This window comes from Sceloporus occidentalis, unplaced genomic scaffold (assembly GCF_023333645.1).
Source record: "Sceloporus occidentalis isolate IW3139 unplaced genomic scaffold, rSceOcc1.0.p SCAF_4, whole genome shotgun sequence".
Taxonomy (NCBI): Eukaryota; Metazoa; Chordata; class Lepidosauria; order Squamata; family Phrynosomatidae; genus Sceloporus; species Sceloporus occidentalis.
This window is the reverse complement of record NW_028316984.1, coordinates 5,529,599-5,673,777: the sequence shown is the minus strand read 5'-3', so window position 1 is coordinate 5,673,777 and position 144,179 is coordinate 5,529,599. Positions and strand designations below refer to the sequence as shown.

Here is a 144,179-nt window from a genome sequence, read left to right as displayed (position 1 = left end):
ATTGCCAGTGGCTCTGATATTCTATTTTCCAGTTCTTTCAATACTCTTGGATGTAGTTCCTCTGGTCCTGGAGACTTATATTCATTTAGATTAACAAGGTATTCCTGCTTATTCTGTGCTGAAATTTCCCTATCCTGTCCTCTGCTCCATTATCCTCAGGTTGAGCACCCTTTTCCTTTAATGAGAACACAGAGGCAAAGAAGGTATTGAGTAATTCTGCCTTTTCTCTGTCTTCTGTTAGCATTTTGCCATCTTCTCCACGCAGTGGCCCTACCGTTTTCTTTTTCTTCCTTTTGCTGTGGACATATCCCCAAAAGCCCTTTTTATTGTTCTTAACCTCTTTCTGACTTTACCCCTACACATGCCTGCTATTTGTTTGACTTCCTCTTTGGTGATTTCCCCATTTTTCCATTTCTTATACATGTTCCTTTAAAACTTAGCTCAGTTGAAAGTTCCATAGTCATTCCTCCTGGTTTCTTGAGAAACCTCCCATTTTTCTTCCTCACTGGAACTGTTTGAAATTGTGCCTTCAGTATCTCCCTTTTGAGAAACTCCCATCCATCCTGAACTCCTTTCTTTTTTTACTCTTCATGACCATGGAATCACCTCCACTATTTCTCTAAGATTAATGAAATCAGCTCTTCTAAAGGCTAGAATGTGTGCCTGACTATGCCTGGCTTCTCCTTTTCACTGTATAACAAACTCCAGGAGAACATGGTCACTTCCACCTAATGATCCCACCACTTGCACCCCATTAACCAAGTCATTCTTGCTGGTTAGGATCAGATCCAAAATAGCTGACCCCCTTGTTGCCTCTTCCACCTTTTGGACTATCAAATTGTGTTCGAGGCAACTGAGGAATTTGCTAGACCTTGAGGATTTGGCTGCGTTTGAATTCCAGCAAATATCAGAATAGTTGAAATCACCCATCACTACTACACCTCTCCTGTCTGAGTGTGTAGTCATCTGTTCTAGAAAGGCATCATCCAATTCCTCCATCTGACTTGGGGGTCTGTTTCCCTCCCCTTTCATTTTTATCCAAATGCTCTCCTCCTGGCTTCCATGGTTGATGTCCTGGATCTCTTCACTGGTGTAAATATCTCTGACATATAGTGCTATTCCTCCTCCTTTCCTGTTTGGCCTATTTCTCTTAAAAAGGTTATACCCCTCTATTTCTACATTCCAGTGTTGAGACTCATCCCACCAGGTTTCAGTGATGCCTATTATATCATATTTGCTTTGTTGTACTAGGAGTTTGAGTTCATCTTGCTTATTTCGCATGTTCTGTGCATCAGTGTAGAGACATCACAGACCATGGGTCCTCTTTAATTGCTGCCTGTGCAAGTTTTTTTGCCTCCCACTGTTGGGTCCTTGCACTATTTGTCTTGTTTCCTCTATCTCAGTTTGACTATTTTCTCCAGCCCTTTCGCCTTCCATAATTTGTCTCCCTCCCCCATGGAACTCAGTTTAAAGCCTTCCTGATCAAATTCTTGAGACTGTTAGCAAAAACATTTCTTCCAACTGGTGTGTGATGCAACCCATCCATTGCCAGAAGTCCCCCCTCATGGTACCGCAGCCCATGATCAAAGAATCCAAATCATTCTCGGCGGCACCATCTGTGGAGCCAGTTGTTTACATCTGCTATTTTCTTCTCCCTTCCTGAACCATGCCCTTTGACTGGCAGAAGAGACGAGATGACAACTCGTGCATCCATTTCTTCCAGCTTACTACCAATAGCCTCATATTATTATTATTATTATTATTATTATTATTATTATTATTATTATTATTATTATATATAGCGCTGTAGTAATCCCTTCTGATTACTGAAGGCTGTGTCTTTGTCCGGGATTGCTGCCAGCAATCTCTGACTTATGCTGATAACCAAGCCTTCAGCCAACACGTGCAAGCAAAACAAACCTTGTGGAGAAGCAGTCTAAGAGCAGGCCGAGGAAGCAAGCCGATGTCAGGGTTCCAGAAAGTCAAGTGTACCAAAAGACGAGCCGAAGTCAGGAAGACAGAAAGCAGCGTGGTCAAAACAGTCCAAGGTGACAATAGCCAAGGGATAACAGAGGTTCAGTCCGAGGTCAAGATAACAAGGTAGCAAGATGTCAGGAGCTAGAGCGACAGCAATCACACCAAGGGCTCATGCAATAAACTCTAGCAACAAACTCAAGCCTCTCTCCCACTTAAATCAGGGAAACTCTCCCTTGAGCCACCTGAGGCTGGTTTGCTAATTGTCTTTCTGCAATCCTCCTGGATCTGCGCCTGCAAGCACTCTCGGCCCTTCTCTCTTGATAAGAAGGCACCTGCAGGCACGCCTCGTCTCCAGAATCACCACTAGGCTGTGGCACCATAGGAGGCCTTTCCTCAGCACTAGGACATGGTTGGACCTCCTGCTCTGGGGCTGGGGAAGCACAGCTGGGACCTGGCAGAGCAGAACTAACACCTGGCATAGCCTCAATCAGCCCTTGCTCTGGAGGAGGCTCATCCTCCTCCTCATCCTCCGAGAGCTCATCTTGGCTGGCCATGACATCCTTGCAGTATCATTGGTTCCCACATGTACCAAAAGGAAGGGGAATTGGTCAGTAGGTTTGACCAGTCTTGTCGGCCTCTCTGTCACATCACGGATCTTTGCCTGGGGAGACAACACACCTCTTGAGACATCTTGTCAGGCCTACAAATCACTGCTTCTGTACCCCTCAGCAAGGAGTTCCCCACTAAGACCACACGCCTGCTCCTAGGCTTAGCAGTGATTGTTCCCCCTGGGGGAACTCTCAGGCTCCCCTGCTCTGTCCCTGAAGTCTGTCCATGCTGCTCTTCCTCGTCCTCCTTGATAAGGGAAAGAGCTTCAAATCGATTCTTTAGCTGCAAGCTCCCAGAACAGTCCCTTGTTGGCCTAGTTTTCTGTGTGACATTCCTCCAGCTGTCTGCCTCCTGTGTATGTGAAGTGACCTCCTGCACTCCAGCAACTTCCTCTGTGTGGTCCCCGTCCAAGACCGTTCATTCCATTCTGTCCTCTTGCTCCCTAATATGCTGAAATGTAGCTACCCTGGACTCCAGCTGCTGGACTTTCTCCTCCAAGAATGTTACCAATTTGCACTTGGTGCATGTGAAGTTCTCCACATCTTTAGGCAAGAAGGCAAACATTTCACAAATGTTGCAGGTGAGTGCAGCAGTTCCATCAGTGCCCATACTGAGAAGTCTTAAGTAATTATTGAAACAGGATTGTGGGCTTCCTCCTCAAAAAATCCTCTGGTAAACACCAACGTTGAGGCCCCTGATGACCTGGCCTTTTTATCAATCTCTGGCAGTGAGTTCAATCAACTCAGCCTCTGTTGTTAGATGAAAAAAAATTGTGCTAGTCTGCTAGCTTCACCCCCTAGTGACTCACAGATGTGACTCACAGAAGCTCAACCCCCTCAGCAACAAGCACACTCTCCTAAGGGTTTAAAAAAAATTCAGACCCTCACCACTCAAAATGGCCGCCCAGCTACTTCTCTCCTACTCCTCTCTGTGGCAGAGAGGAACTGCTCTGGAAAGGCTCTGTGAGTGACTGCCCCTAGTCACTCACAGATGTGACACACAGAAGCTCCCCCCCCCCCAGCAACAAGCACACTCTCCACTCGAAATGGCCACCCAGCTACTTCTCTCCTACTCCTCTCTGTGGCTGGAACTCATTAGTTTATTGCTGTGTCATTTAAATTCCTAATTTTATAGATGAAATGTTGTTACATAATAGTACTTATTTCTATTTTGTTCATATTTTTAATTTTTCTCTTTTCCCTTTTAGGTATTCAATTATGGGCACCCAATCCTTTTTAACTTCGTCCCAATCTAAGTCTATTAATAAACATGTATGTTTATCTATTTCTGTATATTCTGTTAGTTTTGTTAACCAGTCCTTGGTATTAGGTATTTCTTTCTTCTTCCAATAGTTTTCAAAAACCATCCTAGCAGTAGATGACATATAAAATAAAAGTTTTCCATATTTTCTCTCTAATTTTCCCTCTGAAACCATGCTTAACAAAAAAATACTTAGGATCAAAATTTATCTTACATTTCAATATTTTTCTTATCACTTCATAAATATTCAGCCAATAACTTTTTGTGATTTTACAGTTCCACCATAAATGAATACATGTTCCTATAGTATTACCACATTTCCAACACTGATTAGATGTCTTGTATATTTTAACCATCTTGGCTGGGGTGAGATGCCATCTATACTGCATTTTTAACAGATTTTCTTTAAGTTCACTACTACGTTTATTCCAATTCTTCTCCCATTGTTCCAATAATATATTTTGGTCATGGTCTTTTGGCCATGTTATCATACATTCTTTAACAACTTCTTGTTCCTGGTCTCATTTCAGAAATAAGTCATATCGTTTAGACATTCCGTGGCTCTTGTTAGATTGAAGGAGTTTTTCGAATTCCTCTTCACCTTTCCCAATTCCCGGGTCTCTAGTGTCAATGTTATGCCTTGTCTGAAGTTGCTTATATATATAAAAAGAGGTCTTATAACTCCCTCTATGTTGCATTTCCTGCTGAGTAATAAATCTGTATTTAATTGAGCTATCTTCTTTAATAATTAGATCCTTATAGGTAAGCCATGACCCATTGGGTAATTTAATTTCTCTAAAAAGAGCTTTGTTAGGGGATGCCCAGAGTGGTATAGTTTGGCAAAAACAATTATTATATTTTAACCGTATTCTAAATATTGATAGCCTAACATAATGGTTAGAAACATCTTTGTTGACCTGGTGTTTGCCATAAAATAAATATGTGTGCCAACCAAAGCAATTTCCGTACCCTTCTATATCAAGGGTATCAAAATTATCTAATTTAAACCAGGCCCATAGCCAGCCAAAACAGACAGCATCATAATATACAGTATTCTCAGATTTGGCAATCCCCAACCTCCTCTTGATTTTTTTAATCAAATAATGCCTTCATTTTTATTCTTGGCTTTCTCCCACCCCAAAGAAATTTTGATAAATCCCTGTGCCAGATTTTAAAGATATTGAGATTTGTTAGTATCAGAATGTTTTGGAATAAGTAGATACGTTTGGGTAATATATCCATCTTTATATTGGCTATTCCACCAGACAAAGTTAAGTTCAAATTATTCAATTTTACTATATCTTTTTTTATTTCTTTTCAAGTTTTATCAAAGTTGTTTTTACAGAGTTCTATATTTTTTGTCAATATATTAATACCAAGATATTTCACTTCTTTTTTCACTGTCATTTGTGAATCATTCTCAGTCTTTTGAATGTTTTCTTGGAAGATATTCATTGCTAACAAAGCTGTTTTATTTTTGTTTACTTTAAGTCCAGAAGCCTTTGCAAATTCATCCATTTCTACTAATAAGGTATGTTCTCCAGAGGATTTGAAAGGATCAGGAGAACATCATTGGTGAATGCTCTGACTTTATGTTCTTTTCCTTTAATTTTTATGCCTTGAATCTGTGTATTTGCTCTTAACTAAAAAAAAACTTCCAAAACCATATTAAATAATAAAGGGGAAATAGGACAACCCTGTCTAGTCCCTTTTTGAATCAATAACATATCAGACAGTTCTTCATCGAATATAACTTTACCTCTTTGAGTACAATAAATAGCCTGTATCCATTTATGAAAATTATCACCAACCTATATCTTTTTCGATACTTTAATTTAAAAAGATTTACACTATCGAAAGGTTTTTCGAAATCTACAAACATCATAATCATGGTTTTGTCAATATTGTTGTGTATTTCAATAAGGTTTAATAGGTGTCTGATATTGTCTTTGATGAAGCTATTGGGTAGAAACCCTCTCTGATCAGTCCCTCTCCAAGAGGATAATACCTTCTTAAGTCTATCTGCCAGTATATGTATGAACAATTTTTAATCATTACTAAGAAGGGATATAGGTCTATAATTACTTGGATTCATAGGATCTTTACCTTCTATTGGGATAAGAGTTATTTGAGCTTCTAGCATGTATCAGGTATTTTCCCTTCTAGAATGAGGTTCATTCAACGTTCTACAAAAGTCGTATAATATATGCTTGAAAAATCGTCAGGCCCCGGCATTTCCCCCTGTTTTGCCTTCCTTATTGCCTCTTTAAGTTCCTGAGCTGTGGTCTGGTTGTTCAATGTGTCTCTTTGTTCTTGAGTAAATGGTGTTAATTGAATGTTTTCAGTATTTACTAATCATATCCAAATCCACATTTTCATCTTTGAATAAGTTCTGATAGATGTCTGCCATTATTGTTTTGATTTCTTGGGGTTTAGTATAAGTTATATTTCCCACTTTTAATTTAGAGATCAATTTTCTCTCTCTACATTTTCTTACCAGTAGCTTACCAGTTTTGTTTCCCCATTCATATATTTTTTTGTTTCCCAAATCTTATTTTTTTTCTTGTATCTTCTGTAAGTAATAATGAAATTTGTTTCTGTATGTTTTTAATTTTCTCTAATATTATTTTATTTGTTGGATCAATTTTAAGCTGTTTTGTTTTTGTTCCTAGATCTTTCTGTAAGAGATCTAATTCTTTCCTTTTATGTTTCTTCCAATAGCTACCTTTACTAACAAAAAATCCTCTTAGTACTGCTTTATGGGCATCCCAAATAATTTCTGAGCTAGCTTGATCAGCGGTATTTAAATCAAAATAGTTCTTTATAAGGTCTCTTACTTCATTAGAAATTGTTTTTTCCTCAACAATGATTCATTCAGTTTCCTATTCCAATTTATTTTCTTTTTATCTAATACCATTTCAATCTGATAACCAATTTGTCTTTACTTCTAGGTTGAACACTTTGGGAAGCAAACCAGATGAAACCAGGAACATATCAATTCATGCCCTCAAATGGTGGGCTTCAGACTAGTAAGTGTATTCTTTTTTTTGTCATATTTGGATCTCCAGGGGTCTACCTATGCAAAAGAGTCTATTAAATCAAAGAAGGAGCTAGGTAGTTTCCCTTGGGTTTTCTTTATTGGTTTTTTAGCCTATCTATTAATTAATGGGTCAACTACCCCGTTAAAATCCCCCAACAAGATGAACAAGTCAAATTGTACTTCTAAAATTTTATTCTTCAGTTCTTTAAAAAAGTTTTGTTTGTTGTCATTGGAAGCATATGTTCCCACTGTTAGTATTTTTTCTCCTATCATATCTATAAAGACACCAATAAACCTACCCTTAGTATCTTTAAAGGTCTCATTTGAGATGTATTTTTAATTGACACTACCCCTTTACTTCTTTTTTTATTTAGAGATGTAAAGTCTGAACCCAGTTTATTATTTTTTAGAAGTTTACTATAGGTTTTCTTAATTTTAACTTCCTGTAAACAAGTGATGTCATAACGTTGGTTATAAATGTAATAAAAAATCTTTTTACTAGTATTATTTATTCCTCTGACGTTCCAGGAGCATAATTTTATACCCTTAGTTTTACTCGTAATTGGTTCACAATGGTATAGTTCTCCTGGTGTAGGTTTATTATTTTGGTATTATCTGGATAGTTTTCTTTTCTGGTTGCATCAACCTCTTTAGTAATACCATCAGTTAAGTCAGATTCCTTATCTGTGATTTGTTCTCTTTGTAGATTTTTGTAGGTTGTGTCATTGTTTCTCTTGTTCTCATTTCTAGGTTTTGGAGTTGTTTGGGGTTTTTGATAAGATCTAAGTAAGTCCAAACATTTTTTAACTTCTTCTCTGTTTCTAATTAAAATTCTTTTACTGTTGACCCAAAATTGTATCCCTTCTGGTAATAGCCATCTGTAGTTAATTTCTACTTCCCTTAAGTGTTTTGTCAAGAATGCATATTCCCTCCTCATCCTCAGAATTTCTGAGGGCAAATCTTTAAAGACTTGAATTGTATGTTCCCCTATTTTTAGTGGACATTCTCTTTGAATCTTTAAAAAAAGATCCTTAGTATGCTTCCGAACAAAAAATATCAAAATGTCTCTAGGTAGATTCTTGGAAACGGCTAATTTAGATTCCAATTTGTACATTTTATCAATTTCTATTTCAAAAAGGGATTCATCTTTATCCATAAATTCTGCAAGTATTGGGATTAGGTCTTGCTAGAGATTTTCTTCTCTATTTTCAGGAATTCTTCTAAGTTTAATGAATTTTTCCTTAGATTTGATTTGATTGAACAGTCTTTCTTCTAACTGAACATTTTGTTCTTTAGTTATATTTTCTATTTTGATTTCTATTTGGTCTTGTCTATTTTCAAGTTTAGTAATGATAATTTATCCACAGATTTTCTCATCTCTCCTATCTCTGTTTTTAAATCATTCCAAATTTCTTCTTTCAAACTAGTAATTTCAAATGTTAGATCATCTACTCTTTTGCCTAATTCCTGCCTCAGTTTCTTTATTTCTTCTAAAATGGTTTGGCTGTTATCTGGAATTTTTGGTTGGTGTATAGAAAATATTCTAGATTGGGAAGATTAGTTTTTAGCAGATTGGCTTCTTGATATCATAGACATAATAAGCTATGCTTTTTTATATATCCAGTAAATGTAGATCTGGTTGAATAGTTCGTCTAAACATAAACTATAGTTTATAGACAAATAATATTACATTCAGCTTATGCTACTATAGAGCAATCATCAATTCCCTCCCCCACCCACACCCCCCAGGAAAGGAAAAAGAAAAACATTCGCTTATCAAAATATAAAATAAGTGTCTGTTTCCCCAATATTACAGATCAAAAACCATCATATTAATAAGCAAAGGAAATTAAGCAATCAAATTCATGAGCTCACAAGTTTAAGCTTGGTACAGTTTCTAGAAGTTGGGAATCTGGGAGAATTCTGGGAAAGTTCAATTTACATTCAGTTTTCTGCAAGGAATGTTCAAATTGTCACAGATAGTTGTTTCAAAGTAAAGTGAAGGTCCCCCAATACCATCTTCTGAGTTCACCCCTCCAAGAAAGACTGGAATCATTACATAATAGTGGTTATGTATCACCACATGCATACTAGATCCTTGTCCTTCCTGGCTTCTGAAAGCAGCTACCAATTCATTTCCGAGCACAATTCAAAGTGCTGGTCATGGCATATATGTCTTTAGTCCAGACTGTTTGAGAGATCTCTCCATATGAACCTGCAAGAGCCCTAAGATCTTCAGGGAAAGGCTTTTGCTCAGTTCCACCATCTTCCCAGGCTTGCGGGAAAGAGGATAAAGACAAGGCAGAACTACTCAACACCTTTTTTGGCTTAGTCTTCTCACAAAAGGAAAAGGGTGCTCAGTGTGAGGAAAATAAAGAAGAGGACAGAATGGGGGGAAATTCAGCTCAGAATAAGTAAAGAGGTAGTACAGGAATACATAGTTAATCTAAATGAATTTAAGTCTCCAGGACCAGATGAACTACATCCAAGGGTATTAAAAGAACTGGCAAATATAATATCAGAATCATAGACAATAATCTTTGAAAACTCCTGGAGAACAGGAGAAGTCCCAGCAGACTGGAGTGGGCAAATGTTGTCCCCATCTTCAAAAAAAAAAAAGGGGGGGGAGGACAATTATCATCTAGTTCAGGGGTCGGCAACCTGCGGCCCACGGGCCGGATGCGGCCCGCCAAGGCCTTCTTACCGGCCCCTGCGCAATCCTGCCGCCGATTTTCCCCATTTTCTCGCCGCTCCGGCCGCCATTTTGTTTTTCAAAATGGCGGCCGAAGTCTCGCGTGACCTCAGGATGGCAAAGGTCACGCGAGATTTCGGCCGCCATTTTGAAAAACAAAATGGCGGCGCCCATGTAGGAGGCCTGGTGCAGCCCCTGTAGCACTCCAACAGGGCTCCAGGGGCTGCAGCAGGCCTGCAGCAGGCTCCACCTCGCCCTCCGCCCTCCTCCTCCTCCTCCCTAAGAGCAGGGAAAGGAGGAGGAGGAAGAAGGAAGGAGTACAGAGCGAGGGAGCCAGAGCAGCAGCTGCAGCAGCCACAGCCACAGCAAGGCCAGAGGTTGGTTCATTGGGGGAGGGGGTTAGCTGGGTGTTCTTTCTGCAAAATCCCCTCTGAGCACCTTGTGGCTTTTCTGAGTTGAAACTGTGCATGCTTGCTGTAGTTTATTTTCAGATGCATTTTAGTAACTTCCTGGCTTGTAATTTTATTAGTATTATTATTATTACTACTAATACTTGCCCTGGGTGTTCTTTCTGCAAAATCCCCTCTGAGCACCTTGTGGCTTTTCTGAGTTGAAACTGTGCATGCTTGCTGCAGTTTATTTCCAATTGCATTTTAGTAATTTCCTTGCTTGTAACTTTATTAGTTGTATTATTATTATTACTACTTGCCCTGGGTGTTCTTTCTGCAAAATGCCCTCTCAATGAGAAAGAGGGGGAGGAGGTGGAAAGGTGAGTCATTTCAGGTCTGCCTTGGGTTTTTTCCATTTTTTTTAAAAAATATATAACACTTATTTTTGTTTTTTTATTTCATTATTTTTATTATTGCTTTTTATTTCATTTCATTATTTTTATTATTTATGAAGGTGAGACAGTGTGACTTTCCAAAGTGCTGTAACAAAGGTCTGCTGTAACAATGATAGTGGTGGTGGTGATGATGATGATGATGCTTCGGTGGAAGCTCCACCCCCAGTGTGTGGCTCCGCCCCTGGAGTGTGGAAGCTCCACCCTGGCGTGTGGCTCCGCCCCCAGAAGGTGGAAGCTCCACCCCCGGCATGTGGCTCCACCCCTGGAGGGTGGAAGCTCCACCCCCGGCTTCGGCCCCCCAGTTGTCTGAGGGACAGCAACCTGGCCCCCGACTCAAAAAGGTTGCCTACCCCTGATCTAGTTTGTCTGACATCAATTCCAGGAAAGATTCTAGAGCAGATCATTAAGCAGAGAGACTGTGAACATTTAGAAGGCAATTCTATAATCACAAAGAGTCAGCATGGATTTCTGAGAAACAAGTCATGCCAGACTAATCTGATCTCCTTATTTGAAAAAACTACCTGCTTGGTAGACATAGGGAATGCTGTAGATATAGCATATCTCAATTTCGGTAAGTCCTTTGCCAAGGTTCTCCATGATATTCTTGTAAACAACGGCCCCCTTTCATTACATGCATTAAATGCCAACTATAGTTGCTCAGAGCTTGTCATTCAACATACGCACACATATCCTCATATACAAAACATATTTTTCCAGTTTCTCCGGAACTAAACCTACCAAAATTGGATAATTTGCATCCTTGTCTCTTGCCTGGAGATGATTCAGGGAAACTGGAGACTCAGGGACAGACCCTGAAGTGTGGCAACCCTATCACACATATACAACATATCAAGGAAGAACTGATTCTAGAGACAGGGCAATGGGGAGAGGGTTAAGAAATGTAATATTTTTGTGTTTCTGATATAGAATGTAGGAACAATGCATCACTGGTCTTCCCAACTTCATGTTATTTGAAATAATGAGATTAAGATCCCATGTGCCTAAATGCAATGTTATAGAAACCTTATTCAAAAACGGAAAGTTTTTAAGTGTGTCCTGTGTGCAGTAAATTTCAGTCACTAATTCAGATAGCCACAAATGGAATGCTTATCATCTTCCTATTTCAGCTGGTTAATAGCCTATTGCCTCAGAGAGAAAAGAAGTTATCACAATGCCTTGAAAAATTAAAATGTGTGATCAGCTTCTCTGATATCAGCAACAGACAGGAAGAAGTAAGAAATTAGGAAAAGTGACTGCATTTATAAGAAAGAAGGATGGGGGAAAGATAACAGTCAACTGTAAGAGCAATTAAAAGGTATATGACAAGTCTCATTCATTTTTTACAAACCATATGATTATGCATAGTTGACCATTAGTTTTACTGCTCTGCATTACAACTGTTACCCAAAGTTTGAAAAGAGTTAAAATTATATATTACTTCTGCCTAACCTAAATTGTTTTTTCTTCTCTCTTTTTAAATGTACACAATGCTACAAATTTAATTTTATGATGTTTGAATCAGTCTATAAAAAAGATTTGATTATACCTGAGTGTCTGGCCCCAGTTTTTCCATATCTCAGTAATCTTGGCAGTAATTGGCTGATTAGGCCCCTCACACTCCATCTCTGCCTCAGTTTCCATGGTAATGTTATAGGAGCATGTTATAGATGAGACCCTCATCTCTTTCCACTTTAGGGCTGAAACGAAAAGGGAGGTTAAATGGTGTGTCATCAATCTTAATGAAATGCAATTATTTTTACTCTTATTAATCATTGCAGACTATTAGCTTGTGGCAATGCCAGGCCACCATTTGTCAAACTTTGCAAATTTCTGTGATTTTGTTTCCATTCTTTTATTGTTTATTTGTTTTGCTTCTACACCCCATGCCCCTTCATCTGCAAACCCTCCCCCCAAAAAAATAAATGTTGGAAATTTTTTCAGTGATACTGTTCTGCCTGCCACCCCCCCCCCTCCAGATATATATATATATACATTCAATTCCAAGACTGAGCACAGAAGAATGGACAACTAAAGAAAATAGATTCTGTTTGAGTAAAAGATGGAAACAGACCTCAGTTAGTGCGTGTTTCCTTAGCCTCTCTTACTAACACTTAATCCTGTGAAATAAATAACTTGCCAGGTCCCTTAGGGCAGGTGCCAAAATTGGAAAACCACACAACTGGCTAACTGGTCCCTAATTCCAACTGTGAAAAAATGAGCTCATTTAGGGTTCCAGTTGCTGCTACCCAGCTGATAGCAATGATGCTTTCTTGCTTGCTAGCATTGGAACATTAACTTAGTAAATTAATTAAGCTGATTTAACAGCCCAGGCTAAGCAGATTCAATATACGTACCAGTCAGTTTAACAGGCCTTTTTTACTAGGCGTTTTCTCTCACATTTGGAAATGGAGATGGGGTCGAGAACAGTAATAAGAAAAGCAAAGTTGTTGCTGTTGTTAACTGCCCTTTAGTCAACCCCAACTCATTGGCGACCCTGGGTATGAGACATCTCCAAGCCCCACTATCCTCCACTGCTCAGCTTGGGTCCTGCAGGTTCAGACCCGTGGCCTCACTTATAGAGTCTAATCATCTGGCGTGTGGTCCTCCTCTCTTTCTACTACCTTCTACCTTTCATAGAATCAGAGAGTTGGAAGAGACCACAAAGGCCATCCTGTTGCCATGCAGGAACACACAATCAAAGCACCCCGAACAGATGCCACCCAGCCTCTGTTTAAAGACTTCCAAAGAAGGAGACTACACCACAGTCTGAGGGAGTGTATTCCATGGTCAAACACCTCTTACTGTCAGGAAGTTTCTCCTAATGTATAGATGGAATCTCTTTTCCTGCAGCTTGCATCCATTATTCTGGGTCCTATTCTCTGGGGCAGCATAAAACAAGCTTGCTCCAGCCTCAATGTCATACCTCTTCAAATACTTAACCAGGACTATCATATCACCTCTTAAGCATCTTTTCTCCAGGCTAATCAAATCCAGCTCCCTAAGTTGCTCCTCATAAGGCATGGTTTCCAGATCCTTCACCATTTTAGTTGGCCCTCCTTTGGACACGCTCCAGTTTCTCAATTTCCTTTTTGAATTGTGGTGCCCAGAACTGGACACAGTATTCCAGGTGGGGCCTGACTAAATCAGAATAGAGTGGCACTATTACTTCCCTTGATCTAGACACTATACTTATATTGATGCTGCCTAAAATGACAGATGACTGACAGAAATGGACAGGTTTCGTGATAATTTCATGTCTCACAGAAAACCAAAGCACAGCAGGTACTACTCCATTTGCCTTGCATGATCTGCTCCTTTCAAAATTTCCTATTCTGCCCAATTATTCTGGTTAATTATTCTTTCTTCTAAAACAGAAAGAAGGATTTTCATAACGCTCTCATTGCCTTGAGGTCCTGGTTATTCTCTTGAATAATAATAATAATAATAATAATAATAATAATAATAATAAAATTTATTTGTGTTTCCACGCCTCTCCCAGTGGATCGAAGCAGGGTTACAGACTATTAAAAACGATAGATATAACACTCTTATAAAAACATAAAATATTACAACAGCAATATTACATCAACACTCATCAATATAAAAGTACAAAATTCCATCAACCATCCAGCATCCAGGGGCAAGACAGAATATCGTTGTCAGCAGGGATATAGATCTTCACACTTCGGGGGGGAAAGCTTGACAAAAGAGTACAGTTTTGAGTCTCTTTTTAAATGTTTCCAAGGGGGTCATGAGACGGAGCTCCTCTGGTAAGCTATTCCAGATCCATGGGGCCATTATGGTGAAGGCCTTTTGGGATGAGGAAACATATTTGGAAGATGGTGTTTCCACTAAATTCTTACCAGATGTTCTGAGTGTGCGGGGCGGATCGTACGGAGAGATGCGGTCCCTCAAGTAACTCGGGCCCAAGCCATGTAGGGCTTTATAGGTGATAACCAACACCTTGTACTGTGCCCAGAAGTGAATGGGAAGGCAATGAAGATCTTTTAAGATAGGTGTTATATGGTCAAACCTAGATGCACCAGTGACCAATCTGGCTGCCATATTTTGAACTAACTGAAGCTTCCGGACTTGGTACAAGGGTAGCCCCATGTAGAGTGCATTACAGAAATCTATACGAGAGGTTACCAGGGCGTATACCACTGTTTCAAGGTCCCTTTGGACCAGGTAGGGTCGCAGTTGGCGTATCAACCAAAGTTGATACCAAGCACTTCTGGTCGTCGCATCTACTTGAGATGTCAACTGCAGGGACGAGTCCAGAAGTACTCCTAAACTGCGAACTTCGTCCTTTAGGAGAAGTGTGACCCCGTTCAGAACAGGTGGATAAATTACCTTCCCCGGGCCTGGGGAACCTATCACAAGTACTTCCGTTTTCTCTGGATTCAAACTGAGTTTGTTTTCCCTCATCCAGCCGATTACCGACTCCAGGCAGGCATTCAGAGGAGAGACACCATCCTTAGTCACTGCATATGATATCACTCTCTCAATATGGATGGATTGCAATTTCCATCAGTGCTAGCCAGCACAACAAATGGTGAAGGATGGTAAGAGCTTTCTTAAGTCCTTTAACAGGAGGGCCAAATGTTGACCAAGCCTATCTAAAAGACTAGGAGGCAGCACCAACTCCCATTCCAGACCTCCGTCCTTCTTTCCTCCACAATTTCTCCAACAATGCGCATTTTAAACGGGGTTTACAGTATGTCCCGCAAAAAGGGGCCCCAAAGTTTCCCCTTTATCGGGGGGAAGTTTCCTGTCTCCCTTTTGATTGTAGATTGGGAGATTCGCTGAGAAAGGTGGCCAGAGTCCAGGCGCGATTCCTAGACTGCAGCCATTGCCAAGCTGTGTCCCGCCAGATGTCCCTCATGTTTTCCCCAATCTATTGAGCATTACATATTCTTTTGGTCTGGTCATTCACAATGCATGCTCACTTCAACCCTTATCCACCCCAGAAGTGGGTGGGGGGGGGGGGGGGAATGAAGCTTTTCTAGCTGTAAGGGGTTCATCAGGCTAACTAACGTCAAGATAAAAGTTCCTGTATGTCACAGCCTTACTTTTGTTCTCCGGCTCTCAAGATGAGGACAAGACATCTCAAGACTAGAGTGATGCTTTGTTGATTACTATTTTTTTAAAACTGTTTGCAGCTCGCCCCACTGTGTCTTGTACTGGCAGTCTTTGACTCAGCAACCCAAAACCTCATTGTACAACAGCAAGCTTTATTCAGAAGTAAAAGCAGTTCACAGTATGGTGATGTTAGGACTGAGACAATTTGGTTGCACAGTATAATAAAACTACAAAACAATTGAGACCTTTACCCTCACTCAAAATCCCATTCATCTTAAAAGCAAAATATTTCATTTTCTCATACCACTTCATTGTTTTCTCTTGTATCAGGCATTTCCATGGAACTGACCTTGGGAGTTCTCAGTGCATATTACCCCCCTTCACATCTGCTCATTAGCCATCCCCAGGATAGATTACCATCCCCTTCCACCCAGCACAACCAGTATGACATAGTGCACCATCCGGTAACATGAAACAAAAAAGCAATTCTAAATGATTAACAAACATGGCAGGAACTTTGAGAGACTCAGATGCTGACATTCCATCCCCTACAATACATCTCCCCTTAATACAAACCAACAGTTATAACATGGTAGGTTAACACATTACACTCAGTTCAGTGCTAGCTTGTCTAGATAACAAGCATGGAACCTTTGCACTAATTTAGGAACCCTCATGTGTTGAGCATTCACTGACTCCTGCTATCCCACAGCAAAATGTTTCCACTGCCCAAAGTACTGTAATTTGCCATTGTGAATTCTAGAGTACAAAATTTCTGACATGTCAAAATGCTTATCCACATCAAACATGATGGATGGTGGTAGGGGTTTCTTCTGGCACAATGGGTCTGACATGAAACCCCGAGGACAAAATTTGTATGTCATTGGTAATACTAGTTCATTTGGTTCATTTGGTTGGCAAACCTTTTTATCACAAACAGCCCCACTTACTTTAAGGCCAGCTTTTTTTTTTTTTAAATGGCTGTTGGCTTCACAAAAATTTAGTAGACAAATACTCAGTGTCACACCTTATAGTCCCAGTTAGGATCACATTTCCAGTCCAATGTTTTAAATAAATCTCTTTAGCATAGACCAATGCTGACACGATATGTAGCCAGACAGCCCAAACTTACTGTGCCCACTCAGCCAAAGTCACCGGGTCTGTGTGTTTGACCCAAAGGATTGGCAGTGGCCTGAGCTCCTGTCCATACACCACCTCAAAAGGTGAATTTCCAGTACCTTGGCACTGTTGTAAACCATCTCTGCAAAAGATAGTCATCTCATCTGGTTGAACGTTAACATAATAATGCAGATATTGTTCTAAAACCCGATTCACTCTCTCTGCACATCAGTCTGGGGGTAATGGGCTGTGCTCATTGCCTATTCTATTCCCAACAATCTAAAAACAGTTTCCAAAATTATGAGCGGAACTGAACGCCCTGATCCAAGATTATTCTGCTTGGCACCATGTGTAATTCATTTGGAATTGTTATTTGGACAATTGTTGAGTGGTAGGTATTGTTTTACAAGTCATGAAGTGGACACTCCTTTACCTGCTTCCTTTATAATATCTTTTATTCATATATTCTTTAAAATATTGTCTTAATTCAATCTTTACTTTTCCAATTATTTTGTCATATTTTAACAAAAAGTCTTTCAACTTCCATTAGTATTCCTGTTTTCTCTCTCTTAATTTCAGTAAGATGGGAGAATGATCTGATATAATTTTTGGGAGTATATTTGTACTTTGGATTTTTCTGGTCAACTATTTGGATGCTACAGATTCTTGACCATGTTTGGTGGTGATCAGAGAAAAATGTGTGATTTTTCTATTGCCATGTTTATCTCTCCACATGCCAAATTTTCCATTAATACCAATTTGGGAGGTTCTCATATTTTTCTTAATGTTAATCTTTGTAGTCATATCTAGGTTAAAATCCATGGTCTCGTTCCAGTCACTCATATTCTTCATAGTCATATTCTACAATTTTCTCCAGTAATTTCTTATAGAAGGATTGCTTATTTTCCATTGGTATGTAAATTCCCATGAATTTGATTCCTTCAACCATAATTCCACCACTATATACTGATCCTCTGTGTCTTTAAACACTTGCTTTGCTGTCAGTCTTCTGTGAATTTATAGTATCACTCATTTCTTTTTCTTATCTGTTGCTGTTATAAATGCTTTGCATAATTCCAATATATTTAGAATCCTTATTTCTTACATGTGTTTCTTTGAGAATTATCACATTAAATTTTGTTTCTCTAAGTAATGGTATATTTGTTTTCTTTTGTATATTGAGTTCAAACTATAAACATTCCAAGATAGCTATTTTTGATTGTTCTGATTTAGTTCTGTTCTAGATCTTAATCCAATGACTCCTTTTCTTCCTCCACTGGGTTTTCTTCTTCTTTCTCTAACTCTTTTTCTATTGAATCTTTCTTTTCCTTTTTTTCTCTTTTAGATCCAATTCTGATGTAGGTGGGTTTTCTTGCACATGTTTTCTCATCTCTGCTCCATGCCATTTAATAAATTCTCCTATTTCTGTAACTGAATTCAAAATATATCTTTTTTGTCCATGTGCAAATGAGACTCTACCATTTCTCATTGGTAGTTTATACCTTTCTTCTGTAGATGTTGGGTAAGAAAGGCATAGTCTTTTCTCCTCTTTAAAATTTGTGGAGGTATGTGCCACAGGGTTCTGTCCTTGACCCAGTGCTTGTCAACATCTCTATCAATGACTAGGATGAAATAATAGAGGGCATACTTATCAGATTTGCAGATGACACCCAAATAGGAGGAGTGGCTAATGCCCCAGAGGACCGAATCAAAATTCAAAATGACAAGAATAGATTATAAACCTGGGCCAAAACTAAAATAATTAATTTCAACACAGAGAAGTATATGGCAAAAATAAATAAATACATAAAATGCATAGATGTAGAATGGGAGACACCTGGCTTAACAAAATGGCATGTGAAAGGGATCCAGGAGCCCTAGTAGACCATAAATTGAATGTGGGTGATGCAGCAGCTAAAAAGGCCAATGTGATTCTAGGCTGCATCAGTAGACGTATAGTATCTAGATCAAGGGAAGTAATAGTGCCACTCGATTCTGCTTTGGTTGAGCCTCACCCAGAATACTGTGTCCAGTTCTGGGCACCACAGTTCAAAAAGGGTGTTGACAAGCTGGAACATGTACAGAGGAAGGTGACCAAAATGGTGAAGGGTATGAAAACAATGCTTTAAGAAAAGAGACATAGGGATCTGGGTATGTTTAGCCTGGAGAAGAGATGGTTAAGAAGTGATATGATAGCCATGTATAAGTATTTGAAGAGGTGTCATATTGAGGCTTGTTTTCTACTGCTCCAGAGAATAGGTCACAGAACAATGGATGCAAGCTATAGGAAAAGAGATTCCACTTTAACATTAGGAGGAATATCCTGACTATAAAAGCTGGTAAACAGGGGGATGCACTCCCTCAGAGAGTGGTGGATTCTCCTTCTTTGGAGGTCTTTAAACAGAGGCTGGATGCCAATCTGTTGGGGGGGGGGGTTGATTGTGAGTTCCTGCATGGTGATGGGTTGGACTGGATGGCCCTTGTGATCTCTTCCATCTCTATGATACAATGATTCTATGATTCTTAAATATTTTGATTTCCTTGTCTTCGATCATCAGGCTTTCTCTGTGATTTTGTTCCAATTTTAGGTGCTTCACTCTTTCTCTTACAAAATAAATTATGATATTCTCACGAAATCTTTATTTTTGGCTGTCCATGAATTGATTTAGAACAGTTTTATGAATTTCTAAGTTCAGTTGTCCCATGGACCATCCAATAAATCGTGCTAATGCAGGTAACAAGTGTGAAGCAAATTTTTGTTTTGTTGCTCCTTTAGTCCTTTGATTTTAATACATTTTCCTCTGTATTTTATCTCCATTAAGTTGCTTTGTATATTGTGTTCTTGTGTTCTGGCATGTTCTAGAGCTGCTGTTCTTTCCTCTAACTTCTTTGTTTTGCCCTGTATTTCTTCTATGATTGCCATGATTATTTTCACATCATTTGTTACTGCTTCTAGATTTTGTGCAAAACCTTGCATCTCTCTTTTGTTATCTACTTTAAATTCTTCTCTAAATTCCTTCATTTCTGCTCTTATCTCCATTCGTAATTTCTTGACCTCATCAAAAATTATTATGTTGTTATCCAATGGTGTAATTAATTCTAGTGAGGATCTTCGCTGCCCTTGTAACTGGAGTCATGTTTGGCTATTGCCCTTCTTTCTTGTAACTGTTGCCATATTTTACTTTTCTCTGGTACACTAGTGTCTTTAAAAAAATTGTTTGACAATTTATCAACACCTCTGTGATTTATCATTATAATATCTTTAAAAATATAAGTTATCTACTCCAAACTAATAAAGAAGAACACTGTAAGCAATAATTAAATTACTTAATTCTAAAAGAGTCTATAACAATTTGATTTTTACTTTATTTATCTGAATTCTCAAATCAAATAGTATCTTAATTTCTTAGTTCCTAAAATGTATCCATATCACAATACAACTTGTTATTTGTATCAATATATTTATTATACAATTGCCTATACTAATATAAGAGCCAGAATGGTGTAGTGGTTTGAGTGTTGGACTATAACTTTGGAGAACAGGGTTCGAATCCAAGCTTGGTCATGAAACCTACTGATCGACCTTGGGTAAGTCACACTCAGTCTCAGGGGAAGGCATGGCAAACCTCCTCTGAACAAATCTTGCCAAGCAAATCCATGATGGGTTCAACTTAGGGTCACAGTAAATTGGAAATGACTTGAAGGCACACAACAACAACAACAACAACAACAACATACCAATATTTTTATAGTACATTCTAAATCAATAAATAAAAATCAATTAAATATTTCCTCCAGATTAAACTGTTGATTAAGTAAGAATTGAAAAGGAATACATCCAATATTATGTTTGACCAGCAGGTGGTAGTCTTATGCAAGTTTTAAATGTAATCATCCAACTGAAAAGAAAAAAAACCTTGTTAAAAAATTTATCCCAGATTGCCTCAACTTTGACCATCACTAAATGACCTTGGTTGCTTCGACAACTCCTATTAATAGCTACTAAATCTACAGTGCTATATTAATAAAGTATAATAATAATAATAATAGCAATAAACTTTTTTGTTACTGAATCATAATTTAATCTTAACCAGGAAAGGGGGGGGGGATGCAAATGTGAATCTATTATAGTCATTATTTAAATAAAATATAATGTTATGAGTGTTTCAGAATCAAACCCTCATTGATTTTTTCTCCCCGCCGGCTCACTAACACAAAGGGGACAGGGTAATACTGATAATATAATTACATGTGTTCCGAATTGTACATATAGTCCATACTTTCTTTTCTTTCTTCTTTCTTTTTATTTCTCCTCCAAGTTAATTCTTTTTTTTACAAGCTTCCTCCATATATAAGTCCCTCACATTCTGTTTCATGCAGTCTCCTTCTTGCCACTTCATCTTTTGACACAGACAATTCTAAACTCACAGTCAGTTTACAGTTCATTTCTGCTCGAATCCAACTCTCTTGAGTATTCTCTTAAATGCTAGGGAATCCTGTTATGTATCATGTGTTTGAACCAACTATGTTGTATGATATTCTGATAAGTATGGTTTCAACGTGGTGACTCAAGTGCTTAAGATGCTGACTCTGTTGATTACAAGATTGGTAGTTCGAGGCCCAGGTGCTGTGTGATGGGTTGAGCTCCTATCACTAGTCCCAGCTTCTGCCAACCTAGCAATTTGAAAGTATGCAAATGCAAGTAGATAAATAGATAAATAGATACCACTTTGGTCAGAAGGTGAACAGTGTTCTGTGCAATCATGCAGGCCACATGATCACAGAATAGCTTCTGACAATGCTGGTTTTTCGGCTTAGTAACGGAGATGAGCTCTGCCCCCTATGGTCACACATGACAACCTTGTCAACAGGGAATACCTTTACCTTTATGTTTTCAACTGGAAGGTATGATATTATGTCATGATGGCTCACTTAGAGGTTTTGCTTTATATGACTGTGCTGTGGGATGATCTTCCCCCTCCCCCTGTATATACCATCAAGTCCTCCAACCCCCACCTGCTTTACCAAAAACAAAAAAGCTTGTGTGCAGTTATTAATAAAACCTGTTTATTTTTCATAAAATGATGTGCTTGGTTAATGTGCATGGGAAGGGGTGCAGCAGGTCACAGTAGCACAGAAGCCCAGGGAGGGCGCAGGGTGATGGAGACCTGGGGGGGGGGGGGCAGACAGAAATAGGCCGGTGTGTGGCAGTTGGGGGGGGGGGGGTTCTGGAAGGAACGTTGGTGATGGCTTTGCCACCGGAGATGGGTAATGGGTTTCTTGCCTCATCTAGCTGGCCTCCCCCATTGGGTACCCCACTGTCAGACTTCCAATTGCAGCCCCTCTTGCAACACAAAAGGCAGTACTTTGAAAAAGAAACAGCTTTTATTGAAGAAGAAACATGCAACAGAAGTGACTTTTTTGTCAGGAATGAGAAAAAGCATAAACACATTGTTTTTATAACCTCATAAACTAACCCCACCCCATTAACCAATAAAGCAATTTAATTGGACATCTCATTCGCACACAGGGATGTTCTCCCACCTTTTAAGGCCTCATGTCCTCCCGTCCGGGATTCTGGCAAGTTCTTCAAAACAATTATGTTCTTTTCCAATGCACCTGTGACCTTGAGTCACGGATCTTAGAGTCACAACAGGTTTAATGAATATTCAAACTTAACAGCATATATGTTTAACTATAATATAAAACCCCATTATCCCCAACACAAAATAACATCATATAAAAATATAACATCATAACACCACATAGCTATATTTCCCCTCCCATCGCAAAGGCAAGTCTCTAGCCCTTTGAAGATCAAGCCTCTGCTGGAAGGGTAACTCCCCCACATTCCAACCTTAACAAGCAAACACATTCTTTAACAACCACTCTAACTCTTTTTAGCACTTTTTGGCCCCATACAAACTGCCAAAATAAAGCTGCTTCGGGACACTGTGGAGATATGCTGTTTAAATGTTGCATGCGTCCTAAGAATCCAGAAGGCACACGAAAGCCACAATCTAGTCCTAAGGACTGGAGCGTGGCTTTGGCGCAGCTTCCAGACTCTTAGGACACATGCAACATTTAAACAGCATACCTCCAAAGTGTCCCGAAGCAGCTTTATTTTGGCAGTCTGTATGGGGCCTTTAATAACCCATATAAAATCTAACATTTAAACCAACTATAAGCTTAATCTATGTTAACCCTAACATAACCCTAAACCTACTGTATAACCCTTATGGCATGAATCCCTAAATGAATAAAAGGGATTTGTGACACTCACCCTATTTCTTGGTGGTGGGAAGGGGGCTCTGCCTCTACCAGTCCTCTAAGGAGGCTAACAGAGTCCTTGGGAGGGGAGGTTCCTGGGTTATAGTAACCCCCTCCTCCTGGGGTGCAGGGGAGCTGCTTCTCCCTGTCCCTTGCTCCACAGCCACCCCTCTGCCATTCCTGCCTCCCTAGGTGGGCCTGATTACTTCCATGAGGTTGCCCAGCAGAGCAGTCTAGGCCTCCAGGGTGGCACTGAGGCATTCCTGCTGCTGGAGGGATCTCTCACCCACCACCTTCTGGCACTCTGCCTCTGAAGCTTATCGCACACATTATTTTCCCCGTTATGGGAACTGGGAACAAATGGATTTTATCGCACAGCAAATTGTCCTCAAAATGGCCTCGTTCCATTCTGCGGCACCAAGCCGTCCCAATTCAGTGATGAGGAGCGTTAAATGTTCAGGTTGGAAGTCTTCCGACTGAGCAAAATGACGCTCCTCAGCACTGAATGGGGACAGCTTGGTGGCACAGAACAGAACGGGGCCTTTTTGAGGACGATTTGCTGTACGATAAAATCCAGTTTTTCCCAGTCACACATGCCCCCTAGAGTCCCTTTCCAGTTCCCTAAAAGGGAAAATATTGTGTGCGATAAGGTTCTCTCTCTTCATGTATTGATTGCCACTCCCTCCCTCCCACTCCAGATGTACCAGAAGGTCCCTCATGTGTTCTGCATTTTGTTCCATGATGCCAGTGATCCCCAAACTGTGCTCTTTAAGAAATTTTGGGCTTCAGCTCCCAGAAGCCTCAGCCATATTGGCCAATAGTCTGGGAGTCTGGGGTCCCTTAAAGACCACTGCATGAGGCAATCCTTGGTACTAGTGGCCACTTCCACCGCTGGCCACTGCACCTTCCTCCTTCAGATCTCAATCAGGTGGGCCGCTGGGGTTAGTGTGGCTGTGCGATTTGATCTTTCTGGGTCTGTGGGACATAGCACAGGAAACGGATGAAGTACTAAACATATCCTCCATGAGGGAGAACCCTCCATGAGGGAGGGTTGGTTAGGGGGCCTGGATTCATGCAGCAAGCTCTTATGCAAGGGACATGTGCAACAGTACACCCCCATACTACCCCTGGAGGCCCCTGAGCATGGCAGGATGCAATAACGGCATGACGTTAGTAGCCAAATGTGCACATGAGTACATAACATGTAAAAAAAACCCTACATGCCAACTATTGCAAGCATCCATGCACACATGCAAAGCGGAGCACTTGTTATTTTGGGGGAAGGAATGTACCCTGCGCAGCTACAGCTGCATGCCACAGCAGCTTGAACCCACCATCACCTGCCCCCTCTTTGCCTTGACTGTCTTCACTGGCTGCCCCTGTCCATGGGTGCTCCTATGTTTTGTATGTAATTCACCATGTAATGAATAACTTTTTTTCTTTTCTTTTTCTTTTCCTCAGATATTTTATAAATGACATTTTAAGGAGGGTGGGATAGTGGGATGGGAGACCTTGTTGTTATTTACTTCTATTTTAAACTCTGTTGTTAGCCGCCTCAATCCCTGAAAAGTAAGAGGCGAGATATAAATAAATAAATATATTATTATTGTTGTTATCGTTGTTGTTATTATTATTTGGAGAGGTGAGAAGCCACAGTGAAGGGCATGGAGATCCCCAGAGTGGGATGTATGCATGGAGGAGGTGTCCACAACTTTCTGACTGACACATGTCTCATCTGAGTCTGAGAGGTTTTTCTGGTCACCTGTGTAATGGGAGATGGGGTTCATGACTGCCCCATGTATAACCCAGTGCCATGTCCTTTCACTGTGTCCCCACATCCCTTCCTCACAGCCTTGACATCTGTTACCTGGAGTGGTCTTGAAAACATTGACCTTCTGCCTGCGGGGAAGCCTCTCTATCTTTTGCTCTGCCTGCCTAGCCAACTGAGACCCATGTGATTTTAGTGTTGGTGCCCACTCTGCTGGGTCATACACTGGAATCCCAATGAAGGAAGATGCTCAGCTCCTTGTAAAGGGGGATGATGGAAGCATTCCAGCCACTGCTGAATTGTGATTTCCAGGAAATAAACCAAGATATATTTCCGAATTAATGAAGAAATGAGATGATTACATCAATTCCAAAGGAAGATAGAGATCCGACAGAAATAAAATTTCCAGAACATTGAATTTCGAAAGGAATTCCCTGCCCATTTACTTCATTTGTAAATGGACCATATGAACATTCTCGCACCTGGGCAATCATGTGGCAAATTTCTCAACTCATACATAAAAAATTAAAGGGACCAAGAAATCAAAATTTCATTTGTCTAGTGAATGACAATGAATGATTGTCACATCCCTAGTAGGAACAATGTTTTGACTTCACAAAGAGCAGAATCAAAACAGACATGTCAGTGGGTAGTATCACCTTAAGTACCTTCCAATTCAACACCACCACCCCCTTCACATGACCACAGAGGCCACAATGAATTCTGGCCTCCAATCACACACACCCTCCCCACAGCATCATTAGCCATGCAGGTTGGGAAGGAAGTACACTTGTGCCTCTATATTCGCTAGGGTTAGGCGCACAAGACCTCCATGAATATGGGAAAACCGCAAATAACAAAAACATCCTGTTTTTATCTGAGAGGTCACCTCTCTAGGAATCTCTAGGTCCTCCAGGGCAACTCTGTGGTCAACGTCTGACAGACACTGACCATAGAGTTGCACTGGAGGAACTACAAATGCCTAGTACAGTATTCTGTCTAGGAATCTCTAGGTCTCTCAGTGCAATGCTTAATTAAAATTGACTACAGAGTTATCCTGGAGGACCTAGGTATTCCTAGAGAGAGCATATTAATCAAATCCGTGAATAATCAAATCCACAAATATCAAAGCCGCAAATATGGAGAGATGAGTGTACATTCAGAACAGATGAAACAAAATACTTCTTCACACACCGTTGTTAACTAAGGGCTTTTCTAGCACAATTTGGATGGCTTTAAACAGGGTTTTAGTCAAATAAATGAACTATTACAACTATTACTACTACTCATGGTGGCTATCATCAGTATCAGAAGCAGCATGCTTCTATGCACCAGTTGTTGGTGCTATTGTAGTTAGTTCTTATTTGTGAGCTTCCCATAGGCATTTTGTTGGTTACTGTTGAAAGAGAAAGCTAGACTAGAGTGGATCCAGCAGGCTTGGTCATATGCACATATTTTCATATAACATATACACTGAAGATCAGGCTCATTACAAAATACAAGTGGCTGTTTATACACCTATTCATAGGAACAAAGGGAGACTTTATCACTTCTGTAATGCCTTTTCTATTCGATAAAAAGTCAGAAAGAATGAAATGATGGCTGGATTATTAAACAAGCTAGCAATTTGTTCTGGTTCAGAATCAAATTACATGTTTACAACACAGTGAATTCAGTGTAAAAAGACTGGCTTGTTAAGGATGCCCAGAAAGAACCTTAGTCATTAATGAAATTATTTTTTAACTCAGCTATGGAGATATTATTTAGAAAACCTTTCTGTTCTTGCATGACTGAAGTACCTGATGGGAATCACACTACAACCAGCATTTCATACTGAAGGGAATGTCTCACAATAAAGCATTATTAGCTGTCTCTGGACTATTGTTCTCCCCAGCCAATCACTGCACTAAAAGCCAATGACTCATTTGAATGTCTTCCACTACTTAAGTGTATGAGGGAGGTTACTATCATTTGCTGTGGGGTAGCTGCACTGAATAGGAGAGTGGTGAGAAACCAGCAAATCATGGCTGCCTTCCAAAGAGGTAGGAAGGCCAACATTCAGAGAAGGGGGCATAGGAGATCCCAGAAGATCCCGAGCAGGCGAAGGAAGCTACATTCTAGGCAACAGAGGAGGATGAGAACAAAACATGTTAAGAGATTTACAAGGAGTCAGTATCGAAAGAAGCACCTGCCCATGTCCCGGTGTTACAACAGACGGATTACAAAAAATGTGCATTCATCCCGAAAGGTCAAGCATACCATGAGGAGTAAAGGTTACCATAGAAAACCTTTGCGGATTGGTAGACCAAGAAAGAAGAAGCATTATATTAATCGCTCAGGTCTTCGAGCCAAACTAAAGAAGAGGCTTAGTCAGAAATGTACCAGACGTAAAGGTACCTCTGATGAAAAAAAAGCCAAAAGAAGAGGACGTTATTCTGATGATGAAATTTTCTACAGTTTGGCAAATCCTTCCACATCAAAAGGGACATTTGAGGAAAGGCAGGCATTGAAACATTCTGTCCACTTCACCACACCCGGCAACGCCAGGATCAAGGAGATGGAGCAACAGGAAGATCGTTCTGTTGATAACCAACCGAGCCAGCAAACAGTGACAGCAAAGAAACGTAACAGGCCTCCAGCTTCCTCTGTTTGCAAAAACCATTAAGCTAGAGGAACATCGCCTACTCTTCTCTGAACAAAGACCTGCAGGCATTAGGATTGAGAAGAGATTGGAAAAACCACCAGCCTGCTTTAAAGATCCAAGAGACATTATACCTTATCTTAGACAACACCTGCACTCATCCCAATCCTGAAGAAAAGCAATTTTGCTGATTCAATGAAATTAACTTTATCAACAACTGAACAACAAAAAAAGATACTTGATTCATTGCATGCTTAATGGCCAAGGCAATCATCTGGAAGTACAAAGTGATCACCTAATTAAACCTATCCCATGAGAGGTCATTTTCTTATTGATAATAAGAGATGAAAAGGAACTGCTGGTCACTTTAACAACAATAATCTGAAACTACAGATTTGCCATGACTTGCTAAAGAAAGGATTGGTATATCCAAGGTGTGTCTTTCTCCTCAAGGAACATCTTAAAATACTAATAAACCTGGATCTTTTAAAACATGTGTTGTGAAATTCCATTGGACATTTTTTAAAATAGTTTTTTTCCCCCTAAAGGGTACCCATGTTAATCTGACGAGAGAATAATTGTCTTGTGCCACTTCTTAGCCTAAAAGTTTTATTTCAGTATGAACTTTTTGGATGGTTAAATCATTTCCACAGTGGAGAAGGTTACTTGAGAAGTAACAATGAATGAGGAGACATAATTTTCTACATATGGCAGAGAGGTTAAGCTAAACCAATTAAAAATAGCTGTTATTAGTTATTATCATTTAGATAGTAACTGACTCATAAAGATTTGGCTAGTAAAAGTGAATTGATATTAAGAGTCTCACATGTAACATCACAAAGTAGCTAAAGCAGAAATGGGCAACTGCCAGATGTTAAGAGACTATACTGGTAGGGTAGCATAAAGGTAGTTAAAAGTTTCCCCTTAGACGTGATAGTCTCATTGTATCTGACTGTAGGGGGCGGTGTTCATCTCCATTACTAAGCTGAGGGAGCCACATGTGGTCATGCCTGCACAGAATGCTATTACCTTCCCACCAAAGTGGTACCTATTTATTTGCATTTTTACATCCTTTCGAACTGCTAGGTTGGCAGAATCTAAGACTAGTCGTGAGAGCTCAGTCCATCACAAGTGTCTCCTTTCTCATAATAGTGCCAAAACATTTTTTTTTTTTTTTGCCCACAAAATGACAATTACACCTAGGAAGGGTGCTACCAACCATTTCACCACATTCTCAGGAACCTTACTTTTTAAAGCATGTACACGTCTTCCAGAAGAAGAAAAAGAAGCACATGCCCAAAAAAGTCCTATACAGGAGGGCACAAAACCATTTGAAAAAATGGCAAAATGGCCAACAGCATCCACCACAGAGGCTTAGGCCACATTATTGGCACACCCCAATATTAGGGGATAGGTGTGGGAACCTTTAGAACAATGATCCCCAAACTTTGGTCCTCCAGGTATTCTAGACTTCAGCTTCCAGAAGCCCTGGCCAGCTTGACCAACAGTCAGGAATCCTGAGAGTTGAAGTTCAAAAGTTTGGAAAACCAAAATTTGGGAACTACTGCTTTAGAAGATAGAAGGAAAAAATGTTTGCATATGGGCCACTTTATTCATCTGACCTAAAGCAATGAACAAACAAGGCCTCTGGTTTAGATTTCAGCTCATTCAAAAATTCATTAGAGGTAATTCATTACTGAGGTAATGACTGTGATTATGAGGTAATATTGTAGACCAAAAAAAAGTTTGCAGAAATATCAACTAGTATTCTTCACAATCCTTTATAGAAAATATTTATTAGACATTAATACACATATACCAAGACAAATAAACATATAAACATCTATACCTAATATAAAATAAACCCCACATATATAACTTGGGCCTGTTACAGACTGCCAAAATAAAGCTGCTTGGGGTCTCTTTGGAGGCATGCTGTTTAAATGATGCATGGGTCCTAAGAATCCGGAAGCTGCACCAAAGCTGCCCTCCGGTGCTTAGGAATGGAGTGTGGCTTTGGCGCTACCTCCAGACTCTTAGGACCCATGCATCATTTAAACAGCATACCTCCAAAGAGACCCGAAGCAGCTTTATTCTGGCAGTCTGTAACAGGCCTTAATTACACACTACTTCATCAGCTTATACACTGGAATATATAAACTCATTACATTCATCTCATAGAATCATAGAATTGGAAGAGATCATAAGGGCCATCCAGTCTAACTCCCTGCAATTTGTACAATTTGATACTAACACAACTGTTTTCCTTCTAAAATAACATATAACCATAACTACTTCCTTTTCTACAATGATTTGTTTTCAGACCCAATGAATACATCTATTTCTCTCTATACACTATTTTTATTTCTCTATGATATCTAATTAACTATCATATTTATTAACTGTACACTAATAACTCTATAAATCCCCAGTTGTTCATTAAATCCTCCTGTCACCGATAGGCCCCATTTTTGCTGCAAATATAACATGACATCCTTCCAGTCCTATTTAAATTTCTTCAGATTTCCATCATTTAACAATCTAGATAGCCTGTCCATCTCAGCTATATCATAAATTTTTAGTAGCCAGACATCGATTTTTGGTAATTTTTCTTATTTCCAATGTCTGGCATATAATATTCTTGCAGTTGTAATAAGATAAAATAGGATGGCTTCTCAGCTATATAAGGGCCCTTTTTTGATAAAGCTTCCATGACAAAAACGGAAGCTTTGCGCCGTCCGCGATCCCACCAGGAGGCTCCCGTCACAAATCGGTGACATTTATGCAACGGGAGCAGTGCGGAAGGTGAGGAATGTGATAAACTCCATAGAGCAAGGCAAATATAATACTTCTGCATAAACCAGATTGTGACACAACACATCCTAATAATTATCATCCAATATCATTGTTAAATATAGATTACAAATTATTTGCTTCCATCTTTGCTCACAGATTTAAAGAAGATTCTTAAAAATTGGATTTATGAAGACCAATGCAGATAATGGGAACGCCCGTTAATACTAAATGACGGCTCCATTATAGTTTACTGATGGGAGAAGCATGCAAGGATGGCTCCATTACACTTTACACATGGGAGAAGGATGGGAGAAGCCTGCGAGTGTGTGATAATCTTTGCCCCCCAATTATGCAACTAGCAGAGTTTAAGGATGAGAGAAGGATGGTGTCCTTAGAAAGTTGGAAAAATTTAAATTTCTCTTCATTAGGTAGAATTTCTGCTATAAAAATGAATATGCATCCTCTTGCTTTGCTTTCCCTCCGATTGCCACCCCAAAATGCCATCTATCCTTCCCTCCTTTGGATCTCCTTGCTCTGCCTCCGTTTTCAACCCCAAAATGCCATCTATCCTCACTTCAGAATGCCATCTCTGCATCCTCTTCCTTTGCCACCCCAGAATGCCTCACATACACAACTAATAATAATAATAATAATAATAATAATAATAAAAAATTCCCCACCTCGGAATGCCATCTCTGCATCCTTTGCTTTCCCTCAGATTGTCACCCCAAAATGCCTTACAATACACATATGTAGCAAAAGCATTCTGTATTAATTTGCCAAATTGAAAGAGAAACATTTGTAACATTCGCATTGTAGCATTCACATAATACACACACACACTCTCAAAAAGCTTCTTGCAAAGTGAGGTGCTGTGCTGGGAGCAAGCAAATGAAAGGGAAATATAGCACAAGCAGATACATTCTATCAAAATGTATCAATGGAACTATTCGCATAGTCTGTCAAAAATAACAAATTACAAAGAGAGAGAGAGAGAAAGCTGCCTGCGGGGAGGCATGTTCCGCTCTCTGCCCTCCTCTGACCTAATCCCTCCCCTGAACTTGACCCTTCCTCCTGCTCCTTCCTCCTCCTTCACCTTCTTCGCCCCAACCCTGCCCTCCATGGCTCCCTTCCTTCCTCCTCCTCCTCCTTCTTTGCCCCGATCCTGCCCTCCTTGGCTCCCTTCCTTCCTCCTCCTCCTCCTTCTTTGCCCCGATCCTGCCCTCCTTGGCTCCCTTCCTTCCTCCTCCTCCTCCTTCTTTGCCCCGATCCTGCCCTCCTTGGCTCCCTTCCTTCCTCCTCCTCCTCCTTCTTTGCCCCGATCCTGCCCTCCTTGGCTCCCTTCCTTCCTCCTCCTCCTCCTTCTTTGCCCCAACCCTGCCCTCCATGGCTCCCTTCCTTCCTCCTCCTCCTCCTTCTTTGCCCCGATCCTGCCCTCCTTGGCTCCCTTCCTTCCTCCTCCTCCTCCTTCTTTGCCCCGATCCTGCCCTCCTTGGCTCCCTTCCTTCCTCCTCCTCCTCCTTCTTTGCCCCAACCCTGCCCTCCATGGCTCCCTTCCTTCCTCCTCCTCCTCCTTCTTTGCCCTGATCCTGCCCTCCTTGGCTCCCTTCCTTCCTCCTCCTCCTCCTTCTTTGCCCCGATCCTGCCCTCCTTGGCTCCCTTCCTTCCTCCTCCTCCTCCTTCTTTGCCCCGATCCTGCCCTCCTTGGCTCCCTTCCTTCCTCCTCCTCCTCCTTCTTTGCCCCAACCCTGCCCTCCATGGCTCCCTTCCTTCCTCCTCCTCCTCCTTCTTTGCCCTGATCCTGCCCTCCTTGGCTCCCTTCCTTCCTCCTCCTCCTCCTTCTTTGCCCCAACCCTGCCCTCCATGGCTCCCTTCCTTCCTCCTCCTCCTCCTTCTTTGCCCTGATTCTGCCCTCCTTGGCTCCCTTCCTTCCTCCTCCTCCTCCTTCTTTGCCCTGATCCTGCCCTCCTTGGCTCCCTTCCTTCCTCCTCCTCCTCCTTCTTTGCCCCGATCCTGCCCTCCTTGGCTCCCTTCCTTCCTCCTCCTCCTCCTTCTTTGCCCCAACCCTGCCCTCCATGGCTCCCTTCCTTCCTCCTCCTCCTCCTTCTTTGCCCTGATCCTGCCCTCCTTGGCTCCCTTCCTTCCTCCTCCTCCTCCTTCTTTGCCCCGATCCTGCCCTCCTTGGCTCCCTTCCTTCCTCCTCCTCCTCCTTCTTTGCCCCGATCCTGCCCTCCTTGGCTCCCTTCCTTCCTCCTCCTCCTCCTTCTTTGCCCCAACCCTGCCCTCCATGGCTCCCTTCCTTCCTCCTCCTCCTCCTTCTTTGCCCTGATCCTGCCCTCCTTGGCTCCCTTCCTTCCTCCTCCTCCTCCTTCTTTGCCCCAACCCTGCCCTCCATGGCTCCCTTCCTTCCTCCTCCTCCTCCTTCTTTGCCCTGATTCTGCCCTCCTTGGCTCCCTTCCTTCCTCCTCCTCCTCCTTCTTTGCCCTGATCCTGCCCTCCTTGGCTCCCTTCCTTCCTCCTCCTCCTCCTTCTTTGCCCCAACCCTGCCCTCCATGGCTCCCTTCCTTCCTCCTCCTCCTCCTTCTTTGCCCTGATCCTGCCCTCCTTGGCTCCCTTCCTTCCTCCTCCTCCTCCTTCTTTGCCCCAACCCTGCCCTCCATGGCTCCCTTCCTTCCTCCTCCTCCTCCTTCTTTGCCCTGATCCTGCCCTCCTTGGCTCCCTTCCTTCCTCCTCCTCCTCCTTCTTTGCCCCGATCCTGCCCTCCTTGGCTCCCTTCCTTCCTCCTCCTCCTCCTTCTTTGCCCCAACCCTGCCCTCCATGGCTCCCTTCCTTCCTCCTCCTCCTCCTTCTTTGCCCTGATCCTGCCCTCCTTGGCTCCCTTCCTTCCTCCTCCTCCTCCTTCTTTGCCCTGATCCTGCCCTCCTTGGCTCCCTTCCTTCCTCCTCCTCCTCCTTCTTTGCCCTGATCCTGCCCTCCTTGGCTCCCTTCCTTCCTCCTCCTCCTCCTTCTTTGCCCTGATCCTGCCCTCCTTGGCTCCCTTCCTTCCTCCTCCTCCTCCTCCTTCTTTGCCCCAACCCTGCCCTCCATGGCTCCCTTCCTTCCTCCTCCTCCTCCTCCTCCTCCTTCACCCTGATGAAGGGGAGGCATGTTCCACCCTCTGCCCACCCTCTGACTTAATCCTTCCCTTAAAGTTGACCCAAACATGACCAGGGCAAAGTTCATATTTGCCAGGACCCTTTTTTTCAAAAGATACAGCTAAAACTCTGCTTTCAAAAGACCTGCACCAAGGGGCATATGCCCCTGAACGGGTGTGAAAGCCTCAATTTCGATTGTGAAAGAATCAGGGCCAATATGAACTTCCCGTCTTTAATCCGGTTCCTGAACCAGGGTAAAAGGTAGTCTGAATGGCTCCCTAATGTTGAGGTGCAATCTCTTTTCCTGGAGTTTGCATCCATTGTGCCATGTCCTATTCTCTGGAGCAGCAGAAAACAAGCTTGCTTTCTCCTCAATATGACATCTCTTCAAGTATTTAAACTGGGCTATCGTATCACCTCTTAATCTTCTCTTCCCCAGCTCCCTAAGGCATTCCTCATAGGGCATGATTTCAAGACCCTTCACCGTTGTAGTCACCCTCCTTTGGACATGTTCCAGTTTCTCAATGTCCTTTTTGAATTGTGGTGCCCAGAACTGGACACAGTATTCCAGGTGGGGCCTGACCAAAGCAGAATAGAGTGGCACTACAACTTCCCTTGATCTAGACACTATACTTCTATTGGTGCAGCCTAAAATCACAATGGCCTTTTTAGCTGCCGTGTTGCACTGTTGACTCATGTTCATCTTGTGGTCTACTTGGACCCCTAGATCCCTTTTACATGTAGTCTTGTTCAGTCAAGTATCCCTGTATCTATGCATTTCATCCCCCCCCCCCCCCCCAAGTGTAGTACCTTACATTTCTCCATATTGAATTTCATTTTGTTAGCTTTGGCCCAGCTTTCTAGTCTATTCAAGTCATTTTGAATTTTATCTTGTCCTCTGGGGTATTAGCTACTCCTCCTAATTTGGTGTCATTTGCAAATTTTATGAGTATGCCTCCAATTCTGTCATTCAAGTCACTGATAAAAATGTTGAATAGCATCTTTATCAGTGACTTGAATGAAAGAATTGGGGGCATACTTAAGTCATGAAAGTCCAACCAGTCCATTCCCAGGATTAGTGGGGGAAATGTGTGCTATAATAAACTGAAAGTTCTCCCAGTGCTCTTCCACCCAATTTCTCTGGATGCACATATAGGACACTCCGCCAGACTCAAAGGAAAAGGGTAAAATTGTGATAATTGGTAAGTTGTAAACCAAACAGATGTTGATGTTGTCTGTAATTAATATAATTATACATGTTGTTAAATGTCTAAATGTTGAACTAAGACTGTTTCAAATGGCTGCTTACATAAAGTAACCCTGCACATTAAATTCTTTGAAGTGCTCTTGCCCCATTACTTAATTTGCAAATGAAATATATGAAAATTGGTGCAAATTTCACAACTCAGAAAAGATGTGTGACAAGCACTGAGAAACCAGGCCCCCAAATCCCATATGTTTAATGAATAGCAATTCTTTTATCACATCGCTAGTAAGAACAGGTCTCAAGGAAAGAGACTTTATGGGTGCAGTGGAGAATAGACATTATCTGGCCTTCTTTTAAAGACTTTGTGCCTTTTGTTTCTCTGTCTCTCTTTGGGCTGGGGGAGGCTTTTGGCCAACACCCATGTGCTGTCTGTAACATTACAGACAAGGTGCAGATCTGCATATTTCTGAGGCAACATTAGTATCATTCCCCTGTATGTTTTTTTCCTATCATCTTCACCCAATGAAGAAACCAATGAGCTTCAAGTGCATAATATTTTTGAACCTTCTGGTTAGTCTAATAAGGGTACCACCAAGCCGGATTCCAGATTATGAATTTTGTTTAATAGTCAACATTGCAACTCCTGCATTTTTTGGAATGGCAGAAAATTAAATGTAAGCCACTTAGACAAAATCTCAGCCAGTTTCTCAATTTTGGTTTGCTAGCGTTCTTAGGACACGAAGGTTTCTATTGTTAATAAGGACTGGCATCACTGTTGGCTTTCTGCAGGTTGCTTTAACATTAAGAACTAACATAAATGATCCATTTCATTCTACAAAAACAAACTCGAATCATATGCCTGTGTTACCACTATGTTTCTGAGTACATCCAGGAGATACTTTTAAACAGTGCAAGATGTTTTTCCTCCCATTTCTATCTGTTACCCTTTTAGACAGGATAATAATAATAATAATAATAATAATTATTATTATTATTATTATTATTAACCTTTATTTATAAAGCACTGTAAATTTACACAGCGCTGTACATAATTTTTTTAGTCAGACGGTTCCCTGCCCTCAGGCTTACAATCTAAGAAGACATGACACAAAAGGAGAAGGGAGTGGTGGTGGGGAATAGGATCAGGTCCAGCAGATCTTCTCCACCTCCGAGGCCTGGACCAAGGCAGATCGACTGGAGGAAGGGCTTGGCTTCTTGATGGATGGTTAAAAGGAGGCTTCCTGGGTCAGAGAGGGGCTCACCTCTGGGAATGCTTCTCTAAACAATATAGTCTATAATATAATATATATATATATATGATACAATATAAACAATATAGATATTTCACCATTGACTTCTTTCTGTCACTATGATGCAAGATTTCTGTAATTCTGTACCCTTGCCCACTCCCTTTAGAGCAGCTGTACAAACCTCAAGAACAGGTGGAAGGTACCCTTATCAGTGTGTGTGTAATTTATATATAATATATATATAATTTAAAAAGGGATTTTCTCTGCTTAATTTTGTGCTAGTAGAAAGAAAGCAAATGGGAAGAAAAGGATATAGTAGAGATTTTGTATCAGTTTCAGAACCATCTATCTACCTATCTATCTATCTATCTATCTATCTATCTATCTATCTATTTTCTCATCTTTCACCCATGCAAGGTCGCAGGTAGGTTTATAAAACATTTTCTTCTGTAGGAAGTGTTGTGAGTAAGATATGGTATAATCACAGCCATCAGCTTTTTATATTTATACAGAAAAGAGAAGCTATGTATTTTAAATAAGTTAGTGTCATTGTAATCATTGAGAAAACCATATTTTGAACCATTTCCTTCATAATCTGGATAATTTTATAATTTCCAGTGCTGTCAACTTTATCCTTGCACAAAGGGAATTAATAAAATGGAAGTAATTTGTGTAATTCTGCTTAATGTGTGTCTAATTTCTGAGAGAAATACAATATGTTTCTATAGCAGTCTAAAAGAGTCAAGGAAAAGAAGCAGCTGTATTACCATTCACATTCCAAATGAACACTTAGAATTTGCATTAATCAGCAACTGCTTCCATGGGCAAGCAAGTGTGGATCACATTAAATCCAAAGAATTATTGGCCTTGACCTTGTTCTTTATTAAAACATTTCTCTAAAACATACAGTTAATGCAAATTCGAAAGGAGTTTACAAACACTGTGTAAAGCAATCCATTAAAATGCAATAATAGGGTATTAGGTCTCTTTCGTACTATAATTACAGCACTTTGATATTGCATTAGCTGCCATGTTTCCATCTTATGGAATTGTCTCTAAAATTGCAGTTTTGGGAGTGGCATGTATAATTCTCAGGCAAAGAGCTAAGAAACCATAGTTGCACAATTGCTTTGTGGGTGGAGGGGGAAGGACAACCAATTCTCTGCCCACATCAGGCAGATGGGAAAAAAATCACAGCCACCATTTTCTTCTATATTTCCCCCCACAAACCAACATTTGCCCAATACATCTGCTTTTGTATATTACTCTTTAAAATTGTGTATATTTACTCTGTGGCAGTCCAGGGGCAGAGGTGTTCTGCGCCCTCTGAATCCCAAACTCCAACTTAGAGCAGTGGCACAGAAACCATGAAATCAACAGATGCCACCAGTCGCTCCCCCAACAGGCCAGGAAGCAGAGTGGGGAGAAGCAGATATGCCGGGCCAAATACCTCCAAGTATTTTGTTCTAAAGAAAAGCTTGCTATCAATTACAATAAAATAAAGGTGATGGTGTTTGGGAAAAGACACCGATTTTCGTTGCTCTGTTATTGGTCATCAGATCAAACAATGCCAAGAATTCAAGTATCTTGGCATTTACTTTACAGAAAACCTCTCCTGGAAGTCCCACATAGAAGCTAGTAGAGCAGTGGCTGTGAGATCTATTGGAGCAATCCTTAGATTTTACAACCAGGCAGAGGGTCATCTGGTCACACCAGCTCTAAAAATATTCCAGAGTAAAGTCATAGCCCAGATCCTTTATGGCGCTGCTATATGGGGATGGGATGATTTCCAACTGGTCAAACTGGAGGCCCTCCAGAATACATTTTTCAAGAAATTGCTTATACTTCCACCTGGCATGCCTGCAGCTTTGGTTCGGGCAGAGGTTGGCTTCCCTTCCATCAGAGCTTATTTTCATTTCACTTTATTTAATTACTGGAGATCTGTAAAAGATTCTCCGGTTAAGGTTTTTCCTAAGTTATGTTTCCAACATTTACCAAGTGGCAAAATTTGGAGATTAAGATACCATAGGTTGCTTGAATCATACCCTGCTCTAACTGAAAATCCTTCTATCTGGAATTCAAGAGAGAAGCTTCGTGAATACATTTTTAACCAGGGTGTGTTTCTGGATAGACTGGCTATTAACAATTCGAAATTGTCCAAATGGTTTAGATTATATAAACTGGACCACCAGATGGCTGCTTACCTTAGAGGGAGTGAAAGGACAGGCCCAACGCCATCGGGCCTGAAGAGGAAGAGCCCTCCCCTCCCTTCTTCCAACTGTCATCTTCTGGCCTTAGAGGGAGCGAAAGGACTGGCCCAATGCCATCGGGCCCGAAGAGGAAGAACCCTCCCCTCCCTCCTTCCAACTGTCATCTTCTGGCCTTAGAGGGAGCGAAAGGACAGGCCCAACGCCATCGGGCCTGAAGAGGAAGAGCCCTCCCCTCCCTTCTTCCAACTGTCATCTTCTGGCCTTAGAGGGAGCGAAAGGACTGGCCCAACGCCATCGGGCCCGAAGAGGAAGAACCCTCCCCTCCCTCCTTCCAACTGTCATCTTCTGGCCTTAGAGGGAGTGAAAGGACAGGCCCAACGCCATCGGGCCTAAAGAGGAAGAGCCCTCCCCTCCCTCCCTCCAACTGTCATCTTCTGGCCTTAGAGGGAGCGAAAGGACAGGCCCAACGCCATCGGGCCTGAAGAGGAAGAGCCCTCCCCTCCCTCCCTCCAACTGTCATCTTCTGGCCTTAGAGGGAGCGAAAGGACAGGCCCAACGCCATCGGGCCTGAAGAGGAAGAGCCCTCCCCTCCCTCCTTCCAACTGTCATCTTCTGGCCTTAGAGGGAGCGAAAGGACAGGCCCAACGCCATTGGGCCTGAAGAGGAAGAGCCCTCCCCTCCCTCCCTCCAACTGTCATCTTCTGGCCTTAGAGGGAGCGAAAGGACAGGCCCAACGCCATCAGGCCTGAAGAGGAAGAGCCCTCCCCTCTCTCCTTCCAACTGTCATCTTCTGGCCTTAGAGGGAGCGAAAGGACAGGCCCAACGCCATCAGGCCCGGCCTCTATTAAGAAAAAGAGCCCTCGCTCTAGTCCATCTGCCTTGGTCCAAACCTGAGAGGGAGAGAAGAATGCTGGGCCTGATCCCCTCCCCCCCTACCATTCTCTTCTCCTTTTGTGTCGTGTCAGGGAACCATCTATTATCCCCTCTGTTGTAAGCCGCCCAGATTCTCAGTGATTGGGCAGCATATAAATAAATCTTATTATTATTATTATTATTATTATTATTATTATTATTATTACATTCCCAAAGCTTAGGCAGGCTTTTATAGCTCTCCGTTTTCAAATAATGCCCTCAGCTATGATTGATGGCAGATATTCACACACACCTAAGGATTCCCGTTTATATAATTGTGGAGCACCAGAAATCGAGGATTTGCCTCATTATCTGCTTTTTTGCTCACTATATACTAAGCCAAGAACTAAATTTATGGGATCTATTCTGTCCAATTTACAGTCTAATACTACCTCTGAAAAGATTTTTTATCTCTTGTCTGATATCGATTCTAAGGTTAACTTATAATGTTTCATTATTCACCACAGCAGCAATCAAAATTTGGGCAAGAGTTATAGCGGACATTGCACTTAATCGCCATGAGGATGATCTTATCTAATTTTTGAAGTTGTTTTTAATGTTATTTTAGTTAATTGTCTGGAATTTTATTATGTTTAATGTATAAAATCTGGATGTTAGTTATTTGATGGAGCATTTTATAATATCGAATTTTTGTTATCGGTTTTACATATTAATCATGCAAATGGCCTTTGGCTTAAGCATTAATAAAAAATTGAAAATATATATTTAATGTGACATGTAATTTGGCACTTTTAAGAAGCTTGACAATTCTGATAATCCTCATAGACATTTACTATACATATGAAGGTTGTGCTACAATTGGGTCAAGAAATGATTTGTTGCAAGCACCCAGTACTTGCTTACTTGCTCAGTCAAGGCACAAACATAGAACGTAATTTAGTATTTTTAACTACTATTTTAAGGAACTTTATCATGTATGGAATCAAGTAATCCTGATTCTAATTTAGATGGAAACTCTGATCTACGTCAGCTTCATCAAACATGTGTACAAATTTACCACACTTAAACTTTTATTTCCTCTCATATTTCTCAGCACAGAGACTAATGGAAACTCTCCCATCAGACAGAAGGTGCTTTCTTTTCAACCACTTACGGAAATAATCAATGTGGGTCACATTCTTTCTGGCTTGAAGTTAGTCATGTGAAACTTAATACTCACCCTTCCTATAGGAGTTTTTTTCTCATGTCATGTTTGGAGCATCTTATGATTCCCATGACTATTAATAGAAATCTGTTCATTAAATAGATTATTCAGTATTTGCATGCACAAATATGCAGAGTGTAACAGAAGAATGAACAATGTCATTGAAGCATAGAACTTTAGGAATAAAAAGGACCACAAGGAACATCTAGTGCAGTGGTTCTCAATCTTCCTAATGCCGTGACCCTTTATTATAGTTCCCCATGTTGTGGTGACCCCCAACCATAAAATTATTTTCATTGCTATATGCAAATATGTGTTTTCTGATGGTCTTAGGTGACCCCTATGAAAGGGTCGTTCAACCCCCAAAGGGGTCCCAACCCACAGGTTGGGAACCACTGATCTAGTGGAACCCCCAGCCATAAAGAATACAAAAAGCTTTGCAGTCTGTTCAAAGAATGAAGAGAGAAAGAAAAGATGTACATCACACTCAGATTTTTATTGGTTGTAAATTGCTTATAAATAGGTAACAGTAATGTGACCTCAGAATGATATCCCTCTGAGCCACCTTTCTGCGATGGGACTTGGGGGCACTTTTATGCAGTGGTTACAGTTTTTCTGGGAGGAAAGAATTCAGAAGGTGGTGCTGGGGGACTCCTGTTTGACCTCCTGGCCATTGCCCTGTGGGATTCCTCAGGGTTCTGTCCTGTCCCCCATGTTGTTTAACATCTACATGAAACTTCTGGGAGAGGTCATCTGGAGTTTTGGGGTGTGGTGTCAACAGTGTGTGGATGATCCCCAGCTCTATCTCTTTTCCCTCTGATTCCAAGGAAGCTGTGTCTGTACTGAACCATTGTCTTCTGTCAGTAATGGACTGGATGAAGGCAAACAACTTGAAACTTAATCCAGACAAGAGAGAGGTTCTCTTGGTCATTTGTAAAGCAGATCAGGAAATAGGGACTTTGCCTATGCTGGATGGGATTACACTCTTCCTGAAATCTCAGGCTTGCAGTTTGGTTGTGCTCCTGGACTCAACTCCAAGCCTGGATGCTCAGGTTTCAGCAGTGGCCAGTATTGCATTTGCACAGTTGAAACTAGTGCACCCCTGCACCCATTCCTTGGGACCTCAGATCTGGCTATGGTGACACATGCTTTGGTTACATTCCATTTGGATTACTGTAACACACTTTAGGTGGGGCTGCCTTTGGAAACTGTTCAGAAACTGCAGTGGGTTCAAAACACTGCAGTCAGAATGCTGACTGGGGACAGTTACAGGGAACATGTAACTCCCTTGTTGAAATGGCTTCATGGCTACCAATTCATTTCTGGACACAATTAAAAATGCTGGTCATGACCTATAAAGCTCTACATAGCTTAGGTCCAGACTATTTGAGAGACTGTGGCCTGTTACAGACTGCCAAAATAAAGCTGCTTCAGGTCTCTTTGGAGGCATGCTATTTAAATGATGCATGGGCCCTAAGAGTCCGGAGGTCGCGCCAAAGTCACACTCCATTCCTAAGCACTGGAGTGCAGCTTTGGTGCAGCTTCCAGATTCTTAGGATGCACGCATCATTTAAATAGTATGCCTCCAAAGAGACTCAAAGTAGCTTTATTTTGGCAGTCTGTAACAGGCCTGTATCACTCCATACGAACCAACTAAAGATCTAAGATTTTCTGCTGAAGGATTTCTCTCAGTCCCTTCACCATCCCAGGCTCTCTTGAGGAGGATATGGGAGAGAGCAATCTGTGGCTGATCCCACCCTCTGGAACTCCCTTCCATGGGAACCTAGGCTGGCCCCCTCCCTACTAGCCTTTCACCGGCAAGTAAAAATATTTTTATTCAGGCAGGCATGACAGGCAGGTGTAGAGGTAAAACATGTGAATTCAGTCCAAATTTAAGAAGAATTTATTTTTTTACCTTGGTTGAAGCTCAAGTGAATTCAGAACGTAAAAATCTCAAATGGATTGGCCTTGGTTTAGTCAATGGAAAACCACGCGACAAGCAAACTGGTGTTTATGAACCTTTCTGTCCACAGGCCACTCTTCATGGTTCCCCTGCTGCAGCTACAATGTGGTATCTCACAATACAGAAAACATGCTGGGGTAACTGTGTTAGCCATTTAACAAATACAAACAAAAATCCATCAGTGATACCTTTATTAGCCAACCAAAATGCACAATATACTTGTTTTAAGTTTTCAAAGCTCCACTGGCATCTTTATCAGGCAAGATGTTACATACCATAGAATCATAGAGTTGGAAGAGGCCACAGGGGCCATCCAGTCCAACCTCCTGCCATACAGGAAATCTCAATCAAAGCATCCCCGACAAATGGCCATCCAGCCTCTGTATGAAGACCTCCAAGCAGGGAGACTCCACAACACTCCGAGGGAGTATGTTCTATTGTCGAACAGCTCTCACTGTCAGGAAGTTCCTCCTAATGTTGAGGTGGAATCTCTTTTCCTGTAGCTTGCATCCATTGTTCCTGGTCCTAGTCTCTGGAGCAGCAGAAAACAATTTTGCTCCCTCCTCAATATGGCATCCCTTTAAGTATTTAAACAGGGCCATCATATCACCTCTTAACCTTCTCTTCTCCAGGCTAAACATCCCCAGATCCTTAAGTCGTTCTTCATAGGGCATTGTCTCCAGACCCTTTACCATTTTAGTCGCCCGCCTTTGGACACGATCCAGTTTCTCAATGTCCTTTCTGAATTGTGGCGCCCAGAACTGGACACAATATTCCAGGTGGGGCCTGACCAAAGCAGAATACAGTGGCATTATTACTTCCCTTGATCTAGACACTATACTTCTGACAGTAAGGGCTGTTTTACAGTGGAACACACTCCCTCAGAGTGTGGTGGAGTCTCCTTCCTTGGAGGTTTTTAAACAGAGGCTGGATGGCCATCTGTCAGGGATGTTTTGATTGAAAGTTCCTGCAAAGATTATTGCCAATGGCTCAGATATTACATTTGCCAATTCTTTTAATATCCTTGGATGTAGTTCATCTGGTCCTGGAGACTTATATTCATTTAGGTTAACCAGGTATTCCTGTACTATCTCTTTACGTATTCTGTGCTGAAATTCCCTTATTCTGTCCTCTGCTCCATTATCCTCAGGTTGAGCACCCCTTGCCTTTTCTGAGAAGACTGAAACATATCAAACAGCAGAAAAAATGGAGATATTAGTAAGATGCCTGCATTTTTAGTAAGATGTTAGTAAGATCCTTGCATTGTTTGAATTTACTACCCCTGCATGATTTCTCATTGATATAGTTTCTTAGGGTACTGCTGCCGTAATTTTTCTTTTTGTTGTTGTTGTCCTGATCACATTGTTGTCATATAACATTTCCTTTCTTGGTTTGAATTTTCTATTAATTGCTCAGATGCTGTGGAAGAGATCTCCTCTTCTCCTTTTTTTTTTTTTTTGGGGGGGGATCTCTTTCTTTGAATTGATTGTCATAATATTTCTCTTTGTCCCTATGCACAATATGCCGCATTCTGGATCTACCGCATTCTGGATTCTAACCCTGTTTCTCCCACTAGTTACTTTTGTTTCTTGTCTGTTGTTAACTGCTTGAAGATTTTCATCTCTCACACAATGGTACTTTTCTTTCATTTTGCACAAGCTCTGCTCTGTTCCCTCTTGCCTTGGCTAGCTAGCTCAAGCCAGCTAGCCAAAGCAAAACAGAATGGGGGGAAGGCAAGTGTGCTCTCCTCCTTTCCCCCTTGACTTGACTAGCTAGCTCAAGCCAGCCAGCCAAGGCAAAAGGGTAGGGAGAAGGGAGGCATGCATGCTCTCCTCCTTTCCCTCTTGCCTTTGCCAGTTAGCTCAAGACAACTAGCCAAGGCAAAAGGAAATGGGGGAGCAAGGACTTGGCTAGCTGGCATGTGGTATGTGTGTGTGCCAAGGTTATCACCCAAGATGAAAAGGGGTGATAGCCTGAAAAGGTTTGGGGACCACTGAACTAATTCTAGAGGTTCAAACTGAAAGATTCACTACAAGCAAACAGTGAAAATTAGAAATGTGGTAATCATATCGGTAATGGAAAATGAAAACAAGAATGCAATATATATTCTTTAAAATGACCACACATGAAAGTTAGGCTTATTATTTTAACATATAATGTGGTACATATGGATGTTTTATCTAGATTAGCAAAATGTGTTTTACACTTTTCATGTGGTTTGGGTCCAGTGGTTGACACATTTGTTGAGTAACTGATTTGTTATGAGATTATATATATATATATATATTTACAGATACTTCACTCTTTACAGACAACTTAGAGGAAGGAAATTGTCCATACACATAGAACTGCTTACTTCTCCCCACTTGTGAAGGGTGTAATGGAATGAGTATTTCCAAAAGACCAGAATACTTATTTGTTACTGCCTACAATATCATTTTGCTCCATTTTGTGTATTTTATATACTTTTATATGTTTTAATGCATTTATCATGGCCTTGGCTATTACAGCAAATTCATCAAATACAGTATATACTGTATTGTCTGGATAAACTTTATCCAATGTGTAAAATGATAGCAGAGTTCTATCTGGCAATAAAATGCTCAAATTAGAAAATTAGCCAATATCCTATATGGGTGATGAAAGGGAATGTTCCACTTGGGCAGATCTCTGTTTTGTCTGCCCTACATGCCTATGTGGTGATCAGGGGAGGCCAGATCTCATGTCTTACTTGGAGGAGGCCTCCTTGGATGAAAAATGAGAAGAGGACAGCCAGGAAGATGGGCTCCAGCTGGAGACAGAGGAGGCTGGCCACCTTGTTGGGACATAAGCAGAGCCTGGTCCATCCCAGATGGTAGGGAAAACAAAACTTCTGCATCCTGTCACATTTTGACACCTGAAACACCTTGCTGACCCTGTGTAAGTATCTTGGACTCCTATATTTGTGACCCTTGCTTGAATGTGAACTAATCTCTCTATGACAGCTCTCTTCTTGGTTTCAGGGCTCTTTGCTTCATTTGATTTTGGATTGTTTTGATGTGAATTTGCTTCTACACATACTGGTATCACCTTGGGACTGGGCTGGCTGTCCAGCATAACAAAAAAAGACCCAACGTCTCTAGCAAGCCTGAGCTCATTCTGTGCTTTAAACTTTTCTGATTTTACCCCTAAACATGCGAGCTGTTTCAATTCCTCTTTGGCGATTTCCTCCTTTCCCCATTTCTTATATACGCCCTGTTTAAACTTAGCTGTTTAAACTTAGCTCAGTTGAAAGTTCTTTAGTCATCCATCCTGGTTTCTTGAGGCACCTCCCATTTTTCCTTCTCATTCTAACTGTTTGAAAATGTGCCTTCAGTATCTCCCTTTTGAGAAACTCCCATCCATCCTGAACTCCCTTCTCTTTTACTATTCATGACCATGGGATCACCCCCAATATTTCTCTAAATTTACTGAAATCAGCTCTCCTAAAGTCTAGAATGCATATCTGACTATGCCTGGCTTCTCCTTTCCACTGTATATCAAACTCCAGGAGAACATGATCACTTCCACCCAAGGATCCTACAACTTGCCCCTCATTAACCAGCTCATTCCTGTTGGTTAGGATCAGATCTAAAATAGCAGATCCTTTTGTTGCCTCTTCCACCTTTTGGACAATGAAATTTGTCTTCCAGGCAAGTTAGGAATTTGCTAGACCTTGAGAATTTGCCTGAGCTTCTCTTCCAGCAAATATCAAGATAGTTGAAGCCCATCACTACTGCATCTCTCCTTTCTGTGAATGTGGTCATCTGTTCTAGAAAGGCATCACCCAATTCCTCCATCTGACTTGGGGATCATGTTACCAAGTTTGGATTTATATAAAATTTTGGGTACGTGCGGTCTGTGCTATGACCCCTGACTGACCCCATGGAGGACCCACCATTAACCTAAAAGTGGAGAGACCACGTAGGCAGCTCACCTGACCCAGGCAGAGCCCTAGAAAGAAAGCTAAAATTGGAAAATTCCATAGGAAGTTTGGGGAGTCACCAAACCAGAATCGCCTCTGCTGCCCAAATAGGACAATGGACTTGGCTTCTCACTTAATGGGCCAGTGATCAGCTTAATGGCTCAGCAATCAAGTCGGCTGCCCTTCCGAATTGTGTCCTGACCTAATGCATTGTGCAACACATTGCTTGCTCTCGCCTTAACAAAGCCCAGGCTATCAATGCCTTTGTCTAGCGAGTCGAATAGCCTCGGGATACGTTTCCCCCTATATAAACCCTGAGTTTTCAGACCCTCCTTGGGTTTTCTGAGCCTGGGTTCTTTGAGCATTAAGCTCTGCTGAAATCACTGAGCTACACTGAGCTCCCACTGTCACCAACTTGAACCCGGCTCTCAAACCTCCGTGGCCTTCTTTCCACTCCAGCAGCCATGATCCACTGTCCATCCAAGCTTCATCAGGACTTCCCAGAGAAGACTTCTAAGGTAGTATATCCTACTGGTGCCTCTCCTTCTCAACCTATCTCCCGAACCTACCTCTCCCCTGCTGTAGCATTGAATGTGTGTGTGTGTGTGCATGCCCCCTTTTGCTGAGTGGTTTTACTTGTGCTTTAATAAATGTTATTAGATTAATTGTACCTAATCGGTATCAGAGTCTCTTTCTATTGGGCTGTACTGGCGACCTCTGGTATACACTTAGGGACACAATCCTGGCACGTGGTATTGTTAGGGTCACCTTGGCAATATTTGAGCTAATTAATATTCCCCTAATTCAATCCTTCTTAACAACCAAACTGAGAGAAAAGGAGTAGATGATGTAGTAGGGAAAATGCAACACAGAATAAATAAAGGGGTAGTTTTCTAAATGCATTCTAGATTTTAGGAAAGCTGATTTCCAAAAACGGAAATACTGAGTGTGATCCCCAGGAATAGTAAAAGAAAAAAGAGTTCAGGATAGATGGAAGTTTTTCAAAAGGGAGATATTGAAGGCACAATTTCAGACAGTTCCAATGAAGAGGCAAAATCAGAGGTATCACAGGAAACCAGGATGGATGAGTGAAGAACTTTCAACTAAGCTACATTTTAAACAGGGCATGTATAAGAAATGGGAAAAGGAGAAATCGTGAAAGAGGAATTCAAACAAATACCTAGCACATATAGGGGGAAAGTAAAAAAGCTAAAGCATAGAATGAGCTCAGGCTTCTTAGAGAGGTTAAGAACAATAAAAAAAGTCTTGGGGGGTATGTCCATAGGAAAAAGGAAATAGTAGGGCCGTTGTGTGGAGAAGATGGTGAAATGCTAACTGGGGACAGAGAAAAGGCAGAACTATTCAACACCATCTTTGCCCCAGTTTTCTCATAAAAGGAATGGTGCTCAACCTGAGGGAAATGGAGTAGAGGATGCAGTAGGGGAAATACGGCACAGAATATGTAAAGAGTTAATACAGGAATACCTGGCTAATTCAAATGAATTTAAATCTCCAGGGCCAGATGAACTACATCCATGGATATTAAAAGAACTGAGAGACCTGAAGCTGTACAGACGGGCAGATTTGGTTTCTGTTCCTTTCTGCCATGGCAACTACATGTTGCGGCAATGATCCACTCAAAAAAGGAGCTGCAAAACACGGCTCCTTTTTTCACCACTACAGAGGCACCATAAACACCCTAGTGCAGCATTATGATGTCCCTTGTGCACCGTTTGGATGCGGCACACGAGACACATCATCATGGCACACCCCATGTAAATGGTGGCATGCCAAGATGACACCCATGGCATGCGGTAGGGCTTGGGTTAGCCTGACATCAATACCAGGAAAGATTCTAGAGCATTAAACAAAGAGTCAGTAAGCATTTAGAAAGGAATACCATAATCACTCCCATTAATGTGAGCACTTTCCCTATTCACTGTTTCATCTCATCCCTTCCTCACTCCCCACTTCCATTTCGTCATTTTTCCTATTTTCAAAATAATTTGTGGAGTGCAAAACAGTATCAGAATTATTGTCAGCACAAATTAAACAAAATCTAGTTTCAAACTTCCTGAATACAAAGGCTACCCTTCAAATTTACTTATCAGTTTTGGGGATGAATGCAGAAGATGAACAAGGATTTTCATCATTAAATCATATAAAAAAAATAATTTACGATCTGGTTTATTTCAGTCAAAATAACAATTCCACATTGCCTAAATTATAAGAGAATTTGGAGATAAAAATGTTGCAAAGTAAATATATCTTACCAACCAATCTTATATGTTCAGTGTCAATTTTATATAACAAATGTGATTTGCAATTATTTATGTTTTCAAGAATTATTGTTTAATAAACATATTTCTATTTTTTAAAATAATTTCTATTTCTAATTTTTGTGAATGAAAATCTAAAATATCTTTATTTTGAAATTTGGTTTTTCTTCCTTATTGCTGTATTTTTTTGTTAATCAAGTTTTCATAGATGCTAAAGTGCCTAATGGATAATGCACCCCTAGTGCTTTCCTGTGTGCTTCTTTCCTTCTCTTGACATCTGCTGATTTCATATGGAGGCACAGAATATGTATATGGAAAACATTATAGCTGGGTCTTAGGCAATAAGAGGTTGTGTTGGTTGGGTGGGACAAATTGGGGAAGCTGGATTTCTACTGTGCCCTCTTCATCTTTGGGGTAGTTTAGCCCTGGTGACTGGGCAAGCACACAGATGCATGTTAAGGGAAGGCATTTATTTTATGGTTGTGCAACTGAAATGCAAAAAATAGAGAGAACTAAATGTCAAAGCCTTCTTCTTGCTTATGTATATCAAAAAACAAGCAGCCTTCAGATTCTTAAGTCTCTCCATAATGCTCCAGACAAGCCTCTGGCCTAGTAGATGGGCTTCTCAAAATTCAATACAGTTTAATTCTTTTCATCACAAAAGAAACAGCTATTTTTTTTAAATAAAAAAAAAGGATAAAAAGGATAAATTAATACTTTTGTCTTTTTATTCATTATATAAATTATTGAATAAATACAAATAAACTACAATGTTTTGAATGATGCTTTTGCAGATGTATAAATACAATTATATAAATAGGAGTTATAAATACTAATGACAACATATTCTGCTTTAGGTCTTCTTGAGTTTCACATTTCACATGTGTATAAAACATATGATATTTATACCAACAAGACAAATCAACAATATGGTGTAAAGGCCTTCAAATTCAGTGCAGAACAAGATATCTATACATTTGATAGCTGCAAATGAGCAGGATTTCAATAGAAAAAAGATCTGGCATTTAAGGACAAAGGAAAATGCATCAGTTTTACAGTTACATTTGCAAGTAAGAAAACAAATTAAATGCTACCATAACCCCAGTAGTATCTGATGATCCTTATTTGTGCATATCTAGGGGACCATTTATTTACAATCATCCAAGGGTGTTCTGTATATGCTGTCTCTTTCTGCCAGCAGTGGACTGTTTACCCCCATAGGTCAGCTCTCTGCGTTTTCGGCCACCTTTTGTAGGGTAGGCAATGATAGTTGGAACGATACAGGTACAGCCAACAGTAACCAATTGTTTCTCCAATGAGTAGGTTTGCTGGCAGCCAATTTGCTTACGTTTGAGTACTAAGATCTCCTGTTGAATGGGAACAGAGTTCATGCCATGATATAAAACCTGCCCTTTGGAATCCAGACAGACATCATGGCGGCACTTGGCTTCAGCAATCACATGAGGAAATCTATTGGGGTCTTCATTAATTCTGTAAATTAACACACACACACAAAGAAAAGTAAGTCCATAGGACTGCTGAACTGTTTATTCATCAAAGTACAAGAAACACTGAAAGCTGTTTGCAGGGTGGGAAGATAGATCAGTGTAAGTCAGCTAAATCTAGCTACCAATGGGGGGGGGGGCACATCCTATGCTTGTAGATGACACAAATTGGCCTCCCACCCTATTTAGAGAATCAAAAATTAATTGTACAAAGCCATATCACTTGGAAAGGAGGATACCAGGGAATACAAGGTATTTCCTTGAAAGGACTGGAAAGAATCCTGCTTGAAATTCTTAAGAGACATCTGACTCAGTACAGTATAAGACAGTTTCTTTTAAAAATTGGCAAGCATCTTAATTTGACAAGAACACAGTTGTGTTCCAACTTCCAACATTTAGCAGGTCTTGCACCAGACATTTTGAAGTAATGAAGAAGTACAACATATTTGTCATTTACAGTGCTGGTACCTAAGCCATAAGCTGTTGACCAGCAGCACTTTTCCAGGCAAGTAAAGGACAGCAGTAACGAATGGGCCAAAAATGGAACCAGTCCATGACATAGTGGAGAAGAACAACTTTTGATCCACGCCATCAGATAACCTGGGAAGCAATGATTTACACACTAAATCGAAGCTGATACTGTTATATAAATAAAAATATATACATTACCTGTAGTCCCATGGAGAGAGGGATTTATTCCTAACATTAGGATGGATCTTGACTGATTCTATGCGTCCAGTGCGAATATGAATCTTCACATTCTCAGGAAACCTGGTATTCTCTTGCGTTCCAGCTTGGGTTTGGCAATTCTTGTGCATTCTCTCTGTGTTTTCCTCTTTAATTTCTCCATGGGCTGTATTGATAACTGTGCTCATCAGTATCAGTACACTAACCTAAAAAAGAAAAAATATATTTTCTGCATATATGGTGGACTCACAAAATGAGACGTCACATCAGATCCAGGTTAGCATAAACTTGAAACTTGCCAGAGAATGCCAGAGAATGAGGTCGAATGCCTCCATGGAGAAAGGACGTGAGTGTGTTGCACAAAACATTCTTCATTAAGTGGATTGCACTGTGCTAATACTGAGAAACAATGACTCAGTAACTTATATGGTGGTTTAAGAATTGCAATTAAGTTTTAGTATGAGGGGTACCAGGGCTCTAGTTTTATTGAAAGCCACAAGTAGAACTCTGAAGCTCTTTTTCCTAAATGCAAGATGTGAACCATCTATCAATACTGCTTCCAGTAGTGGTAACAATACAGCAGTCTAGCAGTGATTGATCATAGATAAGGGTCATTTTTTTTCACAACTTCACAACTGAGTAAGTCTGTTCACTGGGAACACATTTATGGCCTGAAAAGCATTGTTACCAATTTGTGATTCAGGCCTACAAGTTGGACAGACAGGTGGTTTCATTATAAAAACTATCATCATATGAAGTTATCTGGAAAAGGAAATGTAGGGAGTAGAACATTTATATATTAATCAATTCAAAACACAAATGGAAAGTAGCATTTTGGGAAATCAATGAAATCCAGAGTAGATTCACCACCTCATTACATGGAAGCATCAGCTGCCACTGCTGGTAGCAATAGAGGTAAAGGTTTTCCCTTTGATGTGATTGTAGAGTCATGTCCGACCATAAGGGGCATTGCTCATCTCCGTTACTAAGCAGAGGGAGCCAGTGTTGTCAAAGATCTCCATGGTCATGTGGCCAGCATGACTAAATGCCTAGCTGCACGGAATGCTGTTACTTACAACCAAAGTGGTACCTATTTATTTGCTTGCACTTTTACATGCTTTCAAACTGCTAGGTTGGCAGAAGCTGGGACTAGTGATGGTAGCTCTCTCTGTCATGTGGGGTTTGGGGTTTGGGGCTTGGGGCTTGGGGCTTGAACTGCTGATCTGGCAACCTTGTGATCATCAGTCAGTGTCCTAACTGCTAAGCCACTGTGTCCCTCACTATCAGCAATACACAAGACAAAAGGTCTGAAGTCTGACTCATTACTAAATGAAGCTAGTTATGTAGAATGTAACCAAATGAGATCATAGCCTCACAAGTATTGTTCATAGGTGAGGTACAAGAGGACAAGTTTACCTAGGAAAAGTTAATGATTAAACAAAAATATTTTTTCCCCAAATCCTTTAAGCTATACTTTCAGCCTTAAACTGTAACGTCTTTTGCAAGAGCAATGACAGACAGAAACCACACTAAGGATTAAAACAGGCAGCCTTAATCATGAGTGACTATGTGTGCATCCCAGCATTAAACCTCTGCCTATTTCAAAGAGGTTTTAGCAGGGGTAAGTCTTCTACTCTGTGGTTCAGTGCCTTTTAAAGATGATGTAAAATTACTTGTATTGCTACTTTGGTTTAGCTGTTTGCCTGGAGACTCTTCCTCAAAGTTTCTGGCCTATCCATTAGAAATCACTGCTCACTGTATGATCACACTAGCAAGATAACAAACCACTTCCACAAAATCATCTGGGTCTGATGAAGCCAAGAGATAGCAGAATATACTATCACTGCCTTTATGACAGGTACGGGGCAACTCTCACCAAATCTGTCTGCTTTCTCAGAATTTTGAAATAAAATATCTTTGGCATGTATCAGAGGACAAAGAAGTAATTATTTGTCAGTTGCTTAAGATAGAAAAAGAATCAAATATTGCTATTACCATAGACTACAGAGACTATAGAGGGAGAAGAAAAGGAGAGACAGATTAATATAAAATATTTGGATTTTATTCAATAAACGTCACTTCAGTTTTGGGTAGCTAAGAGGTTAGGAACTTGCATACAGAAGACATATATTTTTAAAAATTGCATGGCGAAGGAGGGAGGACCAAAAATCTCCCTGTCTTTTCCATAATTTACCCAATAAAGTAAATATATAAAAAGTTTATGAAATTTTACGAAATGCTTCAATAATTAGATATCTAAAAGTTAATTGACATGCTGCGTAATCAGTGTACTCACCAGTGAGGGAAATCTTTTAGAAGCCAACATGATAGCCCCTTTTCTGGTGTAAAAGTGTCTTGCTTGATGGCCTGTACTTGGGTATCAGTACTTTGGCTCATGTCCATCAGTGAAATAGCAACCCTCTTTTATATGTATTCAGAATCAGTTATTTTTTTCCATTGCTGCACAAAGATCATTTTTCAGCCCTCACTTGTGGTTCTGGGGCTGCTGTGGCTGACATTTACCATCTTTTTCAATACCACTTCCTCAAAGTATTGCAGCTGTCTCACAAAAGGGGAAAGCAAAGGAAATACATGAGATACTATAACTAGTTATGGAAGATTTAGATCAACTGATTTATTTCAATATTGATGACCTATGAGATAATGTGTTAACAAGCTTTCCTGATAGATTTTTAGGACTTTGCATGTGTGACAACTACTAGTCTGTTCCAATATTATATAACACATATTAAAAAGAGAAGGGTCTAGACATGTATACCATACATTAATGATATGAATGGGTGGGCCTTGCACATCTCATATACCTGACTCTATTGTGTTCTCCTCCAAAGGCTGTTACATCATGTGGTTATTTGCATAGTTCTTTACTGGTCAGGGAGAGGGAGAAGAAAGGTAATCAGGTACTGCCTGACTGCACTTCTATAGTTGGGGAAGGAAAATCAAATCACTCTTTTAGATTGGAATAAAACTCAACAGAGATTTTTAAAAATCTACATGTAGTCCACGAAAACCAAATTCAAAGATATAGTATGAGGGAGACTTGGCTTAGCAGCAGTACATGTGAAAAGGACCTTGAGATTATTGTTGATCATAAATTGAAAATATCACAACATTCTGATGCTGCAGCAAATAAGGCATAATATTTTAGCCTGCATTAATAGAAGTGTGGTTTCCAATACACTGTATTCTTCACTAGTCAGACCTCATCTGGATCACTGCATTCAGTTCCTGGCACCCTATATTAAGATGAATCAAGATAAGTCATAGCAGGTTCAGAGAAGGGCAATAAGCATGATGAGAGGAATGGAGAACAAAACATATGAGGAAAGGTTGAGGAATCTTCATCTTGGTGAAGAGAAGGTGGAGGGGTTACATGACCGCACTCTAAATATCTAAAGGGCTGTCACAGAAGGGTGGGTGCAGGTTTGTTCTCTGCTTCCCCAGGGGATAGGACCAGGTCTAACATTTTAAGTTACAAGATTTTAATTGAATATTAGAAGGAATTTCTGGACAGTCAGAGCTTAGAAAGGTGGCGGAGTCTCTTTCTCTGGATGTCTTCAAACGAAGGCTAGATAGCTACCTGCTGGGGTGCTGTAGCTGGGTTTCCTACATTGGATTCAGCCAGTAGCATCATTAGGGGGTACAGGGGTTTCAGACTGCACCAGGTGACACCCTGAAGGGGGTGACACCACACCACTGAAGGAGGAGTGACACTGGTGAGTGCCCTCTGCTGTGTGGCAGGGAGGGAGAGGACCCAGAGCCCCCCATCCCTGCCCTGAGTAAAGCCATGCAAGACAGGGAGTTGGGAACAGGCCCTTTTGGCTGCACCCCAAAGTCCCACCTCCAAAGCCATGCCCCCCCCCCCCCCGCACTAGGTGACACCTCAGTGCAGGACACTTCTGGATTCAACTCTATAATTCTGTGACTCAATGATCTGCAGCAACTCATTTCTTATTCTTCAGCTGCAGAACTTTGTGGGACTATCAAAGCGGCGTACAAACATTAAAATACCTCAATATATACATAATCTCTCCCCCCCCCCTTAAAAAAGGATTAAACAGTATAAGAGTAAAATTCAACAATTCAAAACCAAAACGATAACCAATACCAATAACCGATAACTATGGGCCGAGTCATCACATGTGTGTGGGAGTCTTGTGTGGCTTGGTTGAAGGATCTCCTGTGGACATCAAATTCTGTGGAGGCCCATGTTCTGTGGATGCCCATATACAGTGACATAGTAAAATGGTGTCCCTTATAGAAAATGGCAAAATGAAGGCTAGGGACAGTCCAGGGATTCTGTTGGTCTACCGTCCACCCCATTGCCTAACAGACTCCCTGGCTGAGCTGACACAACTGGTCTCAGAGCTGGTGCTGGAGTCTCCCAGGCTTTTGGTCCTGGGGGACCTCAACATCCCCTTTGAGGCCGGCTCATTAGATCTGACTAGTGCAGCTCGGGAGTTCATGACTTCCATGACAGCCATGGGCCTGTCCCAAATAGTCTTGAGTTCAACACATTGTGCTGGTAATACACTTGATGTTGTCTTTAGTACGGATCAGGAATATCCATGGGCAGAAGTAGTTCAGATCTCTTCCCTGTCATGGACAGACCACATTCTGGTCAAAGTGGGACTGAAGGCTACTTTGAGGGTGGAGGACCGATTAAAATGGTCCATCCTCGAAAACTGATGGAACCCAAAAGGTTCCAGTAAGCTCTAGAGGGATTTATGATTGGGAACAATGGCAATTCTGTCAAAGCCCTGGTTGATACCTGGAATAACCATCTTACCAGAGCTATAGACACTATCGCTCCCGAGCGTCCTTTCCAGCCCACTTCAAATAAAAAACCATGGTACATGGGAAATCTTCATCAAATGAAATGGGCTGTGCAATGACTAGAGCACTGCTGGTAGAAACATCAACGTTTATCTGACAAGACAAGCCATAAGAACTTGCTGGATTCCTATGGAGTGGCAATAGATGCAGCAAAGAATTCTTTCTATGCTGCACATATTACGTCTGCAGAGTCTCGTCCAGCAGAGCTGTTCAGGGTGATTAAAGAGCTAACTCAACTGCCTTCCACCCTGAACTCTTCCACACCTGGAATACTGTGTCCAGTTCTGGGAACCACAATTCAACCAGGATGTTGATAAGTTGGAGCATGTCCAGGGGAGGGCCCCCAAAATGGTGAAGGGTCTAGAAACCATGTCTTATGAGGAAAGACTTAGGGAGCTGGGCATGTTTAACCTGGAAAAGCGATAGTTAAGAGGTATATGATAGCCCTGTTTAAGTATTTGAAGGGATGTCACATTGAGGATGGAACAAGCTTGTTTTCTGCTGCTCCAGAGACAAGAACATGAACAATGAATGCAAGCTACAAGAAAAGAGATTCCATTTCAACAATAGAAGGGACTTCCTGACAGTAAGGGATGTTCGACAGTGGAACATACTCCCTCAGAGTGTGGTGGAGTCCCCCTCCTTGGAGGTCTTTAAACAGAGGCTGGATGACCATCTGTCAGGTATGCTTTGATGGTGAGTTCCTGCATGGCAGGGGGGTTTGACTGGATATCTGTTGTGGTCTCTTCCAACTCTATGATTCAAAGATAGTGATTACATACTGATTTTCCACATTAACACAGCTATGTCTTTGATGACTGTTAGAACAAAGAAGTTTATTTGCCAGCAAGAAGCGAGCCACTATATCCTCCCTTGTTCCAAAGCCTGAGAGCAGTCAGTGAGAAAGCTGCTGTGTTCCCACCAGGTGTGCCTGTGAAATTGATGGGACCAAGAGAAGGGTCTTCTCTGAGGACCTTAGATCTCAAGCAGACTCATATGGGAAGATAAGGTCATTCAGGTGGCCTGGACATGACATGTGTAGGTCTTTATAGGTCTGATAAGAAGTGGTGCTATTGTAACAGGTATGCTTCTGTAACATGTTCCACAACACATTTGGTCAATTGAAGTAATCCAAACATCTCAGTAATCCAAATGGCATATAACAAAATAATCCAAATAGCATATAACAACATTGTCTAACTTTCATGTTGCACAGTCTCTCAAAGCCTAACAGCATTACCATAGCATGTTTATTAGAACTGAATCTGAATAATTACATAATTTCATCAGATATTGAAACAGAGAGAAAACCAACTGAATAGCTTTAGATTGTTACAGAAATCATTATAACCTAAAGATAGAGTTAATTTTTCAGGGAGTTAGAATTCATTCTTTAATTAATGCTATTGTTCATGGTTCATGCATTCATTTTTGTACCTTGTCAGTAAGATCAGGCCAAACAGGTTATAGCTTGAAGCAGTACTTGGAAAAACAAAGGCCTGTTACAGACTGCCAAAATAAAGCTGCTTTGGGTCTCTTTGGAGGCATGCTGTTTAAATGATGCATGGGTCCTAAGAATCCGGAAGCTGCACCAAAGCTGCCCTCCAGTGCTTAGGAATGGAGTGTGGCTTTGGCGCTACCTCCAGACTCTTAGGACCCATGCATCATTTAAATAGCATACCTCTAAAGAGACCCGAAGCAGCTTTATTTTGGCAGTCTGTAACAGGCCAAAGATAGCTCAGAACTAACAGCATCCTCAGTATTGTTGCAATAGATATGTGAAAGTATTGATGTGGCATTTGTGGACTAAGCATTAGACTATGATGCTTTGTGATTTGAGCATTGGACGACGACTCTGGAGACCAGAGTTCAAATCCCCATTCAGCCATGGAAACTCACTGGGTGACCTCGGCCAAGTCACCCTCCTACAGTTTCAGAGGAAGGTAAAGGCAAACTGCCTTAGAAGAAATCTTGCTAGGAAAACCTTGTGATAGTGTCATGTTGGGGTCGCCATAAATCAAAAACAACAATAACAAAAGGATAGAGTCATTAATAAAATATACCCCTGTCTTTATGCAAGGAGTAGCTGATAAAAGGAGAGGTCATTAAATTTGTTAGAGCACATTTTTAACATTTATTTTTAAGAATAATTTTTTTAACATTATATTTTGTATTATCATCCAAAATAGAATAATCCAAATATTTCAAAAATACAAATGTCATTGAGTTTATACTTATGATCTTTTCATCCTTAAAATTTCTTAATATCATTATATCTTAATATCATATCATCCATATCTTAATTATGCTAAATACTCTATATTTATATATATAATCTATATTTCCATCTCTTATTTACCCATACAAATCTCTTAATATGTCTCTTTTTGTCCTCCTTTCTTAAATTCATATCTTTCCTTCTTAATCTTCCTCATCCTTTCTTTGACTTTTCTACCTACAATCCCTTCCTATTTCTTTTGTTCCTCAAACTTTACCTTCTTTCCCCCCTCTCATTTACTTCTTCCATTTTTAAGAATGAATATTGAAGTACCAGTAGTCCATAATAAATCCTACAGCATAATTCTGCCTGTTCCCTACAGAAATTATATTCATTCTTCTTAAAAGTAAAATCCCTACACAATAAAGTTAAATCTTTCTTCCTTATATTTGCATAGTAATCAGGCTACCAGTGTTGAATGGGGAGCAGCATTATGTGGCACTGGTGGAGTATCACTCACATCCTCCTAGAAGTGCTTAGTTCATAACAGAAGTCTCACATGGTTGGCAACCTTCTTCTAATTGGATTTTAGTGATTTTTCTGATGCTGGTGCTGGTAAACATTGTTTCTCTGCTGATAAAGATGTGGTAGGTTTGTACCTGCACAGCTGAGTAACTATGACTATAGGAAAATCACTAGATGACAGGTGACCTATTTTCATGTTGTAACTGACTAACTGAGGTGTGGAAAGTGTAAGCACTATAGATTCATTGTGACTTTGGCAAATGTATGAAATGGGGGAAAAAAATACAGGTAGCATGCAAGTTAGGATTCCCTAACAAAGTTTCCACTCCTGCTTTCCCTTTTGCCTGTCACTGTGTGACGTCAGGTCATTTCTGACTTATGGAGACTTTAAGGTGAACTCATTACAGGATTTTCTGGGGCTGAGTGTGTGTAACTTGCTCGACGTCATCCAGTGGGTTTCTGTGGGCTGCCTCTCTCTCTGGCTTTTCTTCATGAACAAAGATTCAGGAAGGACTCATTCCATGCTTTCTACAAGCGCGTTGATGACTAAAAAGGCCGATCCGAGATAAACAAGTCCAGTTTCAGAAAGCACAGCAGAATGTCTCCTTGGGTGATGTTTCCATATTGTGGTTCTTTCTGCGTTGTCGTTTCTCTTCAAGACTCGTTTGGCGTGAGTTTTCGAAAAAGGCTGCAGCATCATGGATGGTGCGTCTCCATGCCTCCTGGGGCGAGGCCAGGGCGGACCATTGTTGGCGATCGATTTGGCCAAGCCTGAGATGTTGTTTCAGGGAGTCCTTGTATCTATTCTTTGGGGCGCCCCTCTTACACTGACCCGTGGCGAGTTCACCATAGAGTATTATTTTTGGGAGGCGATGGTCTTCCATCCTAGAAACATGTCCTCAATAGCATGGCCTCAATGCTGGTGATCCCTGCTTGCTCAAGGACAGCAACATTTGTCACATAGTCAGTCCAGTGTATATTTAGAATTTTGCGTAAACAGCGCTGATTAAAGCATTCGAGGAGTCCCATGTTTCAGACCCATAAAGGAGAATAGACAGTGCAATGGCTCTATACACAGATTTTTGTACTTTGCCTCAAGTGTTTGTTACTCCAGACTCTCTTATGAAGCCTTCCAAATGCACTATATGCCTTTGCTAATCTGTGATCAATCTCTTTATCAATCTTGGCATCTGAAGAGATGATACTTCCCAGGTAGGTGAACTGCTGAACCGACTTAAGCACAGATTTGCCTACAGTGATGTGGGGATGGTAGTGTTCTTCCTGTGGTGCAGGCTGGTGGAGAATTTCTGTTTTCTTCAGGCTGACTTCCAGCCCAAACAGCTCTGCAGCTGTTACAAAGCAGAATGTTAGGCGCTGCAGAGCTGCTTCTGTATGGGCAACAAGGGCAGCATCATCAGAGAAAAGCAGCTCACGGACTATATAGTTTAGAGTCTTAGTGCGAGCCCTCAGATGGCTTAAGTTAAACAAGCTACCAAGGGTACGGTAGTGTATATAAATGCCACCATCTTCTTCGAGATCTGCCGTAGCCCTTTGAAGCATCGGTCCCACCAAGCCACTCACAAAACCTCAGCTTGCTCCTCTGTAATGCCAGGTCATCTTAACGTGCCCAGATTACCTATTAGGAAGATGAACCACATTAAATGTGTGTACCTGAGCCTGAAGACCGCTGGACCTCTCAGTGGTGCACAATACCACCAGCTGTAGTATCTTTCTGGAATGCCTGGGGGATTTGGGAATCAGAGGCATTGTGCTTCAGTGGTTCCAATCCTATCTCTTGGGCATGTTCCAGGTGGTGGTGCTTGGGGGTAGCTGCTGCTCAAAACAGGTGCCATCCGATCACCAATGCTATCCCACATTTATATGAAACCACTGGGAGAATTCATCTGGAGGCATGGGGCAGGGTGCTATCAGTATTCTGATGACACCCAAATATATTTCTCCATGGCTTCAAATACAGCTTCAGCTAAGGACAGTGTGTCCCTTCTGAATGAATGCCTGGACTCCTGGCTGGGTGAGGAAAAACAAATTGAAGCTGAATCCAGACAAGACAGAGGTGCTTACTGTCAAAGATCGTAACCTGGGTGTGGAAGTGTCTCAACCAGTCCTGTATGGGGTTACACTCCTCCTGAAAGACTATATTTGTAACTTGGGTATACAGTGCGCCTCTCCCCCCCCCCCACCCTGCATATGGGGGAAAATACAGACGTTTCAATGGGGGAGCATTCCTGTGTCTGGGAGCATTCCTGTGCTATTCTCCTTACAGTGGCTTAACCTTCCATGTAAGGTTAAAGTCGTGTATGGCGTGGGCATGCTGTACTTCTGGATCTGTTGCTCCAAATGACAGCTCAGATAGATGCAATGGCCAGAAGTGCTTATTATCAGCTTCAGCTGTTACACCAGCTATGCCTCTTCCAAGAACTGGATGACCTAAAGATGGTAGTGCACATGCTGGTAACCTCAAGGCTGGACTTTTGCAATGTACTGTACATTGGGCTACCTCTGAACCAAGATCCAAGAAATTAAAGGGATATTATTGATGACCAATCATGAAATAATGAGATCAGACAGAAACCAATGGGTTAAACAAGGACTGCTTTACCTATTTAAATTATTGGACCTGGGAATGAGCAAAGGAGGGGGAAGCAACCTTATGCAGATCTAGCTGAGGCCCAGATGTCAACCTGTGACCACCACCCCAGCCTTCCCTTGGGCAAAGCACCAGTCCCTGGGGACAATCCAAAATGATTAGTTGCTATTCAGACAGATATTTACTGGAAGGCAAACCTAGGGGGCTCCCTGTCAGGCCCCATGACTTTATAAAAGAGAGTGAACCCCCAGGTTAGCCCCAAGGTCAAACTCCTTCTCTGTACCAGAGCCAACCCCTTCACCAAAAGGGTGTACGAAGGTGTACACCAATCTCTTAAATTATCTTCCCACTACCTGCCATGGACAAGAGAGAAGTGTCCGCTTTGTCCCTTTTCCTCACCAGGCCAGCTAATGCGGCCCTCCCTCCCCTTGCAAATCTCCTAGGAACAACATATTACCCTCCTTTGACAATGAAACAGCATAAGGCTATAGAGCTCCAGCCATAGGAAAATAGCAATAGCGAGTACATTTTTATATTTGCTATACTATCTATACTATAAAACTGTATTTGGATGAGGGAGAAAGTGACCTCAGGTCTTTGTCATGGTCTGAGGAATTTCCCTATTTACTCATTTACAGGCAAGACCAAGCCATCTGGGATCATCCTCATCCTGCCACACTTGGCAGGGAAACATGGCAGGCCAAATGATGATAACCCCAAGCCATTTATTCAGGGAAAAAATGGAAGTAATGTAAAGCTTGTAAGATGAGGGCTTTAACCTTCAGTAAGCCCAAGACATTGGTACTGAAGTGAATGACTAACACTTCAGGAGGTGGCCATTCCTACCAAGGCATATGGCCATTACATGCAGAGGAAGCCCATGCCACTCTTGATACACAAGATGCCATCTGCCATGACTACCTCAAAAAATCAGAGCTTGTGAACCATGGGATAACTTATAGATCTTTAGCATACATAAGAAGATATAATTAAATAGTCGACTGCACTCATTCTAAAACCTGAGTCGTAAGCAAGAGCAATTATGCTTTGGGGGAAAAATGATGTCATTAAGGCCTAGTCTAGCATTGAGATCACCCCTACCCTGGTATTATTGATGGGGGGGGGGAGTAGAATGAGATCTGCCACATATATCTCAAATACTGCCCACAGTGTTCTAATCTATATGTTCCTCCTCATAAGAGAAATATTAACATTTATTATCAGTAAGGAGCAATGTTTAAATTGAATTTTAACTGCCATATCATGGGTTTCTGCTTCTCTTGTTGCACCCACCCAAGCCTTTAACTGGCTTCTGGGGGGGGGGGGGATTATTTGCGGTTTTTCCACATTCGCAGAGGTCTGGTGCCCTAACCCCCACGAATGTGGAGGGATGATGGTATAAGAAGATTTATTCCAGACCCAGTGGATTAAATAATAGAATCACAGAGTTAGACGAGACCCCAAAAGTCATCCAGTCTAAACCCCTGCCATGTAGGAATACATCATCAAAGCACACCCTGAAAAATAGCCATTTAGCTTGTTTAAAAAAAACCCAAAGATTAGAAACCACAACCACACTCCAACGCAGCATATTTCACTATCAAACAGCTTTCACCACCAAGAAGCACTTCCTAATGTTTAGGTCAAATCTTGTTTCCTATAGTTTGAATTCATTATTTTGTGTCCTACCACTCTCCTCTCTTATACTGTTACAATTCTACTTTTTCTACTCCCTTATACTGCTGCTATTCCACTTTTTCTGCTCTGGCTATCTCCTGTTGCATTCTGGGGCTTGTAGTTCAGTGAGGCCTAAGAGCTCTCTGGCTGAGAATTCTAAATGCCTTTCCCTTAACTGCAAATCCCAGAATACAATAGGAGGCAGCCAGAGCAGTTAAAGTGCAATAGCAACACTACAATACTGTAGTGTGGAAGTCTACCTAGTTTCTGGAGCTGCACAATAGCGTCACTGGAGGGGGGTGCAGACCGCACCGGGTGACACCTCAGAATGGGGGTGACACAGTCACGCCCAGCACCATCCCCCACACTGTCTGCCACACACGCTGCTCCGTCTCATGCATGTGCTGTGTCTACCAACCACCCTCCCTGCGCTTGTCTGCCACCCGCACACCACTCCATTTCCCCTGAAGCCCCCAGAAGCCCCACCAAGTGTGGGAACATCACTGTTGCTCCATTCTCAATATGACATCCATTCAAATATTTAAACATGGCTATCATGTCACCTCTTAACCTTCTTTTCCCCAAATGAAACATACCCAGCTCCATAAGCCGCTCCTCATAGGGCATGATTTCCAGACCATTCACTGTTTTGGTCACCCTCCTTTGGACAAGCTCCAGGGTGTCAATATTCCTCTTGAATTATGGTGCCCTGAACTGTACACGGTATTCCAGGTAGGGCTTGAATAGAATAGTGGTATTATTACTTCCCTTTATCTAGACACTACACTGTTATTGATGCAGCCTAGGATTTGATTTGATTTATTTATTTATGGTATTTATACCCTGCTCTTCAGCCAAAAGGCTATCAGAGCAGTTTACATTTTTAAAAATTAGAAGTAATGGGACTCGTGCACGCGGTGCACCCCATTGCTTCTTCCGGGGCACAAGAAGAGTTTTTCTGGCATGGCTTCCAGCATATGCGCAAGCATGCTGTACTAAAACTTTTAGATCCCTTTTGCATGTACTGTTGTCAAGCCAGAGGTCCCCCCCCCCTATATCTGTGCATTTCATTTTTTCTGCCTAAATTCAATACCTTACATTTCTCCCTGTTATGATTCATATTGTTAGTTTTGGCCCAAATCTCTAATCTGTTATGATCCTTTTGAATTCTGATCCTGTCCTCTGGAGTAATTAGCTACCTTTTCTAATTTGGTACCATTTGCAAATTTACTCAGTATGCTCTCTATTCCTTCATCCAAGTCATTGATAAAAATGTTGAATAGCACTGGGCCCAGTACAGAATCCTGTGGCATTCTACTAGTCCCTTCTCTCCAGGATGAGGAGGAGCCATTGTTGAATACCCTTTGGGTTTGGTCTGTCAACCAAGTGCATATCCATCTAACAGCAGCACTGCCTAGTTCACATTTCTATACTGCTTACCGATGTACTAAGCAGTTTACAAAGTGTAAGCTAATTGACCCCCCACAAGCTGGGTACTCATTTTAGCAACCTATAGAAGGATGCCAGGCTGAGTCGACCCGGAGCCCCCAGCTGGCCCTGAACTCACAACCTTGTGGTTTGTGAGTGAGTAGCTGCAGTACAGGTATTTAACCACTGCACCACCAGGGCTCCATAACTTCCCAACTTTTAAGATCGGGGTGGAGGAATCTCTTGGTCATCACAAGCATGTTTGCTGAGAACACCCTTCTCAGTGATTTGTCAGGATCTCCCCAGATTCCTTCCTTCCATTCACAGAAGTCTTTGGTCTGTTTCTGGCAGAAAGCAAGTACTTTTTAAAAATTTATTTAGAAATGCCTTTGGCTGTTAACTAGTTGTGGCAGAAGGGTTTTTAAAATGAGGTGCATTGTACCTTTAACTTTTTATATTCTAAATGTGTTTAAAGTGTTTTAAATTGTTTTTAATAGGACTGCTTATTTAATGCTTTTAAACCTTTTCATTATTAGCTTTTTCATTGTATTTTGTTTTAATCTATGTTGTAGATGAGTCTATATTGTAGATACATAAGGCATTAAATCTTGAGTCCTGTGCAGGGAGGAAGGCAAAAGTCATACTTTGATCAACTATCAACACAACTCCTAAAAGAATCTGGATGTATAAATGTAAGGAATGCAGTTAAAATTGTATTCATCTTTATTCTATATTGAAATTTGCTATACAGTATTAATTTTATTGATTTCTTTACATTGAAAAAAGGAATGATTTTTAATATGTCCACAGATGTTTGAATACTTTTGCAGAATAGAATAGAATAGAATGCAAGACAGAATATGTGCTTTTCTAATTCAACATGGCTAACATCACTTTCTATGAAGGGTATTAGGCAGTGGTGGGTATGAAGATATAGAAATAACTCTCTCTAGATGCATGTAAAACTAGACTCAATTTCATTCTTAGAACTATGTTTTCATTGTAAACAAAGGTATTCCACGAAGATGTTATTGTTTCCAAGTTTCAGTTTAAGAATCATGGTTCAAATGATAATGTTGGTGGCATGTATAATGGAAAGAAATATGCATGTATAGTCATATAACTTGTCGTTCCTAATCCTTGGTTGTAAATACACTTTAGGCTGTAATAGATAATTCCATCATTATTATGTAATAAAACTGGCGAACTAAATTGTAGATATGCAACCTAGGTTTTAATTCACAGGGGAAGAGAAAAGTAAAAGCCAGAATTCTACCATTGTCACACCAGCCTCTGTAATCAAAATGTTTAACTATAGGGGCTCTGTGTTTGTCTTTCTTCCAATATTACCTTAATTTAGGATATAAGAATAAGTTTCTTTCAAACATTGTTGAAATAAGTAGTTGGCCTTAGTTGTATTTGAAAAAAGAAAATCTTTACTTTCCATTCCTTCCCCTTGAACTAGAAAAAGAAAAAAAAAGTTTCATAGTGTAGATATCAAGTCAGCTTTCCTTACAGCAAGTAATCCAAAATGAAGTCAAAGTCAACTGAAGTCAAATCAGGAAAGGGTCAGATGGGCAGCTGCTGACAAGAGTGTCCACATTAAAGCAGTAAAAAGAAACTCTTCGTTCTGCCTATGTGTCATTTCAGATCAAGAAAATTATGTCATCTGACATCATGATCTGATTGTCATCTTGCATCTTTTCTAGTGCTATCTTGACTTCTTCAGGCAAAAAAGGGCTTGAGTTGTCTCGATTGATTGACTCCATCAGACTCTTCAGACTCACCGACTGTGCATGAGCAGCTTTGAATACCTCCAGAAGCGCAGTCTTGAATGCTTTAAATCTATGCATGTAGAGAAAACAAATTTTGAAAAGTCCCTGCCAGTATTATCATTCAGTACTGTTTTAAAAAATGTTTATATGGAGACACTTATGCATATGGCTCATTACCAAGAATAAGAAAGCAAGTACCCAGAATGTGCGCAGCTGATTCCACAGTTTAGTTTTCAAAGAGTCCTAAATGGAACACTATTTCTAAACAGTCATTTACAAGTCAGCCTTAATCCAAAAGCTTTCCAATGCACTGCAATACCACATATGGACAATCTCCACTGAAACACAACTACATCATAGTGAGAGTAGCCTTGAAAAGTGAAAAGACAGTGGAAAAAACCCAAATGAACATGGCTATACAGAATGGATTGGAAATTCAAAACATGGAGTCTCATGATTTTCCAGGTGGTTTGTTATTACAAAACATTTTTATTTTAATGAGTTCATAGAATCGTAGAGTTGGAAGCAACCACAAGGGCCATCCAGTCAGTAACACTTTCTGTACATCAAAACAGTTCAGCTTCAGACAAGAGATACAAATGGATTAAGATTTTACAGAATTTTTTTAAAAAGTAAGCTACCTTATGTACCTTACTGACGCATTGTACTAGATCAGCTTTTTTACTGCATCTAGATCAACAGTGTGTGTGTGTGTGTGTGTGTGTGTGTGTGTATACCCACTCTCTTCCAGATCAGCATTCTCTGAAGATGCCAGCCACAGATGTTGGCGAAACACCAGAAATACTCTTCTAGAACATGGCCACATAGCCCGAAAAACCCACAAAGAACTATGGATGCCGGCCATGAAAGCCTTCGACTTCACATACAAAATTGATACATTAAAATGGAATTCAATTATTATAATATAAAAACTGATTACATGTTAAAAGAATTGCATGTTTAAAAAGGCTAAAAGTTTATAAAACACTTTAAAACAATATAACACCCTAGCCCATTCTTTAAAATCTTCATGTTTTAAATGCCTATTTGAACAGGAAGGTCTTAGCCTGTCAGCGAAAAGACAACAAGGAAGGGGCCATAAGAATTTCCTGGAACTCTATAAAGCCCCAGCAGCTGTATACAAACACCTGAGCCAACATTTCATTAAAATTTGTCCAATAGTATTTTGCTTCATGCTACCCACCTGGATTCAGCCAACTTTGATTTCATTTCCCCAGCACCAGTAATTTCAGAAGTCTTTGGAGTGTGGGCTTGGACTAGAATATATCAAGAAAGAAATGGAATTAGCAATTGGCATTACATACTCCCTGTTTGTACAGCACCTACAAAAAAGGCAACTGAGGTAATTAATACAAATCTCACTTTAAAAATACACATTTGGAGTTTACTTATTGTCAGTTGGAATTCTCCATCCAAAAAATACAGGAATAGCAGCACATTTCTTACATTTGTTGAGAAGATAGATTAAAACAAACCTAGTGCAGTTTATATGCTTACAACTCAGGCCATCTTCTTGCGAACATATTAAATAATATCCATTAGCCTTCACAGAGGAAAGCTAAAATGCTATTGCCACTACCTTTCTTTGCTGATAGGATTAAGGCAGTGCTGGTGGTAGGGTCTCCCACATCAGATTAACTGTGCCAAATAGCTACTGAGCAGCAGCAAATGGTGTGGGGGTGGAGTGATGCTGGCCCCACCATACCTAACATTTGTTAGTACTGTGCAGATGGCTGCACTGGTAAACCACTTTTGGATGTCTCGGACCACAACAACCCTGTGATAGGACAATCCAAAATGAAAAAGGTGACTCCCAGTTCAAGAATGCACTCCATAAGCTACTTGGGAAGAGCAGAGACAACTATTAGTAGTGCTGTAGCTAATGACTCAAGACGAAAAAACATTCATCTATTTATATACTTAGAGGTGAAAGGAAAGTCCAAAGCTGCAAAACACAGGAACACAGAATGTCAGAAGCACGAATCATGGGAAGCTAGACACTGTAATACAAGAAATGGCATGAATAAACATTGCAATACCTGAGGTGACTGAGCTAAACTGGACAAGAATGGAATATTTTCAATCAGATTATTGCAGTCCTCCCTCCATATTCGCAGGGGTTAGGGGAATGAGAGCCCTGTGAATATGGAAAAATCGCAAATAACTCCACCCTGGACTCAGAAGCCAGTTAAAGGGAAGGGTGAGCGGGGGAAGAGGAGCAGGGCTGTGTGCTCCTTTTCCCCCCACTTTCCTGTCCCTTTAATTGGCTCCCTGCCCCTTCTCCTCCCCATCTTCCCCTTAGGCATCCCAAGGAGACGATCAGGGAGGAGAAAGTAAGAGGTGCCTCGGCTCCTCCAAGACCCTTCTCCTCCCCGATCCTTTCCTTGGGCTGTCCAGGGAGAGGATTGGGGAGGAGAAGGGTCGGGGCAAGGAACCTCCTGCCTTCGCCTTCCCGATCTCTGCCTGGTCTGCCCAAGGAGATATAAGGTGGGGTAAGGGGAGGAGGAATGCCCACATTAGTGGCTTTGACCTCACGGATAATTGAAACCGTGTGTCTCAAGACCATGAATATGGAGGGCCGACTGTATACAGATTTATTTAGGAAATGAAAATCAAAGAAAAAATGGGGTAGCATTAATAGTGAGGAGAGATGTAGCAAAAGCTGTCAGGCGATATAATGCAAAGTCTGACCAAATAATATAAATAAAAACCATCAATGTAACCATAATCCAGGTTTACGCTCCAACTAAAAAGGCAGAAGAAGAAATTTCTATGCTGTGCTTTAGACCAGGGGAAAATTGATCACACACCAAAACAAAACATGTTAATAATATTTTTAAAGATAATGTTTTTTAAAAAATAGATTTACATGATTAAACCTAACTGAACGAGACCCAGAAATACCCTGGATATTTATAGAGTCACCTGGAATTGAAGTTAACCTGCCAGCAATTAATAACAAACAACACTATATTCACTTATCTAGGATGATATGGTACTGAACTTGATGGGAGTTACTTCTTATCAGACATATACAGGAGTGCACTGTTTCCTTCAATTTGTTTTTTATGAATAATGTGGTTATCACAGCAACCATTTTACAGCTCCTCCAAATCATATTTTAATTAGACAGCATTGCACTAAATTATATCACATTGTTTGTATGTATCCATGGAACAAATAACACATACATGGTGCAAGTGGTAAATATTTGGATGGTCAAAACGAGCTGGAACTCCACATAATCTGGTTTCAAAAGATCCATCATTCACAATTTGGTGAGCTACAATTTACTAACAGTTTTCAGCAACCTTCAAAGATTTGGTTTGCTAGCTATCAAGTGACTTTTCCAGCCTAACATATATATGAGTTAAGTCCCAACTGCTGGCATAGTCCATTATATATTAAAATTAAAGCTTTGTTTAAATCCACTCAAAGTAAAGGCTGAAAGGAATCTACTCACCTTCTAGCATTTCCTCTTCAGTGTCCCTGAAGTCATAAGGATCAATGGTGCCCTCTTCCATGGACTCATGATCACTAGAAAGTGTCATCTTTCTACAAAAGGACAAAAAGTTAACAACAATATTTATCATGCACAGATTGCTAGCAAATAATACCTGCAATGTTTGCTTGTGCATGCACCCATGTAATTCTGTGCTAGAAATTATTTTTTAACTAGAAAAATTCCATGTATGTGACTGGCATAAATCACACAAATTCTGCAATACAGTCTGAGTTATTCTGTGGAAAATAATCCCTTGTCTGTATTTTTCTCCCTTCCATTCCTTTGATGAGGAACTGAAAACTACTGGAAGCTGGTGGAAGCAATTCAAAGACAGAGTAAAGTTCATTCCAAATCCTTTTGGTTTCTGAGAGTATTTAGTATCATATATCCAGATAGTATTTTATGCAGATCAGCCAAGCAAGAACCAATCAGGCACAGGCCGTTTAGGCTACTTTGAAGTGAACTCTATGTATCAGACTGGGAACAACTCACAAAGGCAGCCATCAGTTGGACAGAAAGCTATAATAAGATGAAAATAGTTATATACTTCCCAGCACACCACTGGGTCTTAACGTTAGGTGTTCCTTAATGGCATGGTGAAAGAGCAGATCTCCTGAGAGCTGAAACATCTGGAGAGCCAAAAGTTAAGAACTACTGCTGTAGACTCTTTTTAAAAATATCTTCTTCCTATTCTATTCCTCCTACCTCTTTTTTTGTTGTCTTTCATTTTCATCTGCACCTTCACCATCTGTTTCTTGGTCTACATCATCTCCATTCTGCTTCTTACGTTTCTTTTCTTTTTCCAGAACCTTTTCAAATGAGAAAAGCCAACCAAATTACGAATCAGAGATTTGCTCAGCAACTATGAAATAACTGAGTTTCATAGAAGCAGCTTATTAGCAAAATGGCACTTCACACAGAAACAGGAAATTTTGTGGTCTCTTCCAACTCTATGATTCTATGTCTTACGAACTGCTTGCTAGCTTATGGACACCACTCAGACAGAGAAATGGGAGAATACACTGATGGAATTTGTGCTGGCAGGAACTGACTAAGAATGACAACTTTGGAGTAACAACATTAAATCAACAAAAGGCTGAGCCAGTGTGCGTATGTGTAAAAGTTCTAAGCTCAATTTAAAATAGCATTGAAAACAAAACTGTCCATCAAATTGTCCTTATACACAGTTATAGTGTAACCATACTGTATGGGGCTCTGGTAATGCCCCTGAAAAATGATAGTGCAAAGCTGATAAAGATATAGAAAAAGGGGCAAGCAGAAGATCAAGGAACTGGCAGAGGGGACGGGGAGCAAGGGGACCCACTGCTACTGGCCACCATCTCTTGTCACAAGTGCCACAACCGATTATTTTAAAGAAAGATAGAAACTGAGAATTGCTATTAGAAACACCCAATTGTTGGCTATAAGTAACTTCTGACACATTTGTCTCTTCAGACTAAAAAAAGTGAGTTAATTGCTGACTCAAAGAATGGAGAGGAAGAGTTGTTTTTTTTAAAAAAACAAACAAACCATGACTGACTATTTTAAAACTTTTGCATTAAAAACCACAATGAAGAAACATGCATTAACCACACAAAGAAATAATCAAGTTTGTTAAGAAAGAAATATATGAATTGCAATTAAGAGTCTTAAGATTTAAATACTGCAAATTTAATAGTAAATGAAGAGTTAAATTGTTTGTCTTATTGCAGCCATAACCAGGAACTTTCCTACTACATAGCGAGAAGGAAAGTAAACTAAATGAACTCTGTCCTCCTCCTCCTGCCTTTCTTGGAATGTATAGAGACAGGAAATGACAGGTCCTACTAAAGAATTTGTGCTCAGCAGTTCCACTGTGTGGATAAGAGGTTTTATTTCATGCAAATTTCTGTTCTTTCAAATCAACTTCTAATAACTGTCAAAGAACTTTTAAATACCATTATTTGTTAAAAACATTGGATGCAAACTAGACTCCTGGTGATCAGAGGAGGGAGGAGAACATTGCTGGATCAATCTGGAAGGCCAGTTGACCTAACAGCTCAATTGGTAGAATTTAAACGAGTGATGATGGATCTGGAGGGGGGGCAGTGAGGGAAAAGGGGGTGGCAACGTGGCATTCAGTACTGGTGTACAAGAAATGCAAGGGGAACCAGCAGCCTTTAGGACCATGGTATGGACAAGGGTTGCATGAAAATTCTTTTCCAAGTCCCTTAAAACCATGATGTAGCCTTGCCAATCATTTTGTGTGGTGGTGTCTCCTGCCCACATGAGCTCACTTCCTTAGCTGCACCTTTCACTGGTTGTGAGGATGGGGGAGCAGTTGGAAAACTTACAAGGCTTGGGTGCAGGACATCATCCTATGGGCAAATTTTGAGACAGACTGATTGGAGCAAGGCATTAGATTCTTTTTTTGGACTGATTCAAGAAAAGATCTGCAATCAATTGGGACCTCACAATTCTCCTTCTGGTTCTCCTTTTTGAAGACTGAACATTTTAGAGCCAGATATAGTAACAGTATGTTAGACCAACATTATAACTTTTGTATGGTATGATCCATATATTTTATTTATTTATTTTCTGATTTACCTGTTTGTTTTTGAAAGAATGTTTTTATATCTTATAGATCAATAAATCTAATAATTTTTTTTACATTGAGTTACAATTTAAGGGATACTGGAAATGTAAACAGAATATGTATAGGTTCATTTTTTCATATGTGGTAGGCCTGTGATAAAGCACAGAAATATTAAATTCAAATTCATTTCATATTGGAAGATATTTTTGAAGTCAAGATAAAGTTTAAATTAGATACTTGTTTGGAATGCTGACCAATCAAATTGAGAAGAAATATACAGTCACAGCAGCAAGAATAATATATGCTCAGAGATGGCAGAATACTAATACTCCAACACAAAAAGACTAACTGATGAAGATGACTCAACTTGCTGGAAATGGTAGAATTGACAATGTTGATCAAAGAGAAATCTTTGAACAATTAGATTGAGAATCGTTTATTACATAGTTGAAGTCTCATTTAGGATATTAATCAGCTCTAGGTTTTGTAAAATAAACAATTTGTATACTGTAGAGGCATAAATATTATTTCATATACAAGGAAGCATAGTAATAGTGGTACACACATCAAGTGTGGGTAGTCAGTAGCGCATGTTTGTTTTAGTTTAGTCATTTAATTAAATTTGTTTTATTAATGTGGTTTGTATATGCTTGTTTTAGATATAGTTAGCTTAGTTATGTACAGTTTAGCTTAGGAAAAAATTATAAATGAGAAAATTACAAAATATAAAATTATGCATGAGGTGGTGGAAAGAGATAGCCTAAGGTCTTCCACTGAAGGTGAATGCTATGCTATTCAGGACAAATAAAGGGAAGTACATCCACACAGAGTACTAGTTGGTTAAACTATGGAATCACTAACGAAATCATAGGGATTTAAAGAATGCAGCACCTTTGAGACTAACTGAAAGATATGAGTTGGTTGTATGAACTTTTGCCTACTTCCTCAAATACAGAGAATTACTCAACACCTTCTTTACTTCAGTGTTCTCAGAAAAGGAAAGGGTGCTCAACCTGAGGAAAATGGAGCAGAGGACAGAATACGGGAATTTCAGCACAGAATAAAAAAGAAGAGATAGTACAGGAATATCTGGTTAATCTAAATGAGTCTCTTCCAACTCTATGATTCTAAGTCTCCAGAACCAGATGAACTACATCCAAGAATATTAAAAGAACTGGCTAATGTAATCTCAGAGCCATTGGCACTAATCTTTGAGAACTCCTGGAGAACGTAAGTCCCAGCAGACTGGAGCAGGACTCATGTTGTCTCCATCTACAAAAAGGGGAAAAAAGAGGATCCCAACAATTATCGTCCAGTTAGCCTGACATCAATACCAGGAAAGATTCTAGAGCAGATCATTAAACAGAGTGTCTGCGAACATATAGAATGCAATGGCATAATCGCAAAAAGTCAACATGGGTTTCAGAGAAACAAGTCATGCCAGACAAATCCGATCTCTTTTTTTGATCAAATTACCAGCTTGGTAGATGAAGGGAATGCTGTGGATAAAGTATATCTTAATTTCAGTAAGGCCTTTGACAAGGTTTCCCATGACATTCTTGCAAACAAGCTTGTAAAATGTGGACTCGACAACACAACTGTTACACGGATTTGTAACTGGTTGTCCAGCCAAACACAAAAGGTGCTGAACAATGGTTCCATTTCATCCTGGAGAGAAGTGACCAATGGGTTCCCACAGGATTCTGTCCTGGGCCCAGTGCTATTCAACATCTTTATCAATGACCTGGATGACAGAATTGAGGGCATACTTATCAAATTTGCAGATGACACCAAATTAGGAGAAGCAGCTCCTAACACCCCAGAGGACAGGATCAAAATTCAAAATTACTTGAGCAGATTAGAAAGCTGGACCAAAGATAACAAAATGAAAGTCAACACAGAGAAATGTAAGATACTGCACTTAGGGCAGAAAAATTAAATGCACAAATAAAGGATGGCGGACACCTGGCTGAATGAGACTACATGTGAAAGGGATCTAGGAGTCCAAGTAGCCCACAAATTGAACATAAGTCAACAGTGTGATGCTGCAGCTAAAAAGGCCAAGACAAATTAAGGCTGCATCAATAAAAGCATCGTGTCTAGATCAAGGGAAGTAATAGTGCCACTCTATTCTGCTTTGGTCAGGCCCCACCTGGAATACTGTGTCTAGTTCTGGGCACCACAATTCAAAAAGAATGTTGAGAAACTGGAGCATGTTCAGAGGAGGGCGACTAAAATGGTGAAGGGTCTGGAAACCATGTCCTATGAGGAATGACTTAGGGAGCTGGGGATGTTTAGCCTGGAGAAGAGAAGGTTAAGAGGTGATATAACAGCCCTGTTTAAATACTTGAAGGGATGTCACATTGAGGAGGGATTTTGCTTGTTTTCTGCTGCTCCAGAGAACAGGACCCGGAACAATGGGAAAAGAGATTCCACCTCAACATTAGGAGGACCTCCCTGACAGTAAGGGCTGGTATATGGCAGTTGGTCTGAAATGAGAGGGAATTTTCTTGTATTTGGAAAAAATAAATCCAGATATTGCTTGTCTACAAGAATCCCACATAAAAACAAAGGATATAAGACTAATTAAAAACATTAAATTAGGGAAAGAATATGCGAGTTCGATAGATAAAAGCAAAAGAGGTGTGATCAACTACGTAAAAAACCATCTGGAATCTAAAGAGGTATTTACAGACAAAAATGGACAGTTTTTAGGTGTAGAAATACCTTGGAGTGGTAAAAAAGTATTAATAATAGGTATTTACAGTCCCCAAGAAAATAAAAATGCATTTTACAGTAAATGAAATAGAATAATGTTAAATTTTTTTTTAAATGTTAATGTTTTTTTTTTAATGTTAAATTTTAATGTTAAATTTTGACTATGAACACATAATATTAGCAGGAGATTTTAATGGGGTAATCGAACCTAAACTAGACAGAACCTCTGGTAAGAAAATTAAAGAAAATCAAGGGAAACTCCCAAAATAATTTTTTCAATTACTAGACAAATTTTCACTAACTGAGATCTGGAGACATTTATACACTCTTACCCCGGGATACGAATGCGCCGGGATACGAAATTTCCGGGTTACGAAAAAAAAATATTTCCGGGTTACGAAGGTTATTCCGGGTTACGAATAACCTTTTGGTGCTTTTCGGCGCTATTTCGCACCAAATCGCGGCTTTTCTCCATTAGCGCCTATGGCTTTCTCGGCTTACGAAGCCTTCCGGGTTACGAAAATGGCGGCGGAACGGATTAATTTCGTAACCCGAGGGCCGAGTGTATAATGAAGAGAGGAGTTATATTTTCTATTCAGAGAGACATGAATCGTTATCAAGGATCGACTTGTTTCTGATGTCGTCCTTGTTGATTAAAGAGGTTAAAAAATGGAGATGCTAAATAGAGAAATCTTTGACCATAATCCAATATTATTAAATTTAAGAGAACCCTTTAAAAAATTTAATTGGAAATTAAATGAAGATCTATTAAGAAATGAAGATATAATAAATAAGGGGAAGAAAATGATAAAACTATTTTTTGAAGAAAATGTTAATAAGGAAGTCAATATAGCTACAGTCTGGGATGCGGGAAAAGCTACGATAAGAGGTTTCTTTATTCAACAGAATATAATTTATCAGAGACAGAAAAAACAAAGATTACTACTGTTAAACAATTTATTGAAAGATAAGGAAGAGGAACTGAAGAATCATCCCCAAAATAAAAAAGTACAGAAAGAAATAAAAAATATTGCTGAAACAATTGGACATAGAAGCAGTTACAGAATTAGAAAAGAAATTGAAAGAAATAAGACAAAATAACTTCGAACATGCAAACAAAATGGGGAAATGGTTAGCCTTCAAATTAAGGAAAGAAAAAGAGATCTATTAATAAAATAAAAAGGGGGGATCAAATAGTAACACAACAAAAAGATACAGAAGAAGTGTTTTTAGAATTTTATGAGAACTTGTATTCTAGGCATGAGATAGGAAAAAGTAAGATCAAGGAATATTTGGACAATACTAAAATTCAAACCTTAACAGAAGAACAACAAAAAAGTTTAAACCAACCGATTACTAAAAAAAAAAAAAAAAAAAAAAAAAGGGAGGCAATAAATCAGAGTAAGGTGGGTAAAGCTCCAGGGAATGATGGTATAACGGCCCTATTCTATAAGACATTTATTGAGGAAATAGTGGACCCTATCCAACAGGTGATGAATGAGGCACTAGAAGGAAAATTGCCAGATTCATGGAAAGAAGCTGAAATTACTTATACAGAAAGAAGGGAAAGATGCACAGGATCCGACAAATTATGGGCCGATTTCCCTCCTTAATAACGATTATAAATTATTTGCATTTATATTATCCAGACGGTTGAAAAAATATTTACAAGAGACAATTGATGAAGAACAAAGAGGCTTCTTACCAAAGAGACACATGAGAGAGAATTTAAAGGTCGCAATTAATATATTAGAATATTTTGAATGACATAACAATAAAAAACTGGGATTATTCTTTTTAGACTTTGAAAAGGCCTTCGATTCGGTAAACTGGGATTTATTATTGGATCTCTTTAAAAATTTTAATGTAGGGGGAACTTTGATAATTGGATGGGAAAAATTTACAGTAATCAAAAAGCTCAATTAAGGATTAATGGGGAAAGAACAAAAGCTATAAATATTCAGAGGGGAACTCGACAACGTTGCCCGTTTTCACTGTTGCTATTTCTATTAGTTATAGAACTTCTTATCAAAGAGATAAAATCAAATGAAGATCTGAAAAAAGTTAAGATTAAAAAGCACGAATACAAAATTAGGGCCTTTGCGGATGATGTGATTATAATGATGGAAGACCCTTTGGAAAATATAGATAAAGCTTTGGAAATATTTGAACTATTCAGGGTGATTACAGGTTGTAAAATCAATAAAAACAAATCAATTATCTTGACCAAAAATATAAGAAGTAAAGAGGAGAAGGAACTAGAGGATAAATCAGGTATAAAGGTAGGGAAGAAAACTAAGTATTTGGGAATTCAAATTACCAAAAAGTTGACGGAGTTATTTGAAAATAATTATAAAACGTTATGGTCTAGAATTAAAATGGATTTGATTAATTGGAATAAACTGTCAGTAATTAAAATGAATGTGTTGCCAAGAATACTGTTTTTTATTTCAAATGATTCCTATAATTACCTCAGATAAACCATTCAATGATTGGAATAAGGACATAGCCCAATTCATTTGGAGGGGAAGAAAACCGAGAATTAAATTAAAGATTTTACAGGACACATGAAATAGGGGTGGTTTAAACCTCCCAAATCTAAAATTATATTTCGAAGCGTCTAGCCTGTTGTGGACAAGGGACTGGGTTACATTAGCAGATGAGAGACTATTAGATTTGGAAGGGGATGGCATATGTTTTGGCTGGCATGCATATTTGGTATATGAGAAAACCCAACAAAATAGTTTTTTGAACCATTGTATTAGAAAACCTCTTATGAGAATTTGGAATAGGTACAAAAGAACAATTCTACCAAAAATGGGTTGGTGGATTTCCCCTTATGAAGCTTTTTATAGGAAAGAAATGTTTAAAGAAACAAAATGGTATAATTATGGAGACATTTTAGAAGTAAAGAACGACAATTGCGCAGTAAAAACAAGAGAAAAATTAAATGAAGAAGGTTGGAATTGTTCTTGGTTCACACACAGACAAATTCTTTAAAGATATGAAATGGATCTAAAAATTTATGGTTTTGAATTGAAGGGAGAAGAATCTGAATTGGGGAAAATTCTAACTAAAGAAGAGAACAACTTAATTGGCAAATTTTATCAAATTCTATTGAAATACGACACAGAAGAAGAAGTGGTTAAGAGGGGTAGTGTCCAGGGGGATTTAAATTGCATAATATCTCTCTCAGCTATCTTGAAGGCATCTAGGAGGTCCTCATCAATTGGTGGCCACAGCAGTAGGACAGTGGGAGATCCTTACATTGGTGGCAGAGGTGCGGAAAAAGAAAAGCAACTGCTCTTAGTGGTAATCATGAGATTTGTGGAAGTCTTCCCATTAGTGGCAGTGAAGATTTAGGTCAAGCCTCACACCTGGTGAAAAACTGGTTAGTTACGTGGTAAAGCCCCACAATCCCCACAGTTGGTGGCCATAGCAGTGGGATGGGAGGAGATCCTCACATTCATGACAGAGAAAGGAATAAGTGGAAGCCCTCACACTTGGTGGCAGCAGAGCAATAGGCTGAGAACCCTCCCATTTGGTGGCAGCAGACCAAGTCAACCAATTATCTATTCCAATTTTGTTTTTGTTTTGTTTCATCTTATAACCTACACCTCTCAACTCACCTTTCTAAAGTAGGCAAACTGAACCAGCTCTAAAGCAGCTTCAGCATCCTGCTTGTCAACTGTTTTACTCATCCTTGCTTTAGCATGTGCAGTTGAGAGTCTGATCAGTGTCTCCAATGTGCGGGCTGTGATAGGAGAAGTCTGGAAAAGAACAGATATAACCAATCAGCTGCTGAAGAACAAAAAGAAAGAGATATGGATATTTATGGTTATTCTGGCTTTGGGCACTCACCTAATAGATAAACACCTAATAGATAAACAAAACAATGCATTAATGGGAGAAGACAACCAAAATTATGTAGCTGCTGATTGCAACCGCAGCACAAGCATATTAGCAGGACAGTATTGCCCACTTTATGTGGTCCTCTGTGATATGAAAGAAACAACAAAGGTCACAAATTAATCTAACTAGGAGACTGCAGAGGGTCGTCTTCAGGTCCTTTCCAGTGTATCGATATTAAACTGTGTTAAGTGTAGGAGTCCTCATCCTCCACCCCTTCAATGGAAACCACTTGGTTTTCCAGAGAAGGAAAATATCCTCTTCTCAAAATTTAAAGAGATACAGAATTATTCTGATCCTCACTCTGAGAAGCCAATCTTTGAATGAAAAATATGCACCCATCCAGGGGCAATGTGTCCATCCAGTACACTTTCTAGTTCATCAAGAAGTTCAACCTAGATTCAGCCATGGCACAATACTGCACAGACTAATACAGCGTAAGATTTTCTCATAGACAATATATAGTATTAGAATCGAATCCACTGGATCATTATTCATATTTGAACTTTGATCTTCTCCCCTTCTCCTTCTCATTAGAAATACCAAGCTTGCTACTTACCCTGGCAATGTTTGAGCTGATCTGGTCCTGACTGCGAAGGGAAGAATATTCCTGTGCTATGAAGGCAGCAGCCTCCTCAGTCAAGACTGGCTTGAGCATTTTGGCAAAATGTATGTATTTCCTCATGAATGCCACGCTTACTATTTTCTCTCTGCATGACAAAGCAATCAGGTTTCACGAATGATGAGCCTCACTCACCAACATATCAGGTGTAACAGTTCTAACAATCAAATATTTACAGCCCAAGGAGTGTGCAAAGATGTACAAAGAACAAAGTAAAAGACAAGAAAACCTCTTTAGAATTCACATTGATCTTCAACTCCCAAAACTGCCAATCCTAGGAGGGGTGATGGCATTCACAATTTTCTTTTATGAAGAAGAAATTCAGACTTTGTTGTTTAAAAGGTAAAAATGACTGGGAGAACAGATTAAGTAAAACTATAAACAAATATTCATGATTTCTCCCACATAATACACGCAATCGTTCCAATGAAACAAGACTGACATCAGATGTGGTTACAAGATAAATTACCAGGACATAGTTTCAAAAGGAACAGACAAATTCATGAAGGGTTGGGTCTGCCTAGCACTGGTCTGCAACCTTGGAAATATTGCTCATTCTTGCTGAAGATGATGGAATCATGCTTTTTTTTAAAGTAAATTATCTGATTTAGAACATTTAATTAAAATCTTATATTCACACATGTTCAGAGATTCACTGTGGAAATTCTTTTACTGGAACACTTGCAATAAGGTATAGAAAACAGCATATACTTTCTCTATATTTATCAAAAATGGCTATCCTGAAAGAACATTTTTTAGATTCATGGAGAGCTGATATAACTTATACAGAGGTTTAAATCTTTTTGCTGAGGTAAGCCTATAGCACCTTCAGCAATTTCATTTAGTACAACTAGTTGATCACTGTATTTCATTAAAAGATGGATGTGAGTCTATGGGCACAGTCAAAATACCATATTTTGTCTCGGCTATGCATGACTAATTTCAAAGGCAGTCTGTGAAATCAAAACAAGTGTGGTCATACATTCATTTGTTAATCTATTCCTAAGAGCACTAAGGTTTTTCCACATTTGTTCACTCAAAATAACAACTACATGCTCATAACCTATATTTAGCCTATATAACAAAACTGATTGCAATACAACCATCCAGACTAGTATGATTTGCATGGGAAAATATAGCCTAAGAAAATGTTCTGAAAAATCTCTGGATTTCATCTCTGCAGGAAAGTTACAGCCTCATAACATCCAAAGATCCAGGGCTGGGTAATACTTATCCACAATTAATTTATCTCTGTTGAAAGGGAGATACTTTGGGTAAACAAAACTGGACATGTATTGCCTTGTCATCATACTGTGCCTCACTATTAGTAACTGTCCTTTGTTTAACCCAGAATGGCTGCTCTTAGATTCTTTTGACATCAGATTCCTCATTCTGTGAATGGAAAAATGTGGGGTAGATTTCTACCCTGTTGATTTGTATTTTTCAGCAGTAAAAGTGTATATTATTGTAAGCAACCTTAAGCGCTGGGGAGGACAGATTGCTTAGCTGTAACTGTATTTCTTTGAGTGGTCATCTGTTAAATTACACAACCCCTCCCACCCTCCTCTTGCTGTATGCCTCTCCTTAGAGAGTGGGGTTCATGGAACTGAAGACTTAGGTGGGAAATGAGCTAGCAGGCTGCTCAGAGAGTGGATCGGGCTACTTCCAAAACACGTATGTAATCGGTCTACAAGTTTCCAAAGAAGCACTGCGCAAGCACAGGGCAACCCATTTATGTGATTCACAGAGACCACAAAGAAGGAATAATTATTCAACTATCCATGAGAAAGAAGACAACTGAGAAAGTGCTTACTTGCGACGCTTAGGCCCATGCAGTAAGTCATCATGTTTTTCATACACCTGCATCTCTTGATCCTCCTCTGCAGCAAAAGCAGGATCCTCAGTAGCCAGAAGGTCTACTGTGCTACCTAATAGCATGGCTGGAAATATAAAGGAACAATTTCTGAGACATCTCTATGGTAAATCCAATTAGGCTACTGAATGAAATTATACCACGTACAATTCGTCAGGGAACCTGCACTTTCGGCAGTTGCGGTGTTCTTTATTGTTATTGTAGCAGCAAAACAAATTTTCAGTAAAAGCAGTGAAAATATTTGAATAAAATTGACATGCACCAGCAGAGACTGATTTACAGTATATTGCTTCTAAGTTCCATGTACTTAATTTTGCAAGATTTAATAAAATGCCATAAAGAATCTCTCTCTCATCATGTGAATTGGGACCCTGGCATGCTGGGCACAAATCCTCACTCTGGACAGCCTGTCTTGAGGTTTCAGGTGGCACCTCAAAGGCTTATAATGGAACCATTTAATGTGATACACACCTTTTGTTCTTGGTCCATTCAGTAAAGCTCCTAACTTCCTGTTCAGCTGCAAGTGCTTTTTATTCAGAACCTTTTATCAGAACTATAATTTTATTGCGGGCATATTTGTGTTTCCAGTTGTAATTACTGTTCCCTTACTTCCAGCAGGGTGGAGTCCAGCACCATCTTGACACACATAGGCAAAATGCCATTTCCCCTTTACCTTTCAGGATGACTTCTGATTAGGTGGGGTAAAATTGTCCTTTAGGCTATTTTGTTAAGAATAGTCTTTTAAATCTGTGTGCATTGTGCACAGGCAATAAAGTAGAAGCATTCTACTATTATCATCTAAAACATCCTTGCTTCCTTGAGGATGTGAAAAATGCAGTGAAGGTGTAAGAAAGAGTAGCCTTGTGTAATATTTTGACTGTTTTCCATTTGCCACACAGAAAGGAATAGGGAAGAGACACTCACCATCCCCGTCCTGTTCACCAGCTGCTCTGTAACGATGCATCCGCAAGACATGGTCTGAGATCTCTCTATCTCGTTCTGAATCCATTTGATCCAAAACAATGAAAAGCAAATCAAACCGAGATAGTAAAGAGTCTTGAAGACCAATATTCTCCATGGGAGTTTTGTATTGATCATACTGTAAAGATGGATTAAAGATGTTAGTGTCTGACTCTTAGAAAGTAAAATAAAACATGTAGTGGTAAGTGTGTGTACATGCGGGTCTGGAAGAGCACCTTTAAGTCACCTGTCAATTTATGGTGACCCCCATGAATTTCATAGGGTTTTCTTAGAAATAATCAAAGGAAGTTTGCCCAGTTCATTCCTCTGAATTATAGCCTACAGCACCTGGTATTCATTGGTGGTCTTCCATCCAAGTGCTAACCAGAGCTGACCCTCCTTAGGATCCAAGATAGATGGGATCTGATGCATTTACTGGTAGTATATTCAGGGAATGGTAAAGGCTATAACATTCAAAATCATTTTATTAAAATGCAAAAAAGAGACATCCAAATCTTCCAAATTATAAATTATTTAAACTGATTCTCAGTCCTGAAAATGTGGCAGAGGTTCATTTAGTGTTTGTTATGTATTTTGTCATGTGCTTCTTTTCTATGAAAATTTAGGAAGAAAAATGCCACATTGGTTACTTACATAATCTGTGTTGTTGAGAGGAATCCACACAACCTGGGTTATATTCCCATCACTGCTTAGTCAGGCAGAAAGACCCACATGGTCTTGTGATAACTGATGACAGACTTTGATGACTCCTCCCACTCAGTCATCTTGGAGACCAGTTCACTTACTAGTCAAGCCTTAATACAGAAAACTAAGAGGAATAATACTGAGAAAACTGTAGATAAAAAGTAGATATAACCCATTGCACCCCTAGAAAATGCTCAGCAGTCATTGTGGAAGGGGATGGATTCCCGCTCTCAATAACCTAGAGAATGCCACATTGGTTACTTACCATGAACGTGCACCTTTACAATTAGTAACCAATATAGCATTCTCTGGGTAGGTGAGGGAAGGAATCTACACAACTTGAGACATACCCAAGCCCCCAACTCGAAGTAAATAGGCAGGAATGTGACTGTGCCACTCCTCCATTATCTTTCTTCCAAAGGTGGCATCCACCAAATTATATTTGTCAAACCTCTAATGACGAATGAAGGAATGCATGAATGAAGGGGTATTCCAGGTGGCTACCTTACAAATGTCAATGACAGTAACCTGACTGGAAAGCACTATCAAATTACAATCCACAATTGCTCCTTTTCATCCTGGAGAGAAGTGACCAGTGGGGTCCCACAGGGGTCTGTCCTGGGCCCAGTGCTATTTAACATCTTTATCAATGACTTGGATGACAGAATTGGGGCATACAGTGGACCCTTGCCTTATGCCTAAGGCGAATTCTACCTATGCTCAAGCCCCATTCATTTGAATGGGGCTCGTGTGTGCGGCGGCATGCACGCACCATTGACGCACACCCATTCATCTGAATAGGACCCACCGCCCCTTGCACCCCACGCGCTCCCCACGGATTGTGTGCATGTGCTCAAAGCCGCGTACTTATTAAATTTGCAGATGACACCAAATTAGGAGTAGCAGCTAATACTCCAGAGGACAGGATCAAAACTCAAAATGACCTGAATAGAATAGAAAGCTGGGCCAAAGCTAACAAAATGAACTTAAACACAGAGAAATGTAAGGTACTACACTTAGGGTGGAAAAATGAAATGCACAAATATAGGATGGGGGACACCTGACTGAACGAGACTACGTGTGAAAGGGATCTTGGAGTCCAAATAGACCACAAGTTGAACATGAATCAACAGTGTGATGTGGCAGCTAAAAAGGCTGCATCAATAAAAGTATAGTGTCTAGATCAAGAGAAGTAATAGTGCCACTCTATTCTGCTTTGGTCAGACCCCACCTGGAATACTGTGTCCAGTTCTGGGCATCACAATTCAAAAAGGATGTTGAAAAACTGGATCGTGTCCAAAGGAGGGTGACCAAAATGGTGAAGGGTCTGGAAACCATGTCCTATGAGGAACAACTTAGGGAGCGGGGGATGTTTAGCCTGGAGAAGAGATGGTTAAGAGGTGATATGATAGCCCTGTTTGAATACTTGAAGGGGTGTCATATTGAGGAAGGAACAAGCTTGTTTTCTGCTGCTCCAGAGAACAGGACCCGGAAGAATGGATACAAGCTACAGGAAAAGAGATCCCACCTCAACATCAGAAGGAACTTCCTGACAGTAAGGGCTGTTCAACAGTGGAACAAACTCCCTCGAAGTGTAGTGGAGTCTCCTTCCTTGGAGGTCTTTAAACAGAGGTTGGATGGCCATCTGTCAGGGATGCTTTGATGGAGTCCTGCATGGGAGGGGGTTGGACTGGATGGCCCTTGTGGTCTCTTCCAACTCTATGATTCTATGATTAGCCACTGCCCTAGTGGAATGTGCCATCACTAAGTCATATGTCACCAGGATGCATGCCTTAATCCATGTGGCTATGGTGGACCAAGACACTTTGCAACCCAAGGAAACCAGACTGAAAGAGATGAACAAAGAATCACAATCGTTTTTTATGGGGTTTTCAGGTCATGCGCCCATGTTATAGAGGAGTTTATTCCTGACGTTTTGCCAGCATCTGTGGCTGGCATCTTCAGAGAATCAGAATGCCTAAAGGACCTAGTCCGACAAACATAAATTTTTAGCACTCAGCATACATCAAAAACTGAGCCAGAACTTCTCATGTGGATATGATGGTTTGTGGCAGAAAAAAAGAAGAATGAGATCTTGAGACATGTGAAAAGCAGAAATCACCTCAGGCAGAAAGGAATGGTCCAATCAGAAACATACTCCTCATTAAATGTACAGAAGTGTTGCTCCGTAACTGAAAGGACTGCTATCTCCGATACCCTGCAAGCAGATGTGTTCATTACCAAAACTTCTACATGGGAAGCCTTAGGGTAGCCTTTCTAATCAACTCAAATGAATATTTCATGAGAAGTTTTAAAACCAGGGGACAAGTGCCATTGACTTTCATCTGTCATTAGAGGCTGGATACCAGATCAAGAAATGATGCAGGTTTTGGGAGGGCAATGTGGCTTTTCTCTCTCCACTGTTAGTATTTTGCCATCTTCTTCACAGAGTGGCCCTACCAATTCATAGAATCATAGAGTTGGAAGAGACCACATGGGCCATCAAGTCCAACCCCCTGCCATGCAGAAAATCACAATCAAAGCATCCCCAACAGATGGCCATCCAGCCTCTGATTAAAGACCTCCAAAAGAGATTCCACCACTCTCTAAGGGAGTGCGTTCCACTGTCGAATGGCTCTCACTGTCAGAAAGTTCCTCCTAATGTTAATGTGGAATCTCTTTTCCTGTAGCTTGCATCTATTATTCCATGTTCTAGTCTCTTCAGTAGCAGAAAACAAGCTTGCTCCCTCCTCAATATGACATCCCTTCAAATACTTAAATAGGGCTATTGTATCACCCTTTAACCTTCTCTTCTCCAGGTTGAAGCAAAGGAAGACAATCCCCAAGAACTTACAAAATTAAACTCATACTAAAGGCTGAATGGATAAGAGAGTAGAAAGGAGTCTATGGCCTGGTACAGACGGGCCTATGGGGTGCCACAGGTGCCTTAACCCTAGCAAGTGATGAGGGCGTCAAAATGGTGGCGCCCTGTACAGATGGGCGCCGCCACGTTATGTAAGTGCCGCGCGGCGTCCACATGGCACCACGTGGCACTTAAGTAATGAGTGCACCACTGCCGCTCTCATTACGTCGCTACCACAGCAGAAAAAGAACCCGCTTTTTGTGGGTTATTTCCGCCGGTGGGAAACCGTGCGGTTTGTCTGCTGCATTTTTCTCCCGGCGGAGAACTAGGCGCCGGAAGACCGCCCTTTTGGGGCGGTCTGTGCTGGGCCTATGCTTCCAGGGCAGATTAAACTCTTGCCTTGATAATGTATAGTACTTACATTGACCTGTGGATAAGTCAACTCAATTTTTTGGGTCAATTTTTAACCTAAATTTCTAGACTTATACATGAGTATATACAGTAAGTCATTAACAAAGATGTTGAATAGCACTGGGTCCAGAACAGAACCCTGTGGCACCCCACTGGTCACTTCTCTCCAGGATGAAGAGGAGCCATTGCTGAGAACCCTTTGTGTTCAGCTGGTCAACCAATTACAAATCCATTTTACAGTTGTATTGTCTAACCCACATTTTACTAGCTTGTTTGCAAGAATGTCATGGGTGACCTTGTCAAAGGCCTTACTGAAATCAAGATATATACCACAGCGTTCCTTTCATCTACCAAATGGCAATTTTATCCAAAAAAGAGATCAAATTAGTCTGGCATGACTTGTTCCTGAGAAACCCATGTCAATTTTGTGTGATTATGGCATTCCCTTCTAAATGTTCAGTCTCTCTGTTCAATTATCTGCTCTAGAATCTTGCCAGGTATTGATGCCAGACTAACTGGGTGATAATAGTTTTTTCCCCTTTTTGAAGATGGGGACAATATTTGCCCTTCTTCAGTCTGCTGGGACTTCTCCTGTTCTCCAGGAGTTCTCACAGATTATTGCCAATGTCTGTGAGATTGCATATGCCAGCTCTTTTAATACCCTTTGATGTAGTTCATCCAAATATTTAAATTCATTTAGATTTAAAAAGTATTCCTGTACTACCTCTTTATTTATTTTGTGCTGCATTTCCCCTCTTGTGTCCTCTGCTCCATTTTCCTCAAGTTGAGCACCCTTTTCCTTTTGTGAGAAGGCTGAGGAAAAGAAGGTACTGAATAATTCTGCCTTTTCTCTGTCCCCTGTTAGCATTTTGCCATCTTCTCCATGTAGTGGCCCTACCATTTCATTCTTCTTCTTTTTGCTGGGAACATACCCAAAACAGCCCTTTTTATTGGTCTTAACCTCTCTAGCGAGCCTGAGATCATTCTGCACTTTAGTTTTTGTGACTTTACTCCTACACATGGTCACTACTTGTTTGAATTCCTCTTTGGTGATTTTCAGCTTTTTCCATTTCTTATACATGCCCCACGTAAAACTTAGCTCCACTGAAAATTCTTTAGTCATCCAACCTGGTTTCTTGAGACACCTATTTTTCTTCCTGATTGGAACTGTTTGAAACTGTACCTTCAGTATCTCCCTTTTGAGAAACTCCCATCCATCCTGACCTCCCTTCTCTTTTTGTATTCCTGACCACAAGATCACCCCCAGTATTTCCCTAATTTTACTGAAATCAGCTTTCCTAAAGTGTAGAATGTGTGTCTGACTATGCCTGACTTCTCCTTTCCACTGTATAACAAACTCCAGAAGAACATTATCATTCACACCTAATGATCCCACCACTTGCACTCCATTAACCAGGTCGGTTAGGCTCAGATCTAAAACAGCTGGCCTCCTTGTTGCCTCTTCCACCTTTTTGACAATGAAATTATCTTCCAGGCTAGTAAGGAATTTGCTAGACCTAGAGGTTTTGGCTGGGTTTGACTTCCAGCAAATATCAGGATAGCTGAAGTCACCGATCACTACTACATCTCTCCTTCCTGAGTGTGGGGCCATCTGTTCTACAAAGGCATCATCCAATTCCTTAGTTTGACTGGGGGGGGGGGTGTTCCTGTAGTCGACACCCATAATAAAATCCCTGTTGTTTCCCTCCCCTTTTCTTTTTATCCAGATGCTCTCCACCTGGCTTCCAGAATATAAACCCTGGATCTCTTCACAGGTATAAACATTCCTGACATATAATGCTATTCCTCCTCCTTCCTTGTTTGGTCTATTTCTCTTTAAAAGGTTATACCCCTCTATTCCAATATGAGACTCATCCCACCAGGTTTCAGTGAAGCCTATTATATCATATTTGCTTTGTTGTACAAGTTCATCCTGTTTATTTCCCATGCTCTGTGCATTAATGTAGAGACATCTAAGACCATGGGCCCTCCCCACTTGCTGCCTGTGTAAGGTTTTTTGCCTCTCACTGTTGGGTCCTTGCACTAGATGTCTTGTTCCCTCTATAACAGTTTGACTATTACCTCCAGTGCTTGATGAACTCCTGCCTTCCAAAATATGTCTCCCTCCCCCATATAACTCAGTTTAAAGCCTTCCTGATCAAATTTTTGGAACTCTTAGCAAAAATGTTTCTTCCAAATGGCGTGAGGTGCAAATCATCCCTTGCCAGAAGCCCCTGCTCATGGAACGGCAGCCCATGATCCAAGAATTCAAATTGTTCTTGGCAGCACCATCTGTGGGCCAGTTGTTTACATCACTATTTTCCTCTCCTTTCAACTGGGAGAAGAGATGAGATGACAACCTGTGCATCTATCTCTTTCAGTTTCCTACCCTGATACCCCCTTCTGATATTCTGAAGGCTGTGGCCTGCAGTATCATTGGTTCCCATATGAACCAAAAGAAGTTTTGTCAACCTCTACATCACGGATCTTTGCCTCAGGGAGACATACTTCCCAAGACATTTTGTCAGGCCCACACACCACTGATTCTGTACCCATTAGCAAGGAGTCCTCCACTACCACTGCCTGCCTCCTCTGAGGCTTAGCAGCAGCCATTTCCTATACTGATTCTACATGGATCTCCTGCACTTTTGCTGAGGACTCTCCCTGCTGCTCTCTCTCATCATCCCTGATAAGGGAGAGGGCTTCAAATCAGTTCTATAACTGCAAGCTCCCAGAACAATCCCTGGTGTTCCTAGTTCTCTGTGTTACATTCCTCCAACTATCTGTGTATGTGAAGTGTCCTCCTCTCCAGAAACATCCTCCATGTGTTTCCCAACCAGAACAGTTTGTTCTGTTCTGTCTAGGAAAACTGCTTGCTCCCTCATATTCAGAAGTGTAGATGTTGAACCTTCTCTTCCAACAGGGCTACCAACTTACACTTGGTGCAGGTGAGGTTCCCTACATCCCTAGGCAAAAAAACAAACATGCCACAAGTGTTGCAGGTCGCTGCAGCAGCTCTCTCAATGTTCATCCTCAGAAGTCTTAAAGAGGCACTGAAACAGGACTGTGAGCTTCTCCCTCAAAAACTGCCTATTAAACACACAGGTAAAAGACCCCTGTTGGCCCAGCTTTTCCCTCAAACTTTGTGACTAAGCTCAAGAGACTGGGTTTATTGCTACAGAGAGGTCCTGCCTGCTAGCTCCTTCCTGAGGCAAATCTCTGATTCACTTCCTCTGAGCACTTTCACAAGCCCCTTAAACAAATAAAACAATTAAAAGGAGAAGCCCTGAGACAAAGCATCCTCTGCTCTCTACTCTGAGCCTCCCTTTAGTGTGAAATTTCGCACACCATTAGGCACATGCCTCTTGCAGGAGTTATAAAGGCTAGGCTACTGGCCCCTCCCCAGTGACTCACAGAAGCCCCATCCTCTCAGGAAGACACACTCACCAAGGTTTGGAAAAAAACCTCACCTAGTTAAAATGGCTGCCAAAACACCTCTCCCCCTCATCTCTCTGGCAAGGGCTTTCTTCTTTCTTTTGCTACGGACATACCTGGGCTTTCCGAACCTGGTTCAGTTGTAACATTAACAAATGTATATCTCCCCCCACCAGCCACACATGGAGTGTTTTGCTGGGGGGGGGCACCTTTCCAACAGAGCTTCAATTGACTATAGTCTCTTCCTCCAAAGGAGGAAGGGGCATTGTCTTCAAGTGGCTATGTTGATGGCCATGCTGATTCTGATTATGCTGATAGCTCTGCTGTTCTGCATTAAGAGCATGGCTTGTCTCTTATTCAGCAAAGTCTGTCAATAGGTCTCTGGCACTGCCTTTAAGGCATGGCTCAACCCTCTATTCACTGACTGTGAAGGAACGGGAGGGTTGTAATGAGCAAGCAGCCAGCAGTTTGAACCCCCAAGAAAAATGTGATATCACCTAATGGCAATCTTTGGCCCTAGCTTGTTTCCTGACTGGAAATGGTGCTGCTCCAGCTGCTGAGTCCCTTTTTGAAACTCCAACTTCCTCATGACTGAACATCACCTCCATAATGTCCTCCTCGGACACTGAGGCAGCTGTACAAGGACTGGAGTGAAAGGTTTCCTTCAATAACACTTGCTGTAGCAGCTTCAGTGGTGGAGGAGCTTTTTCTTGTGCTTGGCCTGAAACACCATAAGACTGGTCTTGGTCGACCCAATCCCTAAACACACTTTCCAAGGCACAGCTTGTGAGAAGCTTCTTCTTTTTAAAGAAGAAAAAGATTAAGAAGTCTAGATAAACAAAAGAAGAAGTAAGAACAATAAATGACAGATTAGAATAGATGCGAGCGATTAAGAGAAAATAAACCTCTGAGTTCCAGTCCTGGGAAAAGTGCAGGATAGAAATAAATATAATAAATAAATAAATAAATAAATAAATGCCTAGCTGGATGGTGATGCAATGTAACTCATGCTGTGTGGTTTCTTCTCTCACCAACAAAGAAAATGCAATGACCTTGGCCTGCTTGACAAGTCAGGTGTCATTTTTAAAAGCTCAAATGAAGAGCCAGCAAAATAGTCTCATGACCTAATTATTATTAATGACCACATTTATTTGAAATAGCCTCATTTACTCTAATGAGAGTACTTACCCTGCCATAAACTGGATTGGCAGCTGCCAGAACGCTGCAACGAGCATTGAGTTGGGCCTGAATGCCTGCTTTGGCAATGGTAACACGGCCCTGCTCCATTACCTCGTGGATAGCTGTACGGTCAATATCAGACATTTTATCAAATTCATCAATGCAAACCACACCCCGGTCAGCCAAGACCATGGCACCTGCCTCTAGACAACGCTCTCCTAAAGAGAGAAAATTAAGAATAGGAGTGAGGTTGGATGGTTAAGATTGAATACCCATAAGCTTGAAAGCAACAGCCTCATGCATTTTTTTGGAGTGAATATGCATTCAAGTGAGTGGAAATGTAGAAACTCTACTAAGTGGCAGGGTTACTCGGAGAATTCTTAATACTGTCATAAATATTTATCATTCTATGCTTATCACAGAAAAGCTAGTGTGGAAGAACATGATTTTTTTTCTGATCTAGACACATGGAAATAAATAATCCTAGACATATTTACAAATGTATCTATTGCAGCATGAGTACCAATTTCCATGGCAGAAACCAAGCAGCCCAAAATTAACCAAAGAATACTGAAGATCAGTGACAGGGTCTGTATGGACTTTGCCTACAGGACAGAAATGGTTCTAAGAGTCCATTTCCAGTTGAAAAGGTCCCAAAATCTATACAGGTCTCTGCTATCCAAAACTCTGAAATCTGAAGTACTCCCAAACTTTTTCATGTGTGGATGAGAGAGTGACATCTTTGTCTTCTGATGGTTCAACATACAGAAACTTATTATTTAAAAATTGTATAAAATGACCTTCAGGCTATGGGCATAAAGTGTATGAAACATAAATGAATTTTGTGTTTAGACTTGGGCCCATCTCAAAAAAACTTCATTGTGTATGCATATGTAAATACAGGTATGCCAAAATAATAATTAAAAAACCATCGTTTTTTGACATAACATGCTTAGTTCTGGTATTCAACACAACCACTTTACTCATCTCTGTTAAAAATCAATGGGTTTCAAAACAAAAAAGGGATATTAACATTTACTCCTATGCTAGAGTTTAACCGAAAAATTTCAACTAATCACCTATTTTAGGCAAGAGGCACTATTAGTCAAGCAAGTGGCAGATGAAGAGATCTAACCCACTTCACCATTAGCAGCAGTTTAGTGCCCCTACTTACTTCCTTGGGGGGATCTATATGGTCACTGCTATCCTAAGTTCCCATCTATAATGCAAGAACAAACATAATCTCTGGTTCAGAGAGCCAGATTTTTCCACTCAATTTTTCCAGTCAATTTTCCAATTGCAGAGACTACTCACTTTGCAGGCCAACCTACTCCTTACCAGTTTCTTGATCTGTAGTGACTGCAGCAGTCAGACCAACACCAGAAGAGCCCCTGCCTGTAGTTGGGATGGCGCGGGGAGCTGTACATAACACGTAACGGAGCAACTGAGACTTTGCCACTGAAGGATCACCTGAAACAGAAGAAACAATGGCACTGTAATAGCTTTGGGGTTCCTTACTGTATATACTCATGTATAAGTCTAGAAATTTAGGTCAAAAATTGACCCTAAAAACCTGAGTCAACTTATCCACGGGTCAATGTAAGTACTGTATCTGAACTCTTATTTCAAAGAAAGAACCATCCCCTGGTGAAAGTGAAGAGTATAATATGCGCTGGAAGCGTTGACCCCCCTCTATTCTCTCATCCATCCAGCCTTAAGAGTGAGCACAGAGATCTATGTCTGCTTGAATTTTGGAAGTTATTTGACATTGTTTTGCTTTGCTTCATCCTTTAGATCCTTTGTTAAATTTTAAATTTTATCCTCGACGTATCCAAGGGTCATATCAAATTCCATAATTTTGGCACCCAAACCTGCCCTTGACTTAAACATGAGGGCGACTTATAGTCGAGTATATACAGGTAATTAATTTATCACTCATATACTCCTATCATAGGATGTGAACATCTAGAAACGTTACAAGTCTCTCCCCACCCCACCCAATCATACCAATTAGCAGGATGTTAATGTCCCCTCTGAGACGGCTTCTGTTCTCCAGCACTTTCTCCACACCCCCCAGGAGCATGCACAAAATTGCCTTCTTGATAAACTCATGCCCATGGATACTAGGAGCCAGAGACCTAGAAAGCTGGTTGAACACATCCTATGGCACAGAAAGAAAAGATGAATTTCAGATTGGAAAACAAGAGTTTCAAATGTCATCAAAAGGCATGGATTTATTTCAATACATGAAGTAGGATATTAAGAGAAGGAGCTTAACACCATTCTTGTGTGGAGCAATTTGCCCCCCCCCCCATCAAAAGGATAAGAAATTAAGCACCCATATAAGTCAAAGCACTGAACCCCCCCAACCCCATTCTTTTATCCATCCAGCCTTTAGTGTGAGCACAAACAATTATGCGTGATGAAATTCTGAAAATTCTCTGGCATTGTTTTCCTTTGCTTCATCCTTTAGCTCCTTTGTAACGTGCCCCTTGACTTATCCATGGGTCAAATCAAAATTTTGGCCCCAAAACATGCCCTTGTCTTATACATTAGGTCAGGGGTAGGCAACCTGCGGCCCGCGGACCGGATGTGGCCTGGCGAGGCCTTGGGACCGGCCCCAGCCCGGTCTTGCCACCGATTGCCACTGGGGCCTTTGGCCTCTCGCGTGCAAGGGCAAGGGGGGCAATTGTCTATAGACGCCTCAGAAACATGCATTTATATTAACATTTTTTAAAAAATCAGCAAATTTTTTTGCGTGTCCTCCATTTTTTTTAAAAAAAGTGTCCACCATTTGAAAATGTTGTCCTACATTTGTCCCGGTTTATTTATTTAAATTTTTTAAAAATTATTTATTTATTTATTTTTTGGCTTCGGCCCCCCTGTTGTCTGAGGGACAGCAACCCGGCCCCTGGCTCAAAAAGGTTGCCTACCCCTGCATTAGGTTGACTTATAGTCAAGTATATACAATATTTAAGTATGGGTTGCAAAAACAGGAAGCATTACAGATTACGTTTTATGGTAAATTCTCTCATTCCAAGAGAACAATGAATGAATGAATGAATGAATGACTGTTTATTTCTAAAAGCTATAAACCATCACAAACTGATGTAATTAAGATTTTAAAAAGTAAAATACAATAATAATAAATATGAAATAGGGGATCTTGGAGATGTCTCATCCACAGAATCACCATAAATCAGGATTGACTTGAGGAAAGCTAATCACAACAACCAAGATTACAGTTAATGAGCAAGTAATACAGGAAATATAAAAATATAAAAATATAAAGTCATGTTTGATATAAGTTAAATCCCAAGATGGGGAACCATGTACAGTGTGCCCTTGGTATCCACTGGGGTTTGGTTCAAGGATATCACAAAAAACAAAATTTGTGGCTGCTCAAATCCCATTAAATATAATGCTGCAGAAAAATTATGTTCCTTATATAAAATAGCAAAATCAAATTTAGCTTTTTGGAACAATCACAGAACCATTACCTTCATGAGAAAACAGGTACTTAGCATACATTTTAGCTTCTATTTTGTGCATAGGAAATGAAGGTGTAGAATCACAATACATTTACTTTAATGAGCAGAAGAACAAAAGCACTGAACAGCATGCAAAAAATAATGGAGTTAATATGAAGTTTAAACAACAGCTTTCCTTGTGGATCGAATGAAAAGCATGGGGGGGGGTAATTTTTTTCTTTTTTTATTCGAAACAGTTTGCAAAATGATACACATTTACAGAAATCATATTTTTCAAAATATATTAATTTAAATTAAATCTGAAAACGTTTTAATAAAATATTCCTACATTTCTCTGTAAAAATGTGAAAAATGCGGAAGCCGCTGCAGGAGCAGAGTATTTTGGGTGGCGGTGTCTGCGACGGACTTCTGAAGCCGCTAGAGAAGCAGAGTATCCCAGGGGGCAGCGGCGGCGAGAGGAATAAGGGGCCGGCTCTTTACCTCGGCCCGGCTGGCTCTGGAGCCGCTTCCCCGCCGCTGCCTTTTGGAGCAAAAATGGTGGCGAGAGAGCCTAGCTGCAGATCCTGCCTCAGGCCTCCAGAGATGCCCCCTCAAGCCGGTGCGAGACCCCCTCATAGGAGGCCAGGGACGCTGCCGGTGGTCTAATACCCCCAGTTGCATTATTCGCCAGAAAATACGGTACTAAAGAATACTTTTGCTCATAAACAATTTGCCCTGTTCGCTTACTATTGTTCATAATCTCCTCACTACTAAATACTGAGTGCTGGGTTTATCCTGCCAAGCCCACAGCTTCAGATATTTCCATTGCCAAATCTGCTATTGGCTCAAGAGCCTGTGGCTTTCAGATGACACATGTCCTGAATCAGGCCAAAAGTGCGCCACAACTGCCTAAGGCAGCCTAAACCCAGCTGCAAAAGGAGTACAAAAGAAGTATTCCTTGCTGGCAGTCCACTTCAGGCCACGGTGGCAGCATCCAGTCGCCACAGTGCCATGCCAAACAGGGAGCGATCAAGGCAGGAGCCACTCCTTTTGCCCCGTCTGCTCAACCCCATAGTTAGCAAATGTTTCAAACTTTCTCCAGGCAGAGTCTACCAGCTGGTCATGAAAGATGTAACAAACAGTAGCCAGACTTTCACTGGGTTCACCCTTAGAAGGAAAGAAAGCAGGGATTATTTTCTGTTTGTTCTTCTGTGGTAAGTAAACAAGGTGGGAAGGAAATTCTCATTTCCCTTCAGGTTTGTCTTGTAAATTTCATGTTTGTAACCAGGAATGATAAATAGAAATCTATTACAGTCAAAAGTTCCACTAAATCATCAATTTGTTGTTGTGTGCCCTCAAGTCGTTTCCAATTAATGATGATTCTAAGGTGAACCTGTCATGGGGTTTTCTTGGCATGCTTTTATCAGAGGAGGTTTATAATTGCCTTCTCCTAAGGCTGAGAGCATGTGACTTGCCCAAAGTCACACAGTGGTTTTATGGCTGAAAAGGTAAAGGTATTCCCCGTTAACAAGGTTGTCAAGTCATGTCCGACCATACGGGGTGGTGCTTATCTCTGTTACTCTGTGATCATTTGGCCAGCATGACTGGAGTGGTACCTATTTATCTACTTGCATTTGCATGCTTTCAAACTGCTAGTTTGGCAGAAGCTGGGACTAGTGATGGGAGCTCAGCCCATCGTGCGCACCCGGGCCTCGGACGGTCAACCTGCCAATTCTGCAACCAACAGAGTCAGTGTCTTAACCACTTGAGCCACCACATCCCATGTATGCTCAGCTTATGGCTGAGCTGGAAATTAAACCCTGGTCTCCAGAGTCATAGTACAGCACTCCACTATGCCATGCTGGCTGCTCAAAATCAATACTGTTATAAAAATATTTTAAAAAACCAATCTTCCAATTATTATTTTTCCTAATGGGGGGATTTTTCCTCCCACTGTCATCCTTCATCTATCAACACAATTAAAATGCTGTGAGGAAGTAACGTAAAATAACAAGGTCAGAGATAAAACAAAATAAGGCAAAATAAATGCCGTATTCAGATAAGATCAGGGAATAATCAAAGCTGGCTAAACACAAGAAATAAAACATGCAAACAGAGAGATTAAATGGAGCTACTTCCCTGCTACCATTTTGGAGACATCTATAAACAATATATAAACAAGCAATATATAAACTACCATTCATTCAAGATTAATTTATTAGGTTATAGGCCATCATGTAACAGAGTTCTTGGAGCAGCCTTCAGAAAGAAAGAAAGCGTTAAAATTGAATATAAAATAGTATAAGAATAGTATAGAGAATAAGCATTTTTTAAAGTTAAGACAGATTTTTAAAAATGCAGTGTAAGTATCTGTAAGCCATTCTTGATTTATCTTGAGTATAAGTCAAACCACAAATTCCTTATAAATAGGAACTAAAATGAAGAGTATTTTAAATACAATCACCCTTCCCACTTTTGCGGGGATCTGTTCTGGACCTTCCCCCTTGCAAAAACGGAAACTCGCATATATTCAAGCCACATTGGCTTGAACGGCTGCACGCTCCCGGGCACGCATGCCATTTTAGCCAATGGGGCTTGCTGCTCCGTGAGTAATCCAGACTTCAAGTCCATGAAAACGGAAGGGTGGCTGTACTTTCATTTTCTGTATGTGTGTATGTGTTGTTCAAGTTGTCTGTCGACTTGTGGTGACCCCCATGAATTTCAAAGGGTTTTATTAGGCAAGGAATACTCAGAGGTGGTATTGCCAGTTCCTTCCTCTGAAATATAGCCTATAGCATCTGGTATTCGTTAGGGGTCTACCATCCGAGTACTAATCAGGGCTGACCCCGATTAGCTTCCAAGATCAATGGGATCTGGTGCCTTTAGTATACTTAGACACTTTCAGTGGATTTAGGCCCTTCATTTATTACTACTTCTGAATCATTAATTTATCATCTCAAATTATATTTTAGGCATGTAACTATAACACAGCCAGTGTCTGTCATAAGCATTCAGTGTAGACATACAACTCTACCATATGTTGTATGGATCCTGGAAGGCTGCTCCACCCACCAACTCTTTCTTTGCTGATGAAGAATGGTTCATATATATTACATATAGAGATTGTAATGTGGAGAACCCCTCAGTTCAGGAAGACAGTGTCCTTGAGAATTAGGAGGTCTTCATGTAAACTCCCCTTGTATGCTACTTACACCTCTGGCAGTATGGCAAACCTAACATAGTAATGTGTGATGTTCATAAAACCATAATCATCCAACTTACCTTTGGATGGCTTCTGCTGAATTTTTTAATCTTGTTAATATCACTTGATGAAAATTCAGGCTGAACTTCCTTATTCATCTGCTTCACATGACAAGCAATCAGAATAGTCCTATGAATGGTAAAGCAAGGCAATTTCAGACTTTTATGACTTTCCTATATTCACTGCTGCAGCTTAGTGGTAAACAGCTATGTCTCAACCCCCATAACTGGCTTATTTCCTGTGGGAAGAAATAGCTCTTTTTATATCCTACTCAATGTGTATTTACTGTGAAAGCTTCTACCCTTCAATATTTTAATTTTAAAAGGACTTATGTCAACTGAAATGGTGCATAGAAATAACCAGGCAGGGGATTTCTGAAACATGTGTAGGTAATGGTCTAAACCGAAGGACAGGATCAAAATTCAAAATGACCTTAATAGACTAGGAAGCTGAGTCAAAACTAATAAAATGAACTTCAACAGGGAGAAAAGTAAGATATTGCACTTAGGTAGAAAAAAATGAAATCTATCGATATAAGATAGGAGACACCTGGCTTAACAACAGTATGCGTGAAAGGGATCTAGGAGTCCTAGTAGACCACAAGTTGATCATGAGTCAACAGTGTGATGTGGCAGCTAAAAAGGCCAATGCTATTTTAGGCTATATCAGTAGAAGCATAGTGTCTAGATCAAGGGAAGTAAGAGTACCACTGCTTTAGGCAGACTTCACCTGAATACTGTGTCCAGTTCTGGCCACCACAGTTCAAAAAGGATGTTGACAAATTGTATCCAGAGGAGGGCAACCAATTGTATCCAGAGGAGGGCAACCAAAATGGTGAAGTGTCTGGAAATGATGCCTTATGAGGAAAGACTCAGGGAGCTGGGCATGTTTAGAGAAGAGATGGTTAAGGGGTGATATGATAGCCCTATTTAAGTATTTGAAGGGGTGTCACATGGAGCAAGCTTGTTTTCTGCTGTTCTAGCGATTAGAACATATAACAATGGATGCAAACTACAGGAAAAGAGATTCCAGCTCAACATTAGGAGGAACTTCCTGACAGTAAGAGCTGTTTGACAATGAAACACTCCCTCAGATAGTGCTGGAATCTCCTTCTTTGGAGATCTGTAAACAGAGGCTGGATGGCCATCTGTCGGAGATGCTTTGATTGTGAGTTCCTGCATGGCAGGGGTTGGACTGGATGGCCCTTGTGGTCTCTTCCAATTATCATTCTATGAATTGTTAGTCTGAACTAGAGTGGGCCCTCTGAATGGTTAATCAATTTATATCAATTCTGCTGTTTCAATGGACCTACTCGGAACTAGCACACTGAATTTAAGCCAACAGCTGCAAATGAGATATCATATATTAATAGGCATTCCTCACTTCTTTCTTAAGAGGAATGTCTCTTATTGGAATACTTCATCTAAAAAAAGAAGGGTGTTGCTGACTTTACAAATAATGGTCTTACTAGTATTTGACCAATAAACAAAAACACATACTTCCTCCCCCACCCCCACCCCAGAAACAGTTATGTGTTTATCTTGCTTAAATTGTAAGCCTATGCTGTACCTATTTGTATTAGCTGTATAAATTCAAGATAAGCTCTCTGTTGTTCTGCTAATCTTGACAACTGGACATATGTTAGTGGCATTATACCATGCCCATCAAGTCAAACAGAATCACTATTACATTTTTTTCAAGGTTTATGATATAGTTATCTGAAAGATCACCTTCTCCCCTATCAACCTAAGTCTCAACACCCTCTTCAGAGACCTTAATAAATAATAAATCTTTTATTTATACCCTGCTTTTCTGTTAAAAACAATCAAAGTATTAAAACATCCCCACACAATATTATTTCAATATAACAACACTCCCCCTTAAATAAGGATTGAACATATTACCGCTAAAATTTTGAATTTTTAAAATATCTAATTAAAATAAATATAACATGGGCAGAGAGGTAGTATAACACCTGGTGTGAGGGGGTAATCATTTTATGGCCGAGCGGTTTTATTCAGGAAAGGATGGCCAGAAGAGATCCTTCTTGACAGTTTTTTTAAAGGTGTCTGAGCTGGTAATTTGACAGATCTCGTCCGGCAGGCCATTCCAGAGTCTGGGAGTGGTAGCAGAAAAAGTCCTCTGGGAGGTTGCAGTTAGTCTGGTCTTTAAAGTCTGCAATAAATTCCTCCCAAAGGACCCGAGCGTACGAGGTGGATTATACATGATGTGAGGGACAATCATTCTGTGGCCGGACACTTTAATTCAGGAAAGGCCTGCCAGAAGAGATCTGTCTTGACAGGTTTTTTTTAAAGTTGTCTAAGCTGGCAATTTGACGGATCTCACCCAGCAGGTCATTTCATAGTCTGGGAGCAAATGCAGAGAAGGACCTCTGGGCGGTAGCAGTTAGTCTGGTTTTTAAAGGCTGCAATAAATTCCTCCCAGAGGACCTGAGTGTGTGGGGCAGATTATCTGGGAGCAGGCAATCCCTCAAATAGGTTGGACCCAAGCCATGTAGGGCTTTAAAGATAATAACCAACATCCTTTACTGTGTCCGGAAACTAATATGCAGACAGTGAAGTGATTTTAGGATAGGTGTTCTCCTGTCACTCCTAGATTTTGTGGTGACCAGCCTGGCTGCCATGTTTTGTACTAGTTGGGAGTTTCCGGACTAGGCACAAGGGTAGCCTTGGATGAGTGCCCTTGATGAGTGCCCTCCCAAAAAGAAGAAATAGATATCTCTAGAGAGAGGGGGCACTCCAATTAGAAACACCTCTCTCACAGAAGTTCACCTGTTTTCATGGTGTTTTCAGATTTGCAGGAAAAATCATTTTATTCACCCAGATCCTTCTAAACAACTCAAATACTTTAGCCTGGGCCTCTCAATTTAAAATCTGTATTTTTATTGTTCCAGTTGTGCTAGGATTAATGTTCTCGTAATCTGCCTGACTCAGCTATACGTCTTCATATGTACAATTGTTGTCCTCTGTTATGGCAAGAATATCTTCCTGCTTACTGAAGCCAGTACATCTTCTTCTCTACCAAGATTCAGGCCTTCTAGAAACTTTCAGGCCAAAAACAATATTGGGAAAAAGAAGAAAATCATCATGATCATCTTCATCTCCTCATTTTGTAAAACTGGTTTCTTACTGGATAGCAATGAGAGGCATGCACTGTACAGGAGCTTCACTAGAAGCAGACCAGATTTTCAAAGTTCACAACATTTAGGCTCTGAGCCAGCAATAAATTACTGTCATGAGTCTTATTGAGCAACTGAAAATTATAGTATCAAGCCAAATGTAAGTTCTGCATACTGCACAGATTACCTAAATGTCCCTGAAGTGTAACCACCTTTCTTTCCAGGTAGACATCGAAATGTCCCAATGACCTGAATTCTGTCCCCCGGCTTAACTACATCCACCAAGTCATCATCTAAAATTATGTCTACTGAACGAGGGAGCTGTCCAGCTGGTGCCTTTTCTGGCATCTCTTGGATTGTGATGGTCTGATGATCCTTGTAGGTAGACAGGCCAAATTCTGTCTCAAGAGGATTATTTTCTTCATCCTAGACAGGAAACATTTTTTTAAATGTCATCTTACGTTATTTAGGGAGAGATTTGAAAACTTAGAAACAGCAAGGTGCTTGTAAAAAATGTTATTAGAGATTTTAAAAACCAAACACATACACAATTCATACATACTATTACATACACGTTCATACTAGCATATATCTATTTTCTAATTACTACAGGTCACGTGTATAATTAATTTAAAACACTATATACATACCACTGCATACACATTCATACTGACATATCTTTTTTTCTAATCACTACAGGTCTATGTACCTTCTATCTCTCCTAAAACTTTTCTTCTCTTACTTAATTCATCTTGCCATTTCTCCAGTTATTTCCTTTCTCTTTCAAACTTCCATCTTCTATTTACTTCTCTTTATCTCTTGCCTATCCTCTTTCCTAGTACAACCCTCCTTTAAATCTATAATCTACATGCATTTACTCCCTTTTCCCACTTACTAATACTTTCTTGTCATCATACTAGAACCATCTTTCAAAATTCCTTTCTTTTTAGTACTTGACTTAATTTTTCTCTGCTATACAGTAAAATGATATAAGAAATATATAAAAGTATGTATAAGTACATACATATATAGAACACACAAGCAAAGAGACATACAAATTTATAAACAAAATCAATTCCTACTCCTATCAATGTTCAATCAATCAATAACTGTCATCTTCCAGCCTGAGAGGGAGTGACCAGGCAGGCCCAGCTCCATCAGGGCTAGCCTGGAAGAAGAGACTCCTCCCTCCATAACTCTCATCCTCTGGCCTGCGAGGGAGTTGACCAGGCAGGCCCAGCTCCATCAGGGCTAGCCTGAAGAAGAAGAGCCCTCCCTCCAGGCAATCTGCCTTGGTCCAGGCCTCAGAGGGAGGGAAGAACCACTGGACCTCATCCCCTTTCCCACCACCATTCCCTTCTCCTTTTGTGCCGTGTCTTTTAGATTCTAAGTCTGAGGGCAGGGAACTGTCTAATTAAAAATAATAATTGTAAGCTGTTCTGATAGCCATTAGGGCTCAAGGGCGGGGTATAAATAATAATAATAATAATAATAATAATAATAATAATAAATATTTATTTATATCCCGCCTCTTCCGCTTTGAGGATCGAGGCGGGTAACCGCGGAGTTAATACAATATACAACAATAAAAACAACAAACCCCACAAGACCCCGGCCCAACCCTCCCTCCCATCTATAAAATTAAACAGTAAAACATGGTTAAAAAGTACCTAACAATAGATTAAATTTTTTTTAAAAAAAACACAAATAATAAAATAATAAAAAGAGGGGGATTCAAGTGGTTCTGGACATCAATCAGGGAAGGCCTGCCAGAAGAGAAAGGTTTTTGTCACCTTTTTAAAAGCCTCGAGTGAGGATAATTGGCAAATCTCTTCCGGCAGGTCATTCCAAGTTTTTGGAGCAGTGACAGAGAAGGACCTCCCGGAAGTCACCGCCAGTCTGGTCTTTCTAGATTGTAAGAGGTTTTTCCCAGAGGATCGGAGTGTACGGGAAGGATTGTATGGGAGGAGGCGTTCCTTCAAGTAGACTGGACCCAGGCCATGTAGGGCTTTATAGGTGATAACCAACACCTTGTACTGTGCCCGGAAGCTGATAGGCAGCCAACGTAGTGATTTTAAAATAGATGTGATATGGTCGAAATTGGATTTTCCGGCGACCAGTCGGACCATAAATAAATAAATAAATAAATAAATAAATAAATAAATAAAGTTGGGTTATTGATAGAATATTTGTACTTCCTTCTATATAATGGAATAAATGTTAATTGTTTACTAATCCAGAAATCCACTACCATTTTAATTTCATAATCCTTTATGACATTGCAAATTACCACTGAAATTTATCTTATTTCCTATACACCTATTTACCATGCCTTACTTTCTCTCACTGTCTAGTCCTGTTTTCCAGCCTTCGCCATATTTCCCCCCTAATCTCTAAAGTTTATTACTGCTAATTTCCCCAATTTCTCTTCCCACAGGGGCATAATACAACTCCAATTTTCACTGTACTAGAAACACCAGTGTGCTTTACAGATTTTTTTTTACTTGGGCTCTGGGATACATGGCTTTTGAATTATGAATGCACAGAATTTACATCAGGGAATATGGAAATTTATCTTAGAAAGAAAAGAATTGGTCTTTTCTCACTAGAAATACCAGCATAAAGCCACTCAGATCAAAACTGCACTAAACATCAACTTCAGTTTGGGGGGGATGCAGGTTTGGGGACGCTCCCCAACTTCTTCAAACTCATAGAAAACTACAAAAAATGAGGTACAGAGGCAAGAAAATAGTGAAAACATAACTCAGTTAAGAACAACTGAATACAGTGAATGCTTGGCATCCACTGAGTTTTGGTTTCAGGATTCCCCCTTGTATATCAAAATCTGTAATTGTTAGTAAAATTATGTCCTTTATTTAATCTGGTAAAATCAAGGTTTGCTTTTTGGATTTTTTTGAGGGGGGGTGTAATATTTTCAAGGCATGGATAGTTGAATCCATGGATGCAGAATCTGTGGATACAGAGGGCCAATTGCACAATTGCTCTGACTTTGAAGAATATCCTTTTTTGTCCAAACAAATTCTTCAAGGACACTAAATCAACTTAGCTTACCTTAGTGGGATAAACAGCAGTGGAAGGGAAAGCTTCCAGAGATGTCATGTCTGTATACCGACGCTCAATAGTCTTCTTCGTAGCAGGGCAGTAGTGTACACTGCGGACTATCTTGGGACGTATCAGAGAGCCTGTGTTGGGATGAGAAAGAAATGGTCTTGAATTTTGGATACCGTATATACTCGTCTATAAGTCGAAAAATTTATGCCAAAAAATGGATCCCAAAATCCTGGGCCGACGAATACACGGGTCTATGCGGTAATGTGGCTCAGAAAAATGGCGGCTGTGGCTCTTTCCAGGGAGCGGGGGGTCAAGTGGCATGTCCTTTAGTCCAGGGAGACTGCCCTTAAAAGAAACACTGCCTTCCCTCCCTCCCTCGGTCTCCCACCAGTCTCCTTGTCTCTCCAGGGACAGAGCTTCACGCTTCCCTGCTTTTCTCCTTAAAAAGAGACGTCGCTCTCTGTCCCTTTTCCTCTCCCTTCCGTTCAGCCAGGATTAGGGAATAGTTTCTTCCCCTTTCCAAACATGAGCTGCCTTTCCCTGAGAGAGGCTGGCTTGCATGCATGGAGATTTCACCAGATCGGCTTCTTCAGGAAAGGAGAGGGCCTTTAAAAGAGCAGAAACACTTACTCACTGGAGCCACTCAGGAAAAGGAAAAGGAGCTGGAAAGAAGGTCTCTGGTGAAATCTCCCAGCTACTGCTTGAGCAGCTAGCATGCAAACGAGGCTTTCTCAGCGAAAGGGGGAAGAGAGCTCTCCTCATCTTTTCAAAGGGGAAGAAACTAATCCCTACCCCTGGCTCCTTGTCCTGCAGAGTCCGAAGGGAGAAGAAAAGGGACAAGGAACAAGCGAGGGAAGGAAGGAAAGAAGTAGGGATGGCTCCACAGTTGCAGCAGAGTGGCATGGGGACAGAGGCAGGGAGGGAAGGGCAAGTCTCCCTGGACAAAAGGAAGAGAGGGCTGTTAATTTCCTCACTTTTTAAAGGGGGAAAAACCTAACACTGGCCATAGCTATGGCTTGGAGAAGCCAGCTTGCCTGATTTCAGTGGTTCCCAAACTGCCCTTCCAGAGGTTTCAGACTTCAGCTCCTAGAATCCCAGGCCATTAGCTAAAAGGGCTGAGCCTTCTGGGAGTTGAAGTCCAAAAACCTGGAGGATCAAAGTTTGGGAACTGCTGGTTTAGCTGCTCTGTTCTTAAAGGGGCAGAAACCTAACACTCACTGGAGTCCAAAGTGAAATGGAGGGGGGAAAGGAGCCTGAGCAACCCTTTGAGTTAGAGCCCCAAGGTAGAAGCATGGGAGAGAGGGAGCATTGGGGATGGCAGGAGAGATGGCTCTTTGGAGCTTGCCCTCACAGAGCACCAAAAGGCAAGCAGAGCAGCAGGGATGGCTCAGGGGCAGCAGCCACTCAAAGGAGCACCAAGAGGCAAGTGGAGCAGAGGGACAGTTACTGCACCCTCGACTTATCCGCGGATCATATTGAAATCCATAATGTTGGCCCCTAAACCTCAAATGTAAATGTCAGTGGAAACAGTGTTCACCCCAGATGCTAATGGGAAAAATCACCAAGTTCCATTTCAGAGTATAGCATTCTCACATTGTGTTATGTGCCTTCAAGTCATTTCTGACTTATGGTGTCCCTATCATGGGGCAAGATTTGTTAAGGTGAGGTTTGCCTTCCCCTAAGACTGAGAGCATGTGACTTGCCCAAGGTCACCCAGTGGGTTTCATGTCCAAACAGGGAATGGAACCCTGGTCTCCAGAGTCATAGTCCAGCACTCAAACCACTATACCATGCTGACTCTCCTATTCTCATATTAAGAGATCATCCGGAGCATGGGGCGGGGTGTTATCAGTATGCTGAGGACACCCAGGTATATTTCTCCATGTCTCGGTCATCACCTTTGCCTTCAGACAGCGTCTCTCCTCTCAATGACTGTCTTAAGGCAGTAACGGATTGGATGAGGGAAAACATATTGAAGCTGAATCCAGACAAAATGTGGCTACTTATGGTATCGGCTCCGAACCCAGGTATCAGGATGCAACCTCCAGTCCTGGAAGGGGTCACAGTATCCTCAAAGTACTATGTACGCAGTCTGGGGGTGCTCCTAGATCTGTTGCTTCACATGACAAATCAGGTGAATGCTACAGTCAGGAGTGCCTGTTATCAGCTTTGGCTGATCCGCTAACTGCACCCTTTCCCGGAAGCCAGGGACCTTGAGACTGTAGTACATGCACTGGTAACCTCACACCTTGATTTCTGCAATGCACTCTACATGGGGCTACCCTTGTGCTTGGTCCGGAAACTTCAATTAGTTCAGAACATGGCAGCCAGACTGGTCTCTGGTACCTCCATAAGAGACCATATAACACCAAACTTAAGATCACTCCACTGGCTGCCTATTAGCTTCCAGGCCCAGTACAAGGTGTTGGTTATTACCTTTAAAACCTGAAATGGCTTGGATCCAACCTATCTTGGGGACCGCCTCCTTTCATATAATCTTCCCGCACACTTAGATCCTTGGGGAGGAATTTGTTACAGCCTTATAAAACAAAGCTGTCTATGACCTCCCAGAGGACTTTCTCCGCTATCGCCCCCAGATTGTGGAACGGCCTGCCAGATAAGATTTGTCATATTACCACCCTAAAAAGCTTTTAAACATGTACAAAGATGGATCTCTTCCAGAAGGCCTTTCCTGAACAGTTTCCTGGCCACTAGAAGAAATCTAACTGCTGAACTCCAACCTCACTTCAGTCAGTCTATTGTATTAATTTTTAAGTATGTTTTAATTCTTACAATGTTTAATAGTATTTTAAGGGGGGGGGGGGGGGAGTTGAGGGCTTTGGATTGTATATTTTTTAATCTATGTAAGCCGCCCTGATTGCATTTTGTAGAGGGGTGGGATATAAATAAATATTATTATTATTATTATTATTATTAATAATAATTATTATCTGGTGGACATTCTTATCCAGACTTCTAAATGCTCAACCTTCCCTGTTAAAACAAAGCCTCTGTCTTCTCTTCATCACCAATATTAGGAAAAGTGTAGAACATAAAACACTTTGGAGAAAATACTTTGCTGAAGATGTGGGTTGAAATCTATGAAATCATGCTAAACAAATCAGTCTTAAAGGTACTGCCAGATTCATCCCTCTCTTAGCCTTTTTATATTTATTATACATATTTTTAGCAGAGATAAGACCTATCCATGAGAATCAGAAGTTGGAGGATAAAGCCTACTGAGATATTGTCAGAATGAACTACTTTATAAGACAACCATTTGTCCCACTACCCATAATATTTACACTTTTTCAGTATCACTGGGCGCTTTCCACTCACATTTTGTAACAATACCCTCCACACAGACAATGCAGCTGAGAAAATGGGATGTCAACGTCCGGGGCGTCACATGCTTGGAACCAAAGCTGCCCTCAAGTCCAATATAAAAATCTTCATACTGCTTTGAATACGTTGCATCAATAGAAGCAACAAAGTCTTTTAGGGCTCGCTGGAATGCCACCATCTCCTCAAAGGCACTGTTCAGCAGACTAAAAGAAAGATGAGTAAGACAGTCAGGACTACACAGAAGGGGGAAAATATTGTTGTGTCAGCCTCTATTAAGACATTAACAATTGCTAGTTTAGGAATATACTAATCTTCTTGGAGGATACTTTTTACTTTTTCCCTCGTCTCCTATCTCGCAAACTTACATCCTTGTTTGTAAAAAAAAGTTGCACCAGCTTCTGCTCAACATTAGAGCATTGCTGAACACCTTTACCAAATTACAAATAGTGAGCTGGGGATTCTCCTCTGGTAGCCCAGATACCCAGGAATTCACAGAAACATAATGATTTTAATTTTATTTTTTAAATCAAGAAATGTTATGAGCAAAATATATCTTATGACACAAATGATCAAGCAGCTCTCCCAGTTTAGATCTATATTGCTGCCTTTTAAGTATTATGCAGAAAATGTTTGGGATTAATTCTCCCCCCCCCCCCACCTCCATCTTTTCTAAGACTATTGAATTTGCCCCTTTAACGAGTTTCTTTAAGAGGGTAACTTTCCTGAGTAACAGAAATCCATTTACCATAGAGCTCATAATCCATACATACAGCTCTTTAGATGACAGCATGCAGCTCTCTGCATGTTTCTAGCTATAGGTGATGTGTACAACTTAATCTTCTGTGTCTTGGAACATTACATTTCCACTATTGTGTATTACATACAGGGCTGTATTTATCTCTACAATAGTTATAGCTGTATGTTCATATACAACAGTTGTACTACATACAATTGTAGTACTGTAGTTGTATGTTCAAGAGTATCTTACTGCCTTTTGTATGGGTAGCAGTTAATAACAGTTCAAAACATCTGGAGAAAAGGGGATGCATAGACCCTTTTAATCACATAGGTTACAACTGCCCTGAAAACTTCTGGAGAAGACACAGCCTGGGGGGAAAAATATGCAAGTCAGACCAAGCTCCTATTAGTAAAGGTGCAAGGAAGCATAGTACAATTGTAAGAAATACAACGCTAAAAAAACCATGCAAGCTACCCCATTCAAAAGACTTACCGTCTGGCTCTTTTTTCATTCTTCCTTCGGAGATCATTGATATTCACAATCAGACGGTAATGACTGTCACTGATCATGTTTCGGACTTTACTTTGGTAAATTCCCTGATCCTCCTGCAACAAAGGAAGCATTACTGAGGTATCTCCTTCCTCCATAACTGTCATCTTCCTGCCTGCGAGGGAGTTGACCAGGCAGGCCCAGCTCTACCAGGACTAGCCTGAAGAAGAAGAGCCCTCCCTCCAGTCCATCTGCCTTGGTCCAGCCCCCCCCCCCCACCACCACCATTCCCTTCTCCTTTTGTGTCGTGTCTTTTTAGATTGTAAGCCTGAGGGCAGGGAACCGTCTATTATCCCCTCTGTTGTAAGCCGCCCGGATTCCCAGTGATTGGGCGGCATATAAATAAATCCTATTATTATTGTGCTCACTGTCTGAAAGGAATTTCTTTGGGAAGCAAATTAACATCTTTAACATACTTTTTATTAACGGCATGCAATCTTTTCAGCAGCTAAGTCTTAAACATTCCCCCTGTGTGTACTGCTGACAACTGCTGATTAGGGGTCTTGGTAGACCATTTAATGTGAACGTGTGTACATATGTTTTGATAGATGATGCAAACTGGGGAAAACCTGTGGTGAGGCAAGTGACCTTTCAGAGCTCTCAACACAAGGAACTCTCCCTCCATCGGCTACCTATCATTAACACTAATCCTGTCCTCGAAATATTATTTCTATTAATAGAAACATAAATAACTAAAGCAAAGTTTTTACAGCTTTCGGCAATCTTTCAAAGGAAAGAACAGCACTTAGAAATCTGCACATGAGAATTAAAAGCCTGCAATTGTTATGTTAATGTAACCGCACTATTTTTTAAGAAACCTAGGCCTGTTACAGACTGCCAAAATAAAGCTGCTTTGGGTCTCTTTGGAGGCATGCTGTTTAAATGAAGCATGCATCCTAAGAATCCGGAAGCTGCACCAAAGCTGCACTCCGGTGCTTAGGAATGGAGTGTGGCTTTGGCGCTACCTCCAAAGAGACCCCAAGCAGCTTTATTTTGGCAGTCTGTAACAGGCTGTACTTAAGATATTTTCTTTCTTAATGTTATTTAATAAAGTTAGTGTTTTTATTTTTTATAACAGATGTCTCTGTCTGAGTGGCGTCCATAAGCTAGCAAGAAGTTTGTGAGACATAGAATTACAGAGTTGGAAGAGACCGCAGAGCCATCCAGTCCAACCCCATTCTGCCATGCAGGAAATCACAATCAAAGCATCCCAAAAGATGGCCATCCAGCCTCTGATTAAAGACCTCCAAGGAAGGAGACTCCAATACACTCCGAGGAAGGAATGTGTTCCACTGTCGAACAGCCCTTACTGTCAGGAACTTCTTCCTAATGTTGAGGTGGAATCTCTTTCCCTGGAGTATGCATCCATTGCTCTGAGTCCTATTCTCTGGAGCAGCAGAAAACAAGCTTGCTCCCTTCTCAATATGACATCCCTTCAAATATTTAAACAGGGCTGTCATATCACCTCTTAACCTTCTCTTCTCCAGGCTAAGGATCCTGACCCTTACACACTTAATAATAATTTGTTTTATTTATATACCGCTATTCCAAGGATCATAGCGGTGAACAGCAAGTAAGCTAATTTGCCCCCAACAATCTGGGGACTCATTTTAGCTCCCTCCTCGGAAGGATGCAAGCCTGAGTCGAGCTTGGGCCCTTTTGGTGGTCTTGAACTCGCAACCTTGTGGTTTTGAGTGAATGGCTGCAGTACAGGCATTTAACCACTGCGCCACCAGGGCTCCATAGAAGGATGTAAATAAGGTAAATGCATGTCAGGTGTTAATGACTGGGTCCTTCTGTAGATAAAAGGCACAGGTGTATAAAAGCTCCCTCACAATAGCCTACAGTGCCTAGTACTCACTGGCAGTCTCCCATCCAAGTATTAGCCAGGGCTGACGCTGCTCATCTCCCATGATCACACAGGACCTGATGACTTTTAGGTATTTGGGCCCTTCGCAAACCCTAGGTTTCCCTACTCTATAATTCCCTACTCTAATTAATAACATATTAATTAATAATAATAATAATAATTAATAATAATAATTCCCTACTCTAGACTTTGAGGAAGCCAGTTTCTGTAAACATAGGGCTGTAATTCTGTGGACAAGGATACCGAAAGAGAAGGGAGTCCAGGACGGATGGAAACGTCTTGAATAGCGAGCTTCTAGAGGCAGAAGCTTGGGTGGCCTTGAGTAAGTCACACTCTCTCAGCTTCAGAGGCAGAAGTTTGGGTGGCCTTGAGCAAGTCACACTCTCTCAGCCTCAGAGGCAGAAGTTTGGGTGGCCTTGAGCAAGTCACACTCTCTCAGCCTCAGAGGCAGAAGTTTGGGTGGCCTTGAGCAAGTCACACTCTCTCAGCCTCAGAGGCAGAAGCTTGGGTGGCCTTGAGCAAGTCACACTCTCTCAGCCTCAGAGGATGGGAAACGGCAAACCCTCTTTAAAGAGACATGAACCCTGGCTTAGGGTCGCCATAGAAAGAGGAAGCTAAGCCTGTCACTCGCTGGAGCAGGTTCCAATGCCATCCAAGGAACCTACACTTAAGAGCACAGCTGAAGAATGATGACACTACACTCTTATAGCACTATGATTCAGCTATGACTGCTCTGTCTGCCTCCCGTTGCATTGTGGGTTTTGTAGTCCAGTGAGGCCCGAGAGCTCTCTGGCTGAGAGTTCTAAACGCCCCTCCTCAAACTACAAATCCCAGAATGCAACAGGAGGAGGAGGCAGCCGGAGCAGTTAAAGAGGAGAGCGCGGCGATCCAGCCTCTCTCTCTCTGTGCAGCTGCTGCCGAAGGGGATGGTGAACCGGCGGCAAGGCGGACCTAAACGACCCCAGGGAGGGAGGGATGGAGGCAAGGAGAGGGGTCTTCCTTGAGGCTCCCTGGGCCTCCCAAGCTCTTCCGACCTCGGAAGGCATCCCAGGGCAAGGCGGCCTCTATTAGCGTCGCTGCCTAAGAGACTAGCAGCGGCGCGGATTGGAGCCGGCTCCCTGGAGCCAAGGCTTTCCTGAAGGAGATGCACCCGCGCACCGGCCCCTTCTGTGGGCGAGCGCCGTAGAAACCGCTTCCTCTCTGGGCAATCCCTCGGAGCAGGCCTTTCCCTGCCTCCTGAGCCCCGGCCCACCTCGTCGTCCAGGAAGTCCAGGTAGTCCCGCTGAGCCTCTCGCAGCTCCGCCTCGTCCAGCAGCAGCGCCGCCGCCGCCCCGGGGCCCGCCATCGTCACAGGAGCAGCAGCAGCGGGAGGGAAGAAGGCCGACGGAGGCGCGCGGGAACTTCTCCTTCGGCGCGAAAAAAGGCAGAGAGAGAGAGAGAGGTTGTTCCCGCCAAAAGCGAGGGGGCGTGGCCTGGACTAGGCTCCTCCCACTGCGCCGCTCCATTGGCTGGTTGAAGGCACGTCCGACATGGCAGCCAATCAGAGAAGAGGTGGGCGGGGGAAGCGGTGTCCTTTGTACGTCTCTTGACGCGGGAGGCCTCAGGGCAAGAAAGCGCGCCCGGATTGGTTTATAGTGACTGACGTCATCCGGGGGGGCGGGGCCAGGCTCCCTTCGCCGTCAGGGGCGGGGCTTAGTGGGAGAGGAAGGCGCATGCGCCGCCGTCCTGTTGACAGTTACTAAGGAACCCGGGGAGGATCCCATTCCTGCAGTCGGAGAGGCCTCTCACGCCCCGCTATGAGCTCCCAGCCGGTGCAAGGGCTGCCCCTGCTGCCGGGAGCCTCCTTTCGGGACCCTGCGGTGAGGACACCGGGGAACTGGGGACGGAGCCACGCGCGGGAGGTTTCCAATCTCCAGGGAATCCCCCGGTTTCCGGGTACTAAAAGGCCATTCGGGGCTTCCAGGAAGCTAATGGGAATCGTAGCCCCCTCCATCCGAAGGAGAAGGGCTTAAACTACCTCCCTCAGGCAGCAGCAGCAGCAGAAGGAGGCCAGGCCCAGACCGTCCCCAATCCAGCCTCACACTCAGCAGCCTCAGCCAATTGCTTTCTTTCTCACAGAACTACAATTCCCAGGATTCCCTAGCACTGAGCCAGGGCAGTTAAAGCGGTCTCAAACTGGATTCATTTCTGCAGTGCGGCTGCAGCCAATCACGTTTCTGTTTGGCACAAAGCTTCCCGGACCCCCCTTCGTGCCAAAAAGAAATACCTTAAAAGTATTAGAAGGACTGAAAGATTATTTGGTTGGTTTTAATGGTAATTTTGAGAGTTGAAATAAGTTACAATTGTTTTTTTTTATTCAGTTATGTTTACGTTTATTTGCAAAAGAGCCGCCATTTTAACATTACGGGGACTTTCCGGGGATTTTGACTGAATATTCTGGGAAATATTGGGGAATTCCGGGGGTTTTGACCGAATATTCCGTGTAATGTTGGGGAATTCCGGGGATTTTGGTAAAACAATTTCCATTTTAACATTACGGGGACTTTCCGGGGATTTTGATTGAATATTCTGGGAAATGTTGGGGAATTCCGGGGGTTTTGACCGAATATTCCGTGTAATGTTGGGGAATTCCGGGGATTTTGGTAAAACAATTTCTGGGGAATTCCCCGGTTTCCGGGTAGTATCTTGGAGGCTTGTTGGCCACACTGCCTATAGGAGCCAAAGGCACAGTGCTAGAGGCTCTCCCTTTCTTTTCCTGCATCTGGTTTTTCTGCTCTTTCCAAACTTATCACAGCAAGCTTAACAATATCTAAATATAAACTTTTCCAGGCTACCGCCCCTTTCTTTTTGACCAGCAAGCCTAGTGCCCCCCCAGTGCATTGTTTTTAATATCAGATCTACTGTTCTCGGTGTAGTGATGCTGGCCACATGGCCACTGGATCACCTCTGACAATACTTGCTCTCTTGGCTTAGTAACACAGAGGAGCATCACCCCCTACAGTTGGACACAACTAGACAATCTTGTCAAGGGAAAACCTTTACCGTTGCCTTTCCTACTGCAAATTCAAAACAACCAGTCTTGGGCCTGTTATAGACTGCCAAAATAAAGCTGCTTGGGGTCTCTTTGGAGGTATGCTGTTTAAATGATGCATGCATCTTAAGAATCCAGAAGCTGCACCAAAAGCTGCACTCCGGTGCTTAGGAATAGAGTGTGGCTTTGGTGCGACCTCCAGACTCTTAGGACCCATGCATCATTTAAATAGCATACCTCCAAAGAGACCCGAAGGAGCTTTATTTTGGCAGTCTGTAACAGGCCTTGATTGCTGCTCCCTTTCCATCCAGTCACCTTTGGAGCTTCAACAAAGCAGCTGGCTGAGCAGCAACCAAGTGGTTTCAGTTTTGTCCCAGCCTTGTAGCGCAGGTGAGAGGCTTCTTGGTTGCTGTTTGTGTCGCGGCAAAGAGACGCAGAGACAGGAATGGGGGTGCAAAACTTAGCTGGCCAGGTCTTGGCCAGTCCTTTTATTGACATCAGGGTTGTATCAGGCTTACATTATCCCATTGTTCATCGGAAGGCAATTTGCGAAGTCAGTGACCAATGTGTATTTAGGAAAATTCCAATTAGCAAAGGAAACAGGATATGTAAACTGGCTCAGCCGAATCAACATGGGCTTATCTAATAAGGATAAGGCATTGTCACCCTGAAGGAGGGTCACAATCCTGTGGTCTGCCAGCAGGATTATCACACCTCAATCTTGGTAAACATTGCTATCCTGGGAGGGGTCGCATCCCCGGGGCTTGCCAGGGAATGCTACATGTTTGACTAGCTGCTCAGTCATAGGATCGTTGAGTTGGAAGAGTCCGCAAGGGCCATCCAGTCCAACCCCATTCAGCCATGCAGGAAATCTCAAACAAAGCATCCCCATTGACAGATGGCCATGCAGCCTCTGCTTAAAGACCTCCAAAGAAGGAGACTCCACTACACTCCGAGGGAGTTTGTTCCACTGTCGAACAGCCCTTACTCTCAGGAAGTTCCTCCTAATGTTGAGGTGGAATCTCTTTTCCTGGAGCTTGCTCCCTTTGCACCCTGTCACCCTAGAAGCAGCAACTGAGCAGCTGATTGAGAAGCTTCTCACCTATGCCAGCATTTCAGCAAATGCCGTTGTGGACAAGAGGCCTTTTGGTTGCAGCTCAGCTAGTTGCTCAGTTGCTGCTCCCAGGGTGACCAGGTGCAAGGGAGAAACTTCTCCCCAGAGGAGGGACTCTCAATCCTTCATCAGGACAGAGAAAAACACAGCCACTGTGTGTGTGTTGGAGGTTTACAGAGGCCACATGCTCTGTACTGTAGACTGGTGTGGGCCAAAAAGGGAAAGGTTTTAACTACAGGAGCTGCTCCAAGACAGTTTCCAAGAATCAAGCTAACCCCACACAGCTTCAAGTGTCCACTCTCCCACAAAAAAACAGTTTCTTCTGCTAACCCTTCTCTCAGCCTGAATGATGAAACAAAGCAGGAGCAGCAGTGTAAGTCCAGCCTGCTAGCCAAGTCACAGCAAAGCTCACAAAACCTAAGCAGGGTCCCAGATTTGAAAGTTTTTTTGCCACCACTTCTCCCCCACAACTTATTGCTCCAGTCTGTCTCAAAATGGTGTCGCTCTAAGCCACAGAAGCAATGCCCTATGTCCAAGCCTTGCACAAGTTTCCCAGGTGCCACTACTAGCGAAAAAGACACTGGTAGGGGAGTGAACTCACATGGGCAGGCAAAGAGTGGGCGACAGTACCACACAAAATGATCAGTGAGGCTGAGTGGATCCTGAAAAGAAGTTTAGTGTAATCCTCATCCCCATCATGGTCCTAAAGACTGCTGGTTCCCTTTGTCTTTCCTGCACACCAAGGTCCCCCTGCCACCCCCTTTCTACCTCACCACCCCCCTGGATCCTTCCACTGCCCACTTTGGGAATCACTACATAATCAAAGGCTTTGCTATGGTTTATAAAGCACAGGCTGGTTTCCTTCTGAAATTCTTTAGTGTAATCCATTTTCCAAAATATGTTTTCAATGTCATCTCTAGTGTCTCTTATTTCTTGAACCCAGCTTTAATATCTGGCACATACGGTAAAGGCTTTGTTGTAGAATTCTGAGCATCGCTTTGCTTATTTGAGAGATTAATGCAATGGTCCTGTGGTTACTGCAAATCACTTGTGTTTCTTTTCTTGGGGACTGGAATCTGTTTTGATTGTTTCCAATATGCGGGCCATTGTTTTCTTTGCTCTGTTTGTTGACACATTTTAATTAGTACTGGAATAGATTTTTTTTCCTTGTGGCTTGAAACATCTCTGTTGGTATATCATCCCAATCTTGGTGATTTATTTCTCCCACATGATCTGAATGCAGCTTCCATTTCACTTTCTAAAATTGTAGGTTCGTCTTGAAATGGTTTTTACTTTAATAAACCAGTCATCCTTTCATCTCTTTCCTCTCATTTTTCTTCCGTGTGTTCAGTTATCATCTTTTTATTTAGAGTTATAAAGCCATAGAATCGTAGAGTTTGAACAGGCCCAATGGCCCATCAGTTCCAAATCCTTGCTCAATGCAAGACCTCCAGCTAAAGCATCCCAAGCAAGACCTCCAGCTAAAGCATCCCAAGCAAGTATCTGTCCAGCCTCTTTTTGATGACATCCAGAGAATTAGACTCCACTAATTGGTTCTATTGGCAACCTGCTCTTACTGCCAACAAGTTCCATCTAATGTTCAAACAAAATCTACTCTCCTGTAACTTCAAGCCATTAGGCCTGGTCCTATCCCCTGAGGCAGCAAAGAACAGGTCTGCCCCCTCCTCTCTGTGACAGCTCTTGAGATATAGAAATAATGCAATCATATAATTTGTACTTAGTCGTGGTTGTATAGCATCTTGTGTGTGTTTTTTCCTTTTATTTTTATAACAACAAATACTATTTTAAAAAATAATAACAGGTATCACTATAATTGTTATGTATAACACATATTCCTGTACCAGTGATGGTGAACCTTTTAGAGTCCGAGTGCCCAAACTGCAACCCAAAACCCACTTATTTATTGCAAAGTGCCTTGTCTCTCTGGCTTTCTACTAACAAACTCTGTGCTGGGGCAACAGCACATGTGCCCACAGAGTGGGCTCTGAGTGTCATCTCTGGCACACGTGCCATTGGTTCTCCATCACTGCCTTATACAGTTCCTCCTTTCACATTTATACTTCCCTTCATTCATTTGGTTTGAAAAACACCTTTTTACTTATTTTCCCCTAACTTCACATTCAAATGAGTATAAATTTCCAGCATTGTTTCCCTAATTCATTATTAGTACTCTTTCCTGATATGACCAAATAATTATTTGATTTATGCTCTTTTCTATTTTTCTTAGAACCACTTTTTTTGGTAATATTTTATTATTGGTGCCCAATCATATTCTGTCTTCTTCATCACTCATTTATTTAACCAGTTCTATAATATGTCTAATTCTCACATAGCCATTAGTTTCAACAGCTGGTCATCTATAGATGGAGTTTCTTTTTCTTTCAGTCTTTTTGCTAAGAGTAATCTTGCTGCTGAGATCATATATAGTAGCACCCTCCCATGGGTTTGTAATCAACATTTTTTGTAATTTTGTTATGTTGAACAGGTATATTTCTGGTAACATTTGAAAAGCAGCTCTTAAAATCTTGCAGATTGTTATGTGGATCTTTTTCCAAGACATTTTCACAATATAGCAATTTCACTTCATATGATACTGTAATCTTGTATAGCATCCACACTCTTGGTTTAAATTTCACTTTGATTTCTTGGATCTTGTGATAAAGGTCTCTTGTTTTTTTCTTTTTGTAGCATCTGCTATTGTCTGCATTGTTTATTACAGTGGTTTTCTTTGTCCTTGCAATCAAGTTATTGAGCAGTTGTATTCAGGGTTCTGACTCTGTTTCTGTCCCACTTTTGCTTCTCTGTCAGTTTCATCTCTCAACCATTTCTTTTTGGTTGCAGATAGTGTCTTTTTGCACCCTTCCTGACAATGTTCCTTGCTTTGATCCAGAGTTCTTCTACCTACCTGTCTCATAGGCTTAATTGCATTTGAATGATTTTATAGGACTGTATTTTAACTATTAGTTTTATGTGTTTTCTTTTTTAATTGTGTTTTGTATTTTAACATGTTGTATCCTGCCTTGAAGACAGGTGGAAAATAAATTGATTATCATCATCATCATCATTACTGTCTAGAAATTTTATTCAAAAATTGACCCAAAATGCTGGGTCGATTTATCCATGGGTCAAAGTAAGTACTGTATTTTAACTCTTTCCCATCTCTGAGTAGAGTGGCGAAAGGTAAGAGCTTAGCCCATCCCAGGAGCAGCCAAAAGAAGCACAAACCCCATCTATTCCTTCCACCATGATGCTACCTCTGGCCTTTTTGAATGCTTGAGTGGGAAAATTGCAGTGGCGGCACTTCTTTGGTGCTTTCCCTCAAAGAAGTGCTGAGAGGAATCAGGATTAGAAGGATCTGAATAAGACATTTATGTATAAAGACAGTAAATCTCATCCTTTACATCCTTTGCTACATGCCGCTAGGTTTTAACCTCAACTCATCCACAAGCCACATCAAAATCCATAATTTTGGCCCCAACACTTGCATTTGACTTATACATGAGGTTGACTTATAGTCAAGTATATATGGTAATAGTGCAAATCGATTTGTACATTATCTTTAAATTCTTTGGTGATGTTCTTCACATTGTAGTTTGGCAAGATAATTATTTAGTGATATTCATTAGTTTTACTCTAATTTTGATATTGGGAGCTCTGTGCCATAATCTCCTCCTGGTTTTGTTTTTTCAGACAGAGTGGAGTTTCTCCATCTTCTGCTTCCAATGATGTAATGTTTCAGTAGTCCCCCACAGAACGGGGGCACAAAGGTTTCCTTGCAGTGGAACAGCCACACGACTAGAGCCAAGGCAAAGGCTGGCTGGCTGGGCCTGTCACGTGGCTGCTCCACTGTGGGATGGACTCAGCAGTTGAGCAACAGTAGACCTGAAAGCCAGCCTATGCCCTTCTGTCCTTCTCTCCCTCCTTCCTTTCCGAGGAAAGACAGGATTCCTAAAACAAGCACTTGAGACAATATGGGGGAGGAGAGAATCTTTTATTCCCAAATCTCTTCAAACAGAGTGGAGCAGCCATGTGACAGGAGCCAAAGCAAAGGCTAGCTGGCTGGGTCTGTGCATTGCTGTTCATTCTGCTCTAGCCCAAACTGGTGAGAAGAAGCAGGAGAAAAGTCTTTCCTCCCCCTTCTGTGCCTCTGAGAGAAGGTTTAGCAGATGATGTAATTGTTAAGGATTCAGTATACAGGTATTATCATCATCATCATCATCATCATCATCATCATCATCATCATCATGCCAGTCATCTGCATAGCACATAACTTTTTATTTTCTTTTTCCAGAAAACTGCTTTTCATCGTTCTCAGACTCTAGATTATAGAAATGGCTTTGCCTTTAAGCAAATTCCAACGGTGGGCATTGGTGGAACTCGACTGTATGTAAACCAGCTGTCCCAAGCTGAACTGGATGAACTCTCCAACAAAAGACCTACTTTAACATATGGTCAACCAATGCAAGCTCCACCATCAGACTTCATCCCTGCACATGTAGCTTTTGACAAAAAGGTATTATCATAGAATTATAGAATTGGAAGCGACCACAAGGCCCATCCAGTCCAACCCCCCTGCCATGCAGGAACTCTCAGTCAAAGCATCTCCAACAGATGGCCATCCAGCTCTGTTTAAAGACCTCAATAACATTTTATTGTAGATACAGTTATATCTCAGTTAACAAAGTAGATGTGTTCCTGGATAGTACCTCTTTAACAGAAAAATTGATGCCAGAGGCAGAAATAACATGGAAAGAATAGGGATACATTCCTATAAAACCTACAAAACTGAAAAAGGAAGAGTTGTTCAATATGCTTCAGGAAACATTTTTTCCCAGAACTAACAATATGCATTGGTGAAATTAGACAACTGTGTCAGGAAAGCCTTGCATAATAGAAACATTTTGAACTTTCTTGCAACCACTTAAAGGGTTCTTCAAAAATACAGCCAGGTATGACTTTTTCTCCCTACCAGCCTCTTTGATAACATTATTACAATTGTTCCTGAGACTGTTTAAAATAGTCCTTGTTCCTTGTGGCTGATATTGTCTAATAAAGTACATCTCTTATTATTTCTATCTGAGATAATTTTAATGTTAGGCTGAACATGTTATTAGGTGCTGTCTGAACTTCTTGTTCCTTGCAACTTTTTCTGAAACAAAAAACAGTCTGACTGACTAAAAACAACTAAAGACTGATAGGCTATTTACAGCTGGTATTTGTCACCAGATACTTCATCTATGCCTGCATGCTTTTGACAAAAAAAATGTAAGGCAACTCACATATTATAACCCATAAAATACGTACAACTCGAACTATTCCCACCCCTGCAGTAGAAAAAAAGTGAATTCTCTATACTGTGTAAATTCAAAGGTCGCAAGTTTAAAGAGCATGTCTTCCACAATGCAAAGACACTTTTTATAGGGTTCGGAGGAAAGAGAGATAAAATACAGTGCACCCTATTTTTACATGGGGGATCCGTTCTGCCCCCGCCCCCCCCCCCCCCGCATAAAAAAAAGCGTATGCTCAAGCCCCATTGAAAGGAATGGGGCTTGTGCATGGCATGATGGCGCGCATCCCATTACTTTCAATGTCCCCTGAAAGCCGTGTATAATGCATCCGCATATAATGCGGGCGCATTGTACTTTGTTCTGCTGTTGAGTGGAGTTTCTTGCTTTTTCCATAAATAGCAAATCCTTTTTTAGGTCATATTGAATGAATGTAGCACATTCCCATCTACTCATGTTCTCACAGCAACATTCCTTTACATGAGGGCCCCTTACAATTCTGTAATTCAGGTTCTTCTGTCTGATCCTTGTTTGCAGGTGCTGAAGTTCGATGGTTACTTTCAAGAAGATGTCCCTATATCTACAGAAGAACATTTTCGCATCCGCCAAGTGGGCATATATTATTATTTAGAAGATGATAGCATGTCTGTCATGGAACCAATTGTGGAAAACTCTGGGATTCCTCAGGGCAAGTTCATAAAACGGCAGCGTTTACCCAAGAATGATCATGGAGACCATTATCACTGGAAAGATCTTAACCGAGGAATCGACATCACTATCTATGGCAGGACTTTCCGAATAGTTGATTGTGATGCATTTACACAGGTATTGTAACTTGATTACTAATTGCAGAATTACCTGGATACAAGATTTTTAAAAAAGATAAATTAACCTAAAATACTTTTAAGGCAGATCTGTTGAAATACATGTCCATTCTTAATGTCAAAAATGTTAATGTATTTCACAGGCTATAAGAAGACAATGATTTTTATTTCCATTTTATAGAAAATTCACTCAGTTTTTTCTATGGAATAGATAAAAAGTTACAGCCAGTCACAGCACTTGGTTGAGTCAACTTGCGGATACATGTTCTTTTACGTATTTTGAAATATTCATGAAAAACTTAGAATCATTGAGTTGGAAGAGACTCAAGGGCCATCAAGTCCTACTCCCTGCCATGCAGGAATATACAATCAAAGTACCTCCAACAAATGGCCACCCAGCCTCTGTTTAAAAACCTCCAAAGAAGGAGACACCACCACACTCCAAGCGAGTTTGTTGCACTGTGAAACAGCTCTTACTGTCAGTAAGTTCTTCCTAATGTTGAGGTGGAATCTCTTTTCCTGGAGCTTGCATCCATTGTTCTGGGTCCTAGTCTCTGGAGCAGCAGAAAACAAGCTTGTTCTAACCTCAATATGACATCCCTTCAAATATTTAAACAAGGCTATCATATAACCTCTTAACCTTTTCTTCTCCAGGCTAAACATACCCAGCTCCCTAAGTCTTTCCTCATAGAGCATAGTTTCCAAATCCTTCACCATTTTGGTTGCCCTTCAGCTTGCCTAAATATCCTTTTTGAATTGTTGTGTCCTGAACTGGATGCAGTATTCCAGGTGAGGCCTGCCAAAAGCAGAATACAGTGGTGCTATTACTTCCCTTGATCTAGACTCTATACTTCTATAGATACAGCCTAAAATCGCATTGGTGTTTTTAGCTGGCACATCACACTGTTGACTCATGTTCAACTTGTGGTCTACCAGGACTCCTAGATCCCTTTCACATGTACGATTTTCAAGCCAGGTTTCCCTCGTCTTATCTCTGTGCATTTCATTTTTTTCTGCCTAACTTTACATTTCTCCATGTTGAAATTCATTTTGTTAGTTTTGGCCTGGCTTTCTAATCTGTTAAGGTCATTTTGAATTTTGATCCTGTCCTCTGCAGCATTAGCTTTGTTGAAGGCCTTACTGAAATCTATTTATTTATTTATGTTATTTATACACTGACCTTCAGCCCTAAAGGCTTGGCTGCTGAGCCTCCTGGGAGGCCATAGGCTCTGCTGGATCTGGCCAAGCAGAACTAGGGCCTTGCTCAGGCTAAACTTCAGTTTCAGGCTCAGGTCCCAGTTGGAGGCTCAACCTCAGGTCCCAGTCAGAGTCCTCAACCTGGCTGGGCATGACACCAGGTGGTAATGGTTTGGGTCCTCTTTTTTCCCCTTTTTGAGGATGGGGACAACATTTCTCCTCCTCCAGTCTGTGGGGACTTCTCCTGTACTCCAGTAATTCTCAAAGATTATTGACAATGGCTGTGAGACTACTTCTGCCAGTTCTTTTAAAAGCCTTGGGTGTAGTTTATCTGGTCCTGGAAATTTGATTTCACTACATGGCAGGTGGGTTGAACTAGATGGCTCTTGTGGTCTCTTCCAACTCTATGATTCTGTGACCCCCTCAGCTGACCAGAGGTCTCCTGTTCTTTGAAATGAATCCACTTATTTCCTTTACTTCCTCTTATATCTGCATTTTCTTCGCAGGACAATTTGTTGCAACCACCTATTCTATTTCCTTTAAATTCACCTTTCGAACCCACCTTTTCTGGAAGGCCTCCTATTCCCATTTTTTTTTTTGTTGTAACTAAGTATAGATTGTCATGCCTCCAGAGCATCTTTGATGCTCTTGAGACATATATTTAGTTGAGATTATATAGGCTTTTCTGTGTATCAGTTTGGGAGGGGAAATAGAGATCTACAGCTTTAAGAAAGACAAGGATTGTGGGAAATCCCAGGGTCTTATGCTGTCTCCCTCTAGTTAGTTTCAGTGTGTAGTAAGATTTCAGCCAAGTCAGACCTGGAGAGAGTATTTTCCTTTGACAAAAAGATAAGTCCACAAAACAAGAAAGATAGGTGGGTTACAGACGGGCAGGGGAAGACATCTTGAAGGTGTCTTCCCCTGAATACGGAGCCTCCAGACCACCCGCCCCATGGGCGTGGCTAAGGTGGATGGGGCTTCCACACTGGGGGTAGTGAAGACGCCTCACCTGGGGCCGTTTCTTACCCGCAGCTTCCATACCGCTGCCTTGCAGGACGCTGCAAAGAGAGAGGCAGCTTCCGCACGGGCAGCCAAAAACGCGGCTTTTTTTTTCTTTTGCCGGCTGGCGAATGCACAGCTGCGCAGATGCGGCGGTCAGCACCGGTGGCAGAAAGCGTATGTGCACATTTAAAGCGCCCAGGCCCCTTTAAACTTTTTCCCCCGCCCTACCCAAGAACAAAGGTAGCCTCCTGCCAGCTGGTGATCAGCTGGTGTTGGCATCCTTGTCCGCTTGCATGTTGCCAGTGTCACCAGCATCATGGATGCCTCCTCTCCTTTGGTCCCCGTGCTCTTGCTGAATCTGCAATGCACAGCCATAGCTGTCGCCGCTGCCACCGCTGTCCCCCTGCCATCCCCCATCACCTCCCTTGTTCATATGTAAATATTTAAAGTGTTAGCGTTTTTTTATTGTTAGGTGAAAATGGCGCAGGAATGTGTGTAGGGGTTCACTTTAAATTCCAAACTTTCCACAGTTCTAGCAGCGCATGTGTACATGTTGCTCTAGGGTTAGGGTTGCGAGCATTAAAATAGAGTGCAGCTGTGCTGCAGCTTCCACATCTGCATGGCATCTGACGCTCTAATTAGAGCCTCGGTGCAAACTGCGCATGTTCCAGGACCCCGACTCATTATGCGACGCAGCAGACACGGAGCTTTTAAATGGGCAACTTAAATTAGTGGCGTAACAATTCTGGTGTACCGGTGCAGCAGCTTATATACGGAGATGCGCACGTACACCGCTTCTCAAAAAGAAGCGGGAAAAAGCGGCACCTTTTTAATGCCGCTTCTTCCCGCTTGGGGCGTGCAGGCGGCGCGTTCATGGCGGCATTCAGGTAAGGGCCGTCTAAAGGCTATACCTTCATGACGTCATGAGCACACCCCTTTTTGCCCGTCTGTAACCCGCCATAGTCCTCAGAAGAAAAAAGATAAGTCCACAGAAGAATAAAGATAGTCCTCAAAAGAAGAAAGATAGAATCCACCAAGAAGAGAACAGGGTATTTAGGAAGGACTATTGAGAAAAAGGAGATCAGTTTTGTGTTTTTTGTGTTATAACCAGTAAAGCTTTTGAAAACTTAAGAAATTTGTGGACAAGTCTTCTGTTCTGGCTGTGATCCCAAGAGGATCAGTTGTGTTTATTTTCTATAAAATACCATGGTGCTATATAAATGAATATTATTGATATGACTCTTTTTCTACAGACTTTTCTACAGAGCCAGGGAATTGAGTTGAACCCTCCTGAGAAAATGATTTTTGATCCTTACACAGAACTACGTAAGATGCCTTTACGCATGTATGTCACACCTTCAGATTTTGACCAGCTCAAACAATTTTTAGCCTTTGACAAAAAGGTATGTCTCAATTCTGTTGATTGTTTTAATGTGGGATACGAAGGTAGAGTGTTCCTACTGCCAGCACATCTCTGCTGGTGGAGGGGCCTTAAAGGAACAATAATAGGTATAGGTTAGGGTATGGGAACAAGGTCTTCATCATTTGTGTTACCCCAAGGTCTAGCCCTCTGCACCCTTCCACCATGTCAATAGCAAATTGATATCAGTGGGATGTTTAAATCATGTAGCCATGTGGGTTCTACAGTAGTGGAAATTGCCTTACCATATAAGGAAATCAGGAATGCTCATCATTCAGGAGTTCCAGAGCAACTCTCTCAGGTGTTTCAGAAGGATATCATGGTCAATGGTATCAAAAGCCGCTGAGAGGTCCAAAAGTACCAACAGGATCACACTTCTCCTGTTGATACCCAGACGAAGATCATCCACTAAGGTGACAATGGCAGTCTCAACTCTATATCCTGTCCTAAAGCCAGTTTGAAATGGATCCAGATAATCAGTTTCATTCAAGACTACTTGGAGTTGAAGGGCAACAGCCCTCTAAATCACTTTACTAAAAAACAGAAGATGTGAGACTAATTGTTCATGTCCAAGGGATCTAAGGAAGGCTTTTTCAGAAGCAGTCTTACTACTTCTTCCTTTAAACAGGATGGAACTTGGCCTTCCCAAAGAGATTCATTAATGATGTGTCTCAAAAATGTCATTATAACATCTCCACCTTGGACAACCAGCCATGAAGGGCATGGATCAAGAGGACATGTTGTCTTCTTCACATTACCAAGGAGCTTGTCTATGTCCTCGGTACTCACAGACCCAAACCAATCCACTATAATCTTATTCATGGAGTTGCCTCACCTGTCGCCTCTGCTATAATACCAGCATTCAAGTTGGATCTTCTTTGAGAGATTTTTATCTGCAAAATTATTATTTAATGTGTCACAGCAGGCTATTGTAGGATCTAATAATGGGTTCTGGAAGTTGGGTATCTGGGTTAGATCCCTTACCAGCTCTTCTGGATGGGAGTTCGCAGACGCAATATGTGCAAAGTAGAAAGATTTCTTCCATGCACGTATTGCCACTCTATAGGAATAAAGAAAATCCCTATGGCATGTCTTGTCAAATGAGAGTTGCGTTTTCCACCAATGGCACTCTAGTTGTTGTCCAGCCTGCTTCATATTTCTAAGATCTCTTGTATATCAAGGTTTACGATTGGGAGCGAGCTGGAAAGGATGCTTGGTAGCGATTGTGTCAATAGCCCTGGTGAGATCACTATTCCAGGTATTAACCAAGGCCTCAACAGAGTCACCAGTGCTACCAACCATTAAGCCCTATTGGTTTCATCAGCCTTCGTGGGCGGACCATTCTAATGAGTCCTCCACCATTGACAGGGTGAACAGTGGCCCTCAGTCCAACCTTGACCAGGAAATGATCCATCCATGAAAATGCAGTGATATTAATTACCCCCGCCCGTGGATGCACCTGTTCCATACTAAAGACCACATTAATGTGTAGGCCCAGAGACTAATTGGGATAGGCCCATGATTGTCATGTATACCATGAAATCCTCAGCTGCACCTGTTAGTTTTGTCGAACTGGACTCGAATGGAATGTTGAAGTTGCCCAGAACTAATAGCCTGGCTGACTCCAACACCAATTCTGAGACCAGTTGTGTCAACTCGGTTAGGGAGTCTGTTAGACAATGAGATGGACGGTATATCAACAGAATCCCCAAGCTATCCTTTGCCTTCAGGCTTAGGAAAATACACTTGATGTGGTCTGTTTTCCAGACAGGTATCCTGGTCAACGTAAAATTATTTTTATGGATCTAGGGCACTCCACTCCCTCATTTATTTCACCTTACCTGCTTGCTGACAGAATACCCGGCTGGTAGAGGCTGAGCCCAAAGTGTAACACAATCATCCTCCAGCCAGGTTTTTGTAAAGCATGCCAGGTTGGCTTCCTCTTCTAAAAGAAAGTAATGAATAATGTTTGTTTTGTTTTTAACTGACCTGGCATTGCACAGGAGCAAGGAAAGGTTCTGTAGTTGGATTGGTTCTCTCTCCAGCCCTCTTGGGGTAATGGGGTGAACAGAAGGCGGGTAACAGTAACAGTATTTCACCCTGTTATCGCCATATCTTCCTTTACCCTGCACAACATTAATTCCTGCTTCCTGATCACTGCTCACTATCCCTGATCACTGTCATCTACACCTGGTCATCCCCCACTGAAGACGTGCCCTCCTGTCAGAATAGGGACTCTGTCTCCAGTCACTCAATCTGTCAGTCTTGTGTTGAATAAGCAGAACTTTATTGAAGGAACCAGGGTCAGCAATCCACTCTATTCGGCATTTAAGCTGAGACTGCCCAACCCAACATCACATCAGTAAGCAATTGGAAAGCTCCCCCCCCACCCCCTCAGCCAAAGCCTGTAAACCTCCCATAGTTCAATCTCCCTTAACCCCTAACACTCCAGGTTGGCAAACTAAACTCTCAAGGCTTCAACTGATAACAGTCACCTGGAGATACTTAGCTCCTACATGCTCAGTCAGCCAAACAGTTATAATTATAGTTGAGGTAACCCCCCCCCCCCAAACTATGTATGTGAACATCCAAGCATATAGCTTGCACATATAGATATACATGATTATCTGGTAGAATCCATGGACCCAATTTATAGCATCCATGGACCCTAACACCTCCCCATCTGTTCCCATCTCTCCCCATCTGTTCAGTCTCTTATTGCTATTGTATGCTGTTGTATTTTGGATACATCACATGGTAACATGACACACTGGAAAAGACAATAATGCTCAGTGAAGTTGAATGCAGTACAAAGAGAGGAAGGTAATTTTAAAGATAAATTCAATAAAGAAAGCTGTGGTGCTGGATATACAAGAAATGCTTAGAGGCTTCTCATTCTTAGGATTGCCATACACTGAAGTTTACTTGATGGCAAATATCAACTAAGTAGACAGACCCAAGCCTATTTGGAGGGAGAGGGGGACCTGAGGAACTGGGGAGGTATAAGCCAGCTGGAGACCACTGCATGCATTTTTGCTTTGGACTTTATTGCACTGCTTTCGGTGCCCCACTGGCTGGGGAGGCTGAGGCTATCCAATGTGAGATTAGGATGTTGGTCCAGAAATGGCTATAAACAAAAGCAATACTTGATCCGAATTATATACATTTTGTTTGGATTTTTCTTGCAGTTATTAAGAAGGGGAAATTATTGTATCAATCATTTAAAGGCATGAAAATTAAACAATAAAGTGGGGGGAAATAAACAAGACTGGAATTAGATTCAGAAATAAAGTGAAGATGACAGGAGAGTTTTTACCAGGAGTGTAAGATTTGTAAGTGGGTTTTGAGGAAGAGAAGCATCCCAGTGTGGTGTGATGGGTCAGTAGATTGATGACATCATTAGAATAAACTCCAAAGTAGCAAGACAAAAGTAATTACCGAGGGATGTCATTGTATCCTTTATTGGGTGTAAATAGTGAGACCAGGTCCTCCACAAGAGTTATATAATGGATCTAGTGATCAAAGAAAAGAAAATAAAGATTTTAAAGGACATTCCTCTTGAAATTTTGAAAAGAAGACAAGACTACAGATTTTTAACACAGGAGCTTATGAAGAGATCGATCCCCTACTCCTGGAAAATCATGTTGCGCAATATCAACCAGACAAAGCTTTGCAATGGTACGTGACTTGCAGTAAAAAAATTAATGAGTGACATCGTTGAAGCAACAATCTTGACAGGACCTTTCAAAGGTGAAGATGTCCTCATTCCTCGCATTCCTGTGAATCCAATGGATATGCCATTTCAATTTAAGAGATTGCAATTCCCAATTCGATTGGCGTTTGCAATCACCATCAACAAAGCTCAGGGCCAATCTTTAGAATTTTGCAATTTAGTTATAGACACAGATTGCTTCTCACATAGACAATTATATGTTGTGTGTTTTAGAGTCGGCAAATCAGGAAATCTCTATATCTACACAGACAATGGAACAACAAAAAATATTGTATACCCACAAGCATTGTGAAATTAAATATTTCAGAAACGTGTGCTTTCTCTTTTCTTTCTTTTCCATTTAACCAAACTAAGCCATAGCAAGGCGTGGCCGCCGGGTACAGCTAGATTTTAATATAATTTTATGTATGCCACCCTGAAATCACCTTGGCAAGAAAAGAAATGATAAAGATATTAAGTTACTAAATACAGCGGGGCCTTGTTATCCAGTGGACTTTGGTTCCAGGGTCACCCCATCCTCTGTGGACCCCAAAGGTTTGTGGATGAGCAAGTCTTATTACCTATAATGGTCTAGGGAAATGGTGTCACTTACTAAAAATAACAAAATCAAGATTTGCTTTTTGGAATTTAAAAATATTTTCAACCATGAATTATTGAATCTCTGGATGCAGAAGCTGTGGATAAGGAGGGCTGACTGTAAATATAAAAATTTAATACATCTTTATAAGTGTATAATGAACTGCCTTGGACTGGTTCAGATAATATGATATAGTTCTGTCTCCTCCAACCTGAAACATCTCTTCTGGATCTCATTCTTAGCCCAGCTACTCAATATTCTTTTGAATGGAGATCCTGTAGATTAAATTAATAACTTTATACGAGCAAAATGTGCTCTGTCACACTATGCTTTGGCTCCACAGGTCCTTCGTTTCTATGCCATGTGGGACGACACAGAGAACATGTTTGGTGAAAACCGTTGTTTTATCATCCACTATTATTTGGCGGATGATACAGTGGAAGTGCGGGAAGTCCATGAACGAAATGATGGCAGAGACCCTTTCCCAGTCCTGGTAAGACGCCAGCGCCTGCCCAAAAAATTTGTAGAGGACAAAGGTAAGATGAACCTTAACTCCTGCTCTTTGAGGATGGAATATATGCAGGGTTAATGCATATAATGATATGTAAGTGCATGTAGATATACAGTATGAATCCTGTTAAACATTGTCATGACAGGGACACTTGGATATGGAATCAAACCTATGACAGGCAATAAGAACAGAAGAGATTAAGATCAAATTATCAATTATGCCACTATAATATTCCATTCTAATCACTGTATTATATTCAAAGACACAATTGTGTTAGTCTGGAAAATCAGTACGCAAAGGGATCTTGTAGCACCTTTGAGACCACCTGAAAGAAAGACTATGAAAGCTCATGCTACCAGCTTCTTTCTTTCTGTTAGTCTCAAAGGTGCTAAAAGATCCCCTTACACACACATGTTGTATACTACATCTCAACCTACTTTTATCCAAAAAGCTCCTGCTCTTTGTCTCAGTGCTGTATTTTTATTTTTATTTTTAATATCTTGCTAAATATTGTCTGATTATGCTCATTAGCCTACAAGAATTACGTTCAGAATCTAGGCATGCCATAATCAGTTTCTTTCTATTTAAAATGATTAGTCTTGTTAATATGTCACAGTTGTTCCTCAAAATGGACTCTATTTTTAACTGTTACTTCTGATATTTCTTCTGGAATTTACACAAATTTAATCAACATGTCTTCCTTCTACAAGGAACCTTCCCATCCTGTGTGCTTGAGATATCTGATCAGGAGGTCTTGGAATGGTTTACAGCGAAAGATTTTGCTGTAGGCAAATCCACCACTCTTCTTGGGCGCTCCTTTTTTATATATGATTGTGATGAGTTCACTCGGCAATTCTATCGGGACAAGTTTGGCATCACTAACTTCCAGCCAGTTGATATGAAGAAGCCACCACCAAAGGAAATCAAACAGGTAATGAATAGGGTCAAATGGTTGGGTATAGCAACTCTTGCATGCTGAGTCTCTCTAGGGCTTGTTTGTGGTAACTTCCTGGTTTTTTTTAACATGCCCTCTCACTTCCTTCAAGCACACCTCACTTTGGCGTGTTACAGACCACCCAAAACGGGTGGTCTGCCGGTGCCTTTATTTGCTGTGCGGAGGAGCCTCAGTGGCCAAACCGCGAGGCTCCTCCACGCCACTAAAAAGAAGCCCCCAAATGCCGCTTCTTGTTGCGGTGCTCTAATGACACCGCAAAGCGCCAATGGCGCACTCGCGACGTCATTAGCGCCGTGCAATGTGCGGACACTAGGCATCCGCAACGTCAAGATGGTAGCGCCCGTCTAGAACATGCATTCTCTTTCCTAACCCTAGTACGTCCTGGGGACATACTTTACGCCTGTGCGGAATGGGCCTTAGTTTCCAGTCTCCATTTTGTCTCCATGCGGTCAGCCTGTTTCTTTATAATGCTGGCAAGCCTTTTTTCTTCTAAATGTCTTTTTCAAGTAGCATGTGCATGTGTATGAGCTATGCACAAGATCTGTGAGTAAAACTATTTTATGTTACTTTAGATGAAGACGCTGTCTCTTTTACTAGGGCTGATACATGTGTTGGCTGCTCTCCTGCATCACATCTCAAATGAATAGATTTTCTTCCTATCTTCTTTCTTTATTGTACAGCTCTCACATCCATACATGGTAACAGGGAATACAATAGCTTGGATGATTCTCATTTTGTGCTCAGTTGTATATCGTTGTATTTTAGCCACCCTGTATGATAATACATAAGGTAATAAAATAGAACATGAGCATCACACATCAGAATTCTTCATCACCTCTGCAATTTATCCCAATTGACCCCACATATCTAACTCTCGACTGTATGGCTTTACATAAAAAACGTGCTGTGATAATAGATATTTTTGAATCTTGGCCACTCATGAAGTAAGAGATTCTGACATGGGTGTCCCAAAACATTGTTCTTTTGATATAGGGACCAAGATACTGATCTCTTTCCTGGTGGTACAGATTACATTTGAACAAAATATGAGCTAAATCCTCAATTTCTCAGACTCCACAGATACAGATTCGCTCATTGTATGGAATATCATTGAATCTTCCATACCTTACCATGGTGTCAAGCTGGTCAAATCTAACTCTAGTAAATGCCTCCCTCAGGTATTTTGTCATTTGTATTTTTAGATAATTTGCTCTTTGAAAAGAGCATTTAAATTGGCTCAGCCATTTTAAATTACCTACATTGCTAAGGGAGGCTATATCTTTTTGCGCTTTGATATCCAAGATTCTCTGTCTCACACCCTTTTTTGCTTGGTCATTCACTGTGCATGAATCAAAAAGACCACAGCTCTTTATAAAGTTTGTTATTTGCATAAACCAAGAGGACTGAAGATTGGATTGTGACTGTTCTAAGAGACTTAGGCGGGATACATACCGCCATTTAGTACGTATAGAATACGTACTAGGGTTAGGAAGGGGCGGTGCTTCCGCACCCCCCTAACCCTAGTACGTATCCTATACGTACAAGATGGCGGCGCCCCTTCCACATGGGCGCCGCCATCTTGACGTATTGGACGCTGAGCGTCCGTACGTGTCGCGGGCGTTGTGACGTAGCGAGTGCGCCCCTGGCGCCTCGCTACGTCGCAAACGCGACTCAAGAAGAAGCTCCATTTTGGAGCTTCTTTTTCGCTCTGCGCGGGAGTCGCGCCGTATGGAGGCTCCGGCTCCCCCGCGGACTAACCGGCGGCGGCGGCAGACCGCCGCAAAGCGGCGGTTTGTATCCCGCCATAGTCTTGGTATCTATCAGGCTCCATTTCATTGATTTTACCCCAGTAGTTAAACACTCCGATTTTGGCTTGTGAATGGATGGAATAGATTTCTAATTCAGCTCTAACAGCAGCCTCAGATGTCCTTTTATCTACCCCCAATACTTCTCAGATGCTGAGACTGTGCTAGTTCTACTGCTGAGATGGAATTTAGACCCCAAACTTCTGCCGAATATAAAAGCATAGGTGTAATCTTGGCTTTATATACATTGATTATTGGGATTAGGGAACCAGGGTATTTGTGAGCTTTTAGTTTAAATATGAGATTCAAATGTGCCTTTGCTCTAACTGAACTCTTTTGGTGATGACATGACCACGATCCGTTTTCTGAGAATGTTACACCAAGGTAAGAAATGGTCTTTACTTGATCTATTGGCTCACCCTCTAATTGCCATCTATGTTTCTGCGTTCGTTTACCAAATACCATTACATTTGACTTAGATTTGTTAATAGTTAAGGAATTGTTCTGGCAATAACAACTAAGTGTTTTTAACAGTCTCTGCATACCTACTTGCGAGTATGATAACAGTATCATGTCATCAGCATAAAGCAAGGTGTTACAAGGAGTATGTAGGACGGTAGGCATATGGATTGCAGAGTCTTTCATTGCAGATGGCAGGTCATTAATATATCAATTAAATAATAAGGGGGCTAATAAGCACCTTTGTCTTACCCCTTTTTATGTATCGATTTTATTTGTCAAAAACCCGTTTAAACCAAATCTCACTCTCAAACTAGTACCTGTATAAAGGGCTTACCTGCCATGGCAATAAAGGTGCAGTCTTAGTACATCATTGGTCCAAAAGAAAAGGTGGCAGGAGACATCTTAGACATGTCCTTTTTTTGGATTGGACAGATGGAAGATTGTCTGCTTTTGCAGGGGTAGTGGTGTAACACAAAGATCACTTCTTCATGAAGTTTGGTTTGGACATAGCAGACCTTACCAGCAGGATTGGGAGATTAAAATGGTATGCCTCCATAGATTTATGGAATCTGAAGGATTCCTGAATGCTCTGAGAAATTTCGTGGCTGACAGGGCAATTCTATCTAGGTCTTGGTCTCACTATGGAATGGTGAAATGGAATTGCCCATTGATGCACTTGTTCTTAAGCTCCCAGTCCAATGCTGTGGAGCCAGTAATCTACTTTAGTTTACAGAAGATGTATGAGCAATGCAGCAGGCTGGTCAAAGGCTAGTGTCTCTTTCTTTGTCTAACTCAATGAACATGTTTCATGGATTAAACAAGAAAGAGTTTATTGGAAAGATTTGCACAGTAGCACATCCTTTGCCAGATCTGAGTTCATAGAATCATAGAATGATAGAATAATAGAATTGGAAGAGACCGCAAGGGCCATCCAGGTCAACCCCCATTGCTATAGCAATCATTCCTTGCCCCTCCTGTGTGCTCTCAGTTAAACAGACTGATTTTTAACCCTTTAACCATTAGATTTAGTTAGCCTGAGCCAAGCCATAATATCAGAAAGCCAATTTGTTTTTCCTACCATATAACAACAATTTTAACCTTTAATTTTACACTTTATCTTATCCTTTTTTCTCAACAATATTTATGGAAGAATCCAAATGATACATTCTGGTTCTGACAATACCTTTTCTTGATGTAGCCTAAAATAGCCTTAAATTATCTGTTTTTAAAATGATAAATTATTTGATGTATTTTAACTTTTGTAATTATTTATTGCTTTAGGTTGATTTTATTATATGCTGTGCTGAAATCTTTGGCTAAGGGTTGAAATATATGTTTTTAATAAAATAAAATAAATAAAATTTCTGAACTAACTAACATTGGCACAACACAACAAGATTGCCTAAGCTTTAAGATTCTAAGCGGCACAGGGTGTGTGTGTTTCTCATTACTACCACAATAACAGATGTGTTTGATAACAGTACATGAGAGGGCTTTCTTGGTGAGTGCTCTGTCCAATATAAGGTTAAGCTAGCATTCTCTCTGTGCGTTTACAGCCGAGAAGCAAAATACATTTTTATTTATACAAGCCTTCTAACTGGGTCTTTTTAAATGGGGTATGCTAAATACAAGCTCTTAAAATTTTTAAACTGCTTTAAATTAATGTTTTAATTGTTTTAAAACTTTTTTATTACTATCCATGGCCAGAATTCTGTTGGGGATTTACTTTTTAAACAGACTTAAGTCTTCAGGAACTAGAATTGGGCAGTTCTGACTACAGAGTGCCAATGTACATCAGAACACTCCTTGAACTGTCCCTTTATGCATCTTTGCAATTCACTAACATCATTTTTAGTGCCTCTGTTTTGTAGGTAAGTATACATAAAGTTACATAATGCAGACCATGATAGAAAATTTTGGCCCTTGTTTTAAACTTCTATTTTGGTCAAACCTATACTGTAAACGTCTTTACTTATACTGTAAATCTGTTTTAAGATATGTATTAATAAAATAAATAATAAATATTCTTTCTTGTTGGCATCTTAAAATCTGTAGATAATCCCACCTTACAATGGTTATGGCTTCCTAGAGGACTCACTCCAGAACTGCTTCAGCCTGATTCCACAACCACCTAGGAAAAATATTGTTAAGATGCTAGAAAATGACCATAAAGTGTTGCGCTATGCAGTTATATTGGTGAGATATTTTGATGTGTGATGTACTTTCTGGAATGAAGGGTGAGTCTGGGGAAATGGATTTGTTCTCTGCATGATGTTAGCCTCCAGCAATAGTGTCCAAGCCTCTGTGATGGATGCAGAGTTACATGTACTGTAGCAGGAAAGTAGAGAAGATGGATTCTAAATATAAGAGTCTGCTTTTCAATTTAATCTCCTAATGCCTTTGAAACATAATGATTTAATGTGCTTCACTTGATGAAGCAGCTTAAATAACATCTGATACCTCATATATTGTTGGAAAAGCCATTTCATAGAATCATAGAATCATAAAGTTGGAAGAGACCACAAGGGCCATCCAGTTCAACCCCCTGTCATGCAGGAAATCACAATCAAAGCATCCCTGACAGATGGTCATCCAGTCTCTTTTTAAAGACCTCTAATGAAGGAGACTCCACTACACTCCAGGGGAGTGTGTTCCACTGTCGAACAGCCCTTACTGTCAGGAAGTTCCTCCTAATGTTGAGGGGGAATCTCTTTTCCTGTACCTTGCAACCATTATTCCAGGTCCTGTTCTCAGGAGCAGCAGAAAACAAGCTAGATCCTTCCTCAATATGACATTCCTTCAAATATTTAAACAGGGCTATCATATCACCTCTTAACCTTCTCTTCTCCAGGCTCCAGCTCCCTAAGTCATTCCTCATAGGGCATGGTTTCCAGACCCTTCACGATTTTAGTCACCCTCCTTTGGACACGCTCCAGTTTCTCCATATTTTTTGGGGATTGTGGAACTGGACACAATATTCCAGGTGGGGCCTGACCAAAGAATATACATCAGAATGATTATCCTCCTCAAAACAAAGCAGTGTATACTGTCTGAAACTGCATTCAGTTACATATTTGGTGGCTCATCTGATTAAAGTATCAGTTCTAATCCACCAGGTAATATGTATGTGTAAATTTGTTTCTATATGTCTACCTCATTAGAGGGTGGCTACGATTGCAGGGAGTGGGCCTTTAGCTTCTTCAGCTGCACTACCTCTTCCTGGCATCTGTTTTAAAGCATCTGATAGTATAGTTTCTTTCTGGGTGATCACTGGGTGCTACTGCTGCACATTAAAAGCCTAGAAATGAGATAAAGAACCCTACTGTACTGAGTTACAAATAAGAAGCCTAACAGCAGTTGTTTTTAAATTGGAATATAATTTGGACCACACAAGAAGGAGGCTTGCTCTTCCTAAAGACTGTGTAAAAGCTACTCTTCAATAACTTTCAATACATCTTAATTTTATTGGAATTCATGTCAGAAGGGTCAACTTTTGTTTTTATTTAATCATGCATGTGGCCCCAGATGCATGCAAGTCAACAGATGGTCTTCCTTAAACTCTGACAGTAACAAAAGCGGACTGCATATTCTCAGCATTAAATTCATAATTCATAAGAAAGCTTTCTATAGTTGCATTGTATTATGGACCATTTTGACACTAGGCCTCACTTTTTGTTGTTTAGGCTGATCCAGTTTCAGAACTGCTCTGCATTTTCAGCTTCTCATAAGCAGATATTCAGATAATTGCTTCTATCTACAGGAATCACCAATCCTTGAAGACAGCAAGCGTCGGTTTGTCCTCTCTTATTGCCTTGCTACTGATATGATCAGTATCTATGAACCACCTGTGCGTAATTCAGGAATTATTGGAGGCAAATACCTGGGGAAGACCAGAGTCCCCAAACCAGGGTCTTCAACAGAAAACCCTGTTTATTATGAACCATCTGACTTCACTATTGGAGCTATGGTGGAAGGTATGTAGAAAGTGGAAGGTAAATAGAAAGATGAAATATAAATATTTTAAATTAAATTTGATCTGGAAACAGCTCAGTCTTCACTATTTTAATTGGTAATTTTTATATAAGAAGATATTGTGTGTGCTTTCCCCAATAGTCAGCTAGAAAATTATTTAAATGAAAAAATATTTCATTAGTTAATATTTCTTTTTACAGAGAGACTTATCTTGATGAATGAATTATTTGGATAAAATTTATTAAATTCCCAGTGCTTTTATGAGTCACTGTGAAATAGCTTAAATCGAAGGAATTGTTTTTGTTCAATATTTTACCCAAATCTTAAGAGCGATCTTCAGACAAAATGATTGTTAAAGTCAGCATTCACTTTAAGTTTATTATGCCATAAAAAAGAATTCCATTCAAATACCTTCTAGTTACGAAAATCTTTATTTTCTGAAATTATTCACTCCTTCATCCAAACCAAACTGCATGCATAAAGCTATAATTTCAAATCTGGGAGTACCAGACCTCCTGTTTGTTTTTCATCTTGTACAGTGGACCCTTAGTACCCACTGGGTTTGGGTTCCAGGTGCCCCATAGATGACATATTCCTTACATATTCAAGTGTCATTAAATACAGTGGAATAGTAAAATGGTGTCTCTTATATAAAATGGCAAAGTCATGGTTTGCTTTTTGGAATTTAGAGTTTTAAAAAATATTTTCAAACTATGGAGCTTTGAATCTGAGCATTGAATCTATGAATACAGAGGGCCAATTGTAAAACTGTAAATCTTGTTCTGGATTTCTTCTTTTTCCATTTAAAACTTGAAATATCTTTTTGCTATTGTTTGAATGGGATATCATTTGTCAAAATAGGGATATCTGAAACAAAAAGAGCATTTTAGACAAAATGTTTATTTTAATAACAGAAATTCTTCCCAAAAATAATAGTTTAAATCTGCTCCATTTCTGCATATTTAATTTAATCTGATTCCATATTTTAAAATAATTATTTTGGAAAAAAAATTGTATTTACTGTCTGTCAGAGTAATACCTAAATATTGGGGGGAGGGGGTTCCAACTTAAAACCTGTCTTTTCCATCAATAAGCATTTATTTTCTTTTGCCAAATTCTTTGTCAACATAATTGTTTTTTCTCTCTTTATATTCAAAGCAGCCACTGCACAACAGTGCTTTAAAATTCACACCAGAGGGTCCATACCCTCTAATGAATTCTGTAGAGTAATCACTATATCATCAGCAAAATCTCTAATCTTTAAATGCACTTCTTTAATTTTAATTTCATTGGTGGTGTAACCTATCTTTCACTAACTTCTACAGAGATAAAGTGGTCTTAGTACCATACATTTCCTTCCTCCCTAAAGTTATCATTAAATTTCACTTGGAACAGAATATCATCTTGGCCATCTTCTGTTTTAACCCTGTAATTCCCAATGAGATGGGCATCTCCACTCATGCACCAGGCTCTAGTAGTCTGCATCTGTAGAACTAAAACAATCAAGTTCAAGGGACCCCAGAAGGGCCACTTGATGTCATCACAGATATTGTCTAAGTGGCTAGCCTCTTCTAACTGTTTGGACTATGAGATCACCATTGACTGTCAGAAGCAACACTGCAAGGGCAGAGGCATCTTCCATGGCCATCCTAGTCAAATCCTTGTGCTGTTGACAGTCCTTCCAGTCCTTTCTTCTGGTGTGCTGCAGCATACGAAAACTGAGATACAGAGCAGGAATGCTGACACATATTTGGTTAAAGGGAGGATAGGGTTACTGCCAAAATCACTCTGATTAACCCAAGCTACTCTGCACAGATACAAATCAGATCCATTTGTGTGACTTCACAGATTACCACTCAAAAGACAGATAAACAACCAGTGCTTTCATACTGGAGGCAACATGCTGCAGACTTTAGAGAATTATAGTGGTGGAAGGTACCATCTAGTCCAACCCTCTGCTAGTGTAGGAATCTACAGTTAAACATATGTAAGAAGTGGCCATTTAACTTCTCTTTGAAAGCCTTCAACAAAGGAGAGTCTACCACCTTCCAAGTTAGTCTCTTCTACTGTCAAAGAGCTCTTACCATCAGGAAGTTCAGTCAGCCTTCCTCTGCTTGCTCATCCCTCCTTCCCTCCTATTCTCATTTCCCATTGTGTATTGCATTGCTTGTTGGTACAGCCATAGTTGATTGCCTTAGAGTGAAAAACTCCAGTACAGACAGCAAGGGAAGCCATAATTGGGTAGGGGGAAAGCAGCATAGCAAACAAAAGTGCTGTCTTATTATTCCCCAGAAAAACCTCTTGTTTTTCTTTGAAAAAAATGTGCTTCACGTTCTGCTTTAATTTTTTGAAAAACACAAAATGTAAAATGTATAATGACTATTAATCAATGTATTAATATAATGAATGTCAGTATATTTACTATATTGAACACCAATAGCAATAGCAAGTACATTTCTATACCGCTTGTTAGTGAACCAGCTTGTTGGGGACAATAGGCTTACAGATTGTAAACCACTCGGTTTACAATCTGTAAGTCTATTGCCCCCAACAAGCTGGGTACTCATTTTACCGACCTATGAAAAGATGGAAGGCTGAGTCCACCTTGGAGCCCTCCAGGGTCGAACTTACAACGTTGTTGTTACAGGACCAGCATTTAACCACTGCGCTACCAGGGCTCACCAATGCTCCAATCCCTGGTGGTAGGTCTATTCTAGATTCTACATCATTTAACTTTGCGAAGCAAAGTAGACTACCAAGCTGCAGGATCATCTGAAAAAATTGATTCCTTGGAGTGTATGTTTGTTCTTCAGGGGACAAAAACCTGTTAGTGTCATGAACAGTATTTCTGATTATTATTTATCATCTCTCTTTCATCCAGTGTTTGGCCACAGGTTCATTATTGTAGATGCTGATGAATATGTCCTAAATTATATGGAAAGCAATTTGGGCAGCTTCCCAGCAGCACTTGTGGAATCTATGAGGAATCACTTTGCACCTCGCAAGGCAGCAAAAGAGGCACTAAAAAAGTGAGCTGTTAAAAAAAATATTCATCAAGATTTCTGCAAGAATTATTAGTTAACTTGAATTTCTTAACATGACATTGTCTCCATCTGCATTGCAGAAATAATGCAGTTTGACACCACTTTAATTGCCATAGGTAAATGTTATAGAATTTTGCGAGTTATAGTTTTGTGAGATATTTAGCCTAGTCTTTCAAACTGCTCTGGGGCCACAACAGACTACAAATCCCAGAGTTCCATAGGATGGTAACATGACAGTTAAAGCAATGACAGACTGCTATTGTGTCATGCAGACTAATTTCCCTCATTGTAGTGAAGGTACCATGACAAGCTCAAGCAACATAAAGGCTATGGCTTCTTTACCAATTTTGGGGCAGGAAAAAACAGGAGACAGCTATTGCCTTGTTTGTAGGTCTCAGAGAAAACATCTGGTTGGTTATAGTGAGAAATGCAATGCTGGATGAGATGGATGCAGTTTTAGGAGGGTGCGTCATCTTTTGTTCCTGTTCATATTTTAGTTACTCATTAATTCAGCTCATGTTCAGTCAGACTTAACAAAGATAAATCATCTCTAATCAATGTGTAAGAGAGTCCAATAAACATGTCATACATTCACATGCGTACAAAATGCACTAACCAGAAAATGGAAGAAAAATCAGAGTTTGCCTGTCTTTCGTAATAATAAATAAATCAGTTGCTGAAACAAAGTTAGCCAAAATTTGGTTGAGTTTGGGTTTTTTGTTTGTTTGTTTGTTTGTTTTGTTAGAAGCACCTGGTTTCATTAAAGTTTGAGTTGAACACTTGCAAGAGAGAGCCACGTGAGTTTTTTGCGAACCTTGCCATGGAAGCCCAAGGACACCTCCCCATGCAGACGTTCTGACAGACCAACTATCTGTTTTTCTTTCCATTTTTGGTTCCAAGTCAGGGGTTGTTATTAGTGAGGTGTGACAGTCCAGTTTGAGGAATGTTGAACTGGAACCAAAAATGGAAAGAAAAACAGATAGTTGGTCTGTCAGAATGTCTGCAATTTGATATAATATGTGATTTGTAGGGCTGGAAGGTTTATTTGGTAACCTTAATTAGTAAGTTGATAACTTATAGATGTAGCAAATTCATATTTGGTGGTGAATTTTAAACAGGTGGTGAGTTGGATCATGTGTGTGAACTTTGTTTTGCTTGTAATAGATTAAAATAAAAGGAAATCTTAAAATATGGCTTTAAAAAAAAGTAAATGTTCAATTATCAAATTGTAAGCAAGCAGGACCATCCCATACTTTTCAATCTGAGTGTTCTGCAGTCAAGGGGCCTGATAGACAGACTTACTGACTGACAGAGTACAAAGCCCTACAAAGTTCCTTCTGGTGGGATGGATCTGAATGCTTTAAGGAGCAACTACTTAGCTCAATTTTTAATTTTTTTAAAAAAAATTAAGAAGTCTTTGTCTCCATATAGGAGAACTTTACAAGAACCTGATACACAGGAGCTGGATGCATTAATTGAGCAGATACAAGAACATATGAGGCGACATAACTACTTGCCAGATAGTAGCATGCATGCCGCTTTCCTTGAGCAAGACAAAAATGATTCAGGGCTACTGAACAAAGTGGAGTTCTTAGCTCTCTGTGACCGTTTTAGAGTGCCTATTGATGATCCCATTTTTGGAAAGGTAAATAGTAATAGCAGCAGTATCACATCTTAATTCTATCAGAAAAGCTGTATCCATTATTTACGTAACTGTCTCCTTCACACACATTTTCTTGCATGTCTGTTTGAATCCAGTGGTTCTTCTGAGTCAATATATCTCATATCATGCTGAAAAACATATCCTCAAAGAATCACCAGGGCAGGTGCAGCTAATGTAGTTATCAGGGAAGATCAGGATGGTAATATAAAATAATAGCAAAGAACAAGAGAACATTGGTTTTTGAAAGCATTTGAGAGTAGATCTTGGATTCATGGAGAAACAAGAGCATTGTTCACTGTTAGTCTGTCCCACATTGCTGGTGACCTTCCCTAGACTGGGAACAGCTCCTTATTACTTTCAGAACTGTCATGTAACTACAAAAGTGAAGTTGGAACATGATTTAGAGCTTAGAAAAAGGGCCTTCAAGCAGAGCTAAATTCAAAACCCTCAAATAAGTTGCCAAAAAGAAGTAGTCTATGGACTGGAGGAAACTACTGTTCAAAGCAGTGCAAGACTGGACTGAATTTGAATTGGAGCTTTAGTGGAATGAATTAAGTTCAAGAGTGAAGCAAGGGATCAGCTGGGCTCCTTAGAACAATGCAAATCTAGATCTGTGTGTGGGAGAAGATGTCTCAGCCAACTCACTTTTCTGCGGCTCATACACCCACAGTTGTGTTCTTCCTGTCATTTCAGCACAAAGTAGGAGAGCTGGACTCCTGCTGCTATAAAAGTAAAGCCCAGTTTCTCTAGTTGCTTTTTTATTAATAGGGAAAGGGTGGTGATGCGGGGTGGCAGAAATGTCAGTATTTCAGAAGATGCATTCAATGCTGAATATGTTGCTTTCTCAATTGACTGGACACTCACCCCCATCCCATGAAGTCATTTTTGTGGGGGGTGGGGTGAGAGAGAAAGAGCATTTCATTAGTCACTTTTAGAACTCCTTCATATAGACATCTGAAGATAGAAAAATATGTCCTGGAATATGTAGTTCAGAAGTATATCCTAGCTGATATGCTAGGAACCCAACAGATCAGTTCATAAAAAGCTACTCATAGAAGGGAAAGAGAAGCAAACTGTTCCACCTCTTTAGAAGCAGAGGACAATCTCTTCTTCGTAGTAGTAGTAGTAGTAGTAGTTTCCTGCTTTCCCTCAAAATTGGGACTCAAAGTGACTTACAGTTTAAAAACATAGCACAATTAAAAACTTACAAAATTGACAATTAAAATGGAATTAAATAATTATGATAATAAAACAGATCATTTGTTTAAAAATAGAATACAATTCATCACCATGGTGGAAAAGCTATGCCTGTTTCTGCTAGAATGATAGCCAAAAGATTTTAATCCTAATTAAATGACAGCATTAATCGCTTGGCATCTTGTTTTTCTCTTCCAGCTTATCAACCTGTGTTCTCATGGGAAAGACCAGATAAGATATCCCAGCTTTCTGAAAGCTTTTCAATGCTGACTGCTCTGAAAAGATACAAAAAGTAGCAGGAACCATATTGATCAATGTGTATTAAAAGGTGGCCATTCTTGAGCATTTGTCTGATCTCTTGATACCTAGGCTCATCTAAACAATTTTCAGGCTGAGAGCAGCAGTCTGCCACTGGGCACCACAGTTCAGGTGAGGTGGCTACTTCAGGTTGCTAATGCTGAGATATCATGAAAGGTGGTAAAATTATTTATTGCTGTTGTAGTTTTACCACCAAGAAACGGAGCCTGTGGGATTTTCTGTCCTGGGTACCAAGTACAGTTGGACCTTTTTAGCTTGGGGATCTGTTCTGGACCCCTCCTCGCAGAGATAGGAAGAAATGCTTCCTGTTGTCAAGTCCTGTTGTCCCTAATCATAGAATCATAGAGTTGGAAGAGACCACAAGGGTCATCCAGTCCAATCCCCAGCCATGCAGGAACTCTCAATCAAAGCATACCCAACAGATGGCCATCCAACTTCTCCTTAAAGACCTCCAAAGGAGACTCCACCACACTCCGAGGAAGTGTGTTCCACTGTCGAATAGCCCTTACTGCCAGGAAGTTCCTCTTAATGTTGAGGTGAAATCTCTTTTCCTACAGCTTGCATCCATTGCTCCGGGTCCTGTTCTCTGGAGCAGCAGAAAACAAGCTTGCTCCCTCCTCAGTATGACATCCCTTCAAATATTTAAACAGGGCTATCATATCACCTCTTAACCTTCTCTTCTCCAGGTTAAACAGCTCCGTAAGTCGTTCCTCATTGGGCATGGTTTCCAGACCCTTCACCATTTTAGTCGCCCTCCTTTGGACTCACTCCAGTTTCTCAACATCCTTTTTGAATTGTGGTGCCCGAAACTGGATACAGTATCCCAAAGCAGAATAGAGTTGCACTATTACTTCCGTTGATCTAGACACTATACAATGGGCCCTCTCCTTATGCTGGGGATCCATTCGGATCTCCTCGCGTAAGGGAAAATCCGCCTATGCTCGAGCCCCATAGGAGATAATGGGGCACATACATGTGGCTGTGCGGCAACCTTGCGCCACAGGTGCGTGCACCATTGTTTTTCTCACGTGGCTTTCACGTAAGCTGGAAGCTGCATAAAATGTGCCCAATGTAAATGTAAATAAATGTACTTGTAATCATGGTGTGACGTGTGCGGCCACCATTTGGGACAGTGGGACTTGCCGTCCATGCATGCTCAAATTCACAGATGGCAAGTATATTTACTATATACTGATGAGGTCCCAGTGTAACTTGACTAGCATTCCTTTCTATGCCTATGCACTTTTACTTGGAGAGGGTGAGTGCTCTGGCAACAAAAGTCTTGTGGGTGGGATTTGCAGCAGACAGGGCATTGTGAATGAGCACCTTACATCATGTGATTGATTGCTTCGTGTTCTATGGGCTTTATAATCCCTTTTGGCACTCAAACCAGCACTCTTTCTATGGGTTTTATAGTCCATTTTTGCATCCAAACAAGCACTCTTTCTATGGGCTTTATAGTCCGCTTTTGCATCCAAACAAGCAGCGGCATCGGAAACAGCCACTTTTCCCCTCCTCGCCAGCATGTCTCCTTCCTATACACACATATGTAGCACAAGCATTCACACACATTCCACCAATCTAAAAGCACCAGCATTCACCCTATCTGTCAAAAAAAAAAAAAATGTTGCTTGCATAGTGAAGCGACCATTGCAACAGGGCAGGCATGTTCCACCCACTGTTCCGTCCACGTTAAAATGTGAATACATTCATTCCCCAGTAGCTCTCTGCCCTTTCCTCAGCGGCATCGGAAACAACCGCATTTCCCCCTCAGCAGCAACAGAAGCGGAGGGAGTACTGGAAGCAAATGGAACAAAATTGCAGTGCAGCATCATGGGAAATGTGGCACCTTGGAGGTTGTGGGCGGGTGTACCAGAAGCAAAGTCATTAGTTTCATTAGTTCTTGTGTTTGTTAATGCTATTGTATGAATGATTTCCCTGTTAGTCAATAAAATTAAATTGTACTTTGCATTCTGAGAGTTCTTTTTTGGAATCATTAGACAAAAGCTGGATTGCAGACTGACCATTGCTCTATTTTAATTGAACTAAATTAATTTCCCTATTATGTATTAAATTGTGGGTACCTTCTAAGTAACCTAGCAATTTGAGTATCAGACAGAAAAGAGGAAGATCGCATTACAGATGGATAGTCAATCAAGAAAAACATAGAATTGCTGAGTTGGAAGAGACCACAAGGGCCATCCAGTCCAACCCCCTGCCATGCAGGAACTCACAATCAAAGCATACCCGACAGATGGCCATCCAGCCTCTGATTAAAGACCTCCAAGGAAGGAGACCACTACACTCCGAGGAAGGAGTGTGTTCCACTGTCAAACAGCCCTTAATGTCATCCTAATGTTGAGGTGACCTTGAGTTTGCACAACC

The 144,179-nt window shown here is 41.0% G+C and overlaps 3 protein-coding genes across 5 annotated transcripts; 1 reads left to right on the top strand and 2 right to left on the bottom strand.

The window, feature by feature from the left end:
• Positions 1-49,318: 49,318 nt before the first annotated feature.
• On the bottom strand, positions 49,319-52,720 carry LOC149313461 (interleukin-17F-like). Its single transcript, XM_089519136.1, has 3 exons — positions 52,650-52,720; positions 50,336-50,559; positions 49,319-49,652 (listed from the first exon to the last, which is right to left on the bottom strand). The coding sequence occupies exons 1-3, from the start codon at positions 52,677-52,679 to the stop codon at positions 49,319-49,321; spliced, it is 588 nt and encodes a 195-aa protein (XP_089375262.1). The 5' UTR covers positions 52,680-52,720.
• Positions 52,721-64,393: 11,673 nt separating this feature from the next.
• LOC149313460 (DNA replication licensing factor MCM3-like) lies at positions 64,394-111,111 on the bottom strand. The gene is made up of 17 exons (XM_089519135.1): positions 110,916-111,111; positions 107,737-107,849; positions 106,500-106,708; positions 103,161-103,291; positions 100,276-100,514; positions 96,970-97,078; positions 92,225-92,378; positions 91,556-91,687; positions 90,227-90,435; positions 81,589-81,763; positions 80,605-80,731; positions 78,729-78,879; positions 77,890-78,030; positions 69,673-69,776; positions 68,926-69,017; positions 66,646-66,718; positions 64,394-65,511 (listed from the first exon to the last, which is right to left on the bottom strand). Exons 1-17 carry the CDS (start codon positions 111,006-111,008, stop codon positions 65,313-65,315), a joined length of 2,451 nt encoding a protein of 816 aa, XP_089375261.1. The 5' UTR covers positions 111,009-111,111; the 3' UTR covers positions 64,394-65,312.
• Positions 111,112-111,366: 255 nt separating this feature from the next.
• LOC149313459 (EF-hand domain-containing protein 1-like) lies at positions 111,367-143,763 on the top strand. Of its 3 annotated transcripts, XM_089519132.1 has the most exons (11): positions 111,367-111,522; positions 118,121-118,342; positions 119,652-119,939; positions 123,391-123,540; positions 128,211-128,403; positions 129,089-129,309; positions 133,656-133,796; positions 135,361-135,574; positions 138,454-138,601; positions 140,048-140,261; positions 141,675-143,763. In XM_089519132.1, the coding sequence occupies exons 1-11, from the start codon at positions 111,460-111,462 to the stop codon at positions 141,744-141,746; spliced, it is 1,926 nt and encodes a 641-aa protein (XP_089375258.1). In that variant the 5' UTR covers positions 111,367-111,459; the 3' UTR covers positions 141,747-143,763. The 3 variants fall into 3 exon arrangements, with proteins under 3 accessions (XP_089375258.1, XP_089375259.1, XP_089375260.1); XM_089519133.1 differs by lacking the exon at positions 118,121-118,342; XM_089519134.1 differs by lacking the exon at positions 140,048-140,261.
• The last annotated feature ends 416 nt before the right edge of the window (positions 143,764-144,179 follow it).

Coding starts and splice junctions, on each gene's coding strand:
- LOC149313460 (XM_089519135.1), bottom strand. CDS start 111,008: ATGGCGGGCCCCGGGGCGGCGGCGGCGCTGCTGCTGGACGAGGCGGAG. Junction 78,031..78,728: donor TCAGCTCAAACATTGCCAGG/GTAAGTAGCAAG, acceptor GTTCTTTTCCAG/ACTTCTCCTATCACAGCCCG. Junction 65,512..66,645: donor TCAAAGTTGGCTGAATCCAG/GTGGGTAGCATG, acceptor CTACATGCATAG/ATTTAAAGCATTCAAGACTG.
- LOC149313461 (XM_089519136.1), bottom strand. CDS start 52,679: ATGTTGGCTTCTAAAAGATTTCCCTCACTG. Junction 50,560..52,649: donor CTAAAAGATTTCCCTCACTG/GTGAGTACACTG, acceptor TTTCTTTTTTAG/GTTAGTGTACTGATACTGAT. Junction 49,653..50,335: donor CTCTCTCCATGGGACTACAG/GTAATGTATATA, acceptor GTTAATTTACAG/AATTAATGAAGACCCCAATA.
- LOC149313459 (XM_089519132.1), top strand. CDS start 111,460: ATGAGCTCCCAGCCGGTGCAAGGGCTGCCCCTGCTGCCGGGAGCCTCC. Junction 111,523..118,120: donor CCTCCTTTCGGGACCCTGCG/GTGAGGACACCG, acceptor TTCTTTTTCCAG/AAAACTGCTTTTCATCGTTC. Junction 118,343..119,651: donor ATGTAGCTTTTGACAAAAAG/GTATTATCATAG, acceptor CCTTGTTTGCAG/GTGCTGAAGTTCGATGGTTA.